Source organism: Microtus oregoni, unplaced genomic scaffold (genome assembly GCF_018167655.1).
Source record: "Microtus oregoni isolate MIOR12 unplaced genomic scaffold, Mior012 000110F_ref0000174, whole genome shotgun sequence".
In the NCBI taxonomy this organism is placed as follows: Eukaryota; Metazoa; Chordata; class Mammalia; order Rodentia; family Cricetidae; genus Microtus; species Microtus oregoni.
The window spans coordinates 2011731-2155909 of record NW_024544728.1 but is presented as its reverse complement, the minus strand read 5'-3'; the positions used below and the strand labels follow the sequence as shown (position 1 = coordinate 2155909).

At 40.2% G+C, this 144179-nt stretch overlaps 1 protein-coding gene across 2 annotated transcripts; it reads left to right on the top strand.

The window, feature by feature from the left end:
* The first annotated feature begins 70658 nt into the window (after nucleotides 1–70658).
* Nucleotides 70659–142652, top strand: LOC121443617 (solute carrier family 12 member 2). Of its 2 annotated transcripts, XM_041645437.1 has the most exons (27): nucleotides 70660–71771; nucleotides 90335–90454; nucleotides 91356–91431; nucleotides 92037–92132; nucleotides 93254–93393; nucleotides 94010–94120; nucleotides 95353–95461; nucleotides 97995–98122; nucleotides 98218–98302; nucleotides 99736–99887; nucleotides 100956–101063; nucleotides 102417–102540; nucleotides 103199–103300; nucleotides 104514–104669; nucleotides 105992–106091; nucleotides 112263–112374; nucleotides 114642–114782; nucleotides 122771–122877; nucleotides 126317–126396; nucleotides 127846–127971; nucleotides 130281–130328; nucleotides 131665–131787; nucleotides 133067–133178; nucleotides 135426–135512; nucleotides 136336–136471; nucleotides 136885–136952; nucleotides 139813–142652. In XM_041645437.1, exons 1-27 carry the CDS (start codon nucleotides 71061–71063, stop codon nucleotides 139946–139948), a joined length of 3594 nt encoding a protein of 1197 aa, XP_041501371.1. In that variant the 5' UTR covers nucleotides 70660–71060; the 3' UTR covers nucleotides 139949–142652. The 2 variants fall into 2 exon arrangements, with proteins under 2 accessions (XP_041501372.1, XP_041501371.1); XM_041645438.1 differs by lacking the exon at nucleotides 130281–130328 and having other exon boundaries at nucleotides 70659–71771.
* The last annotated feature ends 1527 nt before the right edge of the window (nucleotides 142653–144179 follow it).

The window sequence follows — 144179 nt, the reverse complement described above, 5'->3', positions numbered from 1 at the left end:
ACGGCTTGTTCAGTCTGCTTTCTTATACAACCTGGGACTAGCCCAGTGGAGACCCCACACACAATGGGCTGAGCTCTCCCCCATCCATCACTAATTGGGAAAATGCCCTGCAGGCAATTATAGAGGCATTTTCTCATCTAAGGCTCCCTTCTCTCTGATGACTTTAGTTTGTGTCAAGCTGACATAAAACTAGCCAGCACATCTGACCTCCTGTCAACTTGACACACAAACACATCACTATTAAGCCACAATCTTTCTTTTATTATCCATCTCTAAGCTCACAAATTAATATAAACTTGACAATATAAAACGTTCTTAAAAGTTGCACAGTTTTACAAATTCAAACACTTTAATATTTGATCTCTTTAAAAATCCAAAGTCTTTTTAAAGTTCTAAGTCTTTCAACTGTGGGTTTATGTCAAATCAGAAATACATTAGTTTCTTCATGAGGAAAGAATCAGGGCACCATCACAATCAGATCAAAACAAAACCAAATTTCGAGAGTGTAAATAATTCAATGTCCGGGATTCACTCACGATCTTCTAGGCTGCTCCAAAGGACTTGGGTCATTTCTCTAGCTCTGCCCTCTGCAGCACACACAGCTTGTCTTCTAGGTTCTCTCTGGCTCCATTCCACTGCTATCCTTGATGGTTATCCCATGGTACTGAAATCTCCAAAACACTGGGATCTTCTGCTGCAACTGGGCTGCACTTGCACCAAGAGCCTCTCATAGGCTCTCTTCACGGTGCCAAGCCTCAACTTCTCTACATGGCCTCTTCGATCTTAGGCCTCCAGCTACTTCCGAGGCTGTACCTTCACCACTGTCCTCTTCTGGCTTCTCACAGAGCCAGGCCTCGGTTGCTCTTCATGACCCCTTCACGCCTTCAAAACCACCTAGGTGATTCATACACTACCAAGTTTCACCACCAATACCAGGTACAACCTTGGCCACTTCTGGAACCTAGCTTGTGTGTACTGACTCTAAGGAAACACTTCCTAGAAGATTTCACCTCAGTGATGCTGGTCCCTTTGAATCCCCACTGATTTCTCAGCTCCAGCTGACCAGCATCCGTTGTGCCAGTGAAGCAAAGGTTTCACTGCAGTGATACTGGTCTCTTGTTAATCATGACTCTTCAACCCCAGCTGACCGTAAACACAGCCCTGACAGTCTTGAAGTAACTCTCAAACTTCCCTCTGCAATGTTACATGACAGGCCTCCCTCAATTGTCTGCATTTCTCTCAAAACTCTTTCTTCCAAGCTCCCACAGCTCACCAAGCTTTGAACACTCATGGCTTTTCTCACCTAATGTTTCCAAGTCCTTCCACAATCTTCCCCAAAACACTGTGGTCAGGTCTGTCATCACAATATCACACATCCTAGTACCAAATTCTGTTGTAGTTACGGTTACTATTGCTGTGCTGAAACACCATGGCCAAAAGCAAGTTGGGGAGGAAAGGATTTATTTGGCCTATGCTTCTGTACCACTATTCATCATCGAAGAAAGTCAGGACAGGAACTTCAACAGAGCAGAAACCCACAGGCAGGAACTAATGCAAAGGCCTTGGAGGGGAGTTGCTTACTGGCTTGCTCCCCAAGGCTTGCTTAGACGACTTTCTTTAAGAACCTAGGACTACCAGTCCAGGGGTGGTACCACTTACCTTAGGCTGGGCCCTCCATAGTCAATCACTAATAGTGAAAATGTTCTCTAAGCTTGCCTACATCCCCATCTTTCGGAGGCATTTTTCTCGCTTGAGGCTCCCTTCTATCTGATGTACCAAGCTTGTGTCAAGTTAACATAAAACTAGCCAGCACACAACTGTAACGCTCTCCTTTTTGTTTAACATTTTTCCAAATCTGTGTTTGTGGAAAAAACTAAATAATTTATTTGTAAAAGAAATATTTTTCTCTCCTTATTAGGGAAGGTAGGAGCCAACACTGTAGTTCCATGTATCACTCCAAAGTTTATGAGCAATTCTGATCCATTCTATGGTAATAATAAGAACAAAAAAAATCCCACAATAATGATGACCGGATTAACTGCAATTAATAAATACAATCACAGTCACACAACACACATCTTATTCATGTTCATACAAATTTCAACTTGGTCCCAAAGCTTTCCTGACATGTTCTCCTTTGATGGTGACTCAGGCATCCACAATCTTGTACCCAGCAGCTAAGCCAGCTGCCGAGATTAAGAAGAGATTTAGGAGTACTCTGGCATTTAACTATTTTGGCCCAGAAATACGTCTTTCTACTCATGTGTCGTTGGCCAAAGCTAGTTCCGTAACTCTAACCTAACTGCAGACAGGCTGGCAGTGGAGAAGGGCACGGGAAACTGTGACTGCATCTCGTGTGTCTTCCCCAGAAGCAGCTGACTTTCACATCTCAAGCACATCCCAACTTCATGTGTCCATTATCTCAAAGCTGCCATCAACCACTTAAGATGCGTTATGAATTTCACTTTCTAATGACACCAAGGCTCATAAAAATTGACTAATTTACATGTAATTAATTACTTCTGATCCCACAGAAGTCTCCCAAGGCATGTTGTATAAACCCTAGTTGTAACTGAGCCTCCCAACAGTAAAGACTTCTTTAAATATTGGTGGCAGAGTGGGATCTGCTTTGTGGGAATGGTGTCCCCATGCCTTACCAAGGACCATGGACCACGTCCAATGCCCAGCACTGAGAGACCAGATATAAAAAGAAACACAGAGAGGAGAAAGAATGAGGTCTGAAGTAATAAGGGCGGCGTGGCTGCGTTCTCAGCACCCCCGGCCACCTGCCCGGCTAGCTTATGCCCAAAATAATTACACAGACACTGTATTCTTTTAATCACTGCTTGGCCCTTTAGCCCTACCCCTTACTGGCTAATCCTGTTATCCCGATCAACCCATCTCTAATAATCTGTGAGAACCGGTCTTACCGGGAAGATTCTAGCCTAGTCCATCCTGGGTCGGAGCTTCATAGCGTGCGTCTGCCCAGGAGCCAGGAGCATGGCGTCTCTCTCAGGCGTCTGCTCCCTAGAGGAAAGCGGTCGAGTCTCTGAGCTCACTTCCTCTTCCTCCCAGCATTTTGTTCTGTTTACTCCTCCCACCTATCCTCTAACCAATAAAATGGGCCAGGGCAGTTCCTTTATTAGCCAATGACCTTCCTCCATCAGAGGTCTGCTTGTATATATTGCACACCAGATGCCAGGCCCTGCCATCAGCATCTTGCCATGGGGCCACAAGTGGGTGTTCACACCAATGCTGGAACCCCCAACATCAAAAAGGTGTGATTTCCAAAGACTAAAAACTAACAACAACAACAACAAAAAACACAAAGCAGGCACTACGTCAGAGTTAGGCTCTCTGTAAACCTAATAAAATCAATTTAAGGTTAGGAATCCACAAGTAGCTTTCAAGACCCTGGGGTATCGAAGAATTCAGAATATTATATTTCTGAAAAGTCTGCAGAAAATTATAAGAGAACTTTAACAGCCACTAGTTAAGACCATGATCTCTTTCCTCTCCTGACCACCTAATTGGGATATTTTAAGCTCCAACTAAGGAAGAAGTGAGTAGAGTATATATTCCGTTTGGCCTAAATGGTATATATTTGTTTGGTTTGCTTTCTTTTTTTTATTATTAAAAATTTCCGCCTCCTCCCTGCCTCCCTTTTCCCTCCCCCTCCCCTCACTCCCCACTCCCCTCTCCTTTCCTCTCCAGTCCGAAGAACAGTCAGGGTTCCCTGCCCTATGGGCAGTCCAAGGTCCTCCCCCCTTTAACCAGGTCCAGAAAGGTGAGTATCCAAACAGGCTAGGCTCCCACAAAGCCAGTTCATACAGTAGGATCAAAACCTAGTGCCATTGTCCTTGGCTTCTCAGCAGCACTCATTGTCTGACATGTTCAGAGAGTCTGGTTTTATCCCATGCTTTTTCAGTCCCAGTCCAGATGGCCTTGGTGAGCTCCCATTAGATCAGCCCCACTGTCTCAGTGGGTGGGTGCACCCCTCGCGGTCCTGACTTCCTTGCTCATGTTCTCCCTCCTTCTGCTCCTCATTTGGACCTTGGGAGCTCAGTCCAGTGCTCCAATGTGGATCTCTGTCTCTATCTCCATCCATCGCCAGATGAAGGTTCTAAGGTGATATGCAAGATATTCATTAGTATGGCTATAGGATCGGGCCGTTTCAGGCTCTCTCTCCTCAGCTGCCCAAGGACCTATCAATGTGACATGTACAATTACAAGCCACCATAGCCTTTTCTTTTAGTGACAATTACATAAAATGAGATTTACTATAATTTCTATGTTTGCAAGAATAATTCCAAATGTATATATGTGAATAAAACTATAGATTTCCCCTAAATTTGACAGCAATGTTTTATTTTGCATTACCGATATTGAGCTATGGAAATTAAAGAGGTTTTTGTGAACTATTATCACAAAGAAAACCAAATTTCAATCAAACATGTCAGTGAAAACACTTTTTGTAATCTCTTTATAGAAATTTACATTAAAATGAAAAGTTTATTGGTAGCTATTCTCAAGTAGTCCATATCCAAAAACATCAGGGAATGTGAAGTTTACTGTATGGACTTTACATAAATGTGTGATATTTATCAGCACTTTTAAAGGTGCCTATGTGTGCAGTTTCTTTCTCCAGTATGCATTACTACCACACCAGTTTCTCTTCGTTTCTTAGAATAGACCCTCCTCCCTATTTAGGAAGGCTTAGGGACCCCAGACTCAGAACTCACCCTGGCATCAGCCTCGTTGGCAGGGAAAATACCCTTCCTGGCCTCACAGAACTTCAATTAGTTTAACATCTGAAGGCCACCTTTAGAAACAATATGTAGGTGACTGTAATACAGTTAGTTCACAGGCCGGCTATTTCAAAGCGTCGTAAGCTTTTGAAGGTTTCAATTACTCATTGTGGATTAGACTTTAATCTGCAGACACCGATTTGAAATTCCACCGCCAAAGGCGACTCTAGATTGCTGCCGGCTCTATCTCCCTGCAGATTGTGTTTATCAGTCATGGGTACTGTTCAACTTGAAAGGGCAACTGTGACTCAGTAGAGCCAGAGACGAAAAGGTCCTTGGGTAAAAGTGGCCTTTATAAAGCCAAGGAAGGTGTCCTTCTATTTCGCTCTACATAAACCGAAACCATCTAAACTCTCTGGGGAGAAGAAAACTTAGGTCTCCCTCTGTGACAAATGAAGTTTACCCTCTTGCTGCTGGATATGGAATACCTTCAGTCACTGATAGATGGAAATTGGAGCATGCCCAGGAAGCTTGCAGTGTTGATCATCGTTTAATCGAAATGCTATCACATATGCACAATAGATGGCTGGAAGGTTTTTTTTTCCTTTTGAAGAACATTGATTATGGTCCATGCTTTGAGGAAGTTATACCTGAAGGCAGAAATATCTTGTCTCACGTGGAGTGTTTTTAATGGCCTTGGAGAGGAAAATGACATCAAAATAAGATACTCTTACCATTTAATCAAATTACCTCAAAATTTCACACAGATCTTAAGTCGGTAACCCTCAAATTCCAGATTATTCAGAAACAATCCCCTTGTCCTTTAGTTGTGGCCCCAAAATGAATGCATTTGTTGAAGGAAAGGAGAACAATCAAGTAGAGAAACAGAGGTTAGGAGTGAGTAGGGAGTAGAATCCAGAGCATACATACTCAGACGAAGTCTCTCCAGAAAGTGGCTTCCTAATTGTGCATTGCTTTGTTCCTCACCGCAAAAGCCCAAAGACCCTGTTCCCAGCAAACTCACATCATTCCAGAGACAGTCCAGTGGACAGTTCGAGGGTCACTGAAGCGACTCTAATTATTTTCTAGTGTTTTCTAAATGTATTATGAATCATAGATAATTTTGAAGAATTCAGTTCACAAACGGCAGAACCACAAACCAATGGAGAATATATTCATGGTAGAAAGTCCCCAATAAAAATAGCTTTGTTTACGGTTTGTATCCCCTGTAAATTCTACTCCAATGCTGAGGACCCAGGAAAAGGATACGTGGCTCTAGATGGGCAAAACCTCAGAATCATGTTTTAATATTTTGAAGGAATTTTAGAGATTAGCTAGTTGGCCTTTAACTCTCTTCAGGTCCTGCATGGTTGAGAGACGTCTCTAAAACAATCGTATAGTTGCCGCAGGGCGGGAACCTAAAACCAAATCCCTCTATCTAATCACTGCAGGGTCCTCACAGGTCACATCGCTCCCCCAACTCCATTTGCTTCCAAAGAAAGATAAAACAAATTTCACAGTGGGCAATTCCATTGTAAAACAATCTATGGTTATTTCAGGAGAATTCCCAAGAACTTATAATAGATTTTTAAAAAACAACAGTAAGCAAGATAAAATTAATAGTCCCAGAAGACAAGCACTGAGAATGCTATCTGGCTTTTATGATTAGGGAGAGTGATAGCAAACCCCTAATAAAAAGGTAAGATATAAGAGAAAGTATACAGCCCCACATACTCACCAGACCTGTTGTGAGCTATACACAGGGGAAACGGAAATAAACGCCTTGAAGCCCAGCTGTCCCCCTCCCTGCTGTTTCCACCTAAACAAAGCTATTTTCCACCAGATCCAGCACGTGCCTGGTGACAGATGGAAATAGGGTGAGCTCATGGACCCAGGGGAGTGCAGTCCAGCATTCCAGGCAGAGCACCCTGAATGCATTCGGCCGCTCCTGACCTCCAGCCCTGTGCATGGTGAACATAGACAAGCCAGGAACTCATGAAAGACACCGGACTGCCCCTTGTCAACAGACAAAAAAGCATCAGCTCTAAAACCAGTCTAACCGGAAAGTGTCTTTCTTCACCCAGATCATAGCGAGGAATCCCGTTTAACTCTGCAGCATGTAACCCTTCAGCAAGTCCTTCCATCCTAAGGGGACACAGCAGTACTCTCTTCACAAGCTGACATTTTGCTTCGAATCTTTAAGGATGATAACACGAGCAACATTTCAGGGAAGGCTCGGTTTGGTGGATGACCTCACATGGGGCAGTCACTGGGTTTCTCTGAGTGGGTTGGTTTGGTGTTACATCCTTCTCATGGATACTGAGAGTTTGAACGACCTCGGTGCATGCTCAGAGCTGTAACAGAAGTAATCTGTTTGTAACTAAAGGCTGGAAGGCTTTTTTTTTTCTTAATAATGTATAGCCTACAAGTTATAAATCTAAGTACTTATTTCATGAGCATTGATTCAGCTCCCCACATACCTTATATCATGCTAGGTTTAGATATGAAACATGACCTAGTTTCAAAGGCTATTTCTGTCCTGTCTTTATACTACAGTGGAACTGATACTCAACTCCTCTGAGTGTGTTTACTGTTAGAGCTAAATATGATAAAATACAGGGGAAAACACAAATATTGGTTTCTAGATGGCAGCCTCTGCCCTTTAGAAAACCAGTTTGAAAATATAAACATGTGCATAAATACCTAAGTGATATTTCTACAACAGAGAGGGTACTGTGTGATGTGAGAATGCAGAGAAAGAGTGGCCAGTTCTGTCTGGATGGGGATGGGAGCAGAGCACTGTGAAACACTAGAAAGGTGACGACAGGTGGGCATGAAAGGGAGGAGAAGCAAAGACTTCATCCACCCAGTTTCTAGAGAGAGAGGCACCATCCCTGTATCAGCAAAAGAACTCATCCCCTCAAGCTGAGGATGCTTTTGCTCTGGGAAACCAGAATTGACTCAGGTGCTGGGATAGTCCAGTTCAAGACCCACACCTCACACACAACACACACACACATACATGCATACACACACACACATATATATACACGCGTATATGCACATACATACACATATAAACACATCACAGGTTCATACAGATATAAATACACACATGTACATATATGTACATATGACTATACACACACTATATACATGCACGTGCCATTATAGGCACATATATGTACACATATGTATGTACGCACCTACGTGCATATGCATAAAGCATATATACATACATATATGAACACATCACACATATACTATGTATACATATGTGAATGCTATAAATAGACACATGTGTACATACACATATATACACATACATATAGACACATATATACCTACAAGTACACTCACACACGCACACACACTCACTGCCTGATTCTCATGGCATTTCTTCCCATTCAAAACTATTCACTGAGTGTGCAATTCCCCCCAAGGCTGCAGCCAGGAAAAGGAGAGAGTAAAATTGGCAGATGAGTCATAGAGGAAGTAGGAGGCCGTCGACTAAATAAATATAGCTAAAAAATAAAATTAATAGAGTAACACAATATGCTTGGGGGAGTTAGGACATAGTATGTAGCCCCCTGGTTTTCTGTTAGCAAAAATCTTAAAAATGCAGTCAGCAGGACAGGTGGGGTGTCACAGCCCTGGCATCCCAGCTGGACGAGCTATTTCTTCTAACAGATAAGAAAAGTATTCCCTAGCGGCACAACAGTAAGAACTATCGACGGGCAGAAAACACGATTGCTTCTCCACACCCTAACTTAGGCAGACACTGCAAATCAATTATGCCGTGACTTTCCTGGCTCTTTCCTGTCCGTCTTCAACGGCAGCCCTACCGAGACGACCAGCAAAATACCGGAGAAAGTCAGAACTGCAGTCTCATGGGCGTGAAGAGACACGCGCCAACAGAAAGCCCTACTTACTTGTAGGTATTCACGGTGACGGACTGAACGGCTGCACTGGGCACTGTGGGTTGCTCACTCAATTCCCGTGCCCACTCCTTCAGGGAGGCAGCTTTAAGGAAGGAAAAAAAAAAAAAAACAGAAATCTTTTGATCCACCTGAAATCAGGGTTTGGGATTTTGATTCAGAATGACTCACGAGGAGGGAAAGAGGGTTCCCGGTAAGGCCTGCATCAGAGGCCGAACTCTCAGTGCTGGGGGGGGGGGGGGGGTGGAGCAGATCCTTGGGGGCTAGGGAGTGGGGCCAGCTCAAACAGCTCAGCTTCCTGTAGTGAAGTTAGGGGTGGGGGCAGCCCTAGAAGCTCAAACTGAGCGTGTTTCTTCAGCTGCTTCCCAACAATGACTCCACAAATATCTTAATAGCTAAGAAACTTTCTGTTAAAACAGGCCAGACTATTGCTAATGATCAAAGCCTGAATAAAAGCCCTACGAGTGAGCATCTGTTAAGCTAGTTCTATGGACATGGGTACTTCAATAGAAGCTCACGCCCCTCTAGTTTCTGCTTGCTATGCAGAGATGAGTTCTGAATTGACACATCTACACCCAAGTCTGACTTTCCTGCCCTCATGTTGCTCCCTGGACTCCCACACTCAAGATTTTCTATCCTCATTAAGAGCCCGTGTGTCAATAATTCAATTTTTCATCTTTGCTTCCACTAGCCTGATCATCTGGGATCACAATTGCAGCATGATCCGATTTCTTCTCCACCTCTTTTCTCGACCCAACAATTCTTTCTTTGCATAACCTCTTTTCCATGCCCTCCATGGTCCATCTGTTCTGCCCAGGTTTCTCGTTCCTCTATTGCTCTCCTGGAACACTCCCCTGCAGGATTCCCTGCTCTCAGGATCGTCTAACTCCTAACTCCGTTAGCCTTCCACTTTACTCGGGCCAGACGTCATGGTCATTTAACACTTCCCACTCTTAACGTTTTAAAACTTCCAACATCTTGAATGTAAGATTTAAACAACTTAGCTCCGTGTCAGGGCTTCCACAGTTTACTGGCCAATTACATGATCAGGATTGCTTTGTATTGTAATCTGATTACATGGCACAGCACTTGCCCAAACCTGGGTTTTGTTCCACAGGGGGGATAAAACAACACTGCAATAAGACCCATTTTATACCACATTTCTTTATGTGCTGGATAATTTTTTGCCTACTTAACACAAGCTAAAGTCATCAGAAAGAAGAGAGACTTGAGTGAGAAAAAAAAAAAAGTCTTCATGAGATGGGACTATAGGCAAGCCCGGAGGGCATTTCTTAACTAGCGACTGGTGGAAGGGGGCAGCCCCACTGTGGGTGGTACAATCCCTAGGCTGGCGGTCTTGGGTTCTATAAGAAAGCAGGCCGAGCAAACCATGGTGAGCAAGTGAGTCAGCAGCCCCTTCTATGGCCTCTGCATCAGCTCCTGCCTCCAGGTTTCTACCCTGTGTGATCTTCCACCATGACTTCCTTCAAGAACGGACTAAAATGCAGAAGTGTAAGCCAAATTAACACTTCCTTCCCCAATTTGTTTTTGGTTATGCTGTTTTCTTTACAGCAATAGTAGCTCCCATGAAGACAAGTATTATAACTGGTTTTTCTGTAATTTATATAATATTGAGTGGGGAAAATACTAAATTAGGAAAATAATATTTTAGGGTTATTTATTTATTTTTGTTGTTGTTGTTTTTGGTTTTAACCAATATACTATCAGACCTAATTTGGCTTCTAAAGGAGTTACAATGCCGTGTTGGTCACATGGCAAGCCAGTAAAAAATGTTCAAATTGGCTAAAACCATCTGGCCACTTTGGGTAAATAGAATTGTAAAACCAATCAAGAATTTGGCTAGTGTCATCTAAGTAAAACGGTGGGCCATCCGAAATACTCCACATTAACATATGTTAGTGGCATGTGTTAGACTCTGCATCAGAAATGCATTATTCATTTTGACTGTTTCTCTAGATGACCATGACTCCACAAGCAGAATGACAAATCCTCTTCTCCTGCACCCTCTTGTCCACTCTGTTACCTGCTTGCACCTGCAGAAAGGAAGAGTCCCTTCTTGTTATAAAGCATCTTACCCTGTGTCATGGTTTGAATGAGAACCACCTCCCCACCCTGTAGGCTTACATGTGTAAATTCCTGGTTCCCTTTTGTAGAAATGTTTGGGAAGGATTAGGAGGTGTGGCCTTTTGGAGAATGTGTGTCCCTGGGTGTGGGCTTCAAATGTTAACTTTCTCTCCCTCTCTCTCTCTCTCTCTCTCTCTCTCTTCCTCCTCCTCCTCCTCCTCCTCCTCCTCCTCCTCCTCCTCCTCCTCCTCTATCTCCTCTCCTATCCTTTTCTTTCCTCTCCTCTCTTCTCCTCCCTCCCTCTCTCTCCATCTCTCTTTTTCTCTGCCTCCAGGCTGTTGTCTCAACATGTAAGCTCTCAGCTACTGCTCCAACACCACACCTACCTGTCTGCTGCCATGGTCCCTGACATGATAGTGATAGACTCTACTGCCATCTGGAACAGTGAGTCTCGAACTAAATGCTTTATTTTATATCACCTTGGTCATGGTGTTTTGTTAGAGCAATAGAAGGGTAACTAGGACAGCCCTCGCTCCTCTCTTCCCTCTCTGCCCTGCCACATGCTTCTCTCTGAGGGGTGGTAGCACCTTTGGGTGATGATTCTGAACTTGTGCTTGCTGACAAAGGTCTCAACACTCGTACTGTTTACCCTGTTTGCTCTCTAGTCCCTAGCAAAGAGTGGAGGTATATTTTAAGGATTTAGATGTTATCTTTTAGTTCTCTTACCAACTTTAACTTGTGAAATCCTGAGGAACTCCCACAATCTTACTGTGATCCAGCTCTTCCACAGACGATAGAGTTGGGCGTTTCTCTCCACACCCAACACATTCAGATCACAGAAGATTATAGCAGGTAAATACACCCCTCTTAATTTTAATAAGATATGCCTCTCACTCAGCCTAAAAAAACCATATCTTTTTATATCCACTACAACAATAATTTGGAGACTTCCTATCCTCCTCAGATCCTTATGTATAAAAGCTTAGCCCTCATCCAAAATCAGAGAGTTAATTGATATTATGCTTTTTTAAATTTAATTTCTTTTTTCCTTGCTGGGAATCAAACGCAGACTCTTGGCATGGATAAGCCGACTCTCACTAAGCTGCCTGCTCTCCACAGATGTTAACTTGGAAAAGTAAATGACAACTTTCCTATGCTTCAAATCTGTCAGATTTTTCTTCCCTAGAAAATAATTGCCCAAACCATCTTCCAAGCCCATTCTTTCCCTAACGAATAAGCTATCCAACTGTAGTGCTCGGAAAAGACAATCATTTCCATTGCTAAAAATCACTGACCAAAATAACTTAAAAGGCGGAAAGGATTTGTTTTATCTTAACACTTGCAGGTCACAGTCCATCACTCAGGAAAATCAGTGTAGGAAATCAGTTAGGAGCTTGAAGGTAGGATTGCTTGTTACTCCATACAGCTTTAGCTCAGACTACTGAAATGAGCTCACAACCAGGGGAACACAGCAGAAACCATGAAGGAATGCTGGTTGCTGTCTCTCTCTCTCCCACAGCTCACACTCAGCTAAGCTTTCCTATATACCCAGGACCACCAAACTAGGAATGGTGCCACCCACAGTGGGCTGAGTCCTGCTGCATTATTAATACTCAACCCAATCCCTCACAGGCATGCCCATAGGCCAATGTGATCTAGGCAATTCTCAACCCAGTATTTCTACTCAGAAGTCTCTAGGCCAGTGGTTCTCAACCTTCCTAATGCTGTGACCCTTTAATATAGTTCCTGAGGTTGTGGAGATCCCCACCGTAAAATTATTTTTGTTTCTACTTTATAACTGTAATTTTGCTACTGTTATGAATTGTATTGTAAATATCTGAAATGCAGGATATCTGTTATGCGACCCCTGTGAAAGGGTCATTCCCACAGGTTGAGAAGTACTAATCTAGGCTAAGTTTGACGGTTAAGCTAACTGGGCCAAAGGGCTACATTAAATCCACATTCAAGAAATCAGAGCTCCATTTCTTTGTTTGTTTGCTTGCTATTTTTTTTTTTTTTTGACTCACAGGGTTTTCTCCCCATGTTTAAAGCCCTCTGTGATGCACCATGCCTGTGCCCAGGTCATATTTTCTCTTTGCCCTACATTTGTTTCCTGTTCTCTTCTACACATCACATTCTTCCACTCTCCTTTCTCGCAAGCCAGAGATTGATGTCTCTTGAGGACATCCTCACTCTAGGGAGCGGGCGTGCTGCATCTTCTTCAAGACAGCTTCGTCGCCCTTCTCGATGTGGCTTTATGGTGTTTACCCCTCTCCGAAAGAGATTCTTGTCTGGTCTTAGCACATTCCTCTCATGTATTCTCCTGGCTCGTGCTTCAATTTTCTTCCACCTTGCTGCAGCCTATATTTTCTACTTTTCAAATTTCCTTGGTTTCCCACAAGAGCTTTTAAGCACTTGCTGCTCCCTGCCCCCTTCTCCCCAAGTCCCTTCACACCAGCTCAAGGCAGACTGCATTTAGTGCCCACGTGTCTGATTCTTCCCTCTGACGAGAAGATAAACAGAGCACATTTTCCAAGTTGCCCTCAGCTCCCTTTCTGTTCCTCCTAGGACTGGAATCTGAAATGCGATCCTCGCCCATCATGCCTCCTCTCCACTGCCTTCCATGGCAAAGTGGCGAGCCGAGCGTTTTCTTGCCAAAGAAACAGGTGCCTGCGCTGGAAATCCCCCACACTCTTCAATTGCGTAGTTTTAAAATGGCTCAGAGAAGGCTAACGCTTAGGAGCAAGGATGTCTAGGGGACACTTCTTAAGTGAAAAACACGTTTGCTTCGTCTTAAAAGCTTGGGTCTCATCCCCACCAGGCTTTCCCAGGTCCCAAGGCTGTGTGATTTTAGCACGGGGTGCAGCTGAACCCTTCCTTCAAAACCCTCTATAAATTTGAATTACTTGGGAGATTATCTGCTTGCTGCCCGAATTCTCCAAAACTCCGGGTGGCAAGTGAGGGGGTTCACAACGATCGCATTAAATGCTCAGCAGTATACGGAGAGCCGATTCTTCAATTGGCAGAAAAGGCAAGGAAGAATGCTGCTGGTCTGCCGCTAGGCGTGTGGTCTGCACATGGCAATCTGAAGGCACTGGGAACGCAAGTGAAGGGGATCCCACTTGGGACACAGTCCCTACAAAGATTATAAACACATCTTTGCCCATGCCAGACTCTCCTTCGCAACCAGGCCACAGGAGACATCTCAGTGGAAAAGGTTTTGCCTTCGGCTCTAATAACCCGAATATGTGCAAAGCAATTAGCCTCAGGCTGTGCACTCCAGGGCATACTATTGGTCACCTTGCAACAGGTGTGCCCTTCTGTGCTCTAAAGCAAACTGGCACCACAGGGCCCTGAATTCCCTGCCCCACCCCCGTTCCCCAGAACAATCAACTTCATCTCCTGCCTGAAAACATAATATATTAAACAGCTTTTTTCCTGCTTACTTACCAAAATTTGGTGACTACTTATCAACACATTTTGTGCTCTTTTTTCACCTATAGAAATAAGAATTAAACTGAATGATGACTTGTCCTAGAGTAAAGCAGAGCTAGTATCTAATCCTACCTCTGCTGCTACCAGGCATTTGGTTGAGGATAGCCAGATTCTTAGACATCTTTCTGGCACCCACTTCAGGGTCCAAGCTGGTTTCCTTTGGGTTTTACCTAGGGCGGACCTCTAAGGGTAGACTTTTTCAATCTGAGGTTACAATTCTCCAGATGGTTATAAAATTAAGTTTTATGCTGGAATGGTAAGAGGGCATTCCAAAAAACAAGACTAATGTTCTACAAACTCTCGTTATGGCTGTTTGTATACCTAAGAATTGGTTGTTAATGTGTTCTTTTATTGTGGATAAAAGTGCATTTTTTTAATGAAGCCCTGCAAATGAAGAGGGACAAAGAATAGTTGTTCATGGGCAGAGGATATTAATAGAGACTGACTGTTGATAGACATGATTTCTTTTTAGGTCGACGGGAATGTTCTAAAATTAGGTGGTAGGGGCGGTGGTGATAGTGGTATAAATCAGTAAAATATACTAAAATCCATTAATCATGAATGTAACACGTGAGAATGGTATGGTGTATAAATGAATATAACATACATTTTCAAGCATTCAAAGCTGTTTGAAAATATGACAAAAGGCTACTCAAAAGAGCCATTGATTTGCTTCAGGGCATCTGAATATTCTCCAAAATTATATCATAAAATTTTAAGGAGAGAAAGTATAGATAGTTTTCAATCAGAATCTCAAAATGATCCAAGGCTTATCATGGCATGATTTCATTCCTCTCTCTGGTTGAATAATACCCCTCCTCCTTTGTTTACTCTTCTGAACCTCTAGGTATATTCTATGCCATACCTATAGTGAATCATACAAGAACAAATATTGGAATACAGGGGTCTTTAATGATGCTGACTGAGTCTTCTTCATTAGCATAGTCAGACCACACATTAGCATAGTAAATCAGACCACACAGTAGCATAGTCAGACCACACAGTAACACAGTCAGACTACACAGTAACACAGTCAGACCATGTGGTAGCATAGTTAGACCACACAGTAACACAGTCAGACCACACAGTAACACAGTCAGACCACACAGTAACACAGTCAGACCACACAGTAACACAGTCAGACCACACAGTAACACAGTCAGACCACACAGTAACACAGTCAGACCACACAGTAACACAGTCAGACCACACAGTAACACAGTCAGACCACACATTAGCATAGTCAGACCACACATTAGCATAGTAAATCAGACCACACAGTAGCATAGTCAGATCACACAGTAACACAGTCAGACCACACAGTAACACAGTCAGACCACACAGTAACACAGTCAGACCACACAGTAACACAGTCAGACCACACAGTAACACAGTCAGACCACACATTAGCATAGTCAGACCACACAGTAACACAGTCAGACCACACAGTAACACAGTCAGATCACACAGTAACACAGTCAGACCACACAGTAACACAGTCAGATCACACAGTAACACAGTCAGACCACACAGTAACACAGTCAGACCACACAGTAACACAGTCAGACCACACATTAGCATAGTCAGACCACACATTAGCATAGTCAGACCACACATTAGCATAGTCAGACCACACAGTAACACAGTCAGACCACACAGTAACACAGTCAGACCACACAGTAACACAGTCAGACCACAGAGTGACATAGTCAGACCACACAGTGACACAGTCAGACCACACAGTGACACAGTCAGACCACACAGTAACACAGTCAGATCACACAGTAACACAGTCAGACCACACAGTAACACAGTCAGATCACACAGTAACACAGTCAGACCACACAGTAACACAGTCAGATCACACAGTAACACAGTCAGACCACACAGTAACACAGTCAGATCACACAGTAACACAGTCAGACCACACAGTAACACAGTCAGATCACACAGTAACACAGTCAGACCACACAGTAACACAGTCAGACCACACAGTAACACAGTCAGACCACACAGTAACATAGTCAGATCACACAGTAACACAGTCAGATCACACAGTAACACAGTCAGATCACACAGTAACACAGTCAGATCACACAGTAACACAGTCAGATCACACAGTAACACAGTTAGTCCACACAATAACATAGTCAGACCATACCATGGTCCTGTCTCTAGCTTTTTTTTTTAATTAAATCACAGCTTGGCCCATCAACTCTAGCTTCTTATTGGCTAACTCTTACGTATTTATTTAACCAATTTCTATTAATCTGTGTATCACCATGTGGCTGTGGCTTACCAGCAAGATTCCAACCAGAGTCTGTCTCTGATGGGGCTACATGACTCTGCCCTTCCTTCTCCCAGCATTCAGTTTAGTTTTCCCTGTCTACCTCTATTCTTTTGCCCTATCAGGCCAAGCCAGTTTTCTTTATTAATTAACCAGTTGTATTCACAGCATACAAAGGGAAATCCCACATCACCTCCCCTTTTCTGTTTAAATAAAAAGGAAGGTTTTAACTTTAACATAGTAAAATTACATATAACAGTTATAAAGCAAGAATTACAGTTATATCTATTTTATCTTTTATCATAACTAAAAAAGAACTCTTTATATTTCCCTCAGTGGTTGAACTACTTTACATTTAACTAACAGCAAATAAAAGGACCCATATAAATTTAAGGACCTTTTTATTAAATGGCTTCTCCCTATCGCTAAAATCCTGTTATTCTAAAATCTGAAAGTTTATTTTATTTTCCAAAAATTAGAATAATAAATAAAATTTTCCTTCCAGAGCATTGCAAAACTCTATTTATTCAGTAGTGTGCATGGATTGGACCAAATATATCAAATTTGAAGAAGAAAATCAGTGTGCAAATTTGAAGTCTCATCAATGGCATCTTCATTGCTGAGTGTATCTCACCTTTGTCAATATTCATGGGGTTTTAAGTCCTATGTACATAATGGAACTTCTGATATTGGTGATCCACAACTCCAAAAGAGGGCCTAGAGAGGTGGGTTCAGTGAGCACAGTGCTTGCTAGGCAAGCATGAGGACCCAACTTCAGATGTCTAGCTGCCATGAATCTGTAATCTGGGAACTGAGGGCAGAGATAGGCATATTCAAGAGGCTCACTGGCCATCCAGGATAGCCAATAACAAGCTCCAGGTCCATCAAGAGACCTTGTCTCAAACACTAAGGTAGAGAGTTAGAAGGGGAGATACCCAGCATTGACCTCTGACTTCCATGTCACATACTTAGTCAAGTGCACCCCAAAACAAATACGTACACATAAAACATGCATACGATACACAGAAACACACAGACATGTACAAACAAAAAAACACAATTCCAAGGTGGGCTCAGCATGATGGCATATTCCCATAAACCTGACACTCCAGAGGCAACACCAGGAGGATTGCTGTGAATTCCTGGCCTGCTAGGGTTACATAATGAGTCTCAACAACAACAGCAATAATAATCAATGATAATAAAATTCTAAGGAAAGTAGAGCTTACATACCCTTCATGACCATTTCATTGGTATGGAAACCCATTAGAAACGAAGATAACGAAGAATGGAGAATAGAAGTGTTCACAAGAGCTGGCAAAAGAGAGAAGGGGAGAGAACTGTAAATGGGCACAGTAGTGGGTAGGAGGCATGACTCAGATGTTTCAAAGTGCAATAAGGAAAGTGCAGCTGATAATAATTAATTGGACACTTCAAATCAGAGAGAATTTTGAGTTTTCCCACCACAGTGTTTGTGGTGATGGATACGCCAATCACCATGAACAGATTATTGCACTCCGTATATAGTATCAAAATACTATGTTTTATCTCAAAATCATGTACAGTTAAAAGTGAAAGGGGATGGCAAGATGGTTCAGCAGGTTCAGGTGTCTGCCCCCAAGCCTGGTGATGTGAGTTCAGTCTTGAGGACTCTCAGGGTGAAGTGAGAAAACCGAGTACAGTGAGTTTTCCCCTAATCTCCACATGTACACAATGACATATACACACACATAAATGAATAAATAAATGGATAAATAAATAAATGAATACTTGTTGGAAAGATAAAAGTATGTATGATAGCAAAAAAAGATACAAAGGGACTCATACGAAGATTCTGTCTGTCTTATAGAAACAGGGAGAATGGGTATTTTTAAACAGGGTGGCAATTCGGAGGTAGGAAAAAAATTCTGAGTAAGAAGAATGTTTATACAAGAGACTGTATTGGGTTCTTCCATGAGGGCAACAAACTATCAGTCAACTACATTTAGGCATTCCTTCATGGCAAGGGATGTGTCTAGTTTATCTAGCAATGCTAAAAAAAAAAAAAAGGCTGGAAGCATCCGGTAAGTATTTCATGATCGTTAAATTGCAGTGTAATTTTCCATTGCAAAATTGTTGGCAAAAAGCAAATGACTACCACCTAATCAGACATTCACAGCAAATTCTTTCAAGCCATTCTAGTAGTGAGAACCTTTTACATGAGATTTTTATGAATTTCCCCAACTGTAGTAACAGAAACAATGGTTTCATAGAAATCCTGGTGCTCACAGTGAAGTAAAATATACTTGTATATATCACTTATGTCTCTAATAATTTTCATAGACCCAGTTTCTAGGGTTACTTTGCTAATGGTTGTCCTCCCACATATATCCACGGTGTTTGTGTGTTTGTCTGTCTGTCTGTCTGTCTGTTCCAGTGCCCCACAGTTCTTGCCTGGGAACAATTGCATCCATCTGTAGACTGTGCCAAGTTCAGCACACATCTTATGACCCTGTATTGCTGCTCACCTAGACAATGGCAAGAGTAGTGCCCTTCCTATATTCTTCAGGCTAGTCACTTCAGGATGAATGCAAAGATGCCCAATCTTTGGGCCCCATATAGACCTCTATCACATCATCTGTGACCAGCCTTGCCTAACCATTCCTCTCTACCCATGATGCTCCTGGGCTCAACTTGCCACTCCATAGCCTTTTCAGTCACTCACGTTTCAACCTCTCAGGCTCACACTCCTACAGTGTCCATGCTAGGGATGGTACAGCACACCCCTGACAACTGCCACTGACCTGGGGTCTCCATCAGATAGCTAAAAACCAGTTAGCAACTGCCCTTAGATTGTGTCTTACATTGGAAGATGTGGGTCTCTAACCTCAGCCTGTTTATTTTCTGTGTATACTTTTCCCTCCATACGTTCCTGCTCTCTTGCGACCCCCTTTATATGCTTCTGCATTTCTTCCCCTCTTCCTTAGTAATAGAACCTAATCTTCGATATCATAACTCTTTCCCTTCGCCAAGTCACACAGAAGTAGATTCTAACTCACCTTCTTACCTGAGCACATTTCACCACACTTCTTGACACAGCTTGGTCTACAGAATTCTGTCTTCTGACACATTGCTTTTGCAACAGATGAGGTCAAGCTTAAAAGCATCACGTTTTCCCATAAGCCTCCTGCTCCTTCTAGTTCAAGGTGGGGTCCTTCTTTGTTATCGAGCAGTTCTTCTTTCTAATTCTCATTGTAGAGGCTACGTGGCTGTACCAATTTCATCTCCAGCCTACACATTTCCTCTATCTGCATTGCTGTTTGTACATCCCTGCATTGCTGATCTCCGTTCTTGCATTGCTGATCTCCATCCTTGCATTGTTAATCTCTATCCCTGAATTGGGGATCTCCGTCCCTGCATTGCTGATCTCTGTTCCTGCATTTCTGATCTCCATCCCTGCATTGTTGATCTCTATTCCTGAATTACCGATTTCTGTCCCTGTATTGCTTATCTCCGTCCCTGCATTGCTTATCTCCATCCCTGCATTGCTGATATCTGTCCTTGCACTGTTGATCTCCATCCCTGCATTGCTGATCTCCATCCCTGCATTGCTGATCTCCATCCCTGCATTGCTGATCTCCGTCCCTCCATTACTGATCTCTGTCCTTGCATTGCTGATCTTCACCCCGAAGCTGCCACATTTCAATTATGCAATCATCACACCTCTCATGGTCCTTCATTCTCTCTTTTTCCACTGAATTGTTTATTTCACAGATACTCCATTATTTTCTCTTTAGTCTATAAGCATCCTGCCCTCATCCCCATTTCACACATTCAAAATATGAGTTTTACTACAAGATTCGTTTCCTCCTTTGATTTCCTTTTTTTGATATTTTTTTGCCATAAACAAAACCATTTCTGGATCTTTATATATCATTTTATGATTTACCATTTCCTTAACAGCAATACAACCATACTTCTCTGAAAGTGATATAATAGATTATACACTCAAGAGTATTTTTTTTTTCTGAGACAGTGTTTCTCTGTGTATTCTTTACTGTGCTGGAATTCACTCTATAGACCAGGCTGGCCTTGAACTCAGAGATCAACCTTCTTCTGCCTCCTGAGTACTGGGGTTAAAGGTCTGTGCCCCCACCTCCCAGCTTCAAGAGTATTCTTAAAAACACAGGAGGGGAAGAAAACAAAACAAAAACAAAACAGTGTAAAGCAAGCCTCTGAACGAAGTTCGGTTAAAAGTGGTCTTATAATTAGGAAGCCTTTAGAAACATTTTTTTTTTTTTACTTTTTCACTTATAAAATTAGGTGGGAGTGATTGATTTGTTGGTTTTCTGTGGTGGTTGTTTAAGAGAATGAAAACCTGAGACTCAACGATGCCAAATAACTGTCCCCCTTTCGGCTTTGTACTGCCATTGGCTCCCCACAAATCTTGTAATTCTCATCCTGCCTTTCACCAATTCATTTATAATTGCTTTTTAAGTCTTAACATCCATCACCTGCATTTATGGTAAATAAATTAATTTCATCATGTTAATTACATTGAGTTGATAGAAAAAAAACCCACTAAATGTACACCCTTTGGTTTACAACATTTTAGTTTGTTTTTCAAGACAGGGTTTTTGTCATACAATATTTTTGTATTACCTTTTTGTTTTTGTTTTGTTTTTTTGGTAGACTGAGAGAGTTCCCCTTGTAAACTGGACATGGTAGTGCATACTATAATGCCAACAACCAGACAGGAGAAATGTAAGTTCTAGCTAGCCATAGTTGTACCTTGTCTGGGGAGGGGTGGGGGAAGAGGCAGGAGAGAAAGAGAGAGAAGATATCTTTTCAATTTAGGAACTCTAGGCTCTAATCTCAGAGGCAATCCAGTTTTTTTGAACAATGAAAGCTTTGTGCTTCCTTACACATTAGAGAGCAGCCTCGTATCCATTCACACCGGTTGTTATGGTGATTGCGTATGAGTACCACAGATGCATTCTTGCCTAAGTTCTATTTTTGTACAACTGTTCTGAGACTGCAGACATTTGTCTCATTTAGCAGCTACAATATTTAAGCATCAAGATGCTTTTAAAATAGCAGATAAGCCAGCCATGATGACATATTTTAAGCCAGGAATCGTATTACAAAAGACCAAGATTTCACAGATTTCAATAATGTCTTCATAGTACTGTATCCAAATCCAAAAAAAAAAAAAAAAAAAAAATCCAACCTTACTCTAAACAAAATCAGATGGAGGAAAATGTGGATTCATCTAATGATAAATGAAAAGAAAAAAATGTTTGCACTTTTATTGCTGCTCCATAAATTATGACAGAGAGTGTATGAGAAGCTGGGCGTGTGTTGCATTCTTGTGATCCAAGTATTCAAGAGGCTGAGGCAGAAGGACGGTGATTTCAAGGTGAAGCCGGGCTGCATAACCAGATTCTGTCTCAAGAAAAGTCACGGATCTAAAGAGGTGGAGGAAAGATAAGAGAAGATAAGGGAGATATATATGATTAGAGTACTTTATATGCATGTATAAAATTGTCAAAATTCATGTACAGTATATGCTAATAAAAGTTTCTAGGTTTTTTTGTTTGTTTCCTGAAACAGGTTCTCACTCTGTAGCCCAGGCTGGCCTGGAACGCTTCTGCAACTTGAATCAATCTATCTGTCTCCTCTTCCCAAGTGCTGGGATTATAGGCATAAACAACCTAATGCAGAAAAAAAAGAAGGAAGAAAAGAAGAAACATTCCTCATATTTAAAAAAAGAAAAAACACTGGATTCTGCCTCTTTTTATTTTCAAGTCTATGCTCCTTACAAACCAATTTAAATGACCCAATTGAGGCAGTTAGTGTTTTATACCTTTATCCTGATTAAAATAAAGCTTTATTTGCTTTGCTTTAGTTACATTGGTTTCTTTTCTGCCTGACAGAACACTCTGCATCTTTCATATTCTTGATTTTTCATATTCCTCAATTCATATTCCTAATTGAAACTAGTTTGTCTTTTATAATTTGTGTGGATCTAGACATAATCCATCTTTTATAATGTTTTCTGTGTGTGATATGAGTATGTGTACATCTGTGCATATGTGTGTGTGGGTAAGCGTATACATGTAAGCACGAACGTGTGGAGGTCGGAAATTGATGTTGAATATCCTCCTCTTTTTCCACCTTAGTTCTTTTGAGACAATGCCTCTCTCACTATACCTGGAACTTGATGGTTAGGCTAGACTGTGTGGCCAGGAACCCCCAGCGATCCTCCTGTGTCTTCACCCCCACATTGGGATTACAGGTACTCACCACTGCTCCCAGAGTGTTATGTAGATGCTGGATCTCCAGACGTAGGTCCTCATGTTTGCAGGGCAACACTTTATTGGTGGAGCCATTTTCCTGGTCCCCATCACTCTTTTAGGAACACATTTGACTTTGACTTTGAAAGGATTTGCTGCACAGAGTTCTCTGCCCTTGAACAGATTTCTCTTGTCAAGGAACACATGACAGAGAAAGAGATCTGTAAACTCGTGAGATAGATGCCCAGGCCAGAGAAAGTTCAAGGCAGGAAGTGTTCGATAGTGCTGGAATGGCAACGAGGTGGGGGCTGAGTGTAACGAGCTTTAGAAAGGCTAGAAAATGACACCGGTCTCCTGAAAGAGGCTGCACAGGGCAAAAACTGTCACAGCTTTGTTTAAAGCTCCAGTATGTGGGTAATCCAACAAAGGGATTTAGGTTGTGGCTTCTTGTTTTTAAAAAACAGGGCCTTTCTGTGTATCCAAGGCTGGCTTCGAACTGAACGACCTCCTGCCTCCGCTTCCCGAGTGTTAGGGTTACAGGTATACACCACCAGCATAGCTTACTATAGTAGTTGAAAACATTGATGTTTTGCCATTGGATCTATGTGTTACAGAGGTTCCTAAAGACAAAATAATACAATATCTCAGATTTATCACATGAATGTCTTATTATGAATCCTTCATGTGACATTAAAAAGGAATTATTCTCCTAAAGTGAAGACAGAATTATTAGTTGGGTGACAGAGCTGTGAATAATTCAGTAGAAGCGAAGCATTTCAGTGCTTAGCTTACCAATGACATATCCCCAAAGGCGGGAGAAATTTGTCTCTTGTCTGTAAGATTTCTTGGGTTCCACTGGAGAAAACCCACACGCCAGACAGAATGAGCAGTTAGCACTTTACTCCTAAATTATGACAAGAATTCAGCGACAACTTATTAAATAATTTGCTTTCACTAGCTGAATATAGACGTACTATGATCTAAGAAAAACAATTTTTTTTTGCAATTAAATGCAATATAGGTGCTGACAGCAAGATCACATAACACAGTCAAGCCCAGGAATTGAGTTAGTTAATACTAATCTTTCAATATTTTGAATTATCTCCTACACAAACAGGTTCAGTATTGTGTAAAAACAATCTAAAAACTTGAGTTTTTTTCTCCCCAAACTGATGACTCAATCCTGACAATGCTTCTAACTCTGAGTGTCTCCTGTAAAGTGTAACTGCCTATTGGAAACCTATAGGTTATACCTAGGAGCTCTAGAAAGAAAACCTGATCATCAGAGTGAGGTCAAGCATGCATGTTAACACTGGCTTGTCAGCACGCTGGGGTTCCTGCTAACCTAGCTCTATCTTCTTGTTCCAGTTCTCAATATCATGAAGATTTTGTTTTAGAGTATTCGTCATTATCCAGCTTATAATATTAAGCTAAACGTGGCTCCCAGTGCCCGCAGTTATTATCCATATGCAGCCTTTGCTCATTCATCTACGGTTTACCTGTCCCCGATGTCCAAATCAGTCAGCCAACCTCAAGCAACTCTGATTGTATTTTCTGATGACTCTCCTCGGAATAATGAAGGCAGCTGTTGGCATTCAGTTGGAAGCACTTGCCTTATGCATATAAATCAGGTTTCCTTAACTTACATCTCTTCCTTTCATTATCTGTATTCATTTAGCAGCTGATGAAACTGCCTAGCATCTAAATAATTGGGCATTTTTTTTTCTCTGTAGAATTGTAAAATCAGCATAAATCAGCTGAGAATTAAGGACAGCAGTAACGAACGTCCTGAGGCAAACTCATTGAATCACTAACATTTCTTACACATTTGAAGGTCAAGTAGAAACCGGCCTGAATGGATGATATAATTTGGATGAAATGTGTAAGGATTTGAAACTGGTGTAAATGAGGCTAATGCTAACTACATGGTATAAATAGGAGCATTAGCCACAGACAAAGGATGAATGCTCAACCCGAAAACCATCCAAGAGAAATGAGAGGCGACTGCTCCCTTGAGATGTTTCAGTGTCTGTGTGGCAGCTGGTAGAAAAAGGTCACAGTGAGATGCGTCATGACTATGGGACACAGAGGTAGGGGGAGCGTCTTGGTGGAGTCAGGGGTGATGGGAGTATTGTGCGAATTGCAAAGACTTAGTAGTCAGAATGGAAAAAGCAGTAAAGCTAGGCATGAGGTGAAAGCCTGTAATTCCAGCATTGGGGAGTCTGAGACAGGAGGATTGTGGGATTGAGGCCAGTCTGGGCTGCAGAGCAAAATTCTAACTCAGAAAAAAAATATTGAAGAAGAGGAATGGGTTCTCTGAGAAGGCACAGAATGGGCTACAGAAAATGCTGATGTCTGTATTTGGCGCTATAGTGAAATATAGGACTTTTTGTGTTAGGTTAATTTCTACTGTATCTTATGGACTGAGCAAAGTTGACATTCTTGCAATGTCAAAGTTTTCTCCAAACGCTTAGGCATTGGTAAATTGAAAGAGTTTGCAAAACAAACACAAAGAAAAAAATATTAATTTCGCAATGATTTGCAGACTTATTCATCACTTAACATATTCCGTGTGTAACTATGGGCTATAATTACTGGTTCTATATTTAAATTCTCATCAAGTATGAAATAATTATACTCAACCCAAATACCCACTTCAAAGAGATGATTCACAGTTGCAACTTTTTCCCCTTCTTTTTATTAATTCTTTGTGCCTTTCACAGCAGGCTTTTCCATCCCATTCATCTCCCCATCCCTTCAAATCCACCCTCTGCCCTTGCAACCTCCCCCTCCCAATAAAAGAAAAATAAAATAAAATCTAAAAGAAAAAAAGAAAGAAAAAAAGGAAAAGGGAAAAAAAATCAATCTCATCGGGGAAGCTGTGGTGTAACCCAGTGAGTCACACAGTAAATCCTCTTATCCACACATCTTTACTTATGAGTGTGCATTGCCAAGAGTCTGGTTCGAGGCCTGGTTTCTGCTACACTATTGATGCCAGGCCTTCACTAGGACTCCTCTTGACTATCCTGCTGTTACCCTATGTTGTGAAAATCCTGCAGTTTGGGGTCTGTAGGATCAGCAGTCCCTTCACGCACTACAGCAGATTATAGATGGGATGGATGTTGGGGTGGGCCAACCCATAACCCTGGTTCTGAGCCTGGGGATTTGCAGGGTTGGTCAGCCTGCCAGTCCTTTGTCCTCACCACCAGGGTGAGCTCTCCTGCATTGCCCTAGTGAGTTCACCCCTTGCAGCCATGAGCAAGGGGCAGGGCCAGTTCTCCAGCTTTTGTGTCCTCAGGGGTGAGTCTCCCACACCTGCCCCTTCAGGGCCTGCTTTACTATGCTTACAGGCAGGTGTACGGGCCACTCTCCTGAGTGCTGCAGCTGATGGGGACAGGCTAGCCCTCCTGCTCTTAGGACCTCAGGGCCGGCTCTCCCACCTGCCTCAGCCTCAGGTGTTAATGAACACGGGAAGAGCAGACCTCTCCCCCCCCTGCCCTTGCCACCACATGACAGATGGGTAATAGGGACTGCTCTCTCATGCTCACAACTTCTGGACTGGCTCCCCCATACCTCTGCCAATGGAGTTGGCTCTATTGTGCTGCCCACACGAGGGACAGGACCTGTTCTCCCAAGAGAGTTACCACTTTGAACATCAGTAAAATTTAACTTCAAATTTCCACTAAAAGTGCTCCATATGCTCAACTTCCCGAACACTAATAACTACCACAGAACCCATGGTGCTCCACTCCTGAGCTACAGTCAGGTCTTGTTAAGCTGTCCAGGCCTTGAACTTGCTCTGAAAACCCAATGTTCTTGACTAAGACCTAACTAATTAAGCATCTTAAATATTTGTTTACAATATAACTTTAGGATATTATAATTTGCAGGGAAACAGATTACAGCGATCTTTTAGTTTAAACCTCTTCACAGTATGAGTGAGAGAAAGATGCACACTGGTTCTCTATATATCAGTACAAACTAAAGTTAGAGGTGGGAACAGAATCCAGACGTCATAATGCTTGATTTCTTCCTTCCTGCTGTGTCACATTGAACTGATAATAATCATAATTTTAAAAATAATTGAACACAGGCTAGAGAAATGGGTCAATGGTTAAGAGCACTGGCCGCTTGTAGTAATAGGGGCGGCAGGCTGTGTCCCCAGCACCCCAGCTGCCTGCTCGGCTAGCTTATGCCCCGAAATAATTACACGGACACTGTATTCTTTTAAACACTGCTTGGCCCTTTAGCTCTAGCACTTACAGGCTAATTCTCACATCCCGATCAACCCATCTCTAATAATCTGTGAGAACCGGTCTTACCGGGAAGATTCTAGCCTAGTCCATCCTGGGTCGGAGCTTCATGGCATGTGTCTGCCCGGGAGCGGGGCATGGCGTCTCTCTCTGAGGCGTCTGCTCCCAAGAGGAGAGCTGTGGAGTCTGAGCTCACTTCCTCTTCCTCCCAGCGTTCTGTTCTGTTTACTCCTCCCACCTATCTTCTAACCAATGGGGACCAAGCAGTTTCTTTTTATTTCCTCCATCAGCCGCTCTTCCAGAAGGCCTGGCTTTGATTCCCAGCACCCACATTCTCAGCTCACAACCATCTGTAACTGCAGGTCAAGAGGATCCAGTGCCCTCTTCTTGCCTCGTCAGGAACCAGAGTCTCAGGTGATGCCCAGACACACAGGCAGGTAAAACACCCACACATAGAACGTAAAATAAATAAATCTAAGAAAATAATTGAGCACTAAAATGTGGAAAGAAATGCTCGGGTGGTGATATGGTATTCATTCTTCTGTTCAGTTTTATTCTGTTCAATGTTAGCAGAACATAATCAGAGAACAGAGGAGAGAATCAGGAAACATACTAGTCTGATTGTAGTATGCTGGCCAATGCTGGGACTTTGTTGAATACACGTTAGATTTGAAAGAAATGATTGTTCTAGGAGCTGAGGAAATGGCTCAAACTATAAAGTATTTGCTGACCAAACATGAGCACCTTAGTTTAGGTTCCCAGCACCCATGTGAAAGGTACCATAACCATATACATCTGAAATCCTAGAATGGGGGAGTCAGGGACAGGAGGATCCTTGCGGCCTGCAGGCCAGCTAGTCTAGCCAGACCAAGGAGCTCCAGGTTTGCGAGAGACTGTGTCTCAAAATTAATGTGTACTATGATTGAGGACGACACCTAACATAACCTCTGGCATTCACATGCATGTGAACACATATGAACATACACACACATCTTACAGCACACGCAAACAAAATGGAAAATGCTTTCTCAAGACCGAGCCGAAAATTTAGGATCAGTTTTGTGTTATTGTAGAGGTTTAAGGCAGTAGTTCCTCGGGGCCACACTTTATTCTCCTAGAGAAAGGAAGTGACCAAGTCAAAGATTGCACTATCGGGGGCCGCTCTGCTTCTCTTTTCACGGGGGTTCCTTTTTCCTGGCCTGAGAATCGGATCAGCGTCTTGCTCAGTCATCACCAGAGAAGCTTCCTCCCGCAGCAAATGGGACATGTACAGAAACTTACAATGTAGCAGTGTGCCAAAAGTGAGAGACCTTGGAACACTCAGTTCAAAATGGGATGTCTCCATCAAATCCCTCTCTTCAGGGGTAAGAGAATGCTTCAGAAGAAGAAGTAGAAAGATTTTAAAAGCCAGAGGGGATGGAGAACCACAAGGACACAAGGTATTCTAGACACGTCAGTGCTAATGGAGCATGCGCCAGGCCCACCTAGGCCTAAACCAGATGGGCCCCTGTGTTGACATGGGAAGTAGGCACAAGCACCCATCCCAGAACCCAGCTCCAGTTGATAACCACTTGTAAATGAAAACTTACTTTTCTCCAACCCAGTCTCCCTGGGTATCCAAACTACTCCTAAGGACAGACCCCATGCCCAGCAGTAAACGGACAACACAAAATGAACTCAGTGGTGTTGGAGGTTCATCGTCTTATAATGCTTTGTCTGAACATTTTACCCCTGATAGATCATTCACATATATATTATGGTTTCCGGTGTTGTGTTTTTACGGGTTTCTGTGGATATTGAATGTGTCTCTACTCTGTGTGTTTTCTTGTGCTTTTTCCTTTTCTCTTTTTTACTGTTTGTTTGTTTTGTCCTATTCCAGTCTGTTTTTCTTTTATTGCATTTTTCATGCCTGTTTGTTTTCTAATGAGGATTTGGGTGGATAGGAAATAGGAGGATCTGGGAGAATTTGGAAGAGGGGAGACAATAATGCAAATATATTGATTGAGAAAATCTATTTTTGAAAAAAAATTAAAATTAAATTAAAAGAAAGAATCATTTGCACTCCGGGCCTGATTATTTGCATAATGACTGCCACCGTTTCCAGACCTTATATTATGGTGGCCAATGGAATAAACCTGTTTTGTTCCTTTAAATTGATAGCCCTTTAAATTTTATTTTAAAAACCAAAATTATAAACAATCTTGTGTGATACTCCAAAAAAAAATTAGAGTTTGAAATGAAGAACTTTTATCTTACATATACCTATAAAGTGGTTTAGAAATTATAGCATGAACTGTCTGCTTTGATATGATTAAATATATATTTACTTCACTACTTAAGTTTTGATAAAGATAAAAATATAAGCAATATTTAGTTTACCTAAGAATTACTTGCATATGGATATAAATGCATTTTTCAAAGACTGTTCCATAGAGAAATATAAAAATAATAAAAGGTGCTATTTTTCATAGAAAATGGCTGTATCATTTCAAATAGATGCAATATTTAGGGGCTCAGAACTCCATATACCAGAAACAATTGGAGAAGCTAGAGTGCAAAAGTCAGATATTTATTCTCTTTATAAAACCATCCAAATTATTCTTTCATTTGTTTTTGGTTTTACAAGACAGGATCTCACTATATAGCCATGGCTATCCTGGAACTCATTATGTTGACCAGGCTATACTGGAACTCACAGAGATCTACCCACCTCTGCCCCCCAAGTGCTGGGACTAAAGGCATGCACTTCCACACTCAATATTCAAATTATTTTGGATTATATTTTTACTCCCTATCAATGTTAGTGTTTTTTCATTCCTCTTTTAAAAATTCTTTAGAGCACCAATTTCTTTTGCCATGGTTTGGATTGGGTTTCCATTTTCCCTCATAGATTGAGAAAGAGCAAATCGGTAACACATATCCATACATGTGTCTCTGTGTGTCTGTGTGTATGTGTGTGTGTGATATGTACATGTGTGTGTCCAGCCAAAGCTACACAATGAGACTCCAACTCAAATAAAAATAATAATAAATAACTAAAAAATGTATTTCTACTGAAATTAGCCATGCTATCAAAGGTTCAGGACAGCCACTTAAATTACACACTAGAGTGTTGACAAATGCCTCTCCTGGTTCTTTATTTTTGAGTGCACCTAATGAGGGCGAATTAACCTTATTACCCATCCCGTTTTCCCTTTATTGGATGAGACACAGTTGGTAGTGGGACATGAAGATAACAGGGCTTTATTCCTCTCAGACAAAAATTCGGAGGTAATATTACCTAATGCCACTCAGATCCGATTGTCCAGAACTGAGCTATTGGGCTATCCTCAGCTGCTGGGAATGCTAAGGAACCCAGCCTTGATTCGGGGCAGCTGTGTGTATTAGTAATCAAATCAGTTGTGTCTTGGTTAATCTCAGCTCGATCCTCACCCCAGCTAACGTCATACATTGTTTTCAGCTACTCAATCATACAACATGCAAAGAAAAACTGAAGTTGGTGGGGAGGGACAGTAAAGGAGAAAATAATCAAGTCTTTCAACACAAGGTGATGTAGACTTTATAAGAAAGAACATGAGAAGTGAAGAAAAGGATAACACAAACAGGTTTTGCTCTAGGAAAGTTTCTTACCTATCAAATACACAGATCTGATCTTTATTCTTTGTTTCTTTTTGAGTGACTCTGTGGATTCTCACACTACTATGAAGTGTCACATTTAAGAGGGCCCTGTCACAAACTCAGCTTTGTTCAGGGATTCTAAAATGCAGCCAGCTCATTATCATGCCAAAACATTTCAAGGTGCTTCACAAAAAAAATGTACAATTACTTACCAACTGTAACGCAATCTGTAGCCCGAGATAAGGGTTGCGAGCAGAAGGAAACGAGTGAGTCACTACAGCTATTGGCTTCTATTTTTGATAAGGTCGTAAGGGGATTGCCTGCCTCCAGTCTAACCGCTTCCTATGTGGACATACACAAAGAATGTAGGTGGGGCCCAGACTACACAAGACGCTATTTTCACATGTTTGCCTAACATCTTGCGTGCACTCTTAAACCGTTCCTCCACCGCATCTGTTCTTTTAAAATCACAGAACAATTTAAATAAGAAAACATAATTCTATTTTTGCTAAAATTCATTCCCAAGTTGGCATCATCTAAACTCCTGTCTATGTGCATCTTATGAAGCATGAGTTACATATCTTTAAATGAATATCCCCCCCCACCCCCTTCCATATCTGTGCCTCTTGTTTGCAGTGCTAGAAATCGAAGTCAGAATTTCCTGGTGCATGAGAGGCAAGTACTCTACCCCTGAGCCTTATCCTCAGACCCTCTTTCAATATTTACATGGGTTTTCCCCTGCCCAGGGGCCCAGAATACTCCGTCATATAACTTCTAGTCTCATTGGTTTTCTAGGCTTTGTGTAGTAGTTAAAGGGAAAAAAAAATTCAGAAATGAAATCTGGTGAGACCTAAAGCAGCTATTATGATCTCTATCTTGATAGACCCCAGTATTTCTTTAGACCTACCAGTTTGGTCTTCTCAGCATTTGTACACTTTGACTTGATGCTTTATGCTTTCTGGGAACATACATAAAACCAAGAAATGTTTTGGAAAGACGGCAGAACGATAAACCATTTGGAATTTCCAATGGAAATATAATGTACTAAGTTTAATTTCAAACTATGGGTCTCTAGAAGCACCAAGCAAATGATTCTGATAATGAAGGTTAATAGGAAAATTCACAGGATGTGTACTATTAAGTGGAGTGTGTATTCGCAAGTGTGTGTGTGTGTGAGTGTGTGTATGTGTGAGTGTGTATGTATGTTGTCTTAGTCTTTAGAGACAGGATCTCTCTATGTAGCTGTAGATCTCTCTATGTAGTTCCAGGCTGGCCTGGAACTTTTCATGTAGACCAGGCTAGACTTAAAATTGTAGCAACCTCCTACCTCTGCCTCCTGAGAGCTTAGATTACAGTATTGCCACAGTGCCACCGTGTCAGCTCATACTGGTGACACTATCAATTGTTCACTCTGCATTAACACTATTACATGGACGGCTAATTGAATCTTCACTGCCACCTACAAGACAGAATTTTTTGTCCCCTCAGTTTTAAAAGTAAGGTGACTGGATCCCAAGGAAATGAAGAATTGCTTCATGTCACACAGGAAGGTTGAAGCTGATATGATATACCAATATAGGCAGTTGTATTCAAGAACCTAAGCTCTCATGCACCATCCCAACCCATCTTCATCCTTAGTTCATGACCTAAGCCATGGTTACAGAAAGGTACTTCTACCCCCAGAACTGAAGATACAAGAGAACCACGTGTAAATTCTGCACCTCTAGCTGAGTGGCATTTGTATTGCTTCTTTTTTCTTTTTCTCATGCCTATCTTCTTCTCATGTCTGAATGCAGACCCTCTTTTCTAAATGGACACTAGACTTGAACTACTAGACCTTGTCTGGGATAAATTAAAGAGGTCAAGGGTCTGGCTTTAGCCTGGCTAACTCTTTGAACACCGAATGTATAAATAAATGTAGAAGCTGATGGCAGCAGCCCTTTTCCATCACATGGTCCAAGTGCTAGAGAGTGTTGGTCTGCAGAGAAAAGAAAAGCAGACAACAAACATTCCCAGAAAAGTGAGGGCTATCTTGGGCTACTGGAGTAAATAAATGCTGAGGTGGTTTAATGTGCGATTCTTCTCTGTATGCTATGATTACCACGGATTAATAAAGAAACTTCTCTGGGCCTGTAGAAGGGCAGATTAGAGCTAGGTGGGGAAAACTAAACTGAATGCTGGGAGAAAGAGGGTGGAGTCAGTGAAACCCCATGTAGTCGCCAGAGGGAAAGATGCAAACTGCTGTGTGGAACCTTGCTGGTAGGCCACAAGTTGCATGGTAAAATATAAAATAATGAAAATGGATTAATTCTAGATGTAAGAGCTAGTTGGCAATGTACTTAAGCTATGGGCCAAGTGGTGAGTCAAATAATATGGTTTCTGAGTGATTATTCTGTGGTCGGGGCAGCTGGTAATGAACAAGCGGTCTCCTCACAACAGTGATTTTAATAGGTGAAGCCCCCACAGATTCATGTGTTTGAATGCTTGACCATATTGAGTGGCATGATTAGATGCTGTGACCTTATTAGAGGAAGTGTGTCGCTCTGAAGGTCTCACAAATTATGTGCAAGTCATACCCAGTGACACAATTCTCTTCGTTTTGGCTGCAGATCAAGATGTGGAACTCTCAGCTCTTTCTCCAGCATCATGTCTGTCTTATCCACCATGATAAGGGACTAAACCTCTGAAAATGCAAGCCAGCCCCAATTAAATGTTTTCCTTTGGTCATGGCATCTCTCCACAGCAATGAATACCCTAAGACAGATGCATAGCTGGACTTATTGTTTTCACCTCCTCCTTCTGTTTTTCTGTCTTTAAGATATGATGCTGTAGCTCTTCCCTCAATGGTTCAGTCTAAGTAGCACGGTGGATCATAGCTGTCACCTCGTTACTTGGGAGGCCGTGGTAGAATCGCAACAAGTTTCAGGTTACTTTGGGCTAGAGAGAAACTTGTCTCAAGAAATTAAAGAGGGGCCGGGCAGTGGTGGCGCACGCCTTTAATCCCAGCACTCTGGAGGCAGAGGAAGGAGGATCTCTGTGAGTTCGAGGCCAGCCTGGTCTACAAGAGTTAGTTCCAGGACAGGAACCAAAAGCTACAGAGAAACCCTGTCTCAAAAAATCAAAAAAAGAAAAAGAAAAAAAAAAGAAATTAAAGAGGAAATAAAAAAGGAAAAAGAAAACAATGACAAAGCCTATTATTCTTGAATATGATTTTTATTTGGTTTTTGATTTGGCAGAAGGGAATTATACCATGGCTTAGATCGCAAGGAGCATCATACATTGTGTTAGTCAGTTTTCCAATACTGCTAAAACCCCTTAGATGATCCATCAACAGAGAGAAAGGGGCCACTTTGGTGTTGTCGGTCCATTTGTAGTTGGCTGTTATTCTTTTTACACTTGACTTTTGGAGGGACCACCACCCAGCTCCCAGATAAATCACACACGGACGTCTATTCATAGTTGTGAATGCCCGGCCTCAGCTTGACTTGTGTCTAGCCAGCTTTTCTTAAATGATTCTATCTACCCTTAGCCTGAGGGCTTTCATCTCTCCCTATTCCTGTATACTTTTTCTCTCCTTCTTACTCTGTCTAGCTGTGTAGCTGGGTGGCTGATCCCTGAAGTCTTTTTCCTTCCTCTCTAGTTTCCAGATCCTTTTCTCCCAGATTTCCCACTCATATTTATCCTCTCTGACTACCAGCCCTGTGTATTCCTCTCTCCTGCCTCGCTCAGTAACACAGCTTCACAGAGTTAAACAAAAGTAACACACCTCAAAATAACATTCCCCAACAGTTTAGGGACCCTGTGGTGAATCCTGAGATGGTAAAAGAACTAAGCAGAAAAAAAACCTGTTCATCTTATGGTAGCGAGAGAGGGAGAGAGGGAGAAAGAGGGAGAGAGAGGGAGAGAGAGAGAGAGAGAGAGAGAGAGAGAGAGACCAAACCTTCAGTACAGGCCTTTGAGGGACTTGAGCACACATGTATACCCGTTTTCTCTTTGACTCATCCACTCACCAATGCCAGGCTTGCTTAGCTTAAGGAACATACATAGCTGTGGCCCCAGGAAAGACTATCCTAACAAGCTAATCCTAAAAAGACTGGAAGCCCAGCTGATTTCAAGTTCACCCAAGCCCAACCTAGATTTAAAAAAAAAAAAAAAAAACAACAACAACAACAACAGAAAGCTGTCAGGCCCAGCCACAGACGTCTGTAAAACAGTAAACTGCTGTTATATGTGTGTACTGTTAAGCAGCATTCAGCTAACTGATACAGTTGCCTGAAACGTTGCCAGGACTATTTCTGAAAGCCTGGATCAGCTGAAAACACCATGCATGGGGGCTCATTTTACACCTATTTTCCTTGTTGTTTCCTTAGTTTGGTTCCCAGTATTTGCAACCAGGAGGCTTCTAAGTGGACCAGAGTTTACAGGACCTAAGAATAACAGGAAGAGCATGTTATCCTTATACAGGGTCCCCTAAGAAGGAGCCTGATCTGTGATGCTGCCGCTCAAGGATAGCTAGCAAGGGGACAGGGGCGGTTGTTGAGAATATAGTTAAGAAAACTAATACAGCATTCCGTTTGGGGGAAACTAATTCAAGGATTCTGTTACAAAATGTTAGAATGGAGAAAGCAGGGAAGGAAGACTGGGAGACAATGAAAAGGGAGTGAGTGATACGGGCTGGGCTTCGCAAGCCTGTGCCTGCCATGGTGCTGGGAGAGACACTACTGTGTTCTGCTTTAGATCCCCACAGATGTGGCACCGCCCAGCCAGGGATGGAACTGTGACAAGGCAGTTGGAGCAGCAAATGCCATCATTCTCTGAGGCACTGAGAAACCAGAAGCTACGGGTGAATCCCCTTCTCTGCCATCTCTGCCTTCCAATATCTTGCTGGTATCTTCTAGCGTCTGGAGGCAGAGGTCTGTGGGCAAAGGAGCCTGAAGCGGGCAAAGGAGCCTGAAGCTGGCAACTTGCAGGCTTCCGACCATCTACAAACTAGATGGGATGGGAGCAAGTGACTCACACAGGGGAGATAACGGTGAAGGGTTAAGGATCCCACTGCCAAGCGTAAGGACACTGAACTACCTCTGTTTGTGAAGCCTTGAAGGATTACAGAATGAGTAAGTTAATAGTGCTTCGTATCTGCTGGAGTTAGATGTGTGGACACACAACATCCTATAGCAGGAAAGGGGATTCTAAAAGTGACAAACTGACTCTTTTCTCATTCCAGTTAAAGCAAACTCAGAGATTAAACTTCATTCAGAAAACTGAAAGGATGTAACGTTTCTTTGAACCAGAGTATTTCAGTGGATGTTATATTGCCCACAGGATGGTGGGGTTTCAAGCTGTCTCAAAGCAAACGTAGGCCTTTCGAGGTTCGCACAAAGGCCACACAACCATTACAGAGCCAGGTGCCATCAAAGCTTTGGTACCTAAGCCTTCAACATGCTGGCGGTGGGGTCTCTACTGTTGTCACCCTTGCGACTTTGACAGATTATTTTATAAATGTATACCCAGTATCTGAGAGCATTCCTATGATAGCAACCTAAAAATGTAGCTATAAGAGCATGAACCCCACCCCTTTGGCCATCTGCTCTGTAGCCAAGACCCTCCTTAAAGGCAGCAAAACCCAGAACAAGGCTGCAGATCAGAGACAATTGAACTCATGCCAGCACTGAAGCTTGGCCCACTGGAGCCTGGATGAGAAGGTCCCAGCTTACCACACTGACGATGATTGAACCGGCTTATTGTGTTGCAACTAACGAGCGTATTTTTACTGAAGATTATTCTCATGATGTAAAAGTTCTGACCAGCCCATCTGAAAGAGTGGTTCTCCACCTTCCTAGTGCTGCCACCACTTGATACAGTTCCTCATCTTGTGGTGACTCCCAACCATACGTTGCTTTCTAACTAATTTCACTGTTATGAATCATAATGTGAATTTCTGACTTGCAGGATATCTGAAATACAACCCCAGTGGAAGAGTCATTTAACCCCAAAAAGGTCTTGACCCACAGGTTGAGAACTGCTGATTTAAAGTCCTGAGTTGGTTCCTGCTGACTACAATTATGGAGACAGTGAGCTGCACAGCTAGAGTGTTCTAGAACAAAGAAGCCCACCACAGAGAAGACGACAATGTGGGCGAGTTCAGGGTTCTTGCTGAATGGCTTGTTATTACCTTCGAGTTGGTTTTGTATGTTTGACTTAACCTCTCCTTATCCTAAAGATATCACATGTTCTCAAGAATACTGGGTGTGTTTACTGGCAGGAGACTGGGAATGTAGACCTGAGACGCTGGAGGGGCTATTGCTTCAGAGTCATGCCACATGACCACACTTCCTGGAGACCCATGAGCTCCTTGGCAGTCCCGGCGGCACAGTTATAATTTGTAAAGATGCATACAAGTATAAAAAGACAAACCCCAAAGCATCGGTGACAATTTCCAAATGCTAGGAGTCAGTGTTTGCTTACAGCTACTCTCACTCTGGCCCTTTGCATCCATGTATTTTCTGGTTGTTCTTTGATCTCTCTCTCTCTCTCTCTCTCTCTCTCTCTCACACACACACACACACACACACACACACACACACACACGCACACACACACATCACATACCCTTCTTCATAACTAAAAATTATCCCAGGGCCAGGGATGCCGTATGTATGTATGCCTCACACATACAAGATGCAGGTTTGATCTCAAAGAAATACATTAATTAATAGATTGATTAATTGCCCCCAAAGGTGAAAGATTTATGTATTTCATTTCTCTCAAGATCCACATCTGCTTGCTTTGGAAACCTTGATCGTTCTTTAAGATTGTGTGTGAACATCCCTCGCCTCCTGCAATCTCCTGAGCTGGAGTATAATTTCCACTCATTAATGACCTGGTTATCTGGGACAGCAGCGTCTGGCTGCGCACTGATCATCTGATTGATAGTGTCTGGCTGTCACTACTGGCGCTTGGCTTCACTCTGCTTAGGGATAAAAGGTAAGAGCTGTGACCCCAGCTTCCGGGTAAAGATGCCTGATGTGGCCTGTTGGGTCCTGTTTGCTGCAGTCACCAGTCCCCCAGGTTTCTGCAGATCTCGGAGCGTACCAAAAGGAGCAAAGAAGACACCTATGTCTGTCATTGGCTTTGGAAGAAAATATCTACAGGCTATCAGTTTGGAATCTCTCACTTAAGTACAAGTAGGTTTGGAGTCTCCAAATATCTAGATTTACAAAATCAGTTTCAATTTTAGATAGATATTTTTAGGCCATTTGTGTCAAGGTAATAAAGTCACAATCCAATGGAAATACATTTCTAGTAGGGTAATGAAAGTCTGAGAGAACATAGATTTATTTCAAGTTGGGCATGATTTTTTTTCTACAAATATTAATGTCGTATTCTTGAATGCTGAAGGTATTTTTCTTATAACTGCAGAATTATGTGAGAAACGGGATTTTACATTTAAGTAAGTCTAGATGGGATCACCTGTCAAATTTTAAATCTTTATTCCATCACAGATTTTTTCTTAATTTAGTAAGATTTTGATAATGGTTGGGTTGTCCAATGTGAAATGGTCAGCCCTGAAAACATACACACAAGTAGCATTATATGAACTCAGTAGGCCATATTTATGAATATATATATATATACATATATAAAGACACACACGTGTGTGTGGTATGTGTATACATGCACACAGTAGCAAATGATAAAAAAAGAAGCCATGAATCTGATGGAGAGAGGAAAGGGCTGTGTAGGAAGATTTAAAACCTCTAAACTTTAGAGAAACAGAAAGGAAAGAAGAAATGTAGTTAGAATACAATCTCTCTGAGTTAGGTGGTGAATCCCTGACTCTACCAGAATCACTCTAGACCAGGCTGACCTCGAAATCAGAGATTGGCCTGCCTCTGCACCCTGACATGCGCATGTGCCACCACTACCTCGCTCAAGAATTTTCTTTTACTGGCTTAATAATGTGAATTTATTGCAATTTATATATCTCTACTTGAAAATGGATGTAATACAAAATTAACTCAGTGGTATTTTTGTAAACTTGTTGTCTCATTTTGCTTGTTTAGGCCTTTTTTTATCTTTTTGGTCTTTTGCTTGTATATTTTGGTTTCTGGTTTTGGTGAGTGTAGAAGGAGCTGCAGACAGGCCTGCTTTTCATCCCATCCAGCTCCCGCTTGGCTAGCTTAGCCCCAGAAATAACAACACACAAACTGTATTCATATAAACACTGATTGGCCCATTAGCTCTAACCTCTTACTGGCTAACTCTAATATCTTGCTTTAACCCATATCTAGTAATCTGTGTAGCACCACAAGGTGGTAGCTTACCGGGAAGATTCTAGCCTATGTCCATCTTGGGTCGGAGCTTCTTTGCGTCTGTCCTGGAGAGGAGAGGCATGGCGTCTGGCTCACTTCCCTTCTTCCCAGCATTCTGTTCTGTCTACTTCACCTACCTAATTTTCTGACCTATCAGACCAAGCAGTTTTCTTTATTGATTAACCAATGAAACAACAGGTTGACAAACGACCTTCCCACATCAGGTGAGAGGTTTGTTAGCATGTTTCATGTTTTGTTTGTTTAAGAGGGAGAAAGGGTGCAGAGATGGGTAGGTGAGGATGTGGGGAATATTTAGGAGGAATTGGAAGAGAAGAAAATCATGATCAGAATATAATGAATGAAATTTTTTCAATTAAAAAATTAAAAGGAAAGAAATAAATATGTTTTTAAAAATGAAAATAGGTGTGATGAATATGAAGAATATGAAGGGTTTTACATGTGTCTTTCCACATTTCCATCTCCTGAACTTCCTTGCCCTACCATGTACATGGCTAATAGAGCATCAGTCTGTATGTCAAAGTGAATACCAACGGTTCAGAAAATCTGGAATACTGAGTGAGTAGGGAGATGAGAAAGGACTGGGATGGAATTGCTGTTCTCAGATTTGGCTCAAATTGACACGTAAACTAGCATGCTAAATGTGACTGCGTTTTCATTCCTTTAGGACGGAACAGGGGAAGAACAACATTGGGTGAGAAGGGAAGTATGGGTAGAAGTGCACAGATGTAGGTACAGGGATTCAAAAGTGTTTTCAACTCTGTCTTCATTTGCGGGATTCTGAAGATGTTGCTGAATTTCACCACCCCCACTCCTCCCTTTTCCTCCTCCTCTTCCTCTTTCTCCTTCTCCTCCTCCTCTTTTTTTTTTCTTCTTAAATTTCTTCTTGTTAAGCTCAGTAAGGTTTCTGTTGCTGGAAAATAAGAGTTCTATCCAGTAGAAAAATAATGTAATTATATACCTGAAAAGATAAGTTAAGGAGACTGGGAAGGATTTAAGTATGCAGTTATTTACACACACTGAAAAGCTAGAAATGGTTTAAACCTTCAACATTATATGACCAATATAAACCATGTTCTGGGGAAATAGCCAATAAAGTTATGTGTACCTAATACATGTAAATGAAAAAATTATGGAAGTTTATGTCCAATTATGATCCCTTTATAAGTTTTGTATTGTCAATTGGCACACAGAAATGATAATAATGTCTGGACAAAAATGTCAACAATAACTTTCTCTGAATGGCAAAATTGGAAAAGTTTTATTTCCTCATTTTAAAAAAATGTTTCTGTCATCAGTAAGGAACTTGCATTTCTTTTACATTCAAAAACAAGGAAATTCTACACAAAATTAAAATTAGCATAATGGGTATAATTTGTTGGTTCAGAAGTTGAGTGAGCAGATAAACAAAAGTAAAATATGTAAAAGTTAAATGGGAGAGACTTAAGCAATAGCTTAATATCAATTAAAACTCGCCTATGATATCATGAGACTGTGAAATCAACAAAAAAGAATCCCCTGAAAATGAGTTAGAGTTTGATTGTCACAACTATATTGTGTGGCCAAACAAGAGGCTTACATGTAACCAGATAAACAGCATGTGGTTTTGTAAGCTTCAGCCATTCTCCATGGGCAAATAGTCACTATCCTACATCTCACTCATATCAGTAACATTTTAATCCAAAATGTAAATCCTACAGATAATAAATCTTCCCTGAAGGGAAGGTGTGTGCTAAAATATGAGCACACTGTGATGGACTGCCACTTATGTTTAAAACAGAAACTGACAAAGACTGAAAAGATACAACAGAAAGGTAGAAAATCATCAGACTCTGCATGGAAAAGCTTTTTTTTTCAAATACAAATTATTTAAACTATGACTCATTCAAATATTTAAAAAAATACAAATGAAACTCCCCCCCCCCTCTTTCTCTCTCTCTCTCCCTCTTTCTCTCTCCCGCTACCTGCTTGGCATATTGCCCCTTCTAACCTACTTTATACCAAGCAATTTCAATCACAAGATGGGATTGGCAGTATTTCAGAAATGCTTTTCAACAGTACAAAACCTTTTTTTGGAAACTGGGATTAGCTTGCCACAAATATGGGTATGTAAGAGTAGGCATTCGGTTATGCAATATTTATTCAAGTGGAATTCTTCCAATACTTTCTGGAAGAGAGGTACTTTTCAATGATGCCATTCTGTGGGCCAACATCTTAGAGAAAGTGCACAGGAGCGTTCGTCATTTTTTTAATTAGTGTTCTCAGCATTAAAAATACATAAATGTGAGAAGTTTAAATAAATGGCAGATTTTCTATGTAGTGAGTGACTAATTTTAATTAGGTTTATTTGCAAATAAGATGAACCCTAATTTCTCTCCTTCAGTACACACCTAGAAAATATGTTACTTAGCGGGAGTTACTGTCTCCCTCTACATTAATCTGTACCATGAGTTATATATACTTGTGTCTTGCCTGTCTGTTGTCTCTACCTACAGCTTCTTTAGTCTAGCCTCTGGCTCAGTGTGGCACAGAATGGCATGCTCTCCACTCTCCTTGCATTCCACAATGCCTTCAACCTTTCTGATCACCTCATAACTTACCTTTTTTGCCACTTTACCACTGGAGTACAGCTGGACTTTCTTTGGGCCACCTGTTCCCAAATAATGACACAGAGAATTCTTATTAATTATGAATGCTTGGCCTTAGCATAGGCTTATTCCCAAATAGCTCTTACAACTTAAATTCACCCATTTATATTAATCTATGATCTGCCACATTGGTTCATTACCTCACCTTCAGACTGTATGTCTAACTCCCTCCTCAGCTCCCTGGGAAAAAAACCACACACACCTCAGATCCTTCCCCAGTTCCTTTCTTTCCCTGGAAGTACTGCCTATTCTCTTCTGACTAGTTATTGGCCATTCAGCTCTTTATTAAACCAATCAGAAGGCACCTTAGGCAAAATACATCTTCAGAGTCTTCAAAAAGATTATCCCCCAACACTGGAGTCTGACCATTCTCTGGAATTTGGTCTACAGGACACTGCCCATCTCTAAATGTTTTTAGAAAACTTATGTACTAATAAGATTTCATCTTTTACTTGAGTCCTTTATCTTAGCTACAAATGTCAGACATACCGTCAAGCTGTGCCCTATCTAGGATAAAACCCGTCATCATGCACCCCCAAGCTGTTGTCTTTCTTCATTGTTTGGTTACTAAATTTTATCACTTCTTTGAGAGTTGGCTTTTTAAATTTCTCACTTAGTCTTAGTCACTGTTCTAGTCTTGTGAAGAGACACCAGGATGAAGGCATCTCTTGTAAAAGAAAGCAGCATTTATTTAGGGGCTTGCTTACAGTTTTAGAGACTTAATTCACTATCATCATAGCAGGGAGCATGGCAGCACACAGGCAGACATGGTGCTGAAGCAATAACAGAGAGCTCGACACCCAGATCCGCAGGCAACAGGAAGAGAGAGCCTCACATGGGCTTTTGAAACCCCATAGGCCACCCCCAGTGGCACACTTCCTCCTACAAGGCTACACCTCCTAATCCTTTTAATTCTTTACCAGTGCAACTCCCTGGTGACTCAGCAGTCATATATATAGCCTTATTCTTATTCAAGCTATCACACTCTTCAATTTTCTTTCCAATAAATATCCTTCCTCTTTTATATAAAGTCATTTATGTTCCAGTTTCTCCCAACATTTGTTTAACATTGAATCTCTCAAAAGAATTAAAACATAGGATTGTATATAGGTGGTTTCTTGAGCAATAATCCCAAAAAGTATATAAAAAAAGAGAGATTCTTAAGGATGGGAAAGAAGACAAATTCAAAGGTTCCTTCTGCAGTTGACTATAGTAACCGGTACTTGGTCTTACCAGGATCCCAGCATGAAGCTTATGAAACACCACTTACAAAACTCACCCAGGAGATGAACAAGGTCAATACCAACTTATAAGTACCTGTCCCCCTGTTGTATAACTTTATCTGGGGGGCCATTTCTATTCCTGCCAGACAGGACACCATGAACTTGTTATTCTCCTACCTTGGTCTCTCAAGTAGCTGGGACCACAAGCACTTGCTTGAATGACTTCCAGTCTAAAGGAACATTCTGTATTTTGTTCTTAAATATCTATCTACTCTGTGTCTCCTCTCCACAGTGGGATTCTACCTCCGTGGCTTGTGATTATTCAGTGTTATTAAAATATTATAATCGGGGCTGGACAATTAGCCCAGCAGTTAAAAGCACTTCCTGCTCTTGCAGAGGACTCAGATTCAATTCCCAACACTCACATAACGACTAACAACCAGTGCTAGGGAAATTGATGTCTTCTTCTGACCTGTAAGAGCACAGGCATTCATGTAGTGCTTCTACACGCATGCACACCAAACACTCACACATAAAATAATAAAGTACATCAATCTAAAAGGCTTTGCCAGGCACGGTGGCACATGTGTTTAATCTCATCACTTGGGAGGCAGAGGCAGGTGGATCTCAGTGAGTTCTAGTCCAGCCTGGTCTACATAGCAAGTTCTTGCACAATCAGGGCTACACCTTATCTCAAAGAAACAACAACAAAAATATTAGAAGAGGTTAATCCAACAATTACATTCAATTTAATATATGTGTGTGTGTGTGTGTGTGTGTGTGTGTATGTATGTCAAGGGCCTAAGTCAGTCCCATGCAGGCTCCCTGGTTTTCTTTAACATTATAGAGCATCTGCCCAAGTTAGCAATGCTATTAATTATGCCTTAATCCTCTTACCCAAAGATTACACAGATGACTTAAACTTGTTTTTTCTAGACTGATTTCTAAGTGTAGCTAGCCCTTCCAGTCCTGGAACTCATTTTGTAGACTAGACTGACCTTGAACTCACAGAGATCCACCTGCCTCTGCCTCAGAGTGCTGGGATTAAAGGTGTGCACTACCAATGCCTGGCATTTTTTAACCTTTTACCCTTAGATCAAGGTTAAATTTCTTCAGAAGCTTAGGTTGGCCACCATTGAATTTACTTGTATTTACAGCTTACATGAATACTGTTTTAGCATTCTGTTCTCTGTTCCATCTACATTAGTTGGAAGACTTCAAAAGTTTCTCTTATGTACAAATCAGAGGAAAACATCCTAACTATGCTTATATCCTACATAAAAATAGTGCTTATTTTTAGAATAGTCTAAAAATGAGATGGAGAAAACACGTTCACTTTCGCTATCCTTTGGTTAAAATATATCATTCAAGGAATTTGCCAGGCCCTTTACTCTTTCATCAGAGCCTTTCTTGTGTTAAAATAAAGTTCTCAAAAAATATCTCCAAAACTGCTCTTTGGACTGGAGAGGGAGGGGGAGAGGAGTGGGGGGAGGGGGAGAGGGGCGGGAGGAGGGAGAGGGAAATGGGAGGCTGAGAGGAGGTGGAAATCTCTTTTTTCAATAAAATATTTTTAAAAAAAAGAGTTGAGAAGTAATTTTAACCAAGAGTAAATGTCTGTAATGTTTTTAAAGCATTAGGACAAAAATTTGAGAATGTATTTTCATTCAGCAAATACCCATTAAGCATTCTGTGTGAAGGGGCATTATAAAACATTATAAGGCATATAAGATGTCTTCATCGCTTTTTAGAAAATGACTTGTTTTCCTATTTGTACAAAATTGTTTTGTAAAAGTTTTGTTTTTTGAGACATGGACTTTCTGTGCAGCCCTGGCTGTTCCAAAATTCACTCTTTAAACCAGGCTGGTCTCAAATTCACAGAACTCTCGACTTGTCTGTCTCCCAAGTGCTGGGATTAAAGACATGTGCCACCTTACTTGGACAGTTACACAAAATGTAGAAATTCTTCAGAGCAAGCAGAAAGCTTTGAGAACACAAAAGGCAACCGTTGCTGGCTCTTGCCGAGTGCCAGGCTTTGGGAACCTGGTTGCATTTTGAGGGCTCTGGCCTTTCAGAGGATTAATCCCTTGAAAGCGGCGTGATATGACGGTATTTTTGACAGTAAAGAACAGATAGTAGGGCCATGGTGAAGGAAGTAGGTCACTAGGGTGTGTGTCCTGGGGTCTGTCATCTCTGTGCGTCACTGAGAGAAGATGTGCGGCTGCCACATGTCCCCATAGCCACAATGCTCTGCCCAAACCCATGGCTCGGAGCAACCACAGATCAATCCCTCCACAACCACAAGGAAAGAAAATCTTCCCTCTCTTTAAGTTGATAATTTTCAGGGAGTTGACTCAGCAGCACAGAGTCTCATCAATAAAGAGAAAATGGAAGGCAGCACCGTTTACAGAAATAAGGAAGACGGAGAAGCAGGTTGGGGTGCTAAGGAAGTAGGGCTCACTGTAGCTTCCTTGCACCCCTTATAGCATAATTCAACATTGGTCTGCCTTGGCCCCAGCTCTCACTCTTTCCAGTAGAGAAAGAGAGTTTGCTTGGCCTAGGAGCCTGGCTGCTTCATTCTCTCAAGTCTGTGACATCCTTCTAGATCAAGCCTCCATGTGCTCAGATTAGAGATCACCAGTCACCTATTTTCGACTTCTCATCTTGTAAACATTTGGCTTTGTCCCAGAGAGCCTGAAAGGACCAGTTATTCAAGTTGAGGGGACAGTGTTTTCACACTATTCATTTAAGGAGAAGAAATAAGGGGCTAGGGATTAAATAATAGAGAAACTAAAAGTAATCAAGCAGATTCTTTAAGAGCACACCAAGCAAAGGATGTTATGCTAAATAGTTTCAGTGGTTTTTTTCAAATTCTGACAATAAAGTGTCTTAAATTTTAAGTAACATAATTCCAAACTTGACACAGGCTACCTTTTTAATGCATGCCTTGAAAGTATGAAGTACGGAGTTAGTTTATGTGAATCACATTGATAGCTGCTGCCGGTGGATTTTTCTGTCCCACCTACCAGCTCCCAAAAAACCACCTGGAGATGTTTTATTATTTGTGAAACTTGGCCAGTAGGTTAGACTTGCTTCTAACTAGCTCTCACACCTTAAATTAACCAATATTTTTAATCTACATTCTTTTGCATGACTTGGTTACCTTTACTTTGTAAAGCCTATGATGTCTGCTCTGCATCCTCTAGTGTCTCTGCCATTCTGCTTCCCAGCCTCTTCTCTGCCTGGAAATCTTGCCTAACTATTGGCCATTCAGCTTTTTATTAAATCAATCAGAATAACACATCTTCACAGAGTACAAAAAGATTATTTCACAATAACCACTGTGATCATTCAATCTAATTGATTCCTTAACGCTTCAATTATCTTGGCAGTTTAAACAAAACAAAAAAAAACAAACAAACAAACAAAAAAAAAACCTCTGAATGCTTCCTGTCCTCAATTCCCCAGGTAATTATGATTGTATTCCTAGGCTCTTGTCTTCTCATCATAAATGATGTTTTAATTTGTAGTGTCACTGTCTATAATGACATCCTAAGGTTTGACCTCTTTCCTGGGAAACAGAGAAAAGCTAAGGAAGATTTCTGGGACTTGGAGGTGTGGCATAGTGGGTAGAGCATTTTCTACACAAGCATGAGGATCTAAGTGTGGAGCCCCAGAACCCAAGTCAGAGCTAAGCATGGGAGTGCATTGATGGCCCCAATACTGGGGGAATACAGACAGGAGGAGCCTAGAAATGTACTCCCAAGTCAGCCTAGCCAAATTAGATACAGTGAGAGAGCTTGCCTCATAAAATCAGTGGAGAGTGATAAAGGAAGACATTTGACATTAATCTCCTGCCTTTATAGGCTCACACAGCCAAGTAAACATGAATACATACCTACATACCCCCCCACATACACACCTTGTACTATAATTGCTGAAAATAAATCAGAAACCAATTCCATATCCACAAACTCAGAATTTTAAAGTGATCTCTATTCTCCTGTGTAGACAGAGTTTTAATTCTCTAATATGAAATCACATAATCAAATGAAGATGTGACTGGTTTTAAAATAATCTAATCATCTATTCAGTTGGAAACTGAGATCACTTATGACAAATATTTCCTAGGGTTGTCAAACTAGTTCTTTCTCTTGCATTTTGCCAGTCCGTTTGGCAAGCTAGCTGAATGCTGGCTGGATTTTCATTCAAGTCGACCGGAGGATCAGCGAGGGGGTCTCAGCTCTGGAATTTACTTCTTTGGTGGTTCCACTAATCGTGAATCTACTGTTCTTCAAGGAATGACATTAAATGTTTTCTTCAGAATTCAAAATGGAATGAGATTTCCATATCTAATAACTGACTAAGGTATTTTTAAATCATTTTTACGGGTTACAGGTGTAGCATGATCAAGTACTTGCCTAGCATGTATGAGGCCATATATAGGTTCAATAACCAGCTATAGTTCAGCAAAATGCAATAGAAAAAAAAAACCTTGGCATTTTTGTGAGAAACATATAGCATGCCACATTAGCAATTATTAAATAATTTTAATGAAATCACACACACTTCTTGCATATTTGTTTAGCGATAACTACTTCAAAATGGATAATTGCATTGTTTACATTCCAGCACATTCATATATCAAAGACAGTCTTTTGTCTCAAGTGATTTTTTTATCCAAACATAGTAAATCAATCTGGGTATGTTGGCTCATACATCCAATCTCAGCATTTGGGAGGATGAAGCAGGAGGATTGCTGCAAGTTCAAGGCCTATTATTGGGTACATCCTGAGTTCATGGCTAGGTTTGGGCTACAGAATGAAACCCTGCCTATCTGAAAAAAAAAAATCAAGCATTCAAACAACAGAAAAATCTCATAATGTCAAATTAGATGAAAGATAGTATTAGTATAGGCAGTCTGTATAGGTCAAGGAAGTAGATACCTGCTGTAAGGAATACAACCTCATATTCAAATTATATAAGTCAGTTTGAGCCTCTATCACAAAGTACCACAAATTAGATAGCTTATAAAGAACACAGAATTATTTCTCAAAGCTCTGGGTGTTGGAATTTCAGGACTAGGGTATCAACATGAGAAGGGGCCTTTTCTGAGTTGCAGAAAGAGACTTCTTGTGAGCTCACTAATCCCGTCATGAATAACTGACTTCTCAAAGCTTGACTTTTAAACAAAAGTGCTAAAAATTAAAGTTTCAACATATAACTAATGCAAGAATTGAAGCATGCAGTCAACCACACACATCTTCTGGTCCGTCTTTACCATATTAAGATTTTTCACTGGGCAGTGGTGGCACACACCTTTAATCCCAGCACTTGGGGACAGAGGCAGTTGGATCTCTGTGAGTTTGATACCAGCCTGATCTACAAAGTAAGTTCCAGGGCAGGCTCCAAAGCTACACAGAGAAACCTTGTATCATAAGCTCCCCCCTCCCCAAAGAACAAAGATTTTGCTCATTCTGCTCCTTTACAGAGCCATGAAGAAAACCTAACACAATCAAATAGCAAAACTGTGATGTGCGTTGACAAGATGCATTTTTCCCACTGACCCTTAGTGCCCCACTGCATGCCAAGCATTTAAAATGACTGGGTGCCCGAAGGAATTGCAAACGCAAAGATAGAACTCTCTGTTTCTCCTCTAATGGTCAAGAAGTCAAATGAAGCAAAGAGGACATAGATGAAAAACAAACAGCCAAGCCTTGAATGACTTAGCCTAAAGTGTCATTCAGGAGAAGCCAGAGAGAAACTAGGAAAGGTAAGAATCAATCTCAGCAGACGTTAATTTTCGCCAGCTGCTCAGATTATTTTGGACAACTACAATGCATTCTAAGTCTGTAATAAACTGGCTTGGAAGAGTTAGGCTGAGAATATAACTGACCTTGAGGCAACTCAGCCACTGAGGAGATGTTGATCCAGTAAGAGGCAGGCTGGCTGAGATCTAGTATGCTGGTTAATGTGAGAACAAAACCTTCACCGTAGTTTCTCATCTGCTACTCCCGTCAAAGAAGAAAGACCAATGTGCAAATATCAAAAATAAGAGCAAATATTTGCGGGCTGTTGTGCTCAGTGCACAGCTAGATGACCTTGGTTATCTCAGGGCAGCCTACGTTTTTTCTCCTGGTCCTCCAGATTGACACACAGATTAAACTTCAGACACTTGTGAGTCAGCAAACCCAGAACAACTTCTTTTGAGACCCTCCCTTATCTGACTAGGGGCACAAACTCCTGGAAGTAAGGCCGCTATAAATTTTGTTGGAGAGAATTTTACTGGCCAGAAGGCAGAAACAACCACTGACAGCTGTAAACACAAACACTGTCTCCTTTGTTGCCTTGGCTACCTGTTCGTTCTCCCTCCCTCTTCTATCAAGCTGTGGCTACAAATCCCCACCTTTTGCTCTCTGGGGATTTGTATTTTTCTCTGTGTTCCTACACAGAAAAACAAATAAATTCTTTAATTATTATCTTGTCTTTTTCCTCCGTTTAAGTTGTAACCTTGGGGGTAGAGACCTGACTGGCCGTAACCTGTGAATGAAGCCGCACAAGCAGGAGGCGCTGAATTCAGAGCCCCAGCTTCCCAGGAAAGTGTCACCTGCCTCTAATTCCAGTGCTGAAGAAGTGGCAGCTTGACTCCCCCACCCACCCCTGGAGAAACACACACACACACATACACACTCATAACACAAACAAAAACAAGCCATTCTTGCACCTACTCTCAGGTATCTCAGTTCAGAATGCTTTGGTACATGCTAGGGAGGGACACTATTTGGGTGACTGTGAAGTTCATCCAAATTAGTTTAAAAAGCAAAGATAATTAAGCATTTAACTTTATTTCACTTCCTTCAGAAACCAGTTTCGGAGGCTGGCATGTGTTCTCATTGGAAAAAAGAATTCTTTACATACAATTGAAAAACTAACTCAAGATGAAAGAATCCACAGTGAATAAGATTCACAGTTTACCACAAGCCAGTGATGAGTTAGTGTGTAAGATAAGACTTAGACCAAACTGAAGCCATTGTCCCTTCGGTACCTCCAGGCAACTCTGCAGAGAGGAAGCAGCCTGAGTGTGCCTATTCTTAGCAGTTTGAAGAGAGGGAACTGGCCAGGGTCATGCAGAATCAACTGCCCCAAAAAGGATTAACAGAGGAAGGTCCTGGGGATGGAAAGTGTGCTAGAGGTGCGAAACTCAATCCTGGCACATGAAGCAACTAGAGGAGCTTCAGGGAGCTGACTGTGAAGGAAGCCAGGCTATGGGAGAACGTGGATGTACGTAAGTGTGCGTGTGTATGAAGACAGCAACTGCTTTGTCTATAAAACTCCTCAAAATAGGATTGGGGAGTACAGAAGAGTGGTAGAACCTTGTATTATATAAGTGAGAGTCTGGGTTCCATCCCCAATGCAGTTTTTTTTTTTTTTTTTTGTCAGCTTGACACAAGCTAGAGGGCATCTGGGAAAAAAGAACTTTACTTGAGAAAATGCTCCCATTGGATTGGCCTATAGACAAGCCTGTGGAGCATTTTCTTGATTAGTGATTGATGTTAGCAGGCCCAGCCCATTGTAGGAAATGCCACCCCCAAGCAGGTGGACCTCAGTTGTGTAAGAAAGCAAGATGAGCAAGCCATGGAGAGCAAGCCGATAAGCAGCCTTCCTCCATGGCCTCTTCTGCTTGAGTTCCTGCCTTGACTTCTCTTCATGATGGACTATGGACTGTAAAAATGAATAAAGCTTTTCCTCCCCAAGTTGCTTTTGGTTGTGGGTGCTTCTCACAGCAGTAGAAAGCAAACCAGGACAGATATCATGGGACTAAAGACATTCAAATGAGAATAACCAGAGGCTATTTCTCCCAGGCTTGTCATACAAGGAAATCAGACATTATTATTTATGCTTGGCAGAGACTCAAAAGCAGACAAGGGAGGATTCTATGTTGGGAGGTTTTATAATAAAAGAAGAAAAGTTTTGGTGTGCTCCAGTTGGAAATGGTTTGCTTGAGGAGCTAGGGGTAGGCTAACTAGAAGTGGAAATTCTCTTGTGATTGGATGGGGGTTCCTATTTGACTTTCTCTCTTTGGTCCTGAGTTTGAAGCTAAGTCATTGATTGAGCCCTGACACTTCTGGATTGATTGCTTCAGGGCCTCTCCTTTGGCTCATCAGGTTATCTCGACAGAGGCTGTGTCAGCATTCTGCTTGGTTGTGAGGTCTGTGTCTTGTCCATTTGTGTTGTGGGATATTAGTTGAAGATGTGTTACATTTGTTTTTTTATGATGCAGAACATTTGTTTAATGATGCAAAGATGTGTTGCATTCTTTTATGTGGCATTTGTTTAACTCTGTGAAGCTGTGTAACTTTGCCTGCCTAAGATACCTGGTTGGTCCTATAAAGAAATGGACAGCCAATAGCTAGGTAGGAGAAAGAATAGGCAGGGCTGGAAGGCAGAGAAAATAGAAGAAATCTAGAGAAGAGAGTGAGGATCGAGAAAAGCAGAAGGAGAGAAGGATGTCAGGGGTCAGTCACCCAGCCACAGAATAGGAAGGAAAGAAAGACATATAGAATAAAGAAAGGTAAAAATTCCAGAGGCAAAATGTAGTTAAAGAGAAACATGATAATTGAAGTTAGAAAAGCTGGCTAAAAACAAGCCAAGCTAAGGCCAGTCATTCATAAGTAAGAATAAGACTCTATGTATTTATTTGGGAGCTGGGCAGTGGGCATTCATAAGTAAAAATAAGTCTCCATCTATTTATTTGTGTGCAATTAAAAAACAAACAAAGAAACAAACTACACATTTCTGTATATCTCAGTATGCACCAAAGTGATCTTAGTGGTTACCAATGACTAGGGAGAAAGGTATAACGCCCACAAAGACTAAATTCAGTATTTTTCATTCCTAATGTTTTACTTACATAACGTTGTGAGATTCTAAACAGTGTGGCAGGAAAAAAATGGTAGTTGCCTTTTCTATGGTCAAGATGATCATATTCTTATTTTACAGTTAGAGACAGTAAGACACCTGAGAAGGTGACCTATTTAGACACAGATGATAAACAGCGGGCAGAGCTGAGCTCCAAGAACTCTCCATCCTATTCACTGCTACTCAGTCTGCCATGCCATGGCCTACAAAAATGCAGTCATGGCCGCAATGAAAGAGAATGGCATTTGGACAACACAGAACGTTTAGCGGAAGCCATGTTGGGCTACTCCGCTGTCAACATCTACCTGCTGGTAAGGTAGAGGGCAGAAATGACTGATGCCCTGGGCAAACTGATTTACCCTGAGTGACATGGTAATCCTGGAGGAATGAGTGTGAGTCAGAGCTTTTGAATTCCCCACAGGGGGAGCTTTGGCATTTGAAAGGGAGCCTTTCTTCTTTAACTCTGTGTGTCTCTGTGTGAATAGGAACATAGGGACATGTGTATGTACAATGCTGGAACCTGTGCATGCTAAGGATGCACTCTGTCTCTGGGCTCTAGCTAGTCTGACCATAAGGCATAGCATCACAGATACAGTTACAACTAATGACAATGTAAGAGAGCGGGGAACTCCTCTGCATCTTTTAGAGAATTCCTCTCAGGGCATCATCCATCACCCATATTGCTGATAACATGCTGTTTTCAGTTTTATATCTGGGAGATACAGAAAACAAAAAAACAAAACATCGTCTGGGTGTTTGAAGAAGTTAGGAACAGGGTGACTCTCTTCGTGCGTTCTCGCGACTAGCCTAGATCATCTCCTTTGCAGATTAAGAGCCTCTTAAAGTATCATGTTTGTCCCTGGGTTATGGAGTAGAAAACAGTAGAGTGATGATGTTTGTTCTTGAGACAGGGTCTTCTCTGCTTAGACCAAGCTGATGTGGATCTCAAAATCCTCTTGAACAGGAGGAGTTGGGGGTAACAGATATGTGTGCCCACACAATGTTAAAATTTGCAAGTTTTATTTGAAACTTCTACATTATTGGTAATTACACACACACGTGTGTGCACACATACATTTTAAGATGTGCTTATTCTTTAACAGAAATGGTGCCATTGCACAAATTGAATTTTTGCTTCTTTTGATGCTGTATAGATATATGGTCAGGCTTCAGAATAACCTCTTAAATTTGGTTGTTTGGGGGCACAATGAGCAATTTGTTGTAGAAATAAGATTGCCCTGTAGTTCCCTTATCTGCATTTAGACCAAACTGAGAAAGGAAATGAAACTGCTTCTTTTCCCTACTTAAATCCCATTTCCCCACCTCCTTTGGAAATCTCATTGTCTTGCTAATCTCATTGTCCTGCTGCAGATAATCTCTATCTCAAACTAATGCTGTATCCCAGGTTCAGGTTCCAATGTTTTTACAAACTTCCGATTCCTCCCAGTCTTTATTTACAAACCCCCAGCCTCTCTACATTCTCCAGTCATCTTATCTTCCATTAAAAAAAAAAAAAGATATTTTTTTTTGTTGTTGTTTGTTTGGTTTGGTTGTTTGGTTGATTGGTTGGTTTTTTTGAGAAAGGGTTTCTCTGTGTAGCTTTGGAAACTATCTTGACACTTTCTCTGTAAACCAGTCTGGCCTAGAACTCACAGAAATCCACCTGCCTCTGCTTCCCAAGTGCTGGAATCAAAGGCATGTGCCAGCTACTACTGCCTGGCAGCAATACAAAAGTTTTTGAATGACGTTGTCTACTTGATAATCACATTCCTGTGATTTTCCTCTTCTTGTAAACCAATAAATGTATTAACCCCCCATGTGTAGTGTTGAGGGACTAAGAGTTGGATTTCCTGACAGTCAGACAGAGAGGGACAATGACTGGGTAATGAGGATGAACTTCCAAGATGGCTTCTTCCTCACCCTCTTGACCTGACAAAAGCCTAGAGGATTAAAACAAAGGCCCTATGGGCTTTTCCGTCTGCCTGTAGAGCCTCTACTGGTGGAATGGCTCAACAAGGTCAAAGACAAATCATGACGTGTATGTACAAGAATCGTGAGTCAACCATCTATCCTGTCTTTCTTCAAACTGTCAAACCATAGCCTTGGGGAAACAGCTTCAGAGAGCCTGGTCTTAGCCTTCCTGAGTTCCCACTCTTGGGGAGGGTCTTCTTTTCTGTGTGCTTGCAGACACTAAGATGGTATAAAACTGATAACAGTATGCTGGTCCTTACATGCGTCTCCTTCCCCTCTAAGCTGTAACCCTTGGGTCATAGTGTTCAATATTAGACAAGTAATTCTTCACACTTCTTGACTGACAAGTCCTAGGCTCTATCTGTACGTTTAACTATTTGGGCAGGCAGGAAATCCTGGGTCAGGCTCTTCTGTTGTGTTCCATGGGGAAAAGCAGCCCAGTTTCTCAGATTTTCTGAGTTGATTCTGAGATACTCTCACATTTTTCTTTTCTTCCTCCCTCCCTTCTTTCTTTCTTTCTTTCTTCCTCTTTCAATAGGGACTCACTATATAGCTTCAATCTCATGATAGCCTGGCCTAAAATTAACAGATATCCATCTGCCTCTGCCTCATAAGTGCTAGGGTTAGAAGTGTGAGCTACCACACCCGGTCAACCCTCACACTTTTAAAAGACATCTTAAGTGTTTTTCAGAAGGAAAAAATGATTTTTAAATAGTTTAACACATTGACACTATTGACCCAACATTTATTGTCTGAGAAATTCTGCTCACACAAACTGCAAGCATCTCACAGATGAAAATAGGACCTATCTGAGAAAAATATTATAATGAGACAAATTCTCCAATAAGACTCAGTGTCAGTTACTACTGAAAGTGTTATAGTACAGAGAGGAGATGACAAGGGCTGCTGTGGCCTGAATCAGGGCTAGTTGCTCTCTACAGATTAACTGATTTCCAGCACTCAGAGCTAGAAGAAAATTTGGGAAGAAGCAGTGGTTTCTGTTCATGGTCTAGTTCTTAGTCACAGTCTACTTCCAAGTAGATGTATAACTGTACCAGATTTGCTGTATTATTTTGAGTCATAGGAAATCTATATTAAGTCATAGGAAAATCATTTTTGAAAATGAAAGCATAAAGGAGAAGATATGGAGGTAGAAAGGAAGGAGACGTACTGAAAGGGCATCTGAGAGGAGTGGGTATGGGGAGTTGGGGTGGATACGACCAACATAAACATGTATGAAATTGCCAAAGAATAAATAAAAGTTTTTTTTTTTTGATTTTTCGAGACAGGGTTTCTCCGTAGCTTTTGGTTCCTGTCCTGGAACTAGCTCTTGTAGACCAGGCTGGCCTCGAACTCACAGAGATCCACCTGCCTCTGCCTCCCAAGTGCTGGGATTAAAGACGTGTGCCACCACCGCCCGGCTTGTTTGGTTTTTTTTTAGAAAAAAGAAGCTGTCATGACTCAGAGCTTTGGGAAATGCCCAGGGCAGTGGCCAGTACCCTACAGTGCATAGGCCAAATCTTGCCCCCAACCTGCTTTTGGACAGCCTGCAAGCTAAGAATGGGCTTTACATTTTAAGGTGATACAACAACAAAAATCAAATACGCTCATACAAGAGCCTATGTATTATGTCTGTCTCTGTGCAGAAAAGCATCAAACCTGCTACGTGTCCTCTAGTCACAACCCATGAAGGTTCTGAGATTTTATCTTACCTGGAAGCTAACAAGAGAGGCCACTGAAGTGTCATGGGTCCAGCAGGAGACAGAAGGCTCCAGGGTCAGAAAATATGAACCAGTTCACTACCACGGCACCATCTGCTGCAGTTACTTACACGCAGATTCCCGAAGAGTGAGACGGAGAGATCCACGGGACAGACACCTGCTTGCACAGTAGGAGAGGGATCCTGAGCTCAGAGACTCTGGAGCTCTCATAAGGGGCAGTAAACGCGCCTGCTCTTCACCGGCAGGGAGACGTTAGCTCAGTCTTCGGGGGCTTAGGCTGTACATTTAAGAAGAGATAGTTGGACTGCCCGTCAGTGCCTCTGTTTGTGAGACGTACAGAAGTGCATGAGGAGATGGAGAAATTCAGCTCTCTTCGTTTCTCTTCCCGTTGCCGTGATTAAAATAGCATGATACATAAGCACCTGAAGGGAGAAAGAGTTTATTTCCATTCACAATTTAAGAGTCTCGCCAGAGAAGTCAAAGGAGCAGCAACTGGAAGCAGCTGGGAGCAGCTGGGAGCAGCTGAGCCCATGGCATCCACCATCAGGGATGAGGGGATGATGGATGCTGTGATCAGCTCACATGCTCCATTTTCAGAAGAAAGTCATGAGAAATACCCGTGTTGGAGGAAGAGTTAAACGCTGTAAGCAGAATTCTCAATATACTGTCTTAAGAAATGTTATAACTACTGTCTAATTTCTAGCAGAATAAGCTAAGACATTTTCTCAAAGCATAAATGAAACAATGTCCGTAAAACTTGAGACAGTTTAAAAAATTTATAGTTTTTCAACTTTATATGTAGCATTTAGTTAAATGTTTATTGAGTTTTTTTTGTTTGTTTGTTTGTTTTACTGAAAACAATAAGCGCTGTAAACATAGATCATCTTTAGACATAAGACCTGGGGCTGTCAGCAGAATTATCTTATTCTGATATGAAAGAATCCCATCTGAATGCCCTTATCCTGCCACCAGTACAATGCTGAAAAGACCATGTTACTCTGATGGTGACAGCCCACCAAGTCTGACCTATAATTTTCAGCCCCCAGTCAGCTGAAGCAAAACCACAGAAATGGTTTGATGTTTGGTTAGTTAATCTTCCTTGGTCATTTGTAAGCAGCTTTACAACATCGAGGGAACAAGAGCATATTAGTAAACCAAGAAAGACACCCATCGGCTTCTCTCTTTGATCCCCTTAGTGTTCCTATTTAGATTTGTGCAGTGTGTTTTGGTGTGTTAAACCTGAAGTCATTTTTGCTGAGAATTAGGTAGGGGCTAGGTGCACATGGACCATTTCACACAGACTCTTTTTATATATTAAAATACCAACTCATTTAGACACCTTAGATTTGCTTTGCTTAGATTATATTTTAAGGATTCAGTGAAAATAATGATATAGGCTTTTTGTTTGCTTTAAGGCAAGGTCTTAATAGGCTAGCCCCAAACTTGTTACAATCTACTGGTCTCTGCCTTTTGAGAGCTAGGTTTATAGGCTTGTGCCACCAAACCCAATCCTTATTGTAGGTCCGGATAAATCTGCTTAATTTTGTCATTGCCAGCCAATAGTTAGTACTCCCGGCCTGTAAGATGGTGTCTTCTGAAAGATGGGGGCTGTTGATTAGAAAGGAAGCTGGAGAGACAGGGCTTTTCTTATGTTTGACCAGATAATGTTTGATAATGATTTTTGAAATAAAACTTTTCTACCTATTGGCTTTTTGGATGCTTAAAGAAAGGAGGCAGGAGTAGCTTTAATGTTGAATATATTTTTGTTTTGAAAGAAACTTACAATGTGTCTGCAGGGTTTCTTTCTAGGAATGTTTTCACAGACTTTGAAAAAGATGGAGCACTCATTTATAATTCAATTCATGTACTTATTGTATGACAACTCATAAGATTGGCTTCTAAGCAATTTGAAGGTTTTACATAACATGAATAATAAAAAAGAATATTACCAGGTACAAATAGTTACAAAATGAAATGAAAAAATTAACTTCGAAATTATTTGTCCCCAAAAACTACCTTTAAAAGTTAGTTTCTTAAATCTACCAGTTTTACAAATGACTAAGAGGGAAAAATAGAACAGTCTTACGTTCTGAGGAGAAACAAAAAGCATACAGTATAGATGCATTCATGGTGTTGGAGGGTCACGATAGGCAAACTGAGAAAATGATTATTATCTGGGATTAAAGGAAAGACATGATCTTGAAGGGACACATTTGGGGCTTTTGAGCACCTGGAAATATGTTTCAAAACTATATGGTGATTTACATATATGTCTGTTTTATAATTTTAATCAAAATGCACATACATGTTTTAAACACTTCTATTTCTGTGTGGTATGCATGCCATAAAAAATAGTCCAGTGTAGTGGAACATACCATAACCTATGCACCAGGGAGGAGAGGCAAGACAGTCCAGAGTTAAAGGTTATCCCAGGCTACATAGTGAAGCCCTCTTGCAAAATGTAAACAGAACCAAAGTAAAATAGAGTAGAGAATCTGATTCAATGGCGTCTAACACATCCAAGGCCTTGATTCAATCTCCAACAGCACTAAACAATTTCCCCAATAATGTCAAATCAAAAACCCAACAAAATACAAAAGTAAGGGCTGGAGAGATGGCTCAGCAGTTAAGAGTGCTGACTGTTCTTCCAGAGGTCCTGACTTCATTTCCCAGCAACCACAGGGCACTCACAACCATCTATAATGGGATCTAACGCCCTCCCCTGATGAGCAGAGGACTAGGCAGACAGAACACTCATATACATAAATAAAAATAAATCTTTAAAAAATAGAAAAGTAAAATAAAAAAACAAGCAAACAAACAGAAAAAAAAAACCATCCACCCAATGAACATCTTATAATCAAAGACTTGTAGACTAGAAGTCTACAATTCTAAGAAAAACCTTATGCTGGTGTAGAGTTAGGCATAAGCTTGCAGGAAGAAGCCCAACGTTTACACATTAATAATCCAAAAATAAAGCATAGAGAGGCTAAATATGGAACTGTGTCTAAATCATCACAGCAGAGGCACACTCCAGTCCCAAGAAGAAGCGTTATATTTAGATTAGAAGATAGAATTTCTAATTCCTTTTTTAGGACTGTATTTCAAATATTCATTTCTAAATTAGATACAGGACAGTCTTTTTCAAAGGTATTGCATTTCATGATAAGTTTATTTCATAAATTGCCAGGTTCTCTAACTAATCATACTAATATATTCTATTGTGATAATTATGTTGACCTTGGATCTGAAAATGTATTTATAACTGTAAAGTAGAAATATGCAGCAATATTTTATAACATTTTGCCTTTGTAGAATATGCATCGTGTGTGTGTGTGTGTGTGTGTTTGTGTGTGTGTGAGTGACTTGTAAACCTTTCTTCCATCTCCTTTTCTCCTTTTCTATTATGAGTATCACGTATCTAGCCTGTACCTGAAGGACCTGAGAGTTGAAACGTCTAAGCAGATGGATCTGATAGTATAAGCCTGTGATAGTATAAGCCCAACTACTTACAAGGCCAAAACAGGAAAATCGTGAGTTCAAGGCCATTTGGGCTGCAGGAGAAATTCCAGGGCAGCCTAGACAATATGGAAACCATATCTTCAGCTAAAAGCAGTCAGAGAAATGAAGGACTGGGGACTTGGCTAAGTGGCAGAAACCTTCCTAGCTCGTAACATACCTAAGGCCATAGGCTCAACCCCCAGAACACAAGAGTCAAATGGAAAGGCACACACACATATGTGGAGCAGCAAAATAAGCCATCAGCATATGAAAAAGTACCTCTAAAACCATGGTCCTCGTGCTAAGGTATAGAGAACTGTATATAGTACTCCTGATAGAAGCAGATTGTTTAGAATTCTTACCCACACACACATGCATACACACACATACATACACGCACACATGCACATACACTTTTTCAAGGCGTGGGGAGAAGCCTTGTAAAATGTGAGCTTTAACCTTCTCATTTTACAGTGTAAGCACATTTTTGGTTCCATATTCATCATAATTATCATTTTGATATTAAACATTTAATTATTAAGCAAATGTCTCCTAACCCCTTAAAACAGGTTTATACTTTCTGGCAGGACTCCTCCTTATGGGGGAATTCCAGAAATCTGTGCACTTTGCTGGCCATGTGATTGCTAGGTAAGGTTTATTCCCACCCAAGACCCTGTGTTCAACCTCCAATGCATGTGTGCTCACACAAACACCTCCACAAGACAAAACGAAAATCCTACCTTCTCAATCTGTTATGTAAAGTGGGGCTGGGGTGGAGGGGGTGATTGTTCTCTGCTCTCCAGTTCCTTTTTCTCCCAGATAGGAAAATAGCAACAAGGGAAGGCTTTTTTCCCCCCTATCACTGAGATGGCTTCCTGGTGAAAAGGAAGCCTGATTACCTTCAGAAGGCGGCCTGTAGATTGATGGCTGTCTGAGGAGAATATAAAGGGACATCTTTTCTAAGCACCAACATCTGAGCTGAAAATACACTTAGAGCAAAACACAAAAGTCTAAAGACTCAAAATATGTCCCGTGGATTGTTACACCATTGCTGTGCATTAAAATTAAAAGGAGGTAAAAACAACAAAACACACATATATATTTATAACTACATATATATATATAGTTATATGATCTTGTGGCTCATTTTATTCATATGATTCTGACAGTAAAGGATTCTCCAAGCAATCTATCAAAGAATCACAGATAACCACCAAAACCCTACTAAGCTCACAATAACTGGAGGTTAACAGTATGATGAGCAAAAACTACCATGCAAATAACAAACTAGAGAAAACCAATTCAGTTTAAGGGTGTGTAGCCATAATCCATAAAAATCACAATTACTGCATAGCTACTGATTCTTGGTTGCAAGCCAACTCTGCTTAATTAAAACACGGTAAGCTGCTGGATGGATATTGCTGCAGGAAAGCTAAAAAGGAAGAGTCAGGTGCAAAGAAGACAAGAGAAGTTGTTCCAGAAGGTCTCGCAGGGACAACTGTGTAGTCCTCTGAATGCTATCACCAGAACCAGATGGGCAGACTGAGACAGAAACGGGAGAGAGGGAGGAGAGAGCTCAAGAGGTGTATCTCAAAAGAAAATCGCAAGGCAGGATTTGGAGCAGGCCAGTCTAAAAGCAGGCGGGTGCTAAGGCTTAGCCATCCTCATCTGGTGTTCTTTGCTGGATCCTTTTAGAGTTGTCCCAGGCAAGCAAGGCCTTTGTGTTCCATCTCAGCCAGCCAGTAAGTCACCCACATTGGACTACCCCATCGCAGTTCCCTAGTGAGGAGGCAGTGAGTTAGGACGAGGTAACAGTTACAACAAATTGACTTATTTTCTTACTTCGTATCATACTACCCCAGGCTTCAAAGTATGAAAGAGCCAGGTGGGCACATTTTGACGATGGGCTCACAAATTGGCTGGAGCAGGCAAGGTCCTTATTTTGTTCTTACAAAACTGTACACAGAGGTAACCATCCACCCTACTAAGTAAGTGTGTGAGGGGGTAAGTGGGAGGGAGGCAAAGAAACAAGAATAAGAATCAAAAACCACTTGTATGTTCACATTGAGACAGGGTGGAAGCCAGACTTTCAGGACCCAGCCAACATCTATTCCAGGCATCTCAGGCAATTCAAAAGTAAAGATACCTAAATGATGACTAAGGGCTCTTCCTTGGGGGAGGGGTGGTTCCTGAGACTCCCACTCCGTTGTCCTGACGGGCCTTGAACTCTAGAAACCCCCTTTACCTGAGAAGCGGGAACTACAGTTATGCACTACCTGGGGATGGGAGTGAGGTGAATAAACTTTAAAAATGCATCCTCAGACTACTAAGTCTAAGCTCTGAAAATTAAACTATCTTTTGCTTATCAGGTTGCCATAGGCTGAGGGGGGGGGTCATCTTCAGAAGTTGTAAGGGTAGCAAAAAACAACAATCAGATACAATGCCAACGGAATAACTTTTCTGACGATCAGTTTTTGCAATGTATGTCAAGTTTTAAAATACATACATCCTGTATTTTATTTCTAGGAATCTATCCTTAGGAAAAATCGATCAAGGAGAAAGCAATAAAAGCCCAGAGTGGTGTCTGCCTATGACAGGAGTCTGAGGCAGAATAAAATGATAAGTAATAAATGCCCAATTACTTGGGATCTTAAATGAGATGATATATATATATATATATATATATATATATATATATAATTATATATTTTAGAAACTGGTAATAATGGTGGATTTTTAAAACTTATTTATTTTTAGTGCATTGGTGTTTTGCCTGCATGTATGTCTGTATGAGGGTATCGTATCCCCTAGAACTGGAGTTACAAACATCTGTGAGCTGCCATGTGGGTGCTGGGAATTGAACCTGGATCCTTTGGAAGAGCAGCCAGTACTCTTAATTACTCTTCAGACCCTGGATTTTTTTTTTTAAATGAGGGTTTGAGTTTCTCTGTATAGCTTAGTGTTTTAGTTACTGCTTCATTGCTGAGAAGAGACACCATGACCAAGGCAACTCTTATGAAAGAAATCATTTCATCAGGGGCTTGCTTGTCCATTATCATCACGGCAGGGAGCATGGCAGTATGCATGGTGCTAGAACAGTAGTTGAGAATTATATCCTGGTCTGCAGGCTGACGGAGAATGGGCACAGGGCCTGGATGGAAACCTCAAAGCCCACCTCCAATGACCACTCATTTTCGTCATCAAGGCCACAACCCCAATCCTTCTAATCCTATCAACGAGTTCTACTCCCTTATGACTAAGCATTCAGATCTATGAGCCTATGAAGGTCATTCTTACTCAAACTGCTACACTTAGACTTAGCTAAAACTCCTGTCCCACAGTGTCAGCCTCCTGATGAACGAGAATTATACCCATGTGCCAACACTCCCCACACAACTTGAGGTAGATATTTTTTTGTTCTGTTTGAGACAGGCTCTCACGTCACTCCCAGCTGAGTCTGACCTGGAACTGCATGGTACAGGCTGGCCTGGTGCTTGGGGCAAGCCTCTTCCCTTCAGCTTCCCGAGTGACAGAGTTATATGTGACTCTCCATGGTCAGCTTGCAACGTTTTTGGCCAACTGGAAAGAGTTGCTCCTCAGGGACATATTGGAGGTCAACCGATAGCTCAGTGTGATTTAAAGTTTTGCTTGTTTTGTCTTTTGCTTCCCGTTTTCCCATGTAGCAGATTGAACCTGGGGCCTTATGCATGCTGGGCAGGTCCTTTGTTACTAAGCTACAACATCAACCTAAAAGCCCACTAAAAGAATTTTGCATGAGTGTGGGGGAGGGGCAGGTGTGTCCACATAGATGCCAACGTGTACATACGGAGGTCAGAGAAATAATTGCAAGAGTCACTTTTCTCTTTCTACTTTATGGGTCTTAGGGCTTGATCAAGTCATGAGGATTGGTGGCAAAGTGTCTCTATGTACTGTGCCATCGTCCTGTCCATAATAGCTCAATTTTAAATGAAAAAAATTACTTGAACTATAAGAGCTTATTTTTACTCTCATAATTATTAGTGCCCCCCTTTGGCTCATATTTTAAAAACTGGAATATTAAGCCTAATAGTTTTGCCTTATGTTTAATGAAACAGTAAATTACTTGGAAAATACAGAAGCAACTGGTTTAAAAAAAATCATATGTTTAGAAACTGGGTTCCATAAGGACATACAGGAGAAACCATTCAGAAAATAAAACTGGAAATGACATTTTTTTTTACCATAGTCTTTGAACATGATAAAAAAAAACAAAAAATATGAATTGTTTGTTCTAATAGTATGGGTTAGCCGTGAGGAAGAAGACCCTCTAAAACATGTACTAAAGTGACTTACATGTTCAATGCTAGGGCTAATAAACAATCGGTTTTAGTGTGTTACTATAGAAAAAAGTCACCCTTTCAAAGTGTTAAATGTAGAATTTTTGTTTTGTTTCAAGACAGGCTCTTACTATGTCGCTGTCCTGAAGCTCACTCTGCAGACAAGTCTGGCTTGAACCTCCTAGAGATCCACCCATCTCTGCCTCAGAGTGCTGGGATTAAGCCATGTGCCACTATGCCAAGCTAAAACCTTTTTTAAAAAATTATTTTTCAACATTTTATTTGTTTATTATTTTATGTGTATAGGTGTTTTGCCTGTATATAGGTTGTGTACCCCATGGAAGAAATGCTCAGCAGAAGCCAGAAGAGTGACTCTGACCTCCTGGAACTGGAAAAACAGACAGTTGTGAGCTGCCCTGTGGGTGCTGGGAATTGAACCTTGGTCCTCTGGATGATCATCCAGGTGCTCTTAATGGTTGCACCATCTCTCCAGCTCAAATTCTTCACCTCTTGTTTATTTATTTATTTATTTATTTATTTATACTTCTTTATTCATTTATTTACTTAGACAGAGTCTCTGTCTACATAGCCCTGGCTCTCTTGGAACTCACTGTGTAGAGAGTGCTAGCATCTAACTCAACAGAGGTCTGCCTGCCTCTGCCTCCCAGTGCTGGGATTAAAGGTATGTGCCATCATGCCTAGCTTTTTTTTTTTTTAAGTGAGAGCTTACTTATACCCATTTGAGATCCTTTTCAAAGCCCAGACTTGTAACTCGGTGGTAGAATGCTTGCCTAGCATGTGTCAGGACCTGTGCTTAAGCTCCTGCATTTAAAGGAAAAATACTTTCCACATCTTAAAACATTTATAAAAATATGTCTGAATTGCATTTGTAGCTTTTTGAAAGTGAGAAATGGATTAATCACGAAGGAATGCACCAGAAGATTAAGCTATTAAAGAATTTTCCCATTAGTAGTGAAAGATATATAGGGATGCAGCTTAGTGAGGACTGTGTCACATTATTCAGTTCAGAAAGCTTGGGGACGGGTGAAGCAGTCATTAAGAGGTGTGTGCTTTGGAGAAGTCTGGCCTAACTAGAGGCTTTTCTCTGACTGGCTGGCTTTCATTGCACTCTAAGGTACTCTGCATACTAACAGGGAAAGGCAATCACAGTCCAGCTACAAAGGCTGTGACCTAGAACCAGGACTTGCCTGTGACACGTGCTGGTGAAATAATAGCACATACCCTGGGGAAGTAACCAACCACTCCGCGGTTGGATTTAAGTGGATTTAAGGCCCAGTCTGTGAGATAGACTCCATGCCAGGGTAGACAAGAATCTGAGACTGGCCTATCCAGTGTGATTGGCTTAATAAAAAGCTAAGCAGCCAATAGCTACCCGGGGAGAACAGGTGGGACTTCCAGACAGAGAAGAAGTAGGAAGAGGGATCTAGGCTCACATGTTAGGGAATATTATCTTTAGGTGTGTGACTTTTGTTTAGGCTGCATTTGTTTAACTCTGTGAAGCTGTGTTACCGTGCCTGTCTAAAACACCTAACGGGTCCTAAGAAAGGGAATGGTCAACAGTGAGGCAGGAGCAAGGACAGGTGGGGCTGGCAGACAGAATATAAAGAGAAGGAGAAATGAGGAAGAACTAGGAGTAAGAGAATAAGAAAAGGAGGATATCAGGGGCCAGCTACCCAGTCACCCAGTTGTCCAGCCAGCTATGAAGAAATAAGTAAAGAAATGTATACAGAGATAGAGAAAGATAAAAGTCCAGAGGCATAAAGTAGTGAGGATAATTTACCTTAAGAAAAGCTGACAAGAAACAAGCCAAGCTATGGTCACGCATTGATAACTTAGAATAAGCCTCTGTGCGTGATTTATTTGGGAGCTGGGTGGCGAGCCATTAAAAAAAAAAAAAACACCCAAAGAGTAAAACACCCACAACACTCAAGTGGGGAGGGGGACAGGAGATACAGAAGAAGCAGGATGGGCGGTATGTGACAGAATATAGATTAATATAAATGGGTTAATTTAAGTTATAAGAGCTAGTGGGACAAACCTGAATTAAGTCCAAGTTTTGATAATTAATACTAAGTCTCCATGTTGTTATTTAGGAGCTGGCTGGAGAAACAGAGAAAGCTTCGTTGTACCCCCACACAGAGAAAGACAAAGGACATCACTTAAAAGACTTGCCTGGTGGCCATTTCTCTGAATAAAATATCACCTAATTTTTGTTGTTGTTTTGTTTTGAGACTGTGTTTCACTGTGTAATAATAGTTCTGGCAGTCTTGGAACTCTCTTTATAGACCAGGATGGCCTTGAGCTCACAAAGATCTGGCTGCCTCTGCCTCCTAGGTGCTGGGATCAAAAGTGTGGGCCACCAGACCTAACTATAATTTACAATTTGGATAAGAGCAACATAAAACATTTAAATTAAAAAAAGTGGGGGCTGGGAAGACAGGTCAGTAGAGTACATACCTTATAAGCACAAGGGGCTGAGTTTGATCCCCAGGGCCCTTGTGAAAGGCTAGGCATGATGGAGAGATTTGTTATCCCAGTTAGGTGGGGTGGTATGGAGACAGGCAATTCCCTGGGGCTAGCTGGCCAGTCAGCTTTTCTAATCAATGAACCCAAGGACCCAGTTAAGAGACTATCTCAAAAAACAAGTTAGACAGCTCCTGAGAAAGGACTGAGGTAGTACCATCACACACACACACACACACACACACACACACACGCACGTGCACACACGCGCACGCACACACACGTGCTTACACATACACAGACGGAGACAGCTGAGGTTGTACCATCACACACAGAAGGAGTAGGGCAGAGAGACAGACGCACAAACAGAGGCACATAGATATACAGACAGACAGACAGATAGCTTTGGGTTATCTACTTTAAAAGGGATAACTTATAAACATGAATTTCAATATTGTGCTGTGAAAAAGGATAATAAGGTTTGAATTAATGTTGCATACTTACTTGAAAATATTTACAATATTTTTAATGAAAAAGAATGGGAAGGGAACTTAGGGAAGGAAACAATATAACATGTACAGCATGATCAAGTTTCTCTAGGGCAACTTTTTTTTTTCCATGATAGGATAATCACTTTATTTCTCAAGGGAAATACTGTTGACTTCATCAGTGTGCGTAATGCCAGCTAGTGAAAGCAGAAAACCATAACCAGGTCAGCTTGTCTAACTGAACTCATTGTCTTGGTGCGCGTGCACGTGTCTGTGTGTGTGTGTGTGTGTGTGTGTGTGTGTATGTGTGAATTTTAAAGATTCCCCATGAAGTCAGGCAGCAGCTCATGTTTTTAACTCTACCTCTTAGGAGGCAAAGGCAGGAGACCTGCTGTAACTCTGGGGACAGTGTGGCCTACAGAGTGAGTTCCTGGCCAGCCTGGGCTACAGTGAGAGCTGTGAGAGCTGGTCTTAGAACCAAGCTATTGACATGTTCTACGCGGTCCTGTACTTCTTCTCACACTGTAGATAGTTATAGAGACCTTTATAGGGAACTTACACCTCCATTTAGAGTACCTTAGTGTTCTAGCTTCCTTTCTTCAGCTGTGATAAAACATTCTCACTGAAAGCAACTTAGAGAGCTAGGGGTTCATTTGATTTAGACGTCCTGGTCACAATCCATTGAGAGAATTCAGGGCAAGGAACCCAGGGCAGGAGCAGGAAAGCAGGACTGCTTGCTATTTCATGCAGTGTTACCTCCCACCAGGAAAGGGACCTACAGGCAAGAAAAGTACTGCTGGAACCACAGCAGATGCTGCTTCCTAACTGACTCACTTGGGCTCATGCTCAGCTAAGTTGTCCTACAGAGCTGAGGACTATACTGCTCACAGTGGGCTGGACCCTCCTCTTATTAATCAGGAATCAAGACAATGCCCTACAGACATGCCCATGGGCTCATCTGATCTAGGTAACTCTTCACGTGTGGTTCCTTCTTTCCAGGTTGTAGCAAGTTGATGTCGAAGCTAACCAGGATGGTTAGCATTTGTAAAGAGGCAAGTTTGATATAACAACCCAAGACTTATCTAGCCTCCAAATCTATGTGCATTTGGTACAAATTGCTAAATTTGCTGATACTACATTGACCTGGGGCTGGGCTGTTAGCAAAAGGTGGAAAACTGAACAAAACAGTGTACAGGTCCTCCTCCATGTCATGAAGATGAATTTGTTTCCATGGCGAGTCCCTTAGTTGTCACCTGGCAAATCAGACAGCCCCATGACGGACAGTTAACTAAAGGAGACCCTCCTGACACTGTTTCTACAAGTTTCATCTGCATATTTTGATTGTTTCTTCTGGAACTACACCGACTCCCATTCCCTTGACCGATACTGTTACGTAATTCAGTATATTCAACTCTTCTTGGTCCTGCATCCAAAAGACTTCAGCTGGTTTTCTTCTCATCTTTTAGGTCCCTTCTTCCTCCTGCCTTCTGTCTTTAGTAATTGAGTTTTGGAATTACTCATTTCCCTACTGAACTCAGCTTTAAGCATAGCACATGAGGGTGCTGCCATTTTATTCCTCATAGCATTGTGCCATTAATCCCATGATGTAAAGAGTTTAGCCCAGTGTCCCAGGCATACATTCTTCTAAGGTCTCTTAGCTCCTGTTTTACATCTCACTCAAACCTATTCCTTTCCTTCTCTACTCATCTCAGAAAGTCCACTCTTCTTTCAATTGCTCAGGCCCAAAGCCTTGGGTTCTTACTCCACACACACTGTTTCTGTCTGCAAATGCTGCCACATCCCTTGCCAACCACTTACTGCTCCACCCAACCCCTTACCCCACTTTCTACTACTAACCTCCGTGGCCAAAGCAACACTGTCCATTTGGGGATTATTCTAGCATACTTTAACACATCTTGATCTTTCTGTCACTTACTTCTTTGCCTGCAGAGCAGTTACAATGGTCCTGTGTTGGTTACCTAGAGCGACAAGTGTGTTGTGTGGTAATTTTGACGGATCACGTAGAATATACATACTGAAATCTACATGGTATATAGTTTACATCATACATGTGTTATGTGGCATAGCCTATTTCTCCTAGGCAGAGTCAGGGATCTGTATAGCATTAGGGATCTGAAAATTGTAGGCTTAATATAATGTTGTGTGTGTTTCTAAACTGAAAAAAGGAAACAAAAACAGGGCTCCATCATGACATTATGTGACAGCTTTCCTGAAACGTCACTGAGTTGGACATAATTCTGTATTTAAAATGTTCTTCCTTCCTGGAACTCTTCAATGATTTGACAGCTGTTATGGACTGTGCTGTACAGCCCAAACATTTGTATCTGAAGTTACCCCACCACACACACACTCACCCACTCACTTGATTGAATTGGAAAGAAGGTTCTTCACGTTACCTTAAGGTTAAAAGAGCTCTTAGGGTTAAAGCTGGGGTCAATAAAACTGTGCCTTTATGAGAAAAGGAAGTAGCATCAGAGTGGTTGCTCCACTGTGTAAGGCCACCGTGAGAAGGCTGCTGTTTGTAACCAGAGAGTCCTCACCTGACCCTAGCCACACTGGGACCTCGATCTCAAACTCAGAGAGCTCCAGAACTATGGTAAAAAGTTTTTTTTTTTTTACTTAAGTCATCCAGTCCATGGTATTTTACTATGGAAGCCTGAACTACCATTCCACTCAGAGAGAAAGCCAAAGTATCTCCAACAGCCAGAGGCTTGACACATTTCCCACGTCCTCCAACTCTGATCCTGTTGCCTTTGATTCTTTCCCCTCACACTGCCCGACATGCAATTCCATACCAGGCCTACTCCCACTTCTGGGGCCTTTGCTTTCTCTACTTAGAACAGATTGCTCCAAAATATTTGCACAACACACTTTTTCACTCAAAGGACACTTCAATGATGTCATCCTAAGGAAGATTTACCATCTCCCTACCCCTTTCCCTTAGCATTTCTTTCTGATAGACAGGCTAAATATCTTATCTCTTTACATTATCTATGACATCCACGAGTTGGATTTAGCTATATCCTAAGGACATAGGGAGGCTCATAGCAGGTGTGTCAACATTTGTTCAGTAAATTAACGTTGAATTCTTACAGCCATAAATTAGCTTTAGGCTGGAAGGCACAACATAGAGCGTTTACTAGGACAGCAGTGTTCCCTAGTAGAAAATTACACTGCTTGAAAGAACACATGATTTTTTTTTTTGGCCTCTTCTGATTTTCCATTAATTTTAGAAAAGTTCACGGTGGTTTTAGAAGTCCCGAGTGTATGACCCAAGATCTGTTCTTTTTGATTTCCATCTTTAAAATACAGATAATGATAATATGCTGACCATTGTCAAGGGCAAGTAAGATCGCAGTTGAAGGCTTTTAAATTTTTGACTGGTTGTTTATTTATTTTTGTAAACCCAGGCTCTGAGGTCTTGGATACTCTGATCTTGCTTAAAGTATTCGGCAAGAGATGGTGTTTATTCCTACAATTCTTTAAATATAGAGTAAACACAAGCATAGCAGACAATGACCCGAGGAAACTATTTGTGATGGCTCGCTTTCTCTTAGGGTTTCGGAGAGGTAGCAAGTTAACGGAGACTACTAAGTTGGAAAGCAGGTGTTCTTCCTCTAAATTTTCAGAGAAAACAAGCCTGTAGAGCATTTTTGTGTTAAAACCAAGGAATTCTTCTCTCCCGCAGCCAAACGGAAAACTCGTAATTGTAGCGTAGGCAGCTGCTGTCACTGTATCCCGAGAGAGGCGTTTCCTAACAGTGAAGTTAAAAATTGTCTTCCATCATCGGAACGAGGTTCCCTTGCCACCTCCAAGCACCAGCTTTTAAAAATAAAGGTGTCACCCAAGTGGGGACACACCCACCGCATCCCGGCTGGAATTACTCTTTGGTTATGCAAATCTTAAAAACGCTGGCGCGGGGCTCTCCAGCTGGGCGCCTGGCCGCTCGCCCGCCCGCGTCGGGGTGCGCGCATCCTCCGGGCGGGAGCGCGCGTGGCCAGCGCCTCCGGAAGCGCGCGCGGGTCTAACAGGAAAGACCCCAGCATCACCCGCAGCCGGAGCGCCGCGGGCCTGGGTACCACGCGCCCTGAGGGAAACCGCCCACAGGCCCTGCAGCGTCTCGCGAGATCTCGCCGGCTCGCCGCAAATATTGCGAGTTTAGAACTTAAAAAAAAGAAAGAAAAAGAAAAAGACAGCGACGAGAGGAGTCTGCAGAGCCGGTGCTGCAGGGCCAGCATCCGCGGCGGCTGGCACCAGGGCCGGGGCTGCGGACGGGCAGGCGGGCGGCCGGGGGAGAACGTGGAGCGGGCGGGCGGAGGGGGCAGCGGAAGGGGCGGCGGTGCGCAGGTCGGCGCGGAGACGCGTGCGGCAGCCCGGGCCGCGCCTGCTCGTTGCGCCGCGGAGGCCGGCGCTCGCTCTCCGGGCTCGGCGCGCCGGGCTGGCCGGCGCAGAGCTCGGGGCGGGCCCAGGGGCGGGCTGAGCGGCCCCGCCTCCCGCGTGCTGCACGGAGCGCCGCGGCCCCGCCGCGCCTTTAAACCGCGGGCCGGCCGCGCTCGCGGGCACTCGGGGGCTGGCGGCGAGCGTGTGGCGCGCGGGCTCCTGAGGCGCTGCGACTCTCTGTGGCGCGCTCTCTCTCCTCCAGCTCTCTAGCGGGACCGCCGGCTCACGAGCCAGAGCCGAGCCCTAGGCAAGCGTTCACCCGCTCCGCTCGGCTCCGCAGCCTCCCCGAGCGTCGGGAGGAGATGGAGCCCCGGCCCGCGGCGCCCTCGTCTGGCGCACCGCGGCCCTCCCGGGATGGGGACGCGCCGCTGGCTGTCGCCGGGGTGGACCTGCCCGGGACTGCCGTGCCTTCCTCCGGTCGAGAGGATGCTACGGCCGGGAGCCAGGCCGGCGGGGTGCGCGGAGAGGGAGCGGCGGCGGCGGGCGATGGTCTGGGCAGACCTCTGGGGCCCACCCCCAGCCAGAGCCGCTTCCAGGTGGACCCGGTTTCCGAGAACGCCGGGCGGGCCGCGGCGGCTGCGGCGGCGGCCGGGGCGACAGGCAAGGAGACCCCGGCGGCCGGGAAAGGCAGCGGTGAGAGCGGCGCTGCTAAGGGCAGCGAGGAAGCCAAGGGCCGCTTTCGCGTGAACTTCGTGGACCCGGCTGCCTCATCGTCCGCGGACGACAGCCTGTCGGATGCGGCGGGGGTCGGAGGCGACGGGCCCAACGTGAGCTTCCAGAACGGCGGGGACACGGTGCTGAGCGAGGGCAGCAGCTTGCACTCGGGCGGCGGCAGTGGACACCATCAGCAGTACTACTATGACACCCACACCAACACCTACTACCTGCGCACCTTCGGCCACAACACCATGGATGCGGTGCCCAGGATCGACCACTACCGGCACACGGCCGCGCAGTTGGGCGAGAAGCTCCTCCGGCCCAGCCTGGCAGAGCTCCACGATGAGCTGGAAAAGGTGAGCTCGCCCAGACCCTCCTCCCTTCTCATGCCCTGGTGCGTGCTGGCCGCGGGATGCAGCTGCCGACTCTCCCTGGTGAGGTGGCAGCACAGGACCCGAGGAACGACTTGCTGGCATCTCTGGATTCAGCTGTCAAGTGTGGAATTGCAGCGGAATGTAACTTAATCCTTCAAAAGTTTGCAGCGGGTTAGGCTGGTCATGCGATATAGAGGAGGCAGCACTTAGCAGCCTTTCCCATCCAGTTATGTATCTTGTGTGCCCCTGTCTTTTTTCACCCCGTCTTGACAGTGTGTCACCTCTTTGAGTTACGCATGTGTTTAGAGCCCAGAGAAGGGAGTGTGGAGGAGGTGTGGAAGAGGCTCTCTCTTGGGACAGGGTGGAGAGAACATACTACCATCTGGGTTCTTTTTAGATTGTAGTGTATGGTTTATGCATATCCATTAGGGATCCTGAGTGGAAAGAAAGGTTGATGTTTGAAGGAAAATCTTAATAACATGTGTTTATAGTCTATTAATTATTAAAGCCCATTATTTGCAACCTTGAATATGTAGAGGACCATAGAAATCTTTTTTATTTCTTTTCTTTTTTATTTTTTGTTTGTTTATTATTTTTAGGCAGGATCTCTCTGTGTATTTCTAGCTGACCTAGAGTTTGCAAAGTAGACCAGGCTGGCCTTGAACTCACAGATCCACCTGCTTCTGCTTCCCTGCTTCCCTGCTTCCCAGCGTTAGGGTTTAAAGGCGTTTGCCACCATGCCCGCACACACATCTCAAATCTTGGGAAAAGTTGTATTTGATAATAGCACGATCTTTTTTGTTTGTAATGTAAACTTTTTGGAAAGAGAGCTGCATCGGTGCAGGGCAGTGGTAGAGAGATGGCTCAGAAGTTAAGAGCACTTGTTGCTCTTGCAGGGAACCAAGAGGGTTCAGTCTTCAGCACCCACAAGGAAGCGCACAACACACAACCATCTGTAACTCCACTTCCAGGGAGATCCCATGCCTTCTGACCTTAATAGGCACCAACCAACCACGCATGTGGTATATATCCATGCAGGCAAAACATTTCATACATATAAAATATTTAAAAAAGAGATGTTTTTAAAAAGTGACATGGGTGAGTTTTTAGAGAAAAAAGGAAACAAGGATTTTATTTTATTTTTTCCCCCTCGAGGATGTCTAGAGGAAAAGTCTGGAGTCTTTATTTTTGTGAAGCCCTTTTACTTTGTAAACAAAAAACCATTCCCATACACTCTTACTGACTTTTCCTTCTGTTTTTTTTTTTTTTTTATGGCCTCGTAAGTCTTTTATTTCCTCGGGGTTCAGATAATTATTTGAAGATAACATTGATGCTTTTGAGACCTGATTAATATTTAACTTTTTTATGAGTTGAATTACTTGACATCTGCCTCAGCAAGTCTATAGTGGAATTTTTGTGACTTCAGAGTTGGTACCACACAGGGCGAGATGATCAGCATGAAGAAGTTTATGTGATTTGTTTTGACTGTGATGGTTTGATCTCATACATTCATGTCTTACAAGACTGCACTTGTCCCAGTGTTTGATAAAGTAATAATCATGGTTTGAAGTAAGTGATAGGTCCCAGCCCTTACAAGCTTGTGGATTGTTTAAAAGATTGACATCATTTAGCCTTAGATAATACTACCTCTGTTCTATTGTTGTATTTTGTCCTATCAGAAGCTAAGCACTTTCTGAAACACTCACACTTAGATTTTTTCACATCCAATCTTTTCTGTTTATAGGCTCAGTCAGAAATGGAGTTGGTAAATGATATTTTACTGCAGCATTTTTAGTATTCATAATTTTTTTACAAATACATTTCAGGTTTATTTCGGTAAAGTCAAGTTCAGCAGTATAGCACTGTATCTGTAAGTTGTAGAATGTGAGCTGAAAGGTGTCATGCATCTTGCACTTTAAGCCCCCTACGGTTGAGCTTATTTTGTGTGTGGCTTGTAGTGTGGATTTTATTATTTTTGTTCAGTTTAGAGCATCTGAAAGATAGACACATTATCAGCTATGTGGTAATTGAAAAAGTCACCTAATCCCTCAACCTCAGCTTCCTCAGTTTTCGAGATTATTGTAAAAATTAAAAAAAATGCAACAGAAATAATGGACCATGGCCATGCTAAATTTGTGGAATATCACTGCGCAGTGATTCTTATTTTGCTCTTACATTGACTCCTCAGAGTATAAGGCTAAGCTTTTAAGATTTCAGTTTTAGAGTCTCTTAATTCTATTACTAGGTGAATATAGTTTATAACATGCTCAATTCAGAGTCTCAATTGTGCAGAATAGCATAGTGAATTCTTCAGTTGTTTTTCTTTGCTTCCATAGTACATGCTAGACAGATGTTTTTCTATTCAGATGGACCCTCAGCCTCTACTCAAATTCTGTATAGCAACCAGAAGTTGATGGTGTTAACTAATAATCAATTATTGAAGATAATTGCGTCAAATGGGTTAGATACCTGCCATGTTAAATAGTACAGAAGCACTGCTCAGAGTTGTAGGAGGCGTGGGCGAAGGTATGACACATGACGATGATCTCTGATTGACTCCCCAGAGTCCATATAGAGTCCATATATGGTCCTCATCCATATAGATTGGCAGCAACTTGAGCGCTTTTAGCCTTATTAGTAATGCTATCTATAGTTTCTTTGATGCTCTAGTATTGGATTGTCATGTACTATACTCTGGTAACTGAGTGCTATACCATCCATGAAGTGTCTAAAGCAGATTAAGTTACAGATGCCAAGAGCAATGGGAGATCAGAGGATGTGAAAGATAAATGCTCTACAAACTTACTAGGAAAAAAGACTAGAGTTGTCTTTGTCATTGATCTTTTAAAGTATTTTCCTGTTGACATAGGTTTTTGTCCTGCCCAGTCCTGCAGTCCCAAAGAAACACACAGAGGTCTTTATTAATTATAAACTGGTTGGCCTATTAGCTCAGGCTTCTTATTAACTCTTTCTTACATCTTAAGTTAGCCCATTATTCTTGTTTATGTTAACCACGTGGCTTGGTACCTTTTTCAGCAAGGCATTCTCATCTTGCTTCCTCTGTGTCTGGGTGATGCCTGCAGACTGACCTTTCCTCTTCCCAGAATTCTCCTGTTCTCGTTGCCCTGCCTCTACTTCCTGCCTGGCTACTGGCCATTCAGTGTTTTATTAAACAAGTACAAGAAACAAGTCTTTACAGGGTAAAACCATTGTTCCACAACACTCCCTCCCTTTTCAAAACAAGAACTATGAATTGAATCTCACTTGTTTAGCTTTCTTCCTGACCCTTATCCATACAACTTGTAACCAACACTCTAAACAAAGAAAAACATCCATAATCCATTTTTTTGGGAATGTGGGCATAGTTTTCCAGGCTACTAACTGCTAACTGAGGGTGCTGATAATCTTATGTGGAACTAAAGAAAATTTAGAATTAAGGTCAAGTCTTGGCTGGAATATTCCACGAGGCTTGATCATCTCAGCTAGCAGTCTTGAGGCTGTTCTGGATGTAGAACTCAGACATCTGGGCCATTTGCTCCTATCAGAGATTCGGGTTGGGGGGCGTCTTTCTTGATCAAACCTTATTTTTCTTAATCCAGAATGAATCCACAGCCTCTCATTTCCAGTGGAAACAAAAGTAAAACCTCTTCTCCAAAGTAACATACCTTTTGACTTAAATTTTTAAGTCAGGGCATTTTCAAAATACATATGTTGGATTAATCCAACAGCATTTAAAATCAAATGTCTTTTAGCTGTTGCTCCTTCCTTAGTATTTAAACAATTCAAAGACAACACAATAACAGATTATGTGTATTTTCCATCTTTAAGTGGCTTTATTTTAAACTCTTATTTCTTTTATTTTTGTTTTTAATTTTTTTTTTTTGAGACTAGGTTTCTCTGTGTATCTTTGGCTGTCCTGACACTCACTCTGTAGACCAGGCTGTCCTTGAACTCACAGAGATCTGCCTGCCTCTTCCTCCCAAGTATTGGGATTAAAGATGTGTGCTACCACACCCGACTACTCTCTTTTTTATATTAAGGACTCTATCCTTTTTCTTTTCTCTCCCAAGCCTACATATATTTTTAAACACACTGTAAACCATTTAGAGGTTTTCTTCATCTGAATCTATCTTTACTATATCTCTCTTTTTCTGACCCACATGAGTCTTTAATTTGATAAGTGATATGGCTAGGATTAAAGCCTTGGCTTTAATGGCTGGATCCACCCTATTTCTTACCTTTCTTAGAGTCTAGCCTCATGGTGGAGGTACTGGCTGGAGCCATGTTTATTGCCACAACTCTATGGCATTTCATGGTCCTTGCCACCACCAAAAAGCATGTTGTCAGCTATTCATAAACACCATTTAAGTGTATGGTGGCAGGGGCTCTTAAAAGAGCTGCAAGGTTTTGTTGCTAAAGCTGAGTCAGGAAGCCTCTCTTAAACGAGTTGCGCTTGTCTCTAGCAAAGAGAGCCCACCCAAGAAAGTGCTGCTATCAATAAGCCATGCTTAACTCTATTCTTTTCTGTCTAGAATTACTTCCCAAGCTCTCTCAGGCTTTATGTGGATACAGTTGTCCACGTGGGAGCCATTTCTGGGACCGGGTGGGACAGAAACTTCAGTCAACATTTTCCCTACTAGCCAGCTGCAGAGAATAAACAAATATTCTTGCTGTTATGAGCCACTCTAGGAAGAAGGCTAGTGGCCTTCCAGTTAGGAACTGTTGGCCAGGTAAGGGGTGACTGTGTTGTCCACAGTGCTCTAGAAATGTGGGATGGTGGATAAGTGAGTAGCGAGTCTGTCTCTGCCTGCACAGACATAAAAACAATAATAGTTGTTAACACAGCGGTGCGGTGAAAGGAAACATCACCAGTCAGGGTATCATGGGATCCAGTTTTGACTGGGCCTTGGGAAGAAATAAGTGTGGCATTGGAGCCCAGGCCTGAAGGATAAGTTGATGGGTGGAATGTCGTTCTGGAATAAAGACTGTATTTGTGAAGGTAGTGAGAAGAAGCGTGCTGTGTCCATGCAACAGACACAAAAGGCTGGTATATCTTACTGTAGACGTAGTTGGAAGCTGTTGAGGGATGCTCTGGGACAGAGTACATGATCTATTTTATTTGAAAATCTTTGCTGGCCAGAGAATGTGTTCTAAGGTATGACTGGAAAGAAAACCTTAAACTGTTGGTGTGACTTAGAGATTATAAGGATTTATGCAAAACAGATTAGATGTGAGAGAGGCTGACTCTCAGGTTTTGGACTTGAGTAATTGAATAGTGAGTGGGGCTGTGCACCCTGACTTGGAAAAAATTTAAGTTGGAATGGATTTGAGTGATGAGAATTCTAGTTGTATTCTTTGTAAGACACATTTTTCAGGCAGAAGGTGTGTGTGTGTGTGTGTGTGTGTGTGTGTGTGTGTGTGTGTGTAAATGGTTGAAGTACCTTAGTTATGAGTGAAATATTGGGTTGATAAAGAAACATAAAGTATGGTCAAGGATTAGGTCCGGAGATCATCTAAAGTTATGTTGGGGACTTTTAATAACTAGACTTCATAGTCTGGAAAGCAGTATCCTAGAAGGGCAGACATTTGGAAGAAGGCAGACACTAAGGGCATAGTGGTACATGCCTACAGTCCTGGGAGGCTGAGGCAGGAGCACCTTTTGGGTAAAGGCAGCCATGGCTGTTTAGATGGTTCCAGGCTAGACTGAGCTCAATAGGGAAACTCTCTCTCAAAAGGGTAGGAACTCTAAAAATTGATGCTAGGAATTGATTTAAAAATAATTGTGTCCTCCCCCCCCCCCAATCAGAGTATTGATTTCTCCTATAGGAAGAAATTAAAAGTGGAGTACCAAAACTGATCTGGACAACTTTAGCATGTGCGATTGGGAGCATAAGTATCAGTTGTGGGGTGGTAGGTACACAGTCTGCTGCTGTTGGACTCAGCATCATCTTCAGTATCCTCATCCATCATTGTCTTTTGTAACTGCAGTTAGAACCCTAGGAAAGAGTTTCAGTGGAGCAGAGCTACCACTGTGGTGAAACATTTGGTATTGTTCATCAGAAGCCTTGAACCTTGAGTGTCCTAGGCTCACAGATTAGGCTATAGACTAGCTGGCCACAGAGCCCCTGCTCTGGGGTTACAAACCTGGGCTCTCACACCTGGCTGTTTACTAAGCCCGACTTCACCCCACCTGACCTTTTCCTCTTTTAAAAATAACACCTTTGCAGTTGTTCTTAGACCTGGGGTTAGAATCATGTTGTTAGCATTGGCAAGTCATTGGATGCGGCCTGTTTTGCCTTTCTCATTAGTAAAGGAAGCATCAGTGTTTTATCAATGAGCTTTTTTCCTTTTAATTCCTAAGAAATCTTTTACACATTTACTACTAATAAATGATCTCATAGAAACTGAAAACGGTTTACTAGCCATTTTGATTAAACTATAGAGCAAGACTTCATACTTGCTTTTCTGTCTGACGCTAGAATATTTACCGGGGTCTTTCTCTGTATCACATCTGTTTGGCTATCTCTCCGACCTGCTGTAAGATGTTTGAGCTGCTGGAAGGGTCGCCATCATCACTTCAGCGTGTTGACATCCTGACAATAAGGAAGAGGATACTTGATGGTGCAGTTGTTAATTAGTCCTTCACTAGAATCAGAGCATTTGTCTCATTAATTTTCATACAGAGATTAGGTACCAGTGCAGATCTGTTCACTGGATGTATCGGGGCTGGCAGTTCCTGCCACTTAACAAGGCTTTAAGGAAAACGCTGTATTGCCTCTTAACACTGGGCTGGTTCTACGTCCTGCAAATAATTATTTCAGGATATAGCTTGGTGCCTTGAAAGTCACCCTGGAAGAAAAAGAATAGGTCACAGCTTGGGTGGTATCTGAATAGTTTCCAGATATGAGTAAAGTGGCCCCTGATAAACATTTGCATGTGGAAAGTCAGATTTCAGTTTTGCTGGGGCCCTGACCTGCTATATCCACGTTACTGGCTACTATAGTCTGGCTTTCAGTTTCTGTATTCATTCTTAAAGCAGAAATAGCAAATGCTACTTGGGTAAAATGAAAGATAAATTTGGGAATCTAAAATGAGGCAGGAAAAAGGTCTGTGCATTACTCGTCGCACTTGATGCGTTATCTGTGTTTATTTATGTTCATGCCTATGCTGTGGGACTAGAACCAGAGAGATGCAAGTTGAGTTTCTTGGGTCTTATGTTTCATATCTTTGCTTGCAGTGACTTTTCATCATTTTTTGCATGTGTTTGGGAAGTCCACAATACCAGTTGATTTAGGTCCTTGCTGAGTGACATGGGTTATCCACCAAATCCTAACTGAACATCAACAGCAGCACTCTTCTAAGTGTGGGGGATACATCAGTAAGCAAAACAAAGTCCCAGGACTTTGTAGTTGTAGGAGACAGTTGGCAAATAAGGCAGATGTACTACAGTGAAGAAACTAAAACACGGAGAGAAATTGGTGGCCTAGTTGCCATTTTAGAGTAGTTGAGGCAAGGTCTTAATAAAAGACACCAGCCAAGAGGAAAGGGATTCCCCCATGCAAATACCAGGAAGGCTGCTCTAGACTCAGCAAGGACAGGTGCCTGAGACTGAAGAGGGACTGTGACCAGGGAGGCCAAGGCTGCGGAGAGAAGACCGTGACAAAAGTTAGAGGCTAGTGCTGAGCCTCACAGTTCGTAATAAAGACTTGTTTTGTTCTCAGTAACATGGAGGAGACATTGAGAGGGCTTTGAACTCAGATTTGGTGGGATTTGACTTAAAACTTAAAAATGTGAATGATTGCCATGTGGAGAATATACTATAGGGTTTAAGGATGGGAGCCAGGACAACAGAAGCTGAATAGGATTTTTACAGAGGTGAGCTGGTTGGTAGAGCAGAGGTTCAGATACAAGGGTTCTTAAAGGGAGGATTGTAGGGAGTTTGCTGAAGTTTGGATGAAATGTGTATGGAAAGAAAAATGTTACGTTTTATTTTTATTTTTTATTTTTAGAATGGAATTACTATTTAAAGAGGTAGGCGAGAACTGGGAGGAGTAGGGTTAGGTAGATCCAGTGGGATATAATTCTCTAAACCTGTTCTACAATGGGGCAAGTCCTAGAAAATTGCAGGTACTAATGAATTAGAACTTGAACAGCTTCACACTGTAGCTGTTTGTAAGACTGACCCCCTCTATAGAAGAGGTAGGTTTGAAATAGGATCTTACAAATACTAAGGTTCTGCCATGATGGGGCTAGTGGTGCTTGCTCTACTAGGTGTATTGAGTTTATTTAGCTAAAATACAGGCATCTTAATAGAGAATACTTCTAGTGCCTTGTCATTGTCTTATAAATGATAAGCCCAACAATACATTGTTGTACTCCTTATTTTTAACATACAGCTTTATAAAAATTGAGGCCAAGCCGGGCGGTGGTGGCGCACGCCTTTAATCCCAGCACTTGGGAGGCAGAGGCAGGCGAATCTTTGTGAGTTCGAGACCAGCCTGGTCTACAAGAGCTAGTTCCAGGACAGGCTCCCAAACCACAGAGAAACCCTGTCTCGAAAAACTAAAAAAAAAAAAAAAAAAAAAAATTGAGGCCAAAATAACTCCATTCAGAAATACATTCTTCCATCTAATGTTTCTTTCCTTCCTTGAGAACTTCTTGTAATAGAGGGAGGCTGCCAACATACTGTTTTTATTTAGATGTCTTTCTTTCGCACTTGATAGTTTGCAGCTATAGCCTTGGTGGACAGGTTCTCCCTGAGCCCTTTGACTGTACTGTCCCAATGTGTCTGGCCTCCACTGCTGCTGGACAGAAGTCTGCCAACAGGAGAGGATGGGTAGTGTCTCTAGGACTGAAGGTTTGGTCTGCAGATACTTTCCTTTGTGTGTGTCTTTTCTAGGTTTTTGAGTTTCTTGCATCCATCAGTTAGTGATTCTATTTCTCTCCTCTGTTATTTCCACCTGAAGTCCATTCAGTGAATTTATCATTTCACATGTTGTGCTTTTCTTTAAAATGTACCAAAGTCTAGAATTTCTGAAGTTTCCAATGAAGCTTTCACATCTCTGTTAGATGCTTTGCTAATGTGATTTACCCTTGACTTCTATAGTGATTTTGAAGTATTTGTGTCTTATAAAGGATATTTGGTTCCTACCACAAACATTTGAATGGGAAACATTTTATTTGTTTGTACATCTATTAATTTGAGGAGGGGAAAATTAATGTGTAGATAATACATTGTGGTGACTGTGAAATTTTATTTTTAATATTCTGAATTTGATTTCCCTTTTCTTTGTTGAGACAGTATTTCACCGTGTATTTCACACTGACCTGGGTTCTCTGTGCAGCTCAGGCTAAGATTGCTGGTGTGTTGTGCCTTGCTAGGCTCAGACATCATGGGGTAGCTACTGTCTCTGTTCTGTACCTGCCTCTGTTGTTTGGCTCCTGGAAGTCTCCCCTACATTTGGGGGCCAGCTTAGTTATGGGGATTTACCCTTACTGTTATTCTTGTTTTTTCAGAAATTCAAATGATTTTCCCAGTTCCTTTGTTGATTTGTGACTCTGTTCTGTTATTTCAAACTGGTGTGGCTTCTCTCTTACCACAGTCAGTTTGAGAAGACTCAGTGAAAAGGCAACAAATTCATACTTTCACTAGTGCAGTTACATAGATGTTTCCTCTCCAGTCTGTGCTCCCAGCCCTAATTTCTTTGGTTTCTTTTCCATGAGCAAACAGGTGGGCTATCAGTTTGCAGTTCTTGGCCATTGGTTAAATCTGGATCATTCCACCTAATACATCTTCAGAAAAAGGATATACCATCTCTGATTCTGAGTTCCTGTACTGAAAATAGGAAAGAAGACAGAAGAGAAACACCCAGTGCTATCTGTCCGCTCATGGGTTCCATGCAGATTGCGTTTCCAGTGCTGACTTGGTTCGGATGCTGCTTGTCATGTTTTTTCAGGTTCTTCCTAATTTTGGGGTCTTCTTCCCCTAAACAATTAGAAATACAAGTTGGCAGGGCTACTTTTTGTTAACAGAAGGTAAATTTTTCCTGGGAATTTTATCTAAAATGTTTCAAGCTCTTAATCTGTTGACATTAGCACGTTGTGTGGGATTTGAAGTAATTCCTGTGTTGTTATTTGTAAAGCATTCTTTTGTAGCTCATACTTGAAGTTTTGGTAAAGAACATGCAGAGCTAGTTCTAGTGCTGAATTCTTTGACTTGGATCAGCAGTTCTGACTTGGTTCATTGTGAAGTCACATGATCACACTGACCACTTTTATCTGTGTGGCACTTGAGTTTTGAGCTTGCATTAATGCCTCTGGATATTAATAGAGCATTGTTAACCAAAGCAACTTGGATTTGTGTAAAACAATACTTTGTTTTGAAAGCGTAGTCTGTATGGGGAGCATTACACTGAATACACCAATCACCGACAGCACGGATAGGAAGTATTTGCAGCTTTGGGATGATATAATTAGCTAGTACTTGCTAAAAAATTAGAACAGTTATTAGAATAGCTTCTTGGACATCTAGATTTGTTCATATACACAGTATTTTATATGCTACATATATGCATATATACAATATTTTGTATTTTAAATTCTAAGTAAGCTATTTTAATGTAACATTTTGGCTTAGACTTGAAAGCTGTGCTTAATGGTATGAGAAATTTTGGTGTTTTAAGGATTTTTATCAGTATTATAATCCAAAAATTATTTTTAGGATGTAAATAACTTTTTGATGAGCCTTTACATTTTTGATGTATTAGTTTGAGTTTATTTAAAGCAATAATAGCCCAGTACTCAGAGAATGTGAGTTTAAGGCCAGGCTAAGCTTTCATGATGAAATCCTGGGGCATAACTTGAAAATACTAACAGCTTTTCTCTTTTGAAATTATTTTTAGCTGGTGTGAGAGTTTTTATGTTGTATAAAACCATCACAGTTTTTCATTTTGTCTTTTCTAACTATATGTGATGGGTATCCCTTTTCACAGGTATTGGAACCAAACTTTTAGGAATTAATTCTATAGGTAATGAGTAGCAGGGCTAGGATTATTTGGGAGCTAACACTTTGACCCAGTATATTATTTTAAGGTATTATTTAGAGAAAAGACTTACCATAAAAACTTATTTTAGTTTACTGTATTTCAGTTAAAATGCTGTTCCATTTTCACACATTCTGGAGGAGTGGAGGTGAGTGTGTGCGTTATAAAATCTGAATGCTGTATTTAAAGAGGACTGCAGCATATGGTGCATGCACTGATGGAGCTCAGAAACATTGAGCAGTGGGACCCACCCAGTCAGCGAGGCTAGACTCAGTCTATCTAGGATTTGGGTGGAGAAAGTGCTAGGTCCCTTTAAGATAAATTACAGGCAGAGGGAGTTTGAGCTGAAAGTCCTTTAGGAGAAAATAGTTTACAACTGATTTCCCACATTGGGAGTGATGGTGTGTGCTGTCAGTCCCCACACTCCAGACACAAACACCTGCAAATCTCGGAGTTCAAGGCCAGACTGCTTTTCTTGGTGAGACCACTTCTCAATAAACAGAAAAACCTGTCAGCTGAAGGAAAATTGCATCAGTTAATATTTTGATGTGAACTTGCAATAATTTTCTAATTGGAAGCATAAGAATTGGCAGGGGAAGCGTTTCAAAGAAAATTAATAAAATTAGAGCTGTCTTTGGTTAGAAAAATATGAGAACTTTGTTTGCTTATAAATGTGTGTGTATGTGTCATTTCATGTTCATTTCTGCATATCTCATTGGGCAGTAAACTCTGAAGACAGTGAAAAAAATTCAAAGTCATAGTTTTATAGACTTGACTAGAGAAAGTCTCAAAGTTAGAATTTCTCTTTGTTCCTCAAAACAAAGTGTACTCAACACAAAAAAGAGTGTGAGAATTTCCCTCTTGTTAGCAGTCTAATGTTTATTTTTAATTGTATCAGATATTATTTATTAAAAAACTGAATTCAAAGAATTCAGTGTGAATACTTTTATTTTCCTAGCCTTCTTGGACACTTTAGGCCCAGACGCCAGGCTTGTGAAGGTAAAGTCTGCAAGGGAATAAGAGAGCTGAGTATCACCAGGAATATTGACTAAAAGGAGATGGCAAGTTTGAGTGGCTCATTACAACCCAGGGACTGAATGATTGGCCAGTTGGACTGACCTTCTCCACCTATCAAAACAGCCTCAGTACATTTGAAAGTTAAGTTAGTGTGCACACCTGTTCCGTGTCACACATTTTCTATCCCTTCCTGGATGGAACACATCTGGGCAGGTTCCTTCGAAGGTGGTGTGATGCAGCTGGCTGTGGTCATTGTGTTTTTTAAAACTCGTTAGAAACTTGTGTCTTGCCGTGTTAGGCACAGGAGGATCTGGTGTTTGCCACAGGAAACCTGAGTTACTTTGGGTGGGAGTCTCTGCCAGGGTCTGCTCCCCAGACTTTGAAGAGCCAGATTATTCCTTGGCATTGTGGCACACTAGTGGAGAAAGCACCTGATTGTCACTGTAGACTTTGGTGGGTGGTGGCGGTAGTGGAAGGCCTCAGAAGCAGATGGGACTGTGCATAGCTGGGAGGGCAGCACAGTTCATTACTGCTTTTCCATTTAAAGCTTAACTCAGGGAAGGTTCATTTTGTTTTACTTATGTGTATTCCTCTTTACTGTTAATTTTTTTTGTCTGTTTTTGGTGATTGGCTGAAGTGTTTAGTCATTTAGATGGTGTGACCCCAGAGTAATGAAAAGGGATAACTTGAATAAGGGTATGATTTTGACTTCTAAAATGCCCTTTTCCCCTCAGATATAGCTACTATTCTGTATTCATCTCATCCTCTGAGTATTCTGTTCTCCATCTTTGTTTCTGTTCAGTTCCTTTGCTGTCTCTTTAGGTCACTATAAGGTTGGATTTACAATATAAAAGGTACACCAATTAAATTGTGGTAGAATCGAGACTTATTTCATAGGTAGAGTATGAGAAAGGCTTTCAGTGTAGCAATCCCTTGTTGTCTTTTATTAGGGTCAGTGGTATTGAATAGATCTTGTCAGGAGAATGTACTGTATGTTTTCCAGTTCATATGATTTTGACTTACTGAAAAACTAAAAACCTTCTATATCCAATATTCTTTCTTTCCAATATTTCTTTCCAATATTTCATCTTTAATGAATAGCCATCCTAGTATATTTGCTAAATGAGTGCCTTCTATTTCCTTCCTGCTCACTATGTAAAATAATACAGTAGTTGATGGTTCATTTTTCATAGGTGATGCTAAAAGGAAAACTTGTTCCTCTTAAATATGTATCTCTTTGCCTAAAAGCAGACTTGTTCATTGTCCACAAAACTGACAAAAACTTAATCTGTGTATTCACCGGTGATCATTGGGAAAGGAGTGGAGAGCACTGGGGAACCCTGCCTTTGATCTTCCCTTATCACAATGAATCAGAGCTTCTAAGCAGGAGTAGCCAGAGCGGATGACCACACCAGTGCATGTAGTCCAGGAAAGCTTAGCCTCACTCACATAGGTCAACTGGCTAAACTTTCTCCTTCTGAAGAATAGCCAGAAATTGAAAAGTCAGGTCACCTAAGGACAACTTTCCCACTATCTGCTGACTAAACAAACAAACAAACAAACAAACAAAAACCCAGCTGAAATGTCTTTCTATAGATTTGACTTAACAGCTGTCACACTTGGACTGTGACGTTGACACTTAAATTATGGTGTATCAGTTCAGTAGCCAAAAACACATCTCACTTGCTTTATATATGTCTGTCATATTATCTAGAGAGCCTAAAACCTTCCAGGATATGATATTGATGGGGAGAAATTATTATCTCGATCTATCCGAGGAAACCAGTTCTCAGAGAGGGAATATAACATAAAAAGTAAAGTGTGGGCATTGAAAAAAGGTTATGTAGCCTTTGACAGGGCTAAACATTTCCTGGAGGCTGCATTCAATATGAAAAGGTCCTCAGTGATGGTAGGAGACACCTTTTTCATTTGTCTCTATTGAAAAAATAAATTACACCTTTAAAGATGGTTCACAAGTCCCTAGCATGGTGACTGATGTTAACACCTAGCATGGTGTTAATATCTGTGTGCTAATGAGTCAAAGGATATGGTTGTTATTTATGCCCAGAAAATTGCTTTTGTGAGTGCAAAACTATACAGGGAGAAGAACTTCAGAGTTACTTAGGACTCTTGTTGCACATTGGCACCACTAAGGTACTGGCTCATTTCCCTACTTAAAAGGTATTGATGTTCAGCTGGCTTTAAATTACTCTAGAGACATAGCTTCCCGAGCCCTAAAGAGACTATGACACAGCTTTGCCCCACTGTTCTTGCAAAACACCCCAAGTTACAAAAGTATACAGTTTATTATGTTTGCCTAAAATCACCGAGTAAAGATACTTTTTATAAAAAAAAAAATAAAGTAAGTTTGTACTAAAAGTGAATATGTGTTAATAAACATTGCCTAAAATCTGTTTTTATAATAGTGTTTCCGCTGTACTAAGGGACTGCACTCCTCAGCGTTAATGCCTTCCCTGGTGCAGGGAGGAGACCTGTGACAAAAATAGTTTTTGTAGGTAAAGGTGATTACACATGTCTGTAGTCCTACACACGGGAGGCTTCAGTAGAGGGATGGTTGAGTTGGCGACCAGCCTGGACATTTGAACTTGAGGACCAGAGTCCCCATACCCCCAGTCATGGTGATGTGTCTGTAATACCGTGTTCCTTACTTAGGGGAGATGGGAGGCAGAGACAGTCCCTGGAGGCTTGTAAATCAGCTTGCTACTTCTGTGAAGTAACAAAGAGACCCTGTCTCAAGCAAGTCAGGGACCTGCATCCTGATACCAGTGTGTCCTCTGACTTTGTCCATGTTTGAGGGGGAGCTTTGAATCTACAAGACAAACAACACCCAGTCCACAGAAAATTCTTCCTTTTCCTACTTCCTGCAAAGAAACAATAACCATGGGAGCTAGAATTCTTCCATTCTTGTCTTTTCTGAATCTTTAGAAACACACCCCGCCCATGTTTTCTCTCTGTATGTGTCTCTTTGTTCCCATGCACTCACCTACTGGCTGTTTATCCCTGGCCCCTCTTCTAAGATCCATTCATGGATTTTTAAGCTGCCTGATAGATTCTCTTGTCTCTTAGCCCCCTTATTCTACACTTCGTTTGAATGTTGTTGTTTTATTGTTGTTGTTGTTTTCATCAATTTCCCTTTAAACAGAATCTTGCTTTGTAGCCCAGGCTGAATTCAGATGAATAATCTTGTAGCCCAGTCCTAGGATTCTCGGCATGCTGACATACTCTCTTTAGTTGCACTGGTGGGTCTGTTTGTTTTATAAGAAATCCTTCCAGTTACAGCAGGTGCAACATCCGTCTGCCTTCCATTATTTCCCATCTCCCTCTCTTCTGAGTTTATTTCTGTTGCGACTCCAAACTCAGAATCACAGTGCTACTTTTTCAGAGCTGTATTTCCTAGAATAATGCTAAATTAATTTATCTACCTACTAAAATGCCACTAAATAGTTTTTACTTTCCACCTACTATTGTGGAAAAGATAGTAAATACTGAAAATTGTTATTTTTGTACCTTTGTCTTGGCCTATCTTACTTAGCTTCATATTTGAACTTTTATTTACTTGTGATGTTTTCATGTAAATTTTTGCCAAGGTGTATAGGGTGTCATTCCTGAGATTTTCTTGTTCCTTGAAAGCTCATATATTAAACAAACAACTCAAAACTGAGTCTGGAGCTCAGTAGTAGAGCCTTGAGTTGGATACCCAACATCACCAAAATAAACTCTGGTTTCTTTTTATTTTGGGAAATTAATTTAGTTCCGATCCCAGTTTCATCACACTTCAGTCCATTTATTCAGCCACAAATAGCACAGTTATTTGATTAGCTTTGGATGTTTGTTTGGATGGTTGGTTGGGGTCTGTCTTGTAGCCTTGCTCGGGCCTGGAGCTCAGGGTGCGTGCCTCAGGCTCACAGCAGCTTGCTATTGGACCAGCCCCATAACTGTGAGGGTGCAGGTGTGCACCACTGCACCGAGCTTTAGTTGTATATTGTAGTTTAGAGATTAATACTAAAACCTTTAAAAGGAGGTTTGCTAGAGGGTGATTAGGAAGGTAACTTTTTGTTTTCTGTGAACACATCGCTAGTTTTCTAAAGTTATTTCATAAAAGCTAGAAAATACTTGTCTTTTGAACAGTATTTCACAGTATTCACACTGTGGTAGAAACCAGCATAATTGCTAGACCTTCAACTTGCATGTGAGTTTCTGATAAGCACCCACAACAAAAATTTTAGGATGCCTGCATACTTTTGCATTGCTCAAAAGACACCCACATTGCACTTTAGCCTTGGGAAAAGTAGCTGATTAGGGACATACATATTCAGTTTCTAAACAGAGATGGAAAGAGATTCCTTTTCTGTGCATATTATAGGCTTTCTATTGCAGCATGAAAATTAAGGACTTTTTGCTTCAAGATTAATAAATTGATAGGCTTGTTTCTCCTTGTGACTTTATTTGAATAATTGAGCAGCTGGGGGGAATGGTGAAATCTGGATTAAGAGTTTCTATTTACTGTTTGGAGTCAGTTTTGCCCCTCTGCTGTATGGGAAACATTTAACAATGAGAGTAAAACCCAACTGGGATTGTGATGCACTGACGTCTAGTCACGTTGAAGAAAAACTTATTTCTCCACATTTCTGTTAAGGTTAATGACTGCTAGTTGCCATGTTTACACCGGAGTGTACATAAAGAGAAGAACAGTAATAGGCTAGAGGCCAGGGAAGATTGGATAAGTATATAGATGTGGTTCTGTGGTTACACATAACTTTCCATCACTCATTTCTTTTCATTATTATATTCATAATTCACTTTAGTGTTGAAGCACTAAAATTAGTTTTAAAAGTTGGACTGTGTTCATAAAAAAATTTAGTGCCCAAAATATAGCTGTGTTTTGTTCCCTGGTGTTGAGAGTATGGATTAAAAACCATGGTAATGGTGTTGAAGGTCATATGTTAGACTTAGAGCGTCTGTCTTCTAAGCCGTTTCCTTCTACCCTGAGTTGTACAGTTTGCCTTAAGTCTTGGAAGTACTAGTTTGGAGATGTCTGGCCCTGTGTGTCCCAGTAAAGACTGAACCGATGGTGAGAACCACTGAGACATAAAGTAGAGAATAAAAAACTAAGAGCTACAGCATTAGACATGAAGTTTACCTAAGAAAGAAAGACCAACAGCAAGAATGTACTGTGTGATTTCTGAAAAAGTCAATAGACCGGAGTGACTAAGAACATGTAGAGTCAGTGTAGAGATGGGGCTCTGAACGAATCTTAAGAGTCTTGGGAATATTCTGGATTGGTTGATGGGAAAGACTTTTAAGCCAGGCAGTGGTGGTGCTTATATTTAATCCCAGTGCTCTGATAGAAGTAGCTGGACCTCTGACTTCAAGGCCAGCCTGGTCTACAGAGCAAGTTCCAAGACAGCCAGGGCTACATGGAAAAACCCTGTTGTGAAAAATAAGCAAACAAACAAAAAAGGAATTTTAAATTGTTAATGTTGATATTTCAGATATGGGAAAGAATATGGCAGCTAGATGATATAAATTTGTGCTAAGGAGCCAAAACCTTACTATCTGCCTGTTTGTCATCTTTGATGCAATCTTACTAAGATTACCTGGAACTGGGACAGGCTGGCCTTGAACTCACAGTCCTTCTGCCTTGGTCTCCTGAGTGTTGGGATTACAGGCCCATCCCACCACGTGCCTAGTAGTAGCTCTGAATTTTTTGTCCTGTCTGGATTAATCTGGCAGGCAGCAGTCACTGCAGACTTCAGATACCATCAAAGTATAAAAACATTCGTTATTGTTATTTTCATTATTAGTACAGACTGGGTCATGCTTTGTTGCCTATATTGGTGTCCAGATTTTGAACTCAGTTTCTGCTTTTTGAGTGCTTGGAATATAAGTTTGTACCACTAGGCCCATTTTAAAAATTGGAATAATTAAAATGGATTTATGTCATAGTGACACTTATTTTAGGTTTTCCTTTTACTTTATTGCTTTGATTGAGCAACCTATCTTTATTATATTGAAATACTTGAGTCAAGCTATTTAGGAAGAAAGGCTTATTTGGCTCCCAGTTGTGAATGATGAACGCCCAGACAGCATGTTATAGACTTTGGTAAGGACTTTCCCATTACTGTGTCACTTTATAGTGCAGTAGAAGGAGCATGTGCAGGTGAGAGTATCACATCACCCACATCCAGAAGACATGCTGGCAGGGTACCTTCCCTGGTGATGTAGGGACCTTGAACTAGGCCTCTCTTTTTATGGTTCCACATCTCCAGTACCACTGTACTGGGGACCAGACTCCCCATTTTTGAACCTGTCTAAGAAATAAACTATGTAATTTATCACATTTCATTCTCATAAGTTTTTGTCATCCTACGTGTAGTTAACCATGTTTAGTTATGTTTGTTTTTTATCAAGTGATTCAAGATTATTTAATTCTTAATTTGCATTCATGTTTCTTTCTGTAACCAGGAACCTTTTGAGGATGGTTTTGCAAATGGAGAAGAAAGCACTCCAACCAGGGATGCTGTGGTTACGTACACTGCCGAAAGTAAAGGGGTTGTGAAGTTCGGCTGGATCAAGGGCGTATTAGTATGTATGCATAGACCCTGCTTATGGTTCCAATCCTGTTGATTAGCAAACCTAGCTCATGTTCTCGAGAGAATTACTGGTTTTCTGCCTATTTGTTTGTGGGTACTATGGAAGACCCAGTAATGCCTTGTGTATTCTTTCCTTTATGATATTAATGTTCATTAGGGGAGAAATGTTTATTATTATACACATCATCTTGATAGAATTGGAAACTCACAAGTTTCTGCTTTTGGTAGCCCTGGTTGGGCTACACCGGGCTGACCTTGAACTCATTTTGCCTCTGCCTCCCAGGTGCTGAATCAGTTGTAACAATACACAGAGAGGAACATAGAATAAAAAATTAATATAAGCTCAAGTTGTGGGAGTATAATACTTAGTTTAAATTTTTGGGAATGGTGTGATCCATTGACATTTGTGTTGGTGTACATGCAATCCTTAACTCTGCCTTAACCATTCATGGCAGATGTTATCAAAGCATAGGCAAAACTTATATGATAAAGACAAATTGTAACTTTAAGATTTGAAGTCTTACCAGGTGTGGTGGCACAGGCCTTTAGTGCCTCCCAGTATTCAGGATGCAGAGGCAGGTGGATCTCTGAGTTTCAGAACAGTCAGGGCTACACAGAAAAAATAAACCCTGTCTTCAAAAACAAACAAACAGTCAGTAGTCTTAAAAATAGTCTTCTGTTGTGTTTCTGACACTCTTGGTGAGCACATTTACTTATAAACGTACTTAGATGGCTCTTACGTACATCAGCTAACATAAACCCTCAGTAAGCCCTTTTGACAAACTTAAGGTAAAGGAGTTAGATTTCAAAACACTTTCATAGTTTCAGTCACATTTATCTTTTGACTTGTTTAATTTTTATTGCTGTGTCTTGTGCCCTTTTTTCTCTCCCAGGTACGTTGTATGTTGAACATTTGGGGTGTGATGCTCTTTATTAGATTGTCGTGGATTGTGGGTCAAGCTGGAATAGGTAAGGGAAGCTTCACACCTCTTGATCTACGTTATATTAGCTGTGTGCCTTTCTGCAGTTGCTGACTGGGCTGTGTTGCCTTTATTATGTAGATTGCTACCATAATTGACTTTCACAGTTTTGACTTTATTTCTCAAAATTGAGATTGGAATTAGGTAATTTATGGCCTGTGTCTTAGTTACTTATCTCTTTCTGTTGAGAAATATCATGACCAAAGAAACTTACATAAGAAAGCATTTAATTGAGGGATTGCTTACAGTTTGAGAGAGTGAGCACATAACCATTATAGTTCAGAGCATGATGGCAGGCAGGCAGCATGCATGACACTGGAGCAGTTACTGAGAGCTTACTTGTGACCCACAAGCAGGAGGCAGAGAGAGTGAGTCTGGGCCTGCTGCAGCCCTCTCCCAGTACCGCACTTCCTCCGAAAGCCAAATACTTCACACACAGTCCACCAACTAGAAACCAAACATTCAAAAATGTGAACATACCGGGACTATTCTCTTTCAAAGCACCACAGTCCAAATCAGTGCTTAACTCTGCTAGTTCTAGGAAGTGGCAAGTTTAGGAATATAAAGTTCATGGTTTCTTTTTCCTCCTTAAAGGTCTCTCCGTTCTTGTAATAGTGATGGCCACTGTCGTGACGACTATCACAGGATTGTCTACTTCAGCAATAGCTACCAATGGGTTTGTAAGAGGAGGTGAGTTGCCTTTGCACAGGCCCAACCTGAAAGATACATTCATGCTTTTTAAGTCGCCTGTTCTGTATATCAAGTCTGTGTTCTTGAGAGCTTGTACTTGGCCAGCCTTGCTTGAGTTGTGTTGATTCTGCCCTTAGATAATACTGCTTCTCAGTCTCATCATTCAGACTTGACTTCTTCCATTGCACAGATCAGTCTCTTCCCATCTACAGCTGAATACAGCTACCACAGGCACCAAGATGAACACCATGTAAAGTTACTTAAGTTTACTGCCGAAATGAATATGAATTAGCCTATTCTATGGATTAGGTGAAGTGTATTTTATTTGTACTTCAATCAGTCAGGTAATTTTGAGCACCTTGTGGCACATGCTGGGTTTGTAACAGTGTCAGGCAAGGTCCAGTTTTCTAAGGACTTAAGATCATATAATAAATAGTAGTAGTCATTGTTTGTCACCTAGGGACTGGGAGTGATATCATGGTTCTGACATATATTATCTTGATAAATGCAATATTGTTGTTTATTACTGTCATCATTTGTATGACTAATGGGACCAGATAGGAAACAATTTGTGTGGATGCTTTATTAAAATTTAAACTTGATGGAGATTATGCAGCCTGGTCTCAAATGTCCAAAAATATTTTTTGAAATAATTGAAAGCTTCATTTTGTAACAGTAAAATCAAAACACTGAAATTGAAGAAACCTTAATATTTTCCACTATGTGTCAAAAAGCACTGTCTTAATAAAATCAGGCTATATCGATGGTCAAGTTTTTGTCTTTAAATCCATTGTGTAACTGTGGATGATTAGTACTTACTACCAAGCAGGAAGCTCCATATTCTTTCCTGTGATAGGTATATTCCTTCAAATTGTAACTTTCAGATCAATGAAATATCTGTAGAAGCTACAAAAGACAATTCTGAAGTTCCTTTTTTATTAATGGAACTGACTGTACTACAGTACTTCCTGTAAGCATGAGTAGCTCAGATACCTGTCTTCTGGAGTATTTCTTCTGAAAATACACTCATATACATGGCTAAATCTGTTTTGTGAGTTCCCTCGTATAATTAAAGGAATTGTTGGCATTTAAAACTCTAACTTTTTCATCCTTTTTCTTAGGAGGAGCATATTATTTAATCTCTAGAAGTCTAGGGCCAGAATTTGGTGGTGCAATTGGCTTGATCTTTGCCTTTGCCAATGCGGTGGCAGTTGCTATGTATGTTGTTGGATTTGCTGAAACTGTGGTGGAGCTGCTTAAGGTAATTGGGCCTAGTCATTCGCTTGCCAGATCTTCACTGACAGGACACACACACACACACACACACACACACACACACACACACACAGCTTAACCTATTGGTGAACTTAAAAAAAAATGCTGCCAACATTATTAACACTTATAAGTAATTTGCTTATGTAATAGGAACTGTGTGGTTTTGACAATAGCATGAAGGTTTATTCTTTTTCCCTTTTATATCATAAAAGAACATTAAAACATGGGTTCACTAATCATACCAAACACAGAACACATTTCTGTTGTGTCACTTTATAAAACCTAACTGTGCCAGTCAGATTATAATTTCCTTGATTGGTAATTGCTCTTCTTGATTTATTGGGTCCATATCAGATGTACTAGCATGTGTAATTCAATTAGAAATATAAGGTACCTGAATGACAACTGATGGTAATTAGTACTTAGTTTTGAGACAAGGTCTTGTAGTGTGACTACTGAGAATGTGTAGTATAAACCAGGCAAGCCTTGAAATTTTGATAGTCCTTCTGCCTCTGACTCACACATGCTGGGAACACAGGCATACTCTGTCTATTCCCTTAATAAGCATTGATTGAATGTCTACAGCTTTTTCTCTTTTGTAGGAACATTCCATACTTATGATAGATGAAATCAATGACATCCGAATTATTGGAGCCATCACAGTAGTGATTCTGCTGGGCATCTCAGTAGCTGGGATGGAGTGGGAAGCCAAGGTAAGTCGTGGCAGAGCATCTCTAAGCATTTGCTCCAAAAAACCCAAGTTTTGTGAAACTAAAACTGATTTTCAGAATCTAGTGGAAAGGTAGCCATTTTTATAGAAGTTTATGGTATATAGCTTATTGGAATTTAAAATGATATACTTAAAGATAACCCATTTTAAATTCAGTTAAACACTACTTTGCTCATCCTTGAGTAATTAAGAATTGCACCTAAGGCCCATTGCATGATAGACTTTTTGTCTACAACTGAGTATATTCCAGTCCTTCATTTATTTACTCATGTAGCACATTGACTTTATTGAAAACACCTACTTGGGTCATAGTTAATGTGTAAGAATTCTTGCTGGGCCAGCGAGACAGCTGAGTGGTAAAGGTACTTGTTACAGGATGTCCTGGGGACTGAGTTGGATTCCTGGAAGCCACAGGCAGGTGGAGGGAGAGACCCAGCTCCCTAACGTTGTCCCCGGGATCCACACATGAACTGCAGCGCATGTGGCTCCCTTTCCCATAGTAATCATATTTGAAAATACTTTCTAAAAAGTTTTGGTTGCGAATAGTATCTGCCTACCTTTTTTGAGTAGCTAAAGTTAGAGAAAAGTTTGTGTTAAGGGCTTTCTGCCCCCCCCCCCCCCAGTGTCACTGTTCCCTGAGTTCCCCCACTTGGCACGTTTTTCTCTCTTTCCTCCTTTCCTGCAGCATTGCAGGCAGACACACCACTGTGTTTGGACCTGCTCTGAAACTCGTGTTGCTCACAAGCATATTCTCCCTGTTGAGACCTTAGTCTTGGTGGGGAGGGCTTTATAGAATGAAAAGCCTGTGACTTGGCTGGTGATATAACAATGTTTAGGGCTTATTGTAGAAATGAGTGGCATGATTCTACCCATAATTAGCCATTCTCAGATAGTTTTGTTTGAGGCAGGGTCTTACTCAGAGTTTCACTAGTCTCAGACTTGTGGTCCTTCTGCCTCAGCTTCCTGACAGATGGGAACTTCAGGCTCATGGCCCTGCCCTGACTTTAAGAAAGTTCTTTAAGAGCTGTTATTCATGTAACAGCATTTATTGAATATCTACTGATACTTATACTGATGCGTTGCATCCGTTAAGACATTTGGCAGAAAGGCAAAACGAGACAGATTGTCTATACTGGAGGAAAGTGCAGGAGACAGGCAGTCTGTAATGGAGGAGAATGTGGAGATAGACTGTGACTCTCAGGGTTTGAACCGTAGGCTCAGATCGTCCTCCTGGTGATTCTTCTGCTGGCCATCGCTGACTTTGTCATAGGAACGTTTATCTCACTGGAGAGCAAGAAGCCCAAGGGGTTCTTTGGCTATAAATGTAAGTATAAAGGATGGATACTTTGTTAAGAATGCAAATTACAGCACTCTGCTGTTAACTAAGTATATTTTAGGTATTTTATATAGTGATTAAGTTTGGTCTGGTGATTCACACTGATTCATAATTCAGTTTTGTCCTCTTTAAATAGACTGTACAATTAGAGTAAAATTGCTTCGTTTTCATCTTGTTTTTCAATGATAGCAAAACAGGTGGTTCAGTATAGAGAAGCCAGTGGTACTAAGAAGGAGGTGCCTGCATGGCTCTCATTATACATCTAGTTATGTGTTTCTTGGTGATGGGGATGTGGGAAATGTATCTTTAGATGATTTTATTGCTGCACAAGCATCTGAAGGTATACCTACCCAAACTAAGATGTCGATGACATCATAGAGTTATAGACCCCTTTAAGTATATTGCCCATCATTGACCAAAATGCTACTTGGCATGTGACTTTTTTTAAAAACATACCAGTTTAAAAGTGCTGTGAATTGTGAAAGCCGATGAAAGTGGCCAAAATACTGACTTCTTATCTCTAAATACTATAGCACATATCCACTACGGAAAAGGGCTATTCAGGAATTTTTTCTTTGGCACGATGCATAGATGTTTTTCAGGTTTCATGAGGATCCTAATAGCAACTGCAGGTTCCTTGTCCAGAATCAGTTGCATTAAGTTGTTCACTTTCCTTTTTAAAACAAAACAAAACTGACTCAAGACGTAATCCTCAGTCTCATTAGGCTTTTTCATCTTGATAGTTTTCAGGATAATAGGTGTGTGTGGTGTGTGTGTGTATGTTGGGGGGGTCTTCTCTCCAGCTGGGTTATTTACATTAGCCAGAAAGCAGTGTGTCCTCAGCACCCAGAATAGGGGGTCAGAGTGAACTAGCTTTCCCTACTTTTGATGTTAATTTTTATGTCTTTATTAAGGTGAGGACTAAGAGGCTTCTTGGTTGGGAAGTTGCCATTGGTTGTCAGCTAATAAACAATACTTTGAGACAGTGCTTAGCCTTGCCCCCAGTTGACTTTAGCCAGATGGTTTTATTAGTAATCCATCAGTCTGTCAAGTCACAATGACGTGGAGCAGCATAGATTGCTCTGTCTTCTTTAGTCAGAGTCTTCTCCTTTTTGAAAGTCTTTCCTTGTTGGCTGTCCAATTGATGTTCTGCTTGACCCATTGACTGCTCTATTACTCCTCTTACCCTCTGTTTCAGTTAGGGTTTCTGTTGCTATGATGAAACACCATGACCAAAGCAACTTGGGGTGGATGGGGTTTATTTGGCTTTCACTTCCCTATCATTGTTCATCAGAGAAGGAAGTTGGGGCAGGAACTCAAACAGGGCAGGTACCTGAAGACAGCTGATGCAGAGGCCATGGAGAGTGCCAAGTACTGGCTTGGTCCTCATGGCTTTCTCAGCCTGCTTTTTTAAAGAACCCACAGCCACCTGCCCAGGGATGGCACCACCTACTGTAAACTGTAAAGACTTGTCACTCATGTTAGTTTAATAAAATGCTAATTTTCCAGTAGCCAGGCAGGAAGTATAGGTGGGGCAACCGGACTAAGAGAATTCTGGGAAGAGGAAAGCAGAGATGGAGTTATCATCCAGATGCAGAGGAAGCAAGATGAGAACACTTTACTTAGAAAAGATACCAAGTCACATGGCTAAACATAGATCAGAATTGTGGGTTAATTTAAGTTGTAAGAGGTAGTTAGTAATAAGCCTGAACAATAGGCCAAACAGTTTATAATTAATATAAGCCTCTGTGTGTTTATTTGGGACTGACTCTGGGACTGGGCGGGAGAGAAACTTCTGTCTATAACTTAGAGTGGGCTAGGTCCTTCCCCATCAATGACTAATTAAAGTCCTGCAGGCTCACCTACAGCCTGATCTTCTGGAGGCATTTTGTTAATTAAGGTTCCCTCCTCTCAGATGACTTCAGCTTGTCAAGTTGACAAAACTGCTGCAATCCTCTTTTTCCTTCCCGTGCACACAGTTGTGTTCATCATATAAGCCCATCACCTATATTCTTTATTTTGGTGTTATCTAGTCTCATAGTTTGAAGTAACTTCAGGAGATTATCTTTTTATTTTTTAATTGCTCCTTTAAACCATTTCTTTTAGTCTATATAGGTGATAATGGAAGTGGGTATTGGAGAGTAGGGTAGAGGCTGGCTCCAGATCAGTGTGTTTCCTTTTATTTCCCTATCTCCTTTCTTGTGTTTTCTTAGTTTGAAGTCTGGGAAAGTGGGTCAGTAATCTATACTTGTAATTTTCATTTGAGTTAGTGATGACAGTCAAGTTTGGAGGTTCTTAAACAATTACTCATAAAAGGTATCAAAAGGTAGGGCATATCCTAGATTACATCACCATTTTGATAGCAAACAATTTCATCAGATAATAGGAGCACAGATACTGAATTAGCATTAAGTAAAAATGACCCATTGTGGGGAGACCATATATACTAATTATTCTTGACTTAAGTTCTTTTGTTCTCATTTGCTGTCTAGCAACTGATGCAATGTTTTGTCCTCTGTAGCTGAAATATTTAATGAGAACTTTGGACCAGATTTCCGAGACGAAGAGACTTTCTTTTCTGTGTTCGCCATTTTTTTCCCTGCTGCAACTGGTATTCTAGCTGGGGCAAACATCTCAGGTGATCTTGCAGTAAGTATTATAAAGTGTTGTATTGATTACTGATATGTTAAAAATGCTCTCCATGCGTTTATTTTTATAGACTAAAAAATTTTCTTGTCTTCTAGGACCCTCAGTCAGCCATACCCAAAGGAACACTTTTAGCCATTTTAATTACTACAGTGGTTTACATAGGAATTGCAGTGTCCGTAGGTAAATAACCTTCATTTCTTTATATGTCTTAGAAATTTTGTGATGCTCATAGCATGTTTTCTGACTTGAACATTCCAAAATAGTTTAGGTAAAAAGGCACAGAATCAGTTGCCTGTTTTAATGCAAAGGCCGCTTAAGGACTAGTGGCGACTTACAGAGACATAAAACCACCAAATGCTTTGTGGGGTCCTTTCTGTCATTTATTTATTATACTAAGTATATGTAAAATATATGTAAAATGGTACCTGTAAACTCCCATTTTATTTGAACATATATGCTGTATTCACACATGGAGGTAAGTTTTACTCTTTAAAGTTGTAAAGATTTGGGAGGCCCAGCACACTGTTGTGCATGTACCTCTTTATGCTCATACAAATATAAGTTCCGAGTTTGTTAATCTCATGTTAAGAGGGGTCCATGTATATTTTACTAAGAATAATTTAAATTTTACCACATTTTTTCATTGTTTTGTTCAGAAATAGTGACAATTCTATTTCAGAATTTTATTGCTATTTCTCAAGGTAATTTTGAAATTTGGCTGAACAAAAGTTAGAAATGCTGACAATATCATGATGGACCAAATTGTGTTTTAAAAATGATTTTGGATTTAATTTATTTTTAATACATATTTCTAAAATTCATCTGCAAAAACCAAGTGCTTACCTAAACTTTTAAATATGCTTATATAATATATAGCCTAGCTAAATAAGGTTTGTTTTTAATTTAACTAGTAGCATAACTGATTATGTTCCAACTTTTAAAATCTTTTGTTGCCATTGATACATTTCTGCTATTTAGTCTGACCCTTTGGTCTTGCTAGACTTCACATTGACTTCATTCTGTCTGTCCTCAGTGAGCAGGGGAACTGACCCTTCTTCCTGGTGTTCAGGAGAGGGCTGGGAAAGAGCTCACTCAGTACCAGTGCCTGTGTAGCTAGTTCAAAGAAACAGAACCTCTATCCCCAAGCTGTCAGGTACAGCACACACATGTGGTCCTGGTGCTCAGGATTTTCCTTGTAAATGTGATGCACAGAACATGAAAGTATGCCTGCTCTCAAGCTGATTGGAGACTTAAGTGTTTTCTCTCTCTCTGTAGTCCTGTAATAGTTCAGAGGTGCATTTAGAGGTAGATGCTTTTGGCAACATGATTGAAAGGCAGAGAAAAAAAATGATGATTGAAATATTTATTCAAGTTTTCCCACCACTTATAAAATGCCTGAAATGTAGCACTTTTTTAATAGAATGTTTAGTTTGATTACTTAAATTTTAGTGACCACAAAGTTTCTTACTTCCTTCAGAATAAAGGTGCATATGCATGAAGTGTATGCTATTATGAATATGTTCCTAGACAGTACTGTGATTTCTTTATGAATGGGTGTAGGATTTTAAGAGGAATGCGTGTATGAGTTACTCTGACTGTTGCTTGTGCTTCAGGTTCTTGTGTTGTTCGGGATGCCACTGGGAATGTTAATGATACCATTACCACAGAGCTAACGAACTGTACTTCTGCAGCCTGCAAATTAAACTTTGACTTTTCCTATTGTGAAAGCAGTCCTTGTTATTATGGACTAATGAACAACTTTCAGGTAAGCATTGACATTCTATCAATGATAAAGATATTCTGTATTTATCTAGGGATTAGACCACTATGAAATCTGGCCATTTAGAATATAGCTATACATTAGAAGGGAAGACAGTTGTTACTTTCTGTTTATCACTAACTAGGCAAATGGAAAATACATGAAAGAGTAAATAAACTCTTGAGACGATTCATGAATCAGGCTCATTCTCTGGTTGTGTTGTCCTTTACACAAATCAACATCAATGCCCTATGCTTAGTATTGGGAAATGAAAAGCCAACTAAACTCTGGCTCTGCAGTTTAATATTTGGCATTCTCTAAAACTAATGGTGAGACTGGACAGAGTGATACTCAACAAAACCACTGGTAATATCAGTGCAGCACAACACAGCAGCAAAGATGAAAGGCAAGATGGCTCTCCAAATGAAGCACTGAGTGGAGGTAGCGAATGGTAGCAGTATGCACACACCTGCGTCTTGCATTAACACAGTGACCATGCCCATGATAAACTGAGGGTTGTGAGAGATCGAGTATGAGAAAAACTGTATCACCCAAATATAATAATCATTTTTGAGAGCTGATTTAAAAAAAATAAAAAGCCTGTTTTGAAATGACCAGGACAATGGGGACAATTGAGGCAATTTGATTGGTAACTAGATGTGTGTTACTGTGATGGGCTGGCCAAATTAAGCCGGGCCAGCGGCTTTAGCTACAATTTCCAAATGTCTGCCTGTTAACAGACACACACTGAACCTTATGCATTAAAAATGTAGGGCTGCAAATGATGTGGGCTCGGGCCCAGTTGTCCGTGATTGGAACCTGGTGACAGGTGGCGCTTCATCATCCTCTTTTTTCTGTCATATGTTCATTTGGAAATTTACAAGAGAGAGGTTTTTAGTGGTAAATCTGTTTTAATAACTTGTACTTTACTTCTTCATGCTATTTACCAAACTACTCTAAGATTTCCCCAGTATTAGTTTCCTTTATTAGAATCTTCAAACTGTGACTATTCAATCCTCTGCTCTTTGTCAACCGTTTTTAAGACTTCTTTTGCAATTCTGCCACTTCATTTAGGTGATGAGCATGGTGTCAGGGTTTGCACCCTTGATCTCTGCAGGTATCTTTTCAGCCACACTTTCATCAGCTCTAGCCTCTCTCGTGAGTGCTCCCAAAATATTTCAGGTAAATGTTTCATAGTATAATTTTTATTGGGGGAATGTTAAGACATTTCAATTTTTGGATTGTTGCTATATTCACGTAGGTTACCTTTATCAATCTCACATGTTTGTTATGTTTGCCTATACGTATATTAAAACTGGTATAAATTTTATGTATATAAATGCTATGTGGATCCATACAAACATTTGTGCATTTTTCTAGTGTCATGGTATATGCTTAGAAAGGATGATTTGAGGATCTGGAGAGATGGCTCAATTGTATGGTCTCATGCAAAAGATCCAAATTCCGTTTCCAGATTGTACATTGGGTTACTCATAATCACTTATGACTCCAGACATATACATAATTAAAAATGACCAAAGTAAGTATTTTAGGGATAAAAGAGTTTTTGACATACTTAGCATAAAAGTCTAGGGTTCTTAGGAGTGCAGTCTAAGACTAATCAGAAGTAGTAAATAATAGTTTCAGTTAGCATGTTGCCAACTTAAATATTTTATGTGGCTAACATTACAGTAATTGTAGTAGGTACAGTGATAACTAGAATGAGCATTGTTCCTTGTAGTGATCATAAGTAGCTAATACTGGATATTTTTAATTACTAAGTCATATAAGTGTTAAATTTCTATCCTTGTTCTTAATATTATATTTATAGCCAAAAAAAGTATAGTAATAGTGTAGAATATGATTTTTAAGGTAGCATCTATTAAGATTTAAAGAAAAGTGATTAAACTTTATAATTAGGGTTTTAAATCTACTTTTATGTTTCAGATTTGGACCTAACGTTTCTTTTTTAAAAATTACTTATTTTTATTTTATGTACATTAATGTTTTGCCTGCATGTAAGTCTGTGTGAGGGTGTCAAATCTTAAGAGTCACCGACAATCATGAATAGCCATACACATGAGCTGCCACATGGGTGGGAATTGAACCCAGGTCCTATGGAAGACTAGTCAGTACTCTTAACCTCTGAGCCATCCCTCCAGCATCCCTGAACTTAGTTTCTTAAAGTCATAGGTACACTGTATTGTACTTACCAGCTTCCAATTTTCTTTTTTATTGTACTATTATTTCAAATGTCTGCTTTGCTGATTCTTCAAAGGAAGAGTTTCCACATGGGGTGGGGTAAGACAACATCTTAAGCAGTGTTATATAAACAAACTACCCTTGTGCTATTTGAACTATTTTACCTAGCCCTTATTTATAGTCTGTAGGTGAAACACTGTGAGACAAGAAACAAAAAGCATCGGAAATAAGAGACACGGGCTCCAATTCATTATTAACCTGTTTTAACTGTTAGCAGATTTGTGTATCTTAATTTTCATGTATTTCATTTTAATGTTTGTATTCTTTTATTAGGCTCTATGTAAGGACAATATCTACCCAGCTTTCCAGATGTTTGCTAAAGGTTATGGAAAAAATAACGAACCTCTTCGTGGTTACATCTTAACATTCTTAATTGCACTTGGATTCATCCTAATTGGTTAGTTCTATGAAGGATATATTATATAGGTTTTGGTATGTTTATATATAGCATTACCTATAATCATGAATATCAAATTATTAACAAAATGTGCCTTGCTTTAGTGCACTAAATTAATTTCTAATCAAAGAAGAGTAAGTAAAATACTGCAAATAATAGTGACAGATATTATTTACTAAAATTGTTGCTATTACATGAAATTAGGGATGGAGGAAATAGAGGAGGTTACACTTTTTTTTTTAAGACTCATGTAGCTCAGGGTGGCCTCCTATTATTCACAATTGTAGTCGAATATACTGTTGAATTCCCGATGGTCTTGCATCTATTCCCAAGGACTAGGATTGTAAGCATGTACTCGTAAAATATATGATAGTGTAGGAAAAGGGTACTAGTGTGCCCAGGAAGATAATGCCTCTTTGTGATCATGTGCAAAGCTGTGGATCCTGTTGATTATTCTAAAGATAACATTAGGCTTTCTAAAGAATTGTCTAGACCCTCAAATTAGTTGATTGAAACTTGATTATGCCATCAGTTGTGATAGCAGGATATTAGTATCAGTCTGTGGTAGATTTAGGGGTATTTATTATGCTATTTAAAAGTTAATATTTCAGAATTTGTAGTTTTAAATACATTAATTTTTTTCTTGTTTCTTTTGCAGCTGAATTGAATGTTATTGCTCCAATTATCTCAAATTTCTTCCTTGCCTCATATGCGTTAATCAATTTTTCAGTGTTCCATGCATCACTTGCAAAATCTCCAGGTGATTTCACATTTTAGAAAGTTGTATATGCTAATGGCTATGATTTCTGAGAAAACAAAATTTCTAGTTTTCTAAATTTGGTGTTTGTGAGTTTAGCTCATTAGAGTTGTTTTCTTTTATAATTATAGTTGTTTTCTTTTATAATTATGTCAAATTCAGTGCTCAGAGATCTTTTGTTATGAAGTACACTGATAATAAGCTGTTTCTTTTCAAAACATTAAACAGCATTTGGCATATTAAAGAATTAGTCCTATTTTGAGAATTTCTTTACTATTTGCTTATCTGATTCAGTTCTCATAACTTTGTCATTATTTAATAACTGTTCAGAATTTTTGGTACTGAGAATTGAGCTGGTGCTCCAGGCATGATAATCACAGCACACTCTTCACCACTGAGCCTAAGTGCCAGCCCCCAACATGTTTTTGCACAGTGAATTTTGTAGAATTCTAGCATAGGGGCCTCTGTCAACTGAAAAAGTACCATGTTGCTTGTGTTCTAAATGGGGCAGGGCTAAAATCAGGAAGAGAATGGAAAGTACAGAAGGATTTAAGTACAGAACAGGCCAGTAGCAGGTGGGGTTTTCAAAAGGAAAGGAAGTATGAACACATGTCTTAGCTTCAGTTTTACTTTCAAAATAAAATTTTATTGAAATAATTTTAAATAAAAAGTATTTTTGACTATTAGTGATAAGGTTATGAGTAGTTTTTAATTCATTATATTTTATTAATTTATATATATTATTAGTATGTAACTAATACTAATGGAAAGGTATGAATTTCTTGGAGTCACACCAAGATTTAGTTACATGGGTAGGTTGTTTGAAATGTTTAGTAAATTCATTAGAACATGGCTGTGTCTCATGCTGATGACCAGAGGGGAAAGCTGCTCCACCCAGGAGCAAGTCTACATGAAGTCTTTCCTTTTTATGGTGCTTCTGTAGTGTTCACTATGATGGGTTGATTTAAAATGTCAAAGATTGTATTGACTGAAGGTCTGAGAAGATGCAGTAATAGGAAAATATTATCTTCACAGTCACTAAGAATTATCAAAACCAGTTATGCTCAATAATAGTCATTGACTTTATTGTTTGATGTTATCCTTGAACTTAAAATTGAGTGTGGCAACCATAATAAAAACTATTTTATACATAATTTAGTGTCACTGTGTAAAGCAGGTGAAAACTCTGATTACGTTTTCTGTCTGTCATTGTTAGGATGGCGTCCTGCATTCAAGTACTACAACATGTGGATCTCCCTTCTTGGAGCCATTCTGTGTTGCATCGTCATGTTTGTCATTAACTGGTGGGCGGCCTTGCTCACCTACGTGATAGTTCTCGGACTGTATATTTATGTTACCTACAAAAAACCAGGTCAGTAGTCTTTTCTGCTTAGTAGTTTTACTTAGAAAATGTCGACAAATTCTTGTTACTTTTTATTCAAGCATCTTTTGTATATTTGAAAAGGTGTTACATGCAAAACTTACAAAACCTTCTTTCCAAATAATTTTTTTGTTTTTAAAGTACATTTAAAATGTTTTATTCCTATAGAATTTCATTCTCACCCATGAATTAAATGTGACTAACCTTTTTTAAGAAAAATAATAAACTAACATTCTGTTGTAGTTATGTTTTAAAATTGTCCTGAAGGTTCCAGATTTGCAGCACTCTAGTAACTACTAGCGAAATATGTATGTGTATGTTTGCATGTGTGACACACACATATGTAGCCTCTTGTCATCTTAGAGCTGCTGTATGGCAAAGAGTTCAGGCACTGGGAAGATGTGTCTTTCCCAAAGAAAGTAAATATATATAGTTTGTGTATTTGTGTGTTTGTTTGAGACAGGGTTTTCCTGTCCTGGAGCTCACTTTGTAAACCAACTGGCCTTGAACACACAGAGATCCATTTACCTCTGCTTCCCAAGTGCTGGGATTAAAGCTGTGCACCATCATTGCCCAGCTAATAACGAATGTTCTTAACTGAGAAATAATTAGTGATTATCATCTTCCACATTGATGATGTCTAGGTAGATCTCCATGTAAGGTGATGAGGGTGAGGGCTATTAGGATTTTTTTCAGTGTACAGAAAAAGATCTAGCGTAAAAAAGACAGGAGAGTTTGGTCCACTGGCATAATCTGAGAAGGAGCAGGTCCAGCAGTTTACAGCAGCGATGAGACATTTCAGTGTGGATGTGAAGTGATGAGCTTTTGGATTCAGACGGTGGCTGTAGAAGTGAAAGGGCAAAGGAGCTATATTTTTAACTTTTTAAGAGCAATTATTCCTTCAAAATACCTATTAAGCATATATTAATGTGTTTAAAATTAAGGACCAACCTTTTTATTCAATAGTAGAAGACATTTTCATGTTTAAATAGCTTGAATGTATTTACTGTACTTAAAATATGCCTTCAGCTACAGAATGAATAATTTTAAATATTTTATTGTTGAGAGATTGTTCTGAGTTATGTGAACATGCCATCATCATGCCCTTATTAGGTTATGCCTTTTTAAATTGCGTCGACAGATATGATATCTTCATATATTTCTATATACTGGAACTATGCCTAGTTATAGAATAGTGCTTTATTTTAGCAATTGACTTATAAACATGAAGATTCTGCCCTATTTACTGTCAATCCCATATGTCTGAATTGGCTGCTGTTGGTATCACACTGTGTGACCCTGTTTTCCCACAGATGTGAACTGGGGATCGTCCACTCAAGCCCTGACTTACCTGAGTGCACTGCAGCATTCAATTCGTCTCTCTGGGGTGGAAGACCACGTGAAAAACTTCAGGTAGGTGACGAGGACCATGGAGGCATTCTCTGGTCGCTGGTCATTCAGTTCTTAAACCATTTCTGTATGAATTAGTACAGGATATTCTGTTTTGTTTGGATGGCCCTGGGCAGTTAATTATTCAAAATCAAATCATGCAAAAAAATTTGTCTTCCTTCAAACTGTTATGAAAGTTTTGGAACTGTCATTTAAAGAAAAATAACTTTTTTCTCTTTGTAATCATTCATGTTGATTACTATTTATAAGTTTCTTTAAAATTTTTTATGTGTATGGACATTCTGCTTGTGTCTGTGCCTGTGCACTTGCATGCCTGGTGCCTGCAGAGGCCAGAGAAGAGTCTTAGGTCCCCTGAAACTGGGGTTACACACAACTGTGAATTGTTATGTGGGTGTTGGTAATTGGCCCCTGTAAGGGTTTTTTTGTTTATCTGTTTGAGACAGGGTTTTGCTGTATATGTATATGTTTCACTCCAGCTGGCCGGGGACTCCCTTTGTGTAGACCAGACAACCTTTCGACTCGGAGACCCCACCTGCCTCTGCTGCTTGAGTGCTGCGAGCACAGCCATGCCTGCTGCTGTAGGCTCATTTTGATACACCTATTTCTGTAATTTATTTATACTAAATAATTCTGAATTATTCCCATTACTCAGCAACTAAGTGGAAACCACTTGCAGTGATCGACTGCGTTTAGCCAGAGTGCTTGCCTTGTACTTCTCTCAGGGAATGGCTGTCAGTAGTCTATTAGTCACCAGTGAAGCTTCTCTAATGTAGTGCCAAAGCACTGTAGAGAGGTGCTTTTCTATATTCAGAAATATTATGTAGATGAAGTCTAAGACCTTTTAGCTTTTTTATACTTAATATTTTCATAAAATAATATTTTCTAAATTGATCAAATTTTTTAGCTGTGAAGAGGTGACTTTTTCTGGCCATGAGTCATCACCTTTCATTGGCTTCTGTCTGTAATTGTCTTTCTGGAACACACAAGTTGTTCCAGAGAACATCTTTGAAGAGGAGATACATTTCAGGAAACAATTGTTCCCTTGAGAAGGAGAATTTGTCTGTGTTCCTTATGTTGCTCTTTTGGGCACCTGCTCACCCACTGTCCCTTTTCTCTGAAATGAAAAGCTCCCAGAGACCGCAGCTTTGCAAGTGAGAGAGGGGAGGAAAAAAAAGAATGAGAACCCTGATAGAAAAACTCAAATGTTAGTGTATTTTGGGTAGTTGATGTGACAGAAAAATAGAAATTATTGTTTTGTGAGTTGTGTAACATAAATGAATATATGAACAAAAGTTACAATTAGTCTTAAGCCAAGTAAAAACTTGATTGGACTTATTTTAATTGAGTGAATTTTTTTAAGTTCTTTTTATCCCAGTTTGGTTTTTTGCTGTTTAATAATTTATATAGTTGAACTATTCTGTATCTCAGTATACTCCTGTCTCTGCTCCCATGTATGTTCTAAATTTTTTTAAATATATTTTTTTATTTATTATGTATACAATACACCTCTATGCCAGAAGAGGGCACCAGACCTCATTACAGATGGTTATGAGCCATTATGTGGTTGCTGGGAATTGAACTCAGGACCTCTGGAAGAACAGCCAGTGTTCTTAACCTCTGAGCCATCTCCCCAGCCCCCTGTTTTAATTTTTTATAAAAATTATAATAGACATAGCATGAAGGGGGGAGTTTGTAAAATTTTGCCTTGAAAACCAATACTTGCCTTATCTATCCTCTATGTTCTTTTCTTACACCATAGGCAGCGGTTTCTGCAATTTGACTGCTTTGTTACCTGTTCATTTTGTATCCATAAAGCCATATTTATCTTCCCGTGCTTTCTGATTTTTTGATGGCCATTATTTTCTCTGTTTCTGGCTATAGTGCATAGATGTACTCTTCCCATACTTGCAATACATTGTTTGGTGTTACTTTGATTAATTCATATTTAATATTTGTATTTTTATGATGTTAAATGGTAGATACAGTATAATTTTTTACTTTGTTGTTGTATTAAAATTAATAATTCTTTTTATATTTAATTTTTGTGCTTATCTCAGCCTTCATCAATGTTGCCAAAAGTTGAGTTACTTGATGTTTCTTTCTAATAGTTTCCTTTTTCTTTTTTATTCATTTATTTATTTTTTTATTGGGAAAAAAAAATTCCGCCTCCTCCCAGCCTCCCACTCCTCCCCCCCTCTCCCCACTCCTCTCCCCCTCCCTCTCCAGCCTGAAGAGCAGTCAGGGTTCCCTGCCCTGTGGAAAGTCCAAAGTCTTCCCTCCTCCATCCTGGTCTAGGAAGGAGAACATCCAAACTGGCTAGGCTCCTACAAAGACAGGACATGAAGTAGGATCAAAACCCAGTGCCATTGTCCTTGGCTTCTCGGCAGCCCTCATTGTCCGCCATATTCAGAGAGTCCGGTTTTATCCTATGCTTTTTCAGTCACAGTCCAGCTGGCCTTGGTGAGCTCCAATAGATCAGCCCCACTGTCTCCGTGGGTGGGTGCACCCCTTGTGGTCCTGACTTCTTTGCTCATGTTCTCCCTCCTTCTGTTCCTCATTGGGACTTTGGGAGCTCAGTTCAGTGCTCCAGTGTGGGTCTCTGTCTCTATCTCCATCCATTGCCAGATGAAGGTTCTATGATGATATGCAAGATATTCGTCAGTATTGCTCTAGGATAGGGTCATTTCAGGTTCCCTATCCTCAGATGCCCCAGGAACTAACTGGGGACCTTGCCTTGGGCACCTGGAAGCCCCTCTAGGTCCAAGTCTCTTGCCAACCCTAAGATGGCTCCCGTAATTGAGATATGTGCTTCCCTGCTCCCCCATCCAACCTTCCTTTATCCCAATCATCCCGTTGCCCCAAGTTCTCCCCATCCTACCCTTCTCACTTTTCTCTCCCCATCTCCCCTTACCCCCCTCCCACCCCACCCTTAAGATCCCGATTTTTGTCTGGCCCTCAAAAGGTCTGATCTCCAAAATATATAAAGAACTCAAGAAACTAGACTTTAAAATGCTAATTAACCCAATTAAAAAATGGGGCACTGATCTGAACAGAGAATTCTCAACAGAAGAAGTTCAAACAGCCAAAAGACACTTAAGGTCATGCTCAACCTCCTTAGCAATCAGGGAAATGCAAATCAAAACAACTTTGAGATATCATCTTACACCTGTCAGATTGGCTAAAATCAAAAGCACCAATGATAGCCTCTGCTGGAGAGGTTGTGGAGGAAGGGGTACCCTCATCCATTGCAGGTGGGAATGCAAACTTGTGCAACCACTTTGGAAAGCAGTGTTTCGGTTTCTCAGGAAATTCGGGATCAACCTACCCCTGGACCCAGCAATACCACTCTTGGGAATATACCCAAGAGATGCCCGATCATATGACAAGGGCATTTGTTCAACTATGTTCATAGCAGCATTATTGTAATAGCCAGAACCTGGAAACAACCTAGATGTCCTTCAATGGAAGAATGGATGAAGAAAGTGTGGAATATATACACATTAGAGTACTACTCAGTGGTAAAAAACAATGACTTCTCAAATTTTGCATGCAAATGGATGGAAATAGAAAATAGTATCCTGAGTGAGGTAACCCAGACCCAAAAAAATGAACAAGGGATATACTCACTCATAATTGGGTTCTAGCCATAAATAAAGGTCAGTGAGTCTATAATTTGTTATCCTAAAGAAGCTAGATAAGAAGGTGAACCCAAAGAAAAACATATAGCTATCCTCCTGGATATGGGAAGTAGACAAGATAGTTTCCTTTTTCTTGAGTCTGGGTTCTTCTAAAGTACAGTCTCTATGCTCCTTGACAAAGAAGTTCTGCGCTGGTGCTGAAGCCTTCCTTGCTAGTCAAGTTCTTAATGTAGATTAATGTGGCTTTGCCATTCTTCAGGGAATTTAAGTCATTTTTAAGGCTTTCTTTTGATCTGATTAGATTTCTCAGAAAGGAATATTTTAAGCTGTTTATATGTCCTTGTTACCAGAATTCTGAGAGCTAGGTAGGGAAGGAGGTGAATGTTTCAGAGTTTTGCCCATAAACAGCCTCTAATCCTCTAGCTTAGATTGCTGACTTCTGCCCTTAGCTATTTCAGTGTCTTCTGGACCACAGAGGCCTCTTTAGCAAGAAGCCATGGTGATGGAAATGACGGCTCAGTCTACTTGCTTCTTATGTAGACTTCTTATGTTCCTGATTCAGATTTCTTTAACACATCATCACTGCTGTTTCCAGACCCTTGCACTCTAGGCGGCGTTGCTGCACTTGTGGTATAGAATCAGCAGCTTCACAGCCTCCTCTTCATTTAGTGTTTCCTGATGGTCTGCTCCCCCATTCTGCTGCTTGCTTTATACCTTTCAATATTGTAGTGCTGTTACTCATGGGTTTGTTAATTTCATGGTTTTATCACTTTAACAGAATTATATTGTTTATGGGTGAGTCTACTCTAACAAGAAGCTTTTTAAAAAGCAATAATTAAATGTTGAAAGAGTTGACAGATGTTCAGACATAAATGGCTCATGGCAAGTAGGCAGATTTGGCCATGTGGCACTACTGTTCCTTACGCATTGCCATTCCATTGCCCCTAGAAGATGTGTTTTGTATTTGTGATCAAAGTCATCACTACATCCATGATCTTGCTTACAGGAAAGAAAGTATGGGGAACAACTCACTTTTAAGTAGCATAGTCTGAAAAACAAACACCTTATGGGTTGTAAAATACTCAGAGTTCCTTTGCTGAAGAATCATGCTACCTGTGGAAGCTGAAAGGTGAGACAAGACAGTCTGAAGAGGGCACTGAGCTGTTTGGGCCATAACGTTACATTTGATTACTCCAAAGCACCTCTCAGACAGAATTGATTTTTGAGCTACCTCACTAAATTTCTAAATCTTGGTTAATACTTTTATTATTTTAGGGATGAGTCAAAAAGTTAGTGTTTAAGTTAGAATTAAAGAAAAATTTAAAGATTCACTTAGTTTTGTTTTATGTATATGTGTGTCCTTGCCTACATGTATGTCTGAGAATCAGAAGAGGGCATCGGATCCTCTGAAACAAGTGTCAGCCTGTTGGTAGTTGCCATATCTGTACTGGAACCCTCATCCTCTGCAAGAACAGGAAGTGCTCGTAGGCTCTCTGGGTTCTTACCTTAGGAGTCCTTACTGAGCATCTTTCCAATCCTAACCTTAGGAATCAGTCAGTTCTTTGCTAATTTCAGGAACTTTGCTATCTGTTTTGGTGGATAAATTGATACCTGGATATTATATAAACAAAATTTATTTCCTCTTTTAGTTAGTGAGAATGAGCTTTTATTTTTCAATACAGAGTCTCTCTCTGTACTCCTGGCTGTCTTGGAACTTGCTATTGTAGATCAGGTTGGTCTCAAACTCGCAGAGATTTGCCTGCCTCTGTTTCCCGTGTGCTGGGATTAAAGGTGTGCACTGCTGTTGCCAACAAAAAAGCAAGTTTAAAACATCTAAATATCTTTTCACCTTTTCATGTTTGCAGAGATACTTGAGTGCAATTTTGGCATTCATGGTTATTAACTAGAATGAAAATATTTTAGTCCAATAGAACATGTAGTTGATTCTACTTACATCACAGAAGTCTTAAGTAAGCTGGATTAGACAGGGTTGATACATGAAGTGATGCCGTTATGCTGAGATGGAACTCACCTGTTTATATTGTGGTTTCGTTGTGCTCAGTAAATTTTTTAGGATCTATGAAATGGCTGGAACATTTCTGACCTTTGAAGATAAAAAATTATTATCTCATTCTTAAACAAAATAGTAATTTCTGTGGCATTCCCAGAAACTCAGTGTTGTTTGGAGGGGTATCTGGTATGCTATTTCTTACAAGGTTTTTTTTAACATTTGGTATTATTTATGTGTTATATATGTCTATTTGTCTGTACGAATGTGCTCTGTGTCTCCAGGGGCCCTTGACAGCCAACTGGAGTTACACGTAGCCTTGAACTGTCTGACGTGGCTGCTGAGAACTGAACTTGGGTCCTTTGGAAAAGCAACAAACACTGTTAACCACTGAGCCATCCCTCCAGTCCCACATAGCCAGCATCTTCCTAAAGTTCTGTAGCTTTGCTCTTAGAGAAACCACATACAAACTTCAGATTTCAAACTGTTCTAATTTTATTTTATTTTATTTATTTTATCTCATATTAGGCCACAGTGTCTTGTTATGACAGGGTCTCCAAACTCGCGCCCTGCTTTACTTCATCTTGTTCATGACTTCACGAAAAATGTTGGTTTGATGATCTGTGGCCATGTGCATATGGTATGTATTAGTTTTGTGTTCTATAGTAAATCATTCTTTCACTCATCAACTGGGATTGTAAATTACAAACTTTGTAGATTAGAAGTCGTTAGACAAATTTGTAGGATTTCTTTTAGATGTTTTATTCAAAATGCTTTTTCCTTTAAGTCACAGTCACAAAGTAGCATTTTTAAACAGATACTTTGTGATTTGAATCAGGAGTAAGAAAAATATCTATAGTAAGTTTTCACCCCCAAAGTAGTACTTTTTTAAAAAATATCATTTTGAATCTTGAAAATAATTGTGAAATGATGCATCATGCGTTGTGCATTGGAGCTGAGGTGAGGTTTTTTTTTTTTGTTTGTTTTGTTTTTTGTGGCACCTCCTGGCCAGCTGCGTCAAGAGAAGCTGACTATTTCCTTCCCAGCCATTGATTGTTGGATACTTGTTGAAGTGGATGACAAAAAATGATTGCTCTTCGAGCAGATGAGGGAGGGGGACTTGATCGGGGGAGGGGGAGGGAAATGGGAAGCGGTTGTGGGGACGAGGCAGAAATCCTTAATAAATAAATAAATTTAAAAAAAAAAATTTTTTTTCCTGAGGAGCACATGGTCACAGAAGTAGCTGCAGATGTTCTGGAAGGGTTTTGTGGTCCAAGTCAGTGGGAATGACAGAGTTTTCCATGACTCAAGGTGTCTTGCTCCACAATAACATGTGCCTGCTATTGAGCGAGCGGCATTCCTGCTGTAGATCAAGGAGGATTTGGGGAGAGGGCACAAGTCTTTTTGAGATGCATCATGGACACAGTCTAAGGGCTGTTAGCTTGGCTACTGTAAAAAAGGGAGAGAAGGATATTTCTGTACAGTAAGTACTGTGCCTCAGCAGCTGGGGTCCAAAAGAGCGAGCATAACCTGATGTGTGCCAATGTGTTATCAGAAAACCCTTAAAGAAGGTAGGCAACAAAGGACCAGACCAGCCAAGACTCAGCATCATGTCACTCCACGCATCCTGTGACACTGCTCTGAACAGACAGTATGATAAGAAAATGAGGAGGCTGCAGAATATGGTAAACATTTGCCCAAGAGAATGAAGGGAAGCCACCAAAAAATGCCAGGAACAGATTGCCGAGAGAGTAGGCTGTCCTCACTGAGAATTTCTATTTGTAAATCTGAGTCCAGTTAAAAATAAGTCTTTTAAGAGTAACAAATAAATGATAGGCATTGGAGGGTAAAAAAAGAAAAACTAGAATGTCGTATTTGTTTTTTCCCCAACTCTGCTCCATTATTTAGGTGCCAGAATGTTTGTTGTTCGTTGTATTGCAATTCCTGTAACAGTCGCTCTTGTATGGTTGCAAAGCCAAGGCCACAAATATCCATGTTCACACTTGGGCTTGTGTGGAGGGTTTGTCATCAGCATTGACCCCACTCAGGGTACATGGAGTGTTCTAGTTTGTTTCTAGCTGAGCCTTGAAGTCAGTGCCTTGAGCACAAGATGTTAGAAAGAAGGCAGTTTCCATTATTAGGAGATATTTTTCTCTACATATTTTTTATTTTTATAGCTTAATTTATTTTTATTTTATGTACTTTGTTTTGCCTGTATGAAACAGTGAGTTGTTTTGTGGGAAATTGTTTTGCTGGAAATTGAACCTTGGTCCTCTGGAAGAGCAGCCTGTACTCTTAACCACTGAGCCATGTCTCCAGCCCCTGACATACTTATTTTTAAGATATATACTTTTAAATACTTTCAAAGTTTTGTTTTATATATCTGTGCCTAACAAATTTTATAGATTGTATAAAAGTATCAAAATGGAATTTTGAAAAAAAATGTAATTTTGAGTTAGCAAAGCCCATTTCCTTCATCTTATAGAAGTATATGCCTTACTTTGATTTTTTACTGATATTCTCAATTTACTGTGATTCAGTAACCCAGACACTTAGACCAAACAGAAAGCAAAATTGGAGACTTTCTGTAGAGAAATAGAAGGCTTTATTTTGCATTGTGTAATATCTTTCCATTTTCAGTAATTGCAAATTACACTCATTAATTTAGGATTGAAATATTTTGTTTTAAAATCTTTTTTCCTCCCTTCTCCAGGCACCAGCAGTGCTCTGCCTTTTTGCATAACCTTAGGTATTAGAATTCCCTCAGGGAAAATGAAAGACTGTTATTTCACTTCTCCCCCATCCACACAAGCACATTCTTTCAGACCAATGCAAGAGGATACCTTTTCTAAGTGTAAAAGGAATTGTGTGTCAAGTAAAAAATTCTGATAATATTTTGTTTTAAAGGGCCCTCGAAGACAAGCTATGAAAGAGATGTCCATTGATCAAGCCAAATATCAGCGATGGCTTATTAAAAACAAAATGAAGGCTTTCTATGCTCCGGTTCATGCAGATGACTTGAGAGAAGGTGCCCAGTATTTGATGCAGGTGATGAGTCTTTCACGTGGCTGGACATTAAAGCTTTTATGTTTTCTACTTAATTGTTCATGTAGTCTATATCTTTTTAAAAATATCTTTAAGCAAACCACTAATCATTTTGTAATTTAGAAATCTGCAGAAATGTTGTGTTGTTGGGTGACACAAAGAGCCTATTAGAAATTCTCTTAACCTGTTCACCTCTCTCTGTTAGGTGTTTCTCACTTCCTTTACCCTCCAGGTTTGTTTTTAAAACATTGAGTCATAGCCATCTTTATTTTGCTTTTTCGAAAATTCTTGTCTTTTATATTTGTTCATTTACTAGCTCTTAGTTTAGACTTTATGTATTTTATAAGCACCACAATAGGAAATTTGGAATCATTCCCAGGTTTAAATGTTAGTGCTGTTGCTGTCTTATTATGGATCTTGAACCGAACTATTTACTTAACTTCGGAACTCTGTTTTCACTTTCCTAAAGATAATAGGGGATATAAATTGAAACAGTGTTTACCGACTTAATCTTAAAACCAAACAAGTACACATTAAAAGTAAAAAGCGCTGTGATTAGAACTGTCTGTTAAAGGTGAGGTGAGATTTTTAGCTCTGCTGCATGCTTCTTAGAACGTAGGAATAATCTTTGGAGCTTTGTTAGGAATAAATAAACTTTAGGAAAGCCAAGCGGTGAGTAGGTTGTAAGTAATTACGACCCTGCTGCATGGAAGCTGCTGCAATTTAATGACGGCAGAAAATGAGAAAATTTACCGTATACAGGTGGCTTTGAAAAGGTTGTCTGTAATTGCTGTCAATGAAAAGGAATGAAATGTGTCCTTACAAAGACTGGGCAAAAGTCATTTTGAAGCAAGGTTTTGTGGATGCCATTGATTGAAGACCAGCTTGGGATACATGGTAAGGATAAGCTTCCATGTAGCCTTCCATGGCTACAAAATAGAAAGAGAGCCAGATGCAGTAGTGCACAGCTGCAGGCTCAGCTCTTTGGAGACTGGGGATTATCCCGTGCTTTTGGCTGGCTTGGTCTACACCATGGGTTTCAGGCCAGCCAGGTTTATATAGTGAGACCTTGTCTTAAGTAAAAATCGAAACAAAACCATTATTTTAAAGATGAATTAAAAGCCTAGAGATAAAATGCGAATTTTAAAAATTAGGAGAATATATAAAATATTCAGAGAATGATTTTCTAAATGAAACCCAGAAAATAGAACTGTGAAAAATATCAGTAATCTTTTAAAAGTTTAAATCTTTGAGATTTTAAGGGAAACATAAACATTATGGGAGCATACTAATCCTGAAATATAGCCAGTAAAAGAATGGAGCGGTGTGTCTGGATATGCTGTAGGCCAGTAAATGAAGGGGGAGAGGGGAAGATGTGGATCAAAGAAGGAAGCTAGATGCCATGACTAGAGTCAAAGCAATTCTGTAGCCATAACGACCAGGACCACTTCTGTCAGGTAAAGAGAAGTTGGATGTGTTTGAACTGCCACAATCACTGCTAGACAAGAGCCTGGTGATAGAACAAGACTAGACTTCACGCATACACCTCTTCCCATGTAAAGATGAATCTGCAGTTTTAAGTTCAGGCACAAGAAACCACCTTGTGAATGGTTAGTTAGAGTTGTCTAATCAGCTCCCAAAACAATATTGGTGGAGCCCCTGGTTGTCTCTCAGAGACTGAGGGTGGGCCCTTATTGCTGATGACACCATTCACTTAGGACATGGGAATTAGATGATTTGATCTGGGTCTGACCTAAAAGCCTCTTTTCCTACAGTCTAGCTTTCATGGTTCCAGAAAGTGCTATTTAAGAAGCTAAAGGGGGAGGAGGGTGAGGAGCTCTTAAATAAATAATTCACCAATGTTGCAATGTTTCTGAAACATGATACTTTACCAGCATGGCAAAATATGCATAAGTGGCACTCACATGTTGGAGGCAACCAACAGCTGTCTAATTAGATCCAATCAGGAGAGTAATCATGGCTGGTACTGGAAACCTAGCCAGATTACACAGGCTAGTGAGGTCACTAGAGAAGATTTCATTGTTGCCACTTCGCAGCATCATTTGTAATAGCTTAACACAATTATAATTAATTTCAACAAACATCAGATAATTAAAATGTAAAGTGTATCACTATAGAATTCTGCATATAGGTGAAAACTGCACACAGCCATGTGTGTAGTAATAAGGGGCGGCGGGGCTGCGTTCCCAGCACCCCGGCTGCCTGGCTAGCTTATGCCCCCAAATAACAACACACAACCTGTATTCATTTAAACACTGCTTGGCCCTTTAGCTCTAGCCCTTACTGGCTAATTCTGATATCCCGATTAACCCATCTCTAATAATCTGTGAGAACCGGTCTTACCGGGAAGATTCTAGCCTAGTCCATCCTGGGTCAGAGCTTCATGGCGTGTGTCTGCCCGGGAGCGGGGCATGGCGTCTCTCTCTGAGGCATCTGCCCCCGAGAGGAGAGCTGTGGAGTCTGAGCTCACTTCCTCTTCCTCCCAGCATTCTGTTCTGTTTACTCCTCCCACCTATCTTCTAACCAATGAGGGCCAAGCAGTTTCTTTTTATTTAACCAATGACCTTCCTCCATCACATGTGGGTAAATCTTAGTGTTAAAAATAGCAGCTCTTAAAAGTACATGAAAAAATAGAGGTGCAATTTTTAAAAATTGTAAAACCTTTACTTGGATATGTCTCTAAACAATAGAATCATTAATATATGTGATAAGTGCACATGTAGATACATGCAGTTCTTCATGTGTATTTCATATGTCTGTCTGAACTGTGCTTATTGCTTTGTGATTTATAACTTTTTGTAGGTTTTGTTGTTCTTTTTTTTTGTTGTTTTTTCGAGACAGGGTTTCTCTGTGGTTTTGGAGCCTGTCCTGGAACTAGCTCTTGTAGACCAGGCTGGTCTCGAACTCACAGAGATCCACCTGCCTCTGCCTCCCAAGTGCTGGGATTAAAGGCGTGAACTTTTTGTAGTTTGTAATAGTTTAGTACTTCGTGTGTCTACTATGTCTGGTAGCGATGTGTGTGATGAGTTAATCCTGCTGGCTTTTGTAAGCTTTCAGAAATATTTTGATAACCACTTACATATGTAATAAATTTTATGAAGGAATTCTTCCTTAAAGAGAACTCACTAGAGCAGATTTCTTTTCCTCTCATGGTGAAAAAGGTTGCAGTGGAGCTGCACGGCCTCAGAAGCCAGAGAACCACTGCCCTAGAAAGCCTGTGTGCTGTACAGCCTTGTAATCTGGCAGGATTTCAAACTAATCTAGTGTTCATCGTCCAACTAACGTGCTTTCTATGGATCAGGAGGGTTCTCTGTGTGAGAGGAAGACAGAATAAGCACAGCTGTAGCACTGCACCTCTGGAAGGGGCGGAGCTAGCTGACAGTTGTTCTCGCTTATTTGCAGCCTACTTCTGCGGAGTTAGTGTAAATGCCACTGGAAGATCTTGTTTCCCTTTTTCCTTGTGGAAACCTATCACATAAGTAATAGATTTATCTTGTTTTTTAAATCATTGTCAGAAAGTGTTCCGTTCATATTTTTCTTCACTGCCGGTATTCTAGCAATATGGTTTTAAGTAGTTGATTCTTTCAGAAGAAATTATACTCTAAACTTCTGATTTCTCTTCTTTCTTTCTGTCTAGCTCATCTTGACTATCAGAATTTATCATTAAACTAGCATTCAGATATCAGGCTTCATTACACTAGTTTGCTAATGAGAACTTTAACAGTGAGATGTTAGCATGGTTAATTTCTTGATTTATGTTTTGGATTTTTTCTTTTTTCTTTTTTTTGGTTTTTCGAGACAGGGTTTCTCTTTAGCTTTGGTGGTCCCGGAACTAGCTCTTGGATACCAGGCTGGCCTCGAACTCCCAGAGATCCGCCTGCTTCTGCCTCCCGAGTGCTGGGATTAAAGGCGTGCGCCACCACCGCCCGGCTGGATTTTTTCTTTTTAAAAAGGCAGTAGACATCTGATTCTCCAACCATTTTTAAACTTTTATTTTATATAGCAAAATGATACTGTTCTTAATATTCCAAAGAGATGACTCTTCAAATTCAGTTGCTTATTTATAATTTCAGCCTAGAATTATCTTGTCTAGCATCTTCTTAGACTTCATTGGTCATGCTAAAACAGTTGAGTGATGGTGGTGGCTGTTTTTGAAAAAGGTTTTTGTGATCTCACTCTGGTTGTCCTGGACCTCATAGTGTTGACCCACCTGGCCTTGAATCACAGTATATGATCCTCTTGTGTCTGTTTCCTGAGCTGAGATTACAATTTTAATCTGGCTAACAGTGTTTTTAAAACTTGTTTTGGTATGCCACACGGTGGTGGTGCATGCCTTTAATCCCAGCACTCAGGTGGCAGAGACAAGTGGAACTCTTAAGTTCAAGGCCAGTCTGGTCTACAAGAGCTAGTTCCTGGACAGTCAGGGCTGTTACTCAGAGAAACCCTGTCTTGAAAAACTAAAACCAACCAAACAAAAACCTTGTTTTTCTTCTAGAATTCATAAATCGAAAGAATTTGGGAATTGCTAATAAAATTGTTTATACTACACGTTTATATCCAATACTGTAACCAGGCTCTAGGAATAGAGTGTGCTCTGATGTACTAAGTGTTGATAAAGTGAGGTCATCATCGTTTTGCTTAATAGTAGAAGACAAAAATGAAAAGCTATATAGCCCGTTCCTCTGTTATGGTTGTGATGACATACAAAATGACAGAGTGAATGCGGTTATTGTCACTAAGTTCTGACACAAGGTGCATAGAGAACAGTGCTGAAAATACAGAGCTGGCACTGCAGGAGGAGAGGCTTGAGGGAAGCATTGTGTTGTTCTTCTTTAAGGATAGAATCTGAAAACTGAATATACCAATGAGGTGTTTTCTGGAGAAGATGCTTTTCTTCAGTAGTAAAGTGTTTTCCTAAATACACACTGCTTCATAGGAATTGGAAATAATATCTCTTTTGTAATAGCTACACTGAGTGAAATATTTAAAGGTGAAAGAGATACATGTGGCAGTGAAAAAAACTGAGTAATCCTAGAGAGAGTTAGTGCATTAATGCCTCTGAAAGTGTAAGTACACAGAGTGTCTTACAGGATGTTTATTCCATACTTTTTAAAGTTAAAACTTTGAGAAACTATTCAGTGGTAGTATGCATTGCTTGTTTGTGTGAGGCCCTGAGTTTAATCCTTAGCACTCAAACAAACGTGCCATTTTCATTATAATAGGATTATGACATAGGTTTTTACCCCAAAAACATGACCTTGATAGTATTTTGTGCCATCAACAAGTCACTGCTGTTTTGTAACTGACTCTGTTAAACAGCTGTTGTGCCTGAAGATACTGAAAACACTGCTTGGTTCTGTTCAACACCTTTGACTCTGCCTCCACCCTGCAAAACAAACAAACAAACAAACAAATATGAGACTTCTATGGTTATACCACCCAGCAGATAGTTTTCATTTTAGAAGAAAGTTGGGATATTCTTTATTGTCCCTTACTTTCTGCACCTTAATTACTGAAATACTTTGGACACTGACTCATGGCCATGCCTTTGATAAATATTTGGATTCATTTTATGTTTTGCAAAAAAAAAAAAAGATTTAAAGATGTTACTTAGAACCATTAGACAAAAACAAATTAGAATGTATCATCAACATAAATGAGAGCTAAAACCATAAAACTTAAAGAAAACAGAGCTAAATTTTCCATGGCTTTGGATCTGGCAGTAGGCTCAGTTATGACACCAAAAGCATGAACCTTAAAACAGCAATAAATTGGACGTTTTCAGAATTCAGATGTCTTCCACAGAGGACTTTGTGAAGAAAATGCAAACAACTTAGGGAATGGGAGAAAGTTCCAGTCACTGTGAATAAAGGGTTTGCATTAGTAACTAAGTATAACTTAGTAGCTGCTGTTGTAATGCAACACCATGACCAAGGTAACTTATAAAAGAAAGTTTATTGTGGGTTATAGTTTCAGAGGTGAGTCCATGGCCATCAGTGCGGTGAGCATGGGGGCAGGGAGACAGGCAGGCAAGCATGGAGATCTGGCAGTAGCTGGAGCTTATATCCTGACCCACAAATGCAAGGCAGAGAAAGAGCTAACTGTGCCTGGTGTGGGCTTTTGAAACATTGAAGCCCATCCCCAGTGACACACCTCAACAAAGCCACCCTTCCGGATCCTTCCCAAACAGTTCACCAACTGGGGACAAGACATTCATATATATGAGCCTATGGAGGCCATTCTCCTCCAAACCACCACAGGTTCTGATATCCATAATATGTATTCAAAAACTTCTAACAATAATAATAAAACACAGAATTAGTAAAAAAATAAAACTAAATAATCTCCAGTAAACATGAAAAATATTTTTGATATTAGTTATAAAGGAATTGTAAATCAAAACTACAGTGAGATACTGTTAGTGGGGTTGTAGAAATATGAGAACTTGTGCTTTGTTGACTGTCAGCATAAACTGATAGGCTGCATTCTTTGACATTTATTCCTAAAAACTGAAGGAACAGTTAGATTTTTCTAGTGCAGGTATTTGCCACTGCACCATTGTGCACAGCAGCCAGAAGGTACAAGCTATACACAGCCAGTGTGTTCATCATCAGACGAATGGATAAGCACATGTGACATGTGGATATTTAAATACAAAGATACTGTCTATCTGAGGAAAAGACTACGGTACTCACTTTTGCATTAGCTTAGAAGACAACCTGCTAAGTGAAGTAAGCCAACCATCAAAGTTGTGGGATTTTGCTCATGAAGTAACCAGGTAAAAGTGTATTAAATGTCACAAGGGCCACAAGGGAGAAGAACATGACTAGCTATGAATGGCTGTTACACAGCCGTTGCAGAATTTCTGGTTGGGTGATGAGAAGGTTCTAGAAATAGTGATGTATTACTTGGCAGTATTGTGGACACAATAAATACTATTTAACATGGTAAACTTGTTAACTTTTTACCATGATTCATTTACGTATGTGTCTGTCTGTGCAGGTTTGTGTGTGGACTTAATAAACAGTGTCTTTCACTCCTTACTGGAACGAGCCAGTCTGTCTAGTTTGATTGGCCAGTGAGTCCCAGAGATCTGCCTGTCTCTGTCTCTGTCACTGTTATTGCAAGTGTGTGCCACAAGGCATGGGCTTTTACATGGATTCTGGGATTGAACTCAGGTCTTCATGCAAACTATCTCCTCAGCCCTTACCACAATTTTTAAAAAGTCATACCCTCCCAGGATATAATTTCTCAGTATACTTGAGAAATAAAACAAAATCTCAGAAAAGAGATTCTTTTGGACTTTGAGGGATAATTGTTATGATTAATTGCAGCTCTTTGTTTCTGTGTCCATGTGTGTTTTAAGACTGGATCTTCCTATCTGTCTCAAATACTATATAACCTATGACACTATATCTGGACTAGGCTGGTTTCAAACTCATTGCAGTCTGGCTCTGCCTCCTGAATGCTGGGATTATTAGCATGCACCCACCATACTTGGCTTGCAACGTAGCTCTTGGTGAGATTGCAAGATGAATACTTGAACTGTTGTGGGAAGGAACCAAACAGATTTCAGAAAGAACATGTAAATGATTGAAAGAATTCAATTTCCTATTGGAAGAATTCAGAACTCCGGACATTAGTGCACCTAGGCATTAATGACTGTTCTCAAAACACATCAAGCAGGCGGGGAATGCAACTGTTGTTTTTCTTTTCTTTTTAAATTAAATACCTTATTTTGGTTAGTAAAAGTACAAAATTTTTCATGTCATCAAGATATAAAAGTGAATTTAGTAGCTTTCAAGTGTTCCATTGTAATATCTGTTTTTATTTGTATTTAGTATAAGTAATTAGGGGTCAATTTTATATGTATAATTTACAAAAAAAATCCTGTCAATGTGGAAATACTTCACCTCTTAAAAATTGGCTTGTTAAATAGTGTGTATTTGAAATTGTGTTTTATATTTTAGGCTGCTGGTCTTGGTCGTATGAAACCAAACACGCTGGTCCTTGGATTTAAGAAAGACTGGTTACAAGCAGATATGAGGGATGTGGACATGTATATAAACTTATTTCAGTAAGTATGTTCTGAATTGTTATGTACTTAACAGAAAAATGCTAATTTTGAAGCATTCCCTCAATTTTTACCTTGTTTATTTTATGTAGTCCTTTCTTAATAGGTGCATAAAAATGAGAAAGAACCTCATGTACTATTTGGGTTTTAAAATGGTGACCTACTAGGACAATAATGATCTCTCTTTTCATATAAAACCTATGTACAAGTACTTATGTATAGGTACAGATGCAAATACATCTACAGAATAGCTCATGTATGTAAAATGGTTTGTTGACCTTTTTGTTGTATTTTTTTTACTTCTTTAATAATTTCAGTGTATCTGAGACATACTAAATCCTTTTAAACTCTTTAATTTCTACTCAACTTTGAGATTGCTTCTTTTTTTTTCTTTTCCAATTGAGTCCTTTTTTTTTTTTTTTTTTTTTTGACCAACTAGTGTGTGGTCAGTTTCCCAGGGATCCCGTTTAAAATGCTCCCTTGTTCTCCCCTCCTCAGCTAGTGGTAGGATCACAGGTCCACTGTCCTCCCTCTGTCTTGGAATTTTGTCTGGCTGGAGCTTGTTGTCATTTTACTGTGAGTTCATATGTGCAGCTGTCCTATTTATCTAGAAAACTTTCCTTGAAGTTCCTCTTTAGCTCTTAAGAGATGCTCTCTTCAGAGATGATGGCTGAGCCTTGGGGCAAAGGGTGTGATGTGAATGTCTGACTTAGGGCTAAGCATCCAGTGTGTGATCTCTGCACATTTGACCAGATTGGAGTCTCTGCTAATTGCCATCTACTGCTAGGAGAGGCGTCTGAGGTGGCACCAGTGGACATTGTCTTGCCAGGCCAGTCGTTGTAGCTTGCAGATTTTCATGAACGATGAGGTTGAGGCTTACTTTTCTATAGCACTGGTCATGGACTCTTCCAGCCCCATGAGCTCTGGTAGTAAGGATGAATGCCCGCTCAATGTCCCCATGGTCTGTGATTCAAGTATGTAGTGTCTTCAGCAATAGGTTTTTAGCATCAAGTTATGACGGTTAGCATGTTATACTTAGTGGTCTGTGTGACACCATTGACTAACAACTCAAAAAAATGGTAACCTAATTCTTGATACTGGGGTAATTTGTTAGATTGGGGTATGGCCTCCCCTCATTGTAGGGTAACACCATTATACCTCTATATACATCTATATCTTATGAAGCTTCTACAGTAGTAGGTCTCCAAGTTTTTTACAAAGGATTTTAATATTAATTACCCCTCTCTCCCCATATTTCATTCTTTACTTTGCCTCCCATCTTCCACCCCCGTTTAGCCCATTTTATTCTATTGCTCCCCCTTAATACTTTGTACTACTGTGCTCTATCCCCACATTCTTGAAGGCCACTTCTCCCCTTAATAAATTCCCGACTTCTGTGGACATTACAAATGGAACACATATATGTGAATATTCAAAGGTAACATCCAGAAATGAGAGGAAATATACAATATTTATCTTTCTGGATTTAGGTTTTCTTATTTAATGTGCATGTTTCCAACTCCCATCAATTTACTTGTGAATTTCATTTTCAATTTTCTTAACAGCTGAATAATTTTTCGTAGAAGTGTTACTGTGAACAAGAGTGGGTGTGTATAGGTACCTGCTTCCTGTGTAAGCTGGTAGGCTTCTTCCTGTGCTTTTGCAGTAGCTGAACAGAGTCAGCTTTGTAAGGTCTTCATTATGTCCTACACTGAGCAGCTGCAGAGATTTGCTTTTGTTCCCACGCTGGTCTCTGCTTCATCCTTTGAGTTGCTCTTGTTTGCAGCTACACGTGCTTGTTTGCCTTTTCCACTTGAAGTCTTGTTTTGAGCTCACCGTTCTCGTTTCCTCTGGGTTGCTTGTTTACCATGCAGCTTAGCTTTGTTTCACATCACTGTAACTTCCTTCTCACAGCTTGTCTAGTGGGTTCTTTTTATTTCTTTGCTACTTGCCTTTCTGGTTCATAGATTTTTGTGTATATATTTAATCCTACCAGTGTTTTGTAGAATTGAATTATTCAATGAGAGAACTTTTTTTTTTTTACCAGATTTACTTGTTAAAACTTGCTCAACCAATGTAATTTATACTAACAGTTCTCACAGTGCCATTATTATTGTACAGTATTACCTTGCATATAAATAATTGTTTTTAAAAACAAACATCAGTGAGAAACTCTTACCTTTAGCAAAGAGGTTCTAAGATGGAATCCACACGCCAGTTTTCCTGTGAATTTTGGTGGGATTACTTGGAACTTACTGCAGTGGCCCCTTTTCCTGAAGTTCCTGGTTTGTTTATAGATTTTTTTTTCATAGTTTATTTCAAAAGTCTTTCCGGAAATGATCAGAGATCATAGTTGCTCTTTTAGGAGGTCTACTTTGATTAGTAATGCCTGCAGGTGACAAATGAACCCTTACATTGTTAGGTGATTTTAGTAAGGCTAAAGTCTAGAGCTAGGACATCCTGACCATCTGGTGAACAGTCACTGCAGCTGTCTAGTTCTGTGCCTTGTATATACTATGCCTCAGAAGACAGACAGTAGAAATAAAGATTAAACGATGAGCTCTCAAAGCTGTGAGCTGTGCCGGGCTATGCTGTTTTCTTCACAGGCTCAAGAGCAGTGCAATGGAGTAATTAGCCTAGGAGATAGAGAAGCAGCATTTGGGAAATGGATTTATACTCCAACATTAGCAGTAGTTGTAGTCGATCATAATGGCCCTGAAAGGGTCCAAATGCTTTGGTAGTTAGCATATGTTTCTCTTAACTTCAAAGGAATATACCTAAGTTTAAGTGTAGTAGAATTGCTGTAATAGTTGTTTTCTGTCATATTGCCTTGCAAATGGAGGGGGCTAGATGGTGCAGTGTTTAAGACCACTCAGCTCCAGAGGACCCAATTCCTATTCCCAGAACCTTCTTCAGGTGGCTGTAGCTCCAGTTGTAGGGACATCCTCACAGACACTTAGGTACACATTTCTACACACAGACGCAAAATGAAAAATAAAATAAAATTTAAATAAATGAACAACCAAACAATTACCAACCAAACAAATCTGTTCCTGCTCTAAAAAGCTGCTGCATGAGTCAGTTGTGGTGCTTGGTGATGGTGTGAATTCCAGGAAGTATATTGTGAGGTGGCTTTGAGAGAAAGTAGGTGCAGAGAGCTAGGCTGCACTTAGGCTATGCGTGGGAAGTTGTGTATACAGTGTGCTTCTGACCAGAGCATCAGGTCGCACATTACTGTAATAGAAGCTTGCGTAGTATCAAGGGTATTATAGAAGAAAGGTGTGGGATTCGGAACTAACATGATTCATCTCCCACTGACTGATTTTCAAAGCATATTAAAGAAAACAGACATTTAGAGCTGACAGTAATTTTAGAGGTGTATAGGTCCTTTCACTTCCTACAGAGCATAACGGTTCTGTGATGCTTCCTTTCTCCATCGCAGTGATGCTTTCGACATACAATATGGAGTTGTGGTTATCCGCCTGAAGGAGGGCCTGGACATATCCCACCTCCAGGGACAAGGTGAGTGCTCCACAGTGGAGGTTGCCTTGTATGTATCACTTTGTTAGAAAATCATGCCTAGTTGTTACATGTCCTTCACTGACTTTCATAATTGCCATCATTTTTATGTCTTGAATCAGACTTGCTTAGAAGCCAACAATGTCTGCATCATAAAGCATGGCTAATTATTTATTATTAATGGAGAGGATAGAATTTATGATTTATAAATCATACACTTAAGAAAGGCAGATTGTAAATTGACCAACCAAATTTTTTGTAAAATTTGGATGAGAAAAATATTTGAACCTCTCCTAAAATACTTACATCACTACTTTGGCTGTAAGTTAAATAATACAATGCATACATTTAAAGTATTTTTAAAGTGACAATTTTAAGACCCAATTTAAGGTATAACTTTCTTGCAGATTTTATGAGAATGGAAATTTTCATATCCTTCTAATTTTTTGCTAATTCAAAAATACTGAATAGTTACCATTTCCTCTTATACAGTTAATTAATGAAATCATCAGATTAGTTGAAAAAGACAAGAAGCATATAAAAACTTGTAATCAGCTCATCGATTTAAACTCTTTGACTTTACACTGCTCACCTTTAAGAGTAACTTTGCAACTCTGCAACTTTGAAGAAACACTTTGAGTTCTCTATGAAATAAACACGCTTTGCTGGCTGAAAATGTATTTTTCTTTCTCTGGAATGAATCTAGCAGAACCTCATTTGAAGCCTTGTACCAATGACTATGTTTAGAGAATCTGACTCATACCCATTAACACTGCATAATTAGAAGCCGTGCCCCTGTCACTCACAGGAATAATGTGTTATTCAATTCTATTATTTAGTGGGGTTTGAATGTGACTGAAACATTTTTTAAAAGTATTGTGTATCTATGATCATTATGAAGTACTTCTTTGAAGGCCTTGTCCTTTGCTGATATCTGGTGTTGAGCCCAGGTGGATGTCTTCTAAAACTTACAGCCTTTTCCCATAATTTTGTAGCCTGGGCAGGTTTGGTAGCTTCTGGGCCTGTTTGCTTGTCTGTTAATGCCTAGCGATGTACCTCATAGGGTTGTCCTGAACAGTAAAGAGGTGAATTCTTTTAACCCCTTAGATTATGGCACTTGGATCCCATATCTCCTTTTGCTTCTGTACCTCCATACAAATTAGTGATGAGCATTATGGACAGATTATCAATTTTGTGTTGTATTGTCTTTATATGTGTTTTCCAGTTGACGTTTATTACTTACTCACTCCCCAGGACCCTACTTAGCCACTAGTACTGACATATTTACATGGACAATCATTTTAAACACTTCGGTTGTTTCTTAAGAAACCACTTATCATACCTTACTATTTCACAAGGGATACTGGTTTACCTTTTTACTATGAAGCCATGTCACTTTGAATAGTTAAAATACAATCTTTGATACTGTTTTAAATACTTTCATATCTACAGAAGAATTACTATCTTCACAAGAAAAATCCCCAGGTACCAAGGATGTGGTGGTGAATGTGGACTGCAGTAAAAAGTCAGATCAAAATACTTGCAAGTCATCTGGTGAAAAATCCATTACACATAAAGGTAATTTCCACTCAGAGAGATTTTTATCAAGAGTTGGTGTTAAAGTGGAGGGGATTGACTTTTGAGTATAACATACATTACAAAGTTCCTTTTCTTAAGCTAGACATTGTTTGCTTTTTCCTTAAAACAGAAACCATGCCAATTAATTATTACTAATATAGTTTTAAGTAATTTGCTTTCAAATATTTTTGTTTGAACTTGGGAAGAGCACCTCCTTTTTCATGAGGCTTACAGATAGTTCCATCCACAAGCTTGTGTGTTCTGCCCTAAGAAGAGGGATGACTTCCAAATCTTACTCTCCTACCCTCACTCTCCGACCTCTGTTGAGACTCGTATCTCCTCTGTCCTATTCCAGCTGATAACGCACTAAGAAAGAAATCTGCACTGTAAATCATCAAGCCATAGTGTACTTTTTATTTCTCTAAGATGACTACCATCTTTTTATGAAATTGATAGCCTTGGACAAACCATGTCTCTGCACAATTTATCTTTTAGATTATTTGAAAGCGTTAATGTTGCTTTTTATTCTTTTCTTTCCTGTGTAATTGCCTGCCTAGTGCAGTAGTAGAAAGTGTGACCTGCACACATTTCTCCTCTCAGTCCTTGGTGGCTTTATTATTCTTTTTTGTGTTCTCTATGCATTCCATAAACTGATTCTGTTTATTTGTTATGCATTTATTTTAATTTATGTGTACATTCTTTTGCCCTTCCCCCGTTTTCTTGGCTGAAACAGACCCTTTCTGTGTAGTCTATTACGAATCAATGCATGCAGTTGTATTGATCATTTCCTAGAAGCTACTCTGCACTCACATCTAAGAAGATAGTAATAAAACATTAACTTATCAATGTGTGCTACAACTTCATAGTTTTAAAAAGTAGGAAACTAGGTTAGTACATTTCTACTCTGTTGTAAAATTTTAGATGCATTTAGCCTGACTTAAAGAGTTACTTTGGTGGGTAGTAAGGCCCTGTTGGAAAAAGGCATTTGCGCTGTCTTATGACTTGAATTTGATCCCTGGGACTTAAAAAGTGGAAGGAGAGAGCTGACTGCTATAAGTTGTCCCCTTTCAGACACCTGCACAGATAGGTAATATTATCAGTCATTTTAAATGCCACTGTGGCTTTGGCATATAAACTCCTTTAAATGAATATAAACCATCCACTACTAAATTTTCAAAAGCAGATATTAATACTTTATAACAGTAATATTTAAAATTTAATTAGTTTTTCCATAACATGCATAAAAAGTAACAGTTATATAGGTTGATTTTTCTGTTTTCTATTGACAAATTCTCAAAATCAGCATAGATATTTTAAGAAAAATGGAAACTTTGTAAAAAAAAAAAAAGCTTTTCAGGATTAGAAACATTCCAATATATAGTCCAAGTATTGGTTTTATCTGTCTTGCTTACTAAGGCATATAGTGTACAAAGGGACAAGAAGAGAATACCCTGTAAGTACTTAGTTTGTACCAGCCTCAGCTTTTTTGAGCAGGGCTTGCAATTCTATAGCCTTAAGGGGTAGGTACATTTCTACCAGTGAGAAAACAAGGCATCAACTAACCAGGTCTGGTTCCCAGAGGATAGTGTGAGAGATACTATTGAAAGCTGGGAATTTTCCTTTGGCTCCCTTTGCAAAATGTTCTTAAAATTTCTAAGTCTCGAGTTTGCTTACTTTAAACAAGTAAATTTACATTTATGGGGAAAAAAGGAGTTAGAAAAACTACTTACCCCAGAAAGCAAATTGGTAAATATTTGAATATAAGCTGGTGAATATATGCACACATATGAATGTGTACATAAACTTTATTTGAAGAAAATAATTCCTTTATAAACTGGCATTTTACTCTGATGAAATTCCTTAATATTCCAAGTTCTGATTGCCGTGTACAATCCAGGTGCGTTCAGCCGTTTGTATAGTGGTGCGGTGACCTGTATGAAGCTTGTGTGTGATCTGCCAAGGTGGTCGCTCAGAGTCATGCATCCACTCTACACGCTTTGACATTCTCAGCTAATTTCAAGTATAAAGTTTAATGTTTACAAAATCTGCTGGCTCTTCTGAATAATTTTACAGATATAAAATTTCAGTGTGGGTGTTCATCATTCACTCTGTATGGTCTTTATAAAAATATGTGTTTTAAAAAATATTAAACACTCAGTATAGAAAATAGTAACTTTCAGTAGTAATCATTTCTCATGGGCTGTTTCTTCACACTGTCTTGTATATAATGTGCTCTATTTACATTTCCATTACTCTATGATTATAAAGGCGATTAACTTCATATTTTGTGTTTTTTAAACATAATCTAGATGAGGAAGAGGATGGCAAGACTCCAACTCAGCCACTGTTGAAAAAAGGCAGGCATTGTTCATCATTTTATTTTAATCCTCTTCTCATACTGTTAACTCTCTAATTCCAGCTCTATTGTTTTCCTTTTATTTTAATTTAGTTTTTATTTCCATGGTGAGGTGATATTACAGTTACCTATTAAATGCAGATTAGTAAAATTAATTTTATTCCAATGAAAGCATTAAGTCTCACTGGGACAAACTGTTATTACAGTCTTTTGAATCGTCATGGTGTTTCTGAAATACACAAACCTGAAAAGTCAGGGTTTTTGTTTTTTGGGTCTTTTCCTGATTTAAACTGCATGGTCCAATAAGCAGGGACACTGGAGTAGGCGTGTCCACAGTATCGCTTACACTCCTTACCATCTGTACCCAGCCAAATTCTTGATTTTGATACTAATATATTTTTTGTTTCAAAAATTGCACTATTTCTCACAGTCGTGCTGCGTTTGGGAGATACAGTCATGTCAGCGTACATGAATGTTAAGAGAAGGAGATAGAGGTGAGAGTTACGGAGCAGTGCGGTTTGGTAGCCATATTACGTCATCATGCAAATCATTTGTCATGTTTGCTTACATCATGGCAGCATGAAAAGTGAATGATGGACCTTCTGGAAAAAGGACCAGAGTTCCTTCTGTAAATTGCTGTTTTTAAAATTGTGGTAGTGGAGTTTCATAATAGTCATCTGCTTGCTCACAGAGTCAATGCTGATTTTTTTTTTAATTCCTAGAAATGTAAATTGGAACTCTTTACAGACATGCAGCGTATCTGTACCATTTCCAGGACTTTCTACCATCTGTCTGTGACTCAGAAAGATGTGGCTATGTCTTTGACATTGTGTATCACATATTGAGGGGACAAATGATTAATAAGCACACTTCCTTGGTAATTGTAAGAGTATATATTAGTATTTATCCAACCATCTTCCAAATACAGCTTTTTATTTAGTAGTGCCTTTGAACTCTAAATCATTGAGATAGCAGATAATAAAAGAAACCTCACAGGACAAGTATAGTATTAAGGCTTGATCTATTAACCTAAAGTAGCTCTCCAGGAAAGCTGAACTCCGTCGGTAAATGTATGGATTTAGCATTCCAGCAGATTTCACCAGAATACTTCAGAATACTAGACACTTGGGTAGTTTGGGTGAGTTTACCTATTATAAGACAAAAAGTACTTTTTAAAATCTGTTATAAGCTACTACTGGCTTATAATGGAAGTCATATACAACTATCTGCATATAAATATATCTGAATTTAGAAATGCTAGGAAATTCTAGGAATATAGTAAAAGGAGATTTGACATTTACTTCCTATCAGTCGTAATTTTTTGCTTACTCCTTTAGAATCCAAAGATCCTGTTGCACCTTTAAATGTAGCTGACCAAAAGCTTCTTGAAGCCAGTACACAGTTCCAGAAAAAACAAGGAAAGAATACTATTGATGTCTGGTGGCTTTTTGATGATGGAGGTAAGGCCATTAATACATCTTTTAAATAATTAGAAATTTACTTAATATGTAAGAACAGTGCTAAGAAATGGCATACAATTTTCATGTGTTTACCACATTCAGGTTTGCATCCCACTCCAACAGCACAAGAATCAGTGTGAGAATCATGCATCGTCCCTTCAGGGTCCTTCAGGGTGCTTTAGTCCGTTCTTGAGCGTTGTGACAGTGTCATTTTATTAACTACTACAGACCAGGTTGTGACTGTCACTTGATTTGGAGTGCAGTTAGATTGGTCAGAATTAGTTTCATATTATGAATTTTTGGCAGAAACAGCACAAAAGTGATACTGCTCTCTTCTGTCTGCATTTCACCAAGAGTGGTATATTGGTGTAAAGTAAGTTGTTGAGGAAAGTGTGATTTTTCAGACTTACCCTTGAAGTTTTTCCCCCTTTAATGGTTCCTGGGAGGCTCAGCCGTTACACTAGGATTCACATTCAGTCGCTCAGGTTCTGAAGGACTCCTGTGCTTCCGGGTGATTCATTTTCACCCCCACCGTTCTGTCCTCATTGATTGGTCGGCATTTCATTGTAAAGAAGAGCTCGTCTCTTCGAGTCATTGATTCTTGGTTTATCCAAAAGGATATAGTTTATTACTGTCATCATTTGTTTAGTTCTCTGATTGTCCACATCCAGCCAGCAGGGTCATCTCTCACTTCCCTAAGGTGACTTAATATGTTCATGTGTCGTAGAGCACTCATTTTGGCAGTTGCTTCCTGAAATACGATGGTATCCTAGACTTATCCCTTCCTCTATATGGAAAGGACCTTTTAGTCAAGAGCAGTACTTAGAAGCAGTATGCCTGTGACTTCTAGGATAATTCTTCGTTACCAGGCCGCCTCAGGGGAGAAAGCTGGGGAATATATATAATATGTATGTACGCATGTGTGCATTATCTAGAGCTTGAAAGAAGCCAATTCCATATAACTTTTCGTCTTTCTCATTTCAGTGTGAAACTTGCCCCTATTAGACTATATTCATTTCCTTTCCCTTTCTGTCCACAACCAATTTTTTGACTGCCCTAGGCCACCATCCATTTCTACTGCTTACATAAAGAACTGCAGTTCTTGGGCTGAACCACTCCCTTGGACTCCCTCCTTGACAGAACTGTCAGGGGAGGACAGATTTTACTTTACATTGAGTTATATAATAAATGTGGTTTTTGAGACCAAGTTGAAAATAAATATTTTTGTTTGAGATAAAAGCATTTTTTAAAAAGAGTTTATTATATTTTTGTAATTCAGGTTTGACCTTGTTGATACCCTATCTTCTGACTACCAAGAAAAAGTGGAAAGATTGTAAGATCCGAGTATTCATTGGTGGAAAAATAAACAGAATAGACCATGACCGGAGAGCGTAAGTTTGTTTTAAGTTGGAGAGCATTAATCAAATAGCCTTGACTTGATAGAGATTTGATAAAATAAAATCCATATATAGACCATGAAGTATTAACTGATACTGCAAAAGTTTCATTAAATAGAACCTCATCCTCTTTATTTTTTGACATTTATATTTAAATTATAAGTGCATAATTTTACTTAAATGTGATAGACTAACACATTGACATTTTAGAAAGTTTTTATTAATACCTGTATTTTTTAGGTGTTAGAAGCATATCTCTAATCATTTGAGAGAAAGTGCATAGAAATTGCCTTTTCATATGTAGAGAAATTGTATGGCTTTGAAGACATTAGCATACTATTGCCATCTGTACTGCCATGAGTCTCAATTCTGGTGCTCCTCTCCTGGCCTTGTCCCTGCAGGGTACTGCACACATTGTTCCCACTTTCACGTAGAAAGTCTGAGAGTTGTGAATGATCCTCCCACAGTCCTGTAGCCTCCTCATGTGAGTGCAGCCGTGTGGCATAAAGAAAGGTTTCTGACAGTCTGTCTCTTCCCTTTCTCTCTTGTCCCCACCCCTACATGCTGTCTACATTTGGGGGATTTCAGGCATTTTTGGTCTACCTGTTCTATCTCTTTCTTATACACATAGCTCTTCCTTTGCCTCATTCATCTGTGTAAATGTGTTGTACTGCGAGACTTTTCCTGGGGAGACACAACATACACATCTACTCACCCCAGCTCAGGAGCGCATGACAAGACCACGCGGACACTCCCAAAGTCCTACCTGGTGAAACACTGAGTTTTATTGGGAATACTTACAGGAGTATGGTTGAGGGGTTCTTAGGAGCAGATAAGACTCGAAGACAGTCGCATTACCAAGGCCCACCCCAGCGTGGTGACAGCTCCTGAAAGCTGGAAACCTGCAGCCACTGCACTGCCCGCAGTGGGAGAGTGCCCTTGTGCCCTTTGCCGGTGACTCTGGTCTAACCCTCTTCCTGGGAGCTTGGCATCTCTGGGAGGGAGGAGCCCAGTGAATATGGTCAGTTTCCAGAACTTTCTGAGACTGTTTTGTATTGTTTGCCTTCCTGCTTAAGGAGCTTCTTTGCAGGGTGGAGTATATCAAACTTGGAGGAAACTTAGACAACAAAATGTTGGGCTTTCTTGAACCCGGTTTAGTTCTCCAGTGCTGGGCCTTACCATATTTCCTTTCTCTCTCCTGCACATTTCCTTCCTCAGTCAGTTAACATGTGAGGCCGCTTGCATCACTTTCTTAAAATTTAGTTCTGTGGGCTCTGTAATGTTTAGCAGTTTGGGACTAAGAGATACTGAATTCAATTAGGTATTCATTTTCAACAGGGAATTATGGAAGACATATTTCTCATATTTTTCTTTCTAAAGCTGTCATTTTATAAAACATAGGATCTTGTTTTATTGATTGCTTTTCTTGGGTGTTTCAGATTTTTGTTGACATGACCCCCCTCATACAAGACCTTGAACGAGGTATTTGCCAAAGGCCAGGCTTGTTTTACTCCTTTCCCTGACCTCTTCAAAGACAAACACTATGAACTACTCTTTCATGAACTGGATCTTCAGTTTGGCCTTAAGTTCTTTTTGGGCCTTGGGATATTTTAACATAAATCCAATAGGTAGTAACCCAAAAATAACTTAAAAGAGGCTTGTTATCAGATATATCCTTCCAATATGCCTTGATTAAAATTACTTTTTATCAAGCTGGGTGTCACATGGCATTATGGATAGCCCTGGCTCAGCCCTTTGGGCTGTAGTAGTTACTTTCTCCTTGCTGTAACTGAGTGCCTGAGGGACAGCGTGGGAAAGGGGAGTGTTTGTGAGGGCTTAGGTTGCAGAAGACAGTCAGCATGGGGAAGGCATGCTGGCTGTGGTGTGCAGCAGTCAAAGACTCTTTGTGTCTGCAGTCAGGAAACAGAAGACACTGCTCAGTTTTTATGGAAATTTCCTCAGTGACACACGCGAAAGTATGTCTCCTAAGTGATTTCAAATACAGTCCAGTTGAGAGTGAAGATTAACCATTGTAGATAGTAGGCAGGGATAGAGACTTAGTCATCTCTACTCAGGCAGTTTCGGTGCTTTCTTTTAATGGAGAATATCAGTTAATTCAGGACATTTGTGTAGCAACTGATAGACTTTCTCTTTAAGTTACCTTATCACATATGTAGAGAGTAAAAATACTTAACATCCTTTGCATGTCTGAATGCTGGTTTGTGTTTTTTTTTGTCATAGGATGGCTACTTTACTTAGTAAATTCCGAATAGATTTCTCTGATATCATGGTCCTGGGAGATATCAACACCAAACCAAATAAAGAAAAGTAAGTTGCTGGATAAATTATTCTGTATAAATTTCCAACTCTTTTGGCATGTGCAGACACAGATAATTTAACTTGGAATGATTATCAGGGCCTTTTCTGCCCCGAGTTCTGTGAAACCATGTGGTAATTGGTGGCCAGTGATACTGAATAAGCTGTAAAGAACTGAGTTTTCAGAAGGGGTTCACTCTTCTCACATGCTTTCTGGAAACTGTTAGTGCCCCAGAAATTGCAGAGAGGTTTTATGTTCCAGGTGTTTCTTGCCCACAGTCACTAAAAGCATTTGATGCTAACTTTACATGTGTATTACTTCCATTGTTTACTTTTATAGTGAAAATCTGAGTTTCCCAGTAATAGTGGCCGTCAAGAGTCTCTTACTCAAACACTTTCTACTCTTGGAATAAATAGTCTTCCTGAAAATGGCACAGAGAGGCAGTTACAGTCTGTATGCATTTTATCAGGAATAACTAATTTTTGGCATGTGTTAAATGAGTTACAGAGCTGAGCAAAGATGATGTTTTACATTGAGTTGGGAATGATTTGCTGTGTTTTAGGTATCGCTCAGGAATCACGTTGGCTGGTGTGCCGTTCTTTAGTTTGAGGGTTGACACAGGCGAGGGCAGACAGCTTGACGAGTGAGCTTCAGCTCCAGCCTTATTAACGCCTGTGCAGTTCTAGCTGTGCAGTCTGAGAGACTGAAAATTACTGTTTTCTTACCCAGTGATACAAATGATTACAAGTTTGTAACAAGTTATAATTTCTCCTGAAGTTATTTGTGATATATAATTCAAAATAAAATTGTCGGTATCCTGTCTATTTTTTCAAGTATTACTGCTTTTGAGGACATGATTGAGCCATACAGACTTCATGAAGATGACAAAGAACAGGACATTGCAGATAAAATGAAGGAAGACGAGCCTTGGCGAATAACAGACAATGAGCTTGAGCTTTATAAGACCAAGGTACTCTTCACTCTGTCTCCTTTTCACTAATCTTACATGTGATTTCATAGACTCGCTATACCAAGCACTGTGATTTGAAACAGAGGCAAATGCTTATGTAAGCTAAACCTCCATTAAGGGTGTTTTATATTTGAATGGTGGGAAGCTAGGAAGCAGCGTCAAATATTTTTCTAAATAGTGTTTTTTTATACAAAATTTGTTTTTGCTACTTGTTTTACAAACCATAGTGGTTTCTTCTTTCTCCTCCTCTTCCCGTTCCTCCTCCTTCCTGTGCCTCCTTTTTCTCTCGTAGTGCTGAAGATCTAGCACATAGCTACCTGGGCTTACACACTGGTTACTGAACTACAGTCTGCCTTTGTTCACAGTTCTAAATGTCAGATGTTTAGGAATGATTCTGTCCTTTTCCATTTCAGACATACCGGCAGATCAGGTTAAATGAATTATTAAAGGAGCACTCAAATACAGCCAATATTATTGTCATGTAAGTATTGTTGGAATAAGGTTTGGACTATTTTCATGAAGGTGTGTGCATGTGTCTGTGTCTCTATTGTAACAGTACTTAATGGTTTTTGAAAAGTTTTTAGGATTTCATGAGTAATGTATTTACATCATTCTCCTCTCAATTCCTCTGTTCATTTTTCTTCCTCTCATATTTGTCACTTTTCTTTAGTTATTATAAGTTACTAAATAATTATTGTTATAATAAACTGATATGCACATACACAGTGTTGCTCATATGTATGTTTTTAAGGCTGACCACTTATAATTGGGTCAGCCTTTGTAACTGGGGACTCATCCCTGGATTTTTTTAATTAATCTACTTAATTATTATTTTTAAATTAATTTGCTTAATTGCCTTTAGTTTTTCATCTCGTGTGATGCCTCACAGCATTTCCCCTATGCACGTTGGCATGTCAGCTTGTGTTGTCACTGTTTAGGTCTTATCTCATGGTCACAACTTCCCTTTGATATAGAATGCAGACATCCAGGTCCTCTGGCTTTTACAGTCTTGCCGCCCCCTCTTTAGTCATGTTCCCCAAGCCTTAGTTAGGTATAGGGGTTGTGGTTGTGGATGTATTAAGTGGGGCTGAGTGCTCCAAAGTCAGTTGTTCTATGCATTGTGACCAGTTGTAGTCTGTAATGGTTTCTGTGTGCTACAAAAAAGCTTTCTTCATGAGTGAGCCACATAAGGATAAGGACTTAAAATGTAGTTAGAAGTTGACTAGTTTAGAAAAGTCGTGGTAGTAGGTTCTGCTCCAGGTTCTATGGGATATGAGTGTGGCATACATATACCTGGAAAGGCCAGAGTCTCCAGAGTCCTTGGAGCTGGTTTACAGTTGTGAGCTCCCTTGTGTAGGCACTGAGTTGAACCTGAGCCCTCCAAAGAGCAGTGTGTGCTCTTAATTGCCATGGCATCCCTTCAGTCCCTTTTTTTGTGTTTTTTAAATAAGAAACTGCGTCCAATTGGTGCTGCCGTATGTGTATGAATGTGGGACAACCTCTCAGTGAGCAAACCCCCAAAGAAGACTGTCCCTCCCAAAGCAGCCTTTAACTTCCAGTAGCTTCTCAGATAGGGCTGGGGCCTTGGGAGCCCCTCCCCAGTTCATGATGGAATTTTGACCTGTGCAGATAGCCACATCAGTGTGCGTTCATGTGCACAGGAGCCTTGTCATTTCCAGAAAGTAACCTCTCACAGACTTCCTCCCTGCCCTCTGGCTCCTACTGTCTTCTTCCTCAGCACTCTGAGTCTTGGCTGGAAGTGGAAGGCACGTGTGTGATAAGAGATGCCCATTCATGACCAAGAACTCAGTCGCTTACTCAGTGTTTTGACAAGTTATGAGTCTCTGCATTAACTATTGCCCTCTATGAGAAGCTTTTTTTTTTTTTTAACAGAGTTGAGGGCAGCACTTCTAAATATGGGTATTTAGAAGGTAGTTTGTCTACCTAACTGTTTAATAAAACAATAGAAGTAGGTTAACCCCTAGGGCCAATGACAACCTGGGCAGGAGCTTTTGACACTGATTACAAGACCAGCCGTGATTTCCGTCCTCTAGAGCAGGCCTCAGATCCAGTCAGAACGCGGTTGGTTCCACAGTAACAGTCACAGCTTGGGTGGTTTGCTTTTTTGTTTTGTTTTTAATTTATAGCCTAGGCTGTTCTTAAACTTGACTCTGCCTCTACCTCCCAAGTGCTGGAATTTCAGTCCTGTACTACAAGGCCCAGTAAATAAGTACTCAGAGTATTGAAAAGATATTATCTATAAAAAGGAAAACTCAAAGTTTAAAATGTGGTTGCCTTCAGTATGTGGAGCTAGCATTTATGCATGAACAAGAGATACTGTGTACTGAGTAGTTTGTTTGGGTTGGTTATTCTGAACTTTTACATTCATATTCTTTGATTTCTTTTTCACCTTTTCAAAATTCCCTAGCACGGCCACAGGTGTGGGTGGCACAGGAGGGGCTCACAGTAGAATTTGGACCCCAGGCAACTTTCTCATAAAAAGATAAGTGTGAAAGGTTGTTTAGAATATTAACCCGGTACAGCAGTTTTTGCCTGAATCCACCCCCATGTTTCCCTTGCAAGTGTTTTCCATGCAGACATGCTGTCTCTGAACTAGATAGAAGTGTTGGAGCCTACCCCAGCCTTTTTTCTGCGGATCTATGTTAATTAGAGATGATGTGATCCTGGATTTTTTTCAGTTCTGAGACTCTAAACAGAAAAGAAAAGCTCAGGCACCCAGAAACCAAGATGAAATAAATGCCTTGGTGCTAAGGAACTGTTAGGGTAACTCCAAACCCAATGTTTTCAATTTGTGCTGATGGTTTGTAGAGTTTTATAGTGAAAGACACTAAACCATAGAAGTTTAGAATGAATCCTTGTAGGTCTATGAATACCTCTATAAACCCTTATAGGTCTATAAATAGCTTGATAAATAGAAATTAAAATTCACAAGAAAAGTTAAATTTGACACATATTTAATTATGTTTCACTTTTCATCTATAACTTCCACTGTCTGATTTCTAATACAAATATGTTTTTCTTCTAAAGAAACCTGTCCTTAGTGAAGAGTAAATTTGATTGAATAATAATATGTTATTATTTTTAATAATAAATATGAATGACATATATTGAAGTTCACAGAAATACTTATGAATAAGGACAAATGTTTGAAAAATCCATTGAATCTGAGGATAGTGAAATGAGACTATGTATACTAATTACTGTTGTATATATGCAGTTTCCCTCCACTCAGATTTTATCATGGGAATTGGGATCTAATTAATGATTGTTTCGTTTTCTTCTTGAAAGCATTGCTCATTGTCTTCTCATTCTGATCCTAGGAGTCTCCCAGTTGCACGGAAAGGTGCTGTGTCCAGTGCTTTGTATATGGCTTGGTTAGAAGCTCTATCTAAAGACCTGCCACCAATCCTCTTAGTTCGTGGGAATCATCAGAGCGTCCTTACCTTCTATTCTTAATTATTCTGCACCATGGACTGCCCTCCAGGAATGGTACTTCAGTGCCTAGCGAAAGCGCTGAAATCGTCAGTAACACCTTCCTATCACACTGGTGAACTGGGACTTTGTTTCAGTCTTCTTTATTTGAAAGCACAGGGAAAAGTTGCTCCATTGGTAGATAGACGTAGACTTGAGTTCTACTGGACTCCACATCTCAGTCTCAGTGACCGGGTAGTCTTTCCCGTCGGACTGAAGTTCGTGAGAGTAAAGTTGTCCTTTGCTACTTGAAAGCAATAAGAGTGTGTTATTGTTTGAGTGAGGAAAGGAGTACAAAAGCCTTTAGCCTTGAGGTGCCTTCTGAAACTAACCAAATTTCATCCATATATCTATTGTCTTTTGTAAATTTATAGAATGTTAAACTTTGCCTTCAGATATTTTTATTTCTAATGTCACTTTAAGTAGACACTCCTTTCATCTTCCATTGACCAGTTAGTTCTGAGTACTGTGTGTTTTGTATTACTTTTGTAAAAGTATCTGTTAGATACTAAGAACAAACTAATAAAATATATGGGGGAAAGTATCCAAAAAATGAAGCCCAAGTTTAGGTTTCTATGAGTATGTGTACATGTAGAGCTAGGAAATAGAGGCCCAAAACACCATTTTTAATTCCATTGAAATTACGTATTATTTCTTGTAAATCTTAGAGAAGGGTGAGGATCTACCCAGTATTTCCTATATGATGCTGAAAAGTCACATGTCCTTTTTCAAGCAAAATCTGAGATCATTTGTATTATTTTTTAAACGATGTGTTCTAATTGAGAATTCCTCTCAAATGTGAGGGACTTTTAAGACATGCTGACAGGTGTTTTTTGAGAAAATTTAGACAAAGAAATGCCATTTACTAGAACATTTTCAATAAACACTACAGGAGTTTCACTAGCCTATGCCATCCTTTATTTTTTAAAAAAAAATCACTTAAAATTTTATCAATGGTTAAATGGACCACTGTTTTCTTAGTGGAAATGGTTTTAGGCTTAATTTATTCAAGTGTCAAGTACATTTAGTCTTAATACACTCAGGTTTGAACAGATTATTCTGAGCATTGAATTTTAATCCATTCTTAATACTTTAAACCTTCTGTGTTAAAGAAAACTGCCAGTTTGTGCGTTTGACCTTGTCGCCTACTCGAGCACTTGACAGTGTGATGTGCTGTCCTGAAGCTTTATCTACAGTTTTTAATGTGAAGTTTCTCATTTTCCAGGGAAGGATTTCCTGAACACATTTCAAGGGATTCGTGTCTTCATGTCTGTGTGTGTGTGTGCAATGCCCGCACCAGGTGCACATGCATGTCTGTATGTGTGTGTGCAGTGCACGCACAGGTGCACATGCATGTCTGTGTGTGTGCAGTGCGCGCACAGGTGCACATGCATGTCTGTGTGTCTGTCACTTGTGTCTCCAACTTGAAAGTGACCACAGCTCAGTAGATGACAGGTTTTTGTTTTGTTTTAATAAACATTGAAGTCAGATCAAGGGGTTACAGGTCTCATGGAGGACCAAGACAGTTTGAAGCTCATAGTGTAGCTTCATGTGGTTATCCAGTTAGATCCAGTGCTGCTGAGTAGGTGATCAGTTTCAGGAGTGGAGAACATGCAGGTTTCCGTCATCTTGAGCAAAGTGTTAGGAAAGCATTTTCAGTGGTGCAGTACTTCTGCTGCATGAATATGACCTACGTTTATACCAGCTGGATGTCTGGTCATTTCCATTCAGAAAATGAAAAAAAAAATGAAGTTAAGTGATTTTTTTCTAAGGTTTTTCCCTACATTATAATACAACATTGTTCCATTTATTTCAAGTTCTGCAGAGTTTGGAGGCAATATAGAAGTGTCATATTCAATAAACCATATCATGCATGATTTTTCTGAATGGACAATACGGTCCAGGCTGACTGCTGCTGTCTTGAAATGAACACAGGTACACTTGCCTTTTATTTTTAAAGGTTTTTCCCCATTCAGGAAAACTTGATTGTGATCTGTACTACAGAAACTAAATGTCATACATCATACATTTGTGTATAAAGTACATAAAATGGATCTCAGTACACGTAATAGGGAGCGTTGTTTGTGAAACAATGTAAGAAGCTTTCCTCTTTTAAAAACTACATTACATTCATTTAACACTAGATACCAGGTCAGACATTTTCAAGGTTGCGGTAGTACTCTAAAATGAAAAGTTTCAACAATTCTTGGAGATGCTAGCTAGTATTAAAGCTATTTTTATTTTATGCTGAATTTTGATTCTTTTGATGCCAAATTATTTTTTAGTCCTAATCAGTGATAATCACTTGAAGATAATTATGCAGTGGCATTTGAACTCATTGTTATGATGGGTAAAGAATTTGTGGGTTCACAGAGAATGTTGGTGTTGATTATTAACAGTTACTGAATCAAATATTTATTTGTTGCAATGTTTCCTTTGTGCTTTAAGTTTTCCTTTACACTCGTTTCATATTGCTTTCTACATGCGTGTTTTTTTAAGACTATGGAAATAATTTAAAGAGTTGAGCTCTGGTGGATGATTATCTGCTAAGTTTGAAAATGTAATATTTTGATAATACTGTACTGTTCCTGTCACAAATGCTTTTGTAATGTTTTAACCCTGAGTATTGCAGTTGCTGCTTTGTACAGAAGTTACTGCAATAAAGGAAGTGGACTCATTAAAACTTCAATATCTACTCTTAATTTTACCTGTTCATAATGTTATGTCAGCTTTGTGATCTCATCTCACTTAGGTGACCTTGGGGAAGCTGAATGAATTGTGCACCACCTCTCCTAAGAATGACTATTGGTTCTGACTTTAGTGAACTGTACGAAGTACAGCACCGTATGATTGTTTTTGAACTGATTTAGATTTTCTAATTTTTAATTTAGGGCCAGGCTTCTCAGGGGAAACTACAAGATTAAATAGGATTCATATTCCCTGAACTTGTTGATTCTTTGCTCCTGGGATTTGGTTTGGTTTTGGTGAGCTGACTGAAGTGTTGGGAAGCATTGTACCTTTCTCATTCGGGCCTTTGCTGGTGTGCCACCCGTGCTGGCCTGTTACTCTTGAGAAAGCAGCTCAGAGCAGTTAGGAAGTTTGCTCAAGGTCGTGGAGATTGCTGAGAACATTGGCCAGAGCTGGCCATTTGTCCTGTGTGCCCTCAGTGCTGCTCTGTAAGAGCTGAGATAGAGCGGGCATCTGCACACTCCCCTCCCACTCTGCCCTGCGAGTCTGCCCAATATTCCTATCACAGCTGCAAATAAATGCCCATTCCAGATTGCCGTCAGAGATCTGAAATAAATCCACTTGTGGTTTTTGTTTTTGTTCTCAAATAAGCTGCTGTTCTGCCACTTTACTCTTTGAAAGCCTATTAAGGAATTCAAAAGTGACTATGACATTTTAATTTTAAACAGAAACCAGTAGGGTTTTGTTACTCATTTCAGCTGAGGGGTAGGTTACAGTTGACATGTACTTGTTAATACGAACAACAAGGTAACTAGAGAGCCTGAAGAAACCTGTGGTGAAGATAGTGCAGTCCTTGGATGCACTCAGTTGAAAGGTCTGTCTTGTTGAGTAGTTCAGATAGTAGATACACACGTTAATAAGCAGTGTGACTTTGGGGTGGTATATACATCACTTTAATTGTTTTTATAAATCTGGTGGCAAAATAAGAATTAAGAGTCATAATTCAAGAAAAGATGTGGACTTTTCACTTTCTGGTGTGTAGGTTTAGCGTTTGTTGCTGTCCTTCTAGACGGGGAACCTATTTATTTCCCAGTCTGATCAGCACACATTTTCTGTCTTGCTGTTTGCATATGAATACAATTGTCCAATCTGTTCTGCCCATAACTAAAAGTGAAACATACTTCTTTTCATCCATGAAATAGGGAAAGTGATCCTTGGATCGTGAATTAAAAGCCCGGCTTATTTCTTGGTAAAGTTATGTCAAAATATTGAGAATTGCTAAAATTTTTCCCTGGAAGAAGACATAATTTAGTATAAAGAATTTTCTCACCTCTAATAACAGACATACACAAAGATAACATTAAAGCTAGGAAGGCAGTATTTCATATACAGAGCTAGATGGAAAATGATAAAATGAACAGGTTATGTTGGCCTGTTTACATTTTAAATTCAACTAAACAAATAGTAAAGTATTTTGAAAACGAGCAGTGTTTAGGGCTGTGGTTCTCAACCCATGGAAGGAGTTACT

What these genes read in the sequence shown, in the direction of transcription:
- LOC121443617 (XM_041645437.1), top strand. Translation starts at nt 71,061, where the DNA reads ATGGAGCCCCGGCCCGCGGCGCCCTCGTCTGGCGCACCGCGGCCCTCC. An exon ending in GACTAATGAACAACTTTCAG is followed by an intron (nt 99,888 to 100,955) that starts GTAAGCATTGAC and finishes CACTTCATTTAG; the next exon opens with GTGATGAGCATGGTGTCAGG. An exon ending in GACCACGTGAAAAACTTCAG is followed by an intron (nt 106,092 to 112,262) that starts GTAGGTGACGAG and finishes ATCTCATATTAG; the next exon opens with GCCACAGTGTCTTGTTATGA.